The following is a 144,179-nucleotide window of genomic DNA, read 5'->3' as shown; positions in this document are numbered from 1 at the left end:
ACGTGAAAATGGTCCTCGAAATATTGCGTCAACACAAACTTTTCGCTAAGTTGGAAAAATGTGTTTTCAACGTGACTGAAGTTGAATTCTTGGGGTTCATATTATCACCTGGCGGAGTGCGTATGGATTCAAAGAAGGTCGATGCAGTTCTCAAATGGCCATCACCATCCTCCGTAAAAGGTGTGCAAAGCATGTTAGGCTTCGCTAACTTTTACCGCAGGTTTATCCCCGAATTCTCTCGAATAGTCCAGCCCATCACTGCCGTGTTAAAGAAAAACAAACGTTTTGAATGGTCTACCGAGGCGGAACAAGCGTTCCAGGATTTGAAGACTAAATTTATCTCTGCACCAATCTTAAAACACCCTCGCCCCGAACTCCCCTACATTGTGGAAACTGATGCTTCAAGCCTTGCCATGGGGGCAGTTCTATCACAAAAGGACCCGGTAACCAATCAGTTGCATCCCGTGGCATTTTGGTCCCGCAAATTCTCGCCTCCTGAAATCAATTACACGATTACTGACAAGGAACTTCTGGCTATCAAGTCTGCCTTTAAGGCTTGGCGGCATTATCTGCTGGGGGCCCGACACACCGTTACTGTGATTACGGATCACCGAAACCTGCAATATTTGAAGACCGCAAAAGCCCAATCCTCTAGACAACTCCGTTGGGCATTATTCTTTGCCGAGTTTGACTTCATAATTACCTATCGACCTGGTACAAAGAACGGTAAAGCCGATGCCCTTTCTCGGATGGGAGTGGAAGAACACTTGGTCAATCCTAAACCTGTACCAATCATTCCCGAACAAAGAATTCTGGGTGTAATCGCCACAGAATCCATAGAGGAAGTTAAGGATAAAGCCAGGCAACTTGTAACTCCAGCAGACATACAGAATTGGCATCTGCAGGGAAAGGACTTTGCAGTAAAGGACAACTTATTGTATTTCCAAGAACGATTATACCTACCCAGCACAGATTTACAGAAAAAAGTAATCTCTTGTTATCACGACTCTTTAATGGAAGGTCATCCCGGTATAGCCAAGACCTCAGAAAAGATCAAGCGCTACTTCTGGTGGCCGTCTTGGAAAAAAGATATCAGAGACTTTATAATGTCCTGTGGAGTATGCGCCCAAAACAAGAGTCAAAAGGAAAGACCAGCAGGCCTCTTACGCCCTATTGACATCCCACCTCGCCCTTGGCATACGCTTTCTATGGACTTCATCACCGATCTACCTCCATGCTCCGGATACAATACGATTCTAGTAATCGTGGACTTATTCTCCAAGATGGCGCATTTCATTCCGCTCAAAGGCTTGCCAACAGCAGCAACTCTGGCCCGAGAATTTCTCGAAAACATCGTCCGACTGCACAGTTTTCCTTCGGTTCTAATTTCGGATCGAGGTAGTCAATTTATTTCTCATTTTTGGCGAAGTTGCTGTCGGTCGGCTCAAATTGATGTGAGACTATCGACCAGTCACCACCCTCAGACCGACGGACAAACCGAGAGGACCAATCAAACTCTGGAACAGTATTTACGCTGCATGCTGCAACAAACTGAAAAAACTTGGAAAGATATCCTTTGGATAGCCGAGTATGCCTACAATAACTCTGTCCATTCGGGAACTGGGAAAACCCCGTTTTTTCTTTTGTACGGCAGTCACCCTCGAACCTCGGAGTTGGATCCCCTCCAAGATCTTGAAACACCAGCAGTAGACTACCTGCATTCTACAATCACCCAAGCCGTTAAGGAAGCTGTTTCTCACCTTCAAAGGGCTAAAGAACAATACAAGAAAGGAGCAGATCAACATCGGAAGGAAGCCCCTCACTATCAAGTAGGGGATCAAGTCTGGTTATCCACCAAATATCTATCTCTAAAAGGGCCACGCACATTCAACCCAAGATACCTTGGTCCCTATTCCATCACTACCATAGTAAACCCAGTAGCGGTCAAGTTGGACTTGCCCCCGCACATGAAGATACATCCGGTCTTCCACGTCTCTCTATTAAAACCCGTGCAACCTCAAACCCGACTAACCAAATCTCCAAAACCTATCCTAGTGGATGGAGAACTCGAGTTTGAAGTCAAAAGCATTCTGGACTCCAAGATCTCCAAATCTAAACTATTCTACCTAATTGACTGGAAAGGCTACGGCCCCCAAGAGAGATCCTGGGAACCTGCTGAATATGTCCACGCTCCTCGCCTAATCAAAAGATTTCACCGAACATTTCCTGACAAGCCAAAACCCCCGGAGAAGCCCGGTTTGGGAGGGGCCTTGAGGGGGGGTACTGTCATGATCTCTGCTTCCAAAAGGTCAGGGTTTTCCCAACTCCCTTGGAAGCAGATCCATAACCCAGGTTCCGAGTGCCAACCAGTCCCAATTGGGACCTTTTGGACCCAGTCCTGGCGCCAGTGGCACCAGGCTCATAAATATGCCCAGTCCCAGCGCTGAAAGCGCCGGGCTCATAATGCTTGGGTGGACTTACCTTCAGCAGACCATGCTGCTTACTTGCCTGCCAGTTGAGCCTCTGATCCTCTTCTGTTTGGAACTACTTTTCCTGTTGGGTGGGGCTGGAGCCACTCCCTAGATTCAGAACACTGGAACTCTTCTGGAAGGCAGGGACTCTTTTCTTACCAGGAACTCTTTTCTTACTTAGGCGTGGCTGTGGAAGGAGACACCTAAGCACTACAGGAGGCTATTTAAACCACACCCGGTGGATGAATCTTGCTTTGCGTTATTCTGCAACCTCTGCAGCAGAACGCTCATCGTGTCTTCTGCATCCGGTCCTGGGCCTAAGGAAAAAGGCTTACCATCCTGAATCCAGTCTTCAGCAACACCTATAAAGACAAGAAAGAACAGGTTAGCATTCCGGCATCTGAAAGGCAAAGGCTTACCATCCTGAATCCAGTCTTCAGCAACACCTATAAAGACAAGAAAGAACAGGTTAGCATTCCGGCATCTGAAAGGCAAGTTTACTAACTCTTCGCACGCTCCGGAGGCCTTCGGCGCTGCATCCCGCATCTGAAAGACAAAACAAGGTGCGTTTAAAGACATTGGGGAACTTTAATACTCACGTGCCATTACTCCTTTCCACATCTAATCCAGTGGGTATTCCGGCACCCTGCAGCCGCTCCGAACTCGTACCTGCAAAATAAAAAGACAGTTAGAGCGCATAGTGAAGCAGGCAACAAGCGCTTACTTACGTGCTTCCAGGCGCTTCTATTCATCACACGGGCTCCATCTTCAACTCACTTCAGCCCGTCATCCGCCATCGCCGGAACCCTGCAAAACAAGAGACATCATTACTAAAGACTTTAAAGACATTTGAATGACTCGAAACTTACCGTTCGTGCAGTAAACGACGGACAGCAGTCCTCTGAAGTCAAGAGGCCTGCGCTACCTATCCAGTGAAGAAACTGGTTACAGCACCCTGCCCCGAGGCAGATGGAGAGCTCGGCATTCACTTACCTAAGGTGAGAGCGTTAACCTTTGGGGGTCTACAGGAGAGGAGAAGAGGAAAGAGATAGGGACACCCCAATAACCCCAGTTCATTAACCCCATATTTTCTATCTGCAGACATCTTACTCTACACGTCAGGCATACAGTGCACAGAGGTCCAGCCCAAAGAGCCAACCGGGTGCTACACATCACCTTTGAAGATACGGTAGTCGCCCAGTCAAGACCGGCGCCTCTGCGAGAATCAGGTGAGCGTTACAATTTTATAAATCAGAAGATATGAACATATACATTTTCTTTTTTAAATTAAGAGACAAGAACATATATATACAAGAATGACAGAATTTTATATGCTATATGTGGAATATTTTAGGGTTGGAACTGAATTACTCTGGAGCGGCCCCCTCTGGGATTCCAGTGGATTCCTCCAGTTGTTGCAGAGTGTGCCTGGGATGGCAACACTTCAGCTGATTAATATGGACCCACTTATCTTCCCCTTCCGCCAGACTACTTTTGGGGATGCGGATCTTATACGCTACAGGGGAGATTTTGTCTATAATTTCAAACGGTCCCTTCCATGTAGGCAAAAAATTTCGCTGTTTGGCCTGGTTCCTTTGGAAATTGTATAGATAGACCCAGTCTCTCACATCATATTCCTTCCTGGTGGTTTTCAAATTATAGTGCGTTTTCATACTCTCGGCTGATCTTTCTAGATTCCGCTGAGCATAGGCAAAAGCATGTTGGAGGTGTTTCCTTAAATTCTCCACATACTCATGAGTTGTGGAGGCATTTATCAGTGTCTGCTCTTGGGTCCTGTAGAGCAAATGCTGAGGAAGAACCATCTTGCGTCCGGTCATCAACTCAAATGGTGACATTTTAGTTGCAGATGAAGGGGTAGATCTGATGGCCATTGGGACCAGAGGTAGTCGGATATCCCACAATCCACCCACTTGGTAAACAAGCATGTAACGGTGAACATGTACTTGTTTCCTCTAGACGAGCGAATTACAGGGCCTACAAAGTCGATTTGCAAATCTGACCATAGCAGTGTCATCCCCCTCTTTTGGAGAGGCGCATGGTGTGTAAGGGATAATGGCTGAAATTGTGCACACACAAGACACCCCTTCAAGTATTGGTCGAGGTCCTGCCCCATGTGTGGCCAGTATGCAACCTCTCTTAAGATTTCCAGTGTTGTGTGAAACCCCCTATGACTGGCGGTGGTCGCATCATGGGCGTGACTTAACATCAGGCTTCAGAATGAGGTAGGAACCACCCACTGATCATGGCCAGCTTGGGATTTCCTTACCAACAATTCGTCTTGGATTCGGATCATTTTTGGACATTTCATCAACACTCTTAGGTCCTCTTTCCCGATGTAATCGGTATCCGTCAAGGGAAAGTTCTCAGGGTCCTCAATGTGTTGGTAAAACTTACCAATTATTGGATCCCCCTTTTGAGCCGTAATCAAATCAGCATCTGGGGTCTCCTTACTCCATTGTGCAGTTGAAAGATCTTTAAATTTGCTAAAGCTAAAGCAGGACTTTTAGCATAGTACAGTTTATAAACTAGATTTCTTATATTGGAATGATATGTTGATATCCTTTTGACATCATGTAAGGTGGTTTTACAAGTAGGTCCTGTAATGCAGGCCAATGAATGTCCTTGTAGTCCTGTGTACTTGCGCACTGGACAGGTATCCATATTTTGCAGTAGTTTAATTTTGATTTTGTCTTTGCTTTTTACATATTGATTGAGGAATTGGCGTAAAGACTTGAAAAATTGTTTGGGTATGTTACACATTGACGTGCATGGCCATTTGTACACTAGATGTTCTGATTCAGTTGAATGGACGGGTAATTCTAAGTTTTCAGGGCATGTTTTTGTAAGTACTTCTTGTTCCATTATGGTATCATTCACTTTTTTATAACCTCGACCACTGCTAAGATTAATTTCCTACGATAGGTTTTAAGGGTTGAACCTGGTTTCTCTACTGTTTTCATAAGATTTTGAAGGACTCTGTGACGGAACATTTTGGCTAAAATACTTTTCTTGGTATGCTTACTTTGAACTTTATCAAGATTTATAGAAGCAGTTTTAGTGATAGCTGATTTATTGTTAATTGTTTTCTGGTTTGTTTTACATTTTGATAGAGGAGGCAACGTGTTTGCACTTGAAACTTCTTTTGTTTCACTAAAAGACTGTATTAGCTGTTTTGTTTCAACTTTTTTTTTACAAATTCTGCTAGAGATGGATGCTTATGTTGGACACTTTTATTTTCATTTGTTCTACTTCTGCGTTGCTTTCTACGGACCTGACTTTTGGTAGGCATTCTTTAAAGTCTGTTGAAAAAAATAAAGAAGGTATGGGTTGGGGTGTTCTGCAATGTATGTGTGCTGTGTGCATGAGTGTTTGAGTAAGATGATAAAGATGTATGTAATGGTGTGTGCTTGTGCATTGGGAACTTCAACTAGTAGGGATGGGTATTCTTGAATTTATGTGCTACTAAACTGGAGTTCAGATGACAGAAAAACGTAAGCTAGTGGTGTGAAGAAGTACACATAGTAAATCTAATGTATACAATTAAAACAGTTGTTTGTTCTATAATATCAAAATTGTAGTGGTTGAGTTGGGTAATTTGTGTGTCCAAAAATAGGAATTTGTGGGCCATTCTGGCTGTAAATCGCTGTTTAAGACATGGGGATTTTTGGACAGAATGGTGCACAATCTCTATTTGTAGGCACGGAAATATCAAGAATTAACTTTACAGAGTGTTTCAGTAATAATACAAATATTATGGTGATATTCTACTTACTTTTTTTCTGAAATGCACAGGTTACTTCTTAGTTCTTCTTTGTTCTTCTAATTTGGTTGCTTCTTTTCAGGAGAATGGTCTTCACTGCAATTGTAAAAGAAACAAATTAGTAATTTTATTTGTATATAGCACTGTTTTTAATTTAGACATTTATTTTTGGAATTGAAATCCTCAGCGACTTTCTCAAAACCATTAAAACTATCTTATGTACATAAGATACGTCGCACAAGTTCAATACATATGATATGTTCTTAATGAACAAATTGTATTGTAATGACTAACTGTAGCAAACAAAATATCTTTACTATGTTTGTGAAATTCATAACGTACCACTGAATACCACTATTTCTGTAACTAAGCTCTTCCAGGTAATAGTGCCTCAATGGCATGCTTAAATTAAAGTAATTGAATACATAAAATAAAACAAAAATATTAAGTCATTTTGAAAATGTGTTCATGCACTGTACAGAAAATATGCATACCTGTAGTTTTTGTTCATGCATATGGACATGCATGGAGCTGCAAGCAGAAATCCTGGAGACTTGTACAGTATTTCTTGTAGATGGTGCTTGCCACTGATATGACACTTGTACTCAAAGAGATTCACAGTACATTTGCAGTGCTGATCTATGATGATGCAGTTAGATGTAGAGGTCTTGAATGTGATTGGTGGATGGTCATGTGAATTCTTAGCTACATCCAATGAGGGAATGGCACAGAAAGTGAAGTGGAAATGGTAGAAGGGCTGTCCATGTTATGATGGCAGCAGTTCGCGGACATCGGGTGTTACATCCGGGGATTTCTGGGTTCAGAAGTCATGCAAATGAGAATGAGCACTGAAAGGGATTGGTCAGGAAAGTTTAGTGGGTGTGTTGTGCCAGGAGAGAGTTTCTTTTTTTGCTGAGAGAACAACAGATAGCTATGTCTGTGTGTTTCAGAAAACAGATTGTTTGGATTTTGGGAGATTCATGGATACATTGGTTGAAGGTCCATGCAGAAAGCTGTGGAGTAGCTGTAGATCTTGGATTCCCACATGTGGAAGTACACTGGCATGGAGTACGTGGAATTAAGTGGTTTGACTTGCTACCTCTTTGTGCTAGTTTGGAGACAGAGCAACATCCAGACATAATTGTAATTCATTGTGGAGGGAACAGTTGAGGACATGTGTCTGGAATTTCTTTGCAATTTTCTATGAAAGAAGGACTTGGGAAGGTCATGGACATGTTCCCTAATTCTCAAGTAATATTTTCATGGATTGCATAGAGACAAATGTGGCTTCGTTCTTCTTCATTTGGTCCAAAAATGGAAAAAGCAAGACGCAATGTTAATAAGGTTGTTTATGTTTCGTAGTACATATATTGTTCTTATGCTGGCAATCAGATTCTTTTGAGAAATATACAAAATGCATTACGCCCTTTTTTAGAATTACAGCATCCATTTTGAAGAAGGTATTAAGTATTTATAATTATTGACATACAAACACCTCCCAAAGGCTCTTTTCAGAGCCACCACTTCTTAGCACAGAAAATTGCAATGGTTATGATAGGGTAGTAACCCAATTTTTTAGATGTCTGCAGACTGTCCGTGGACTTCTAAAAAATACAAAGGGCCCTGCTTCATTTATTTTCACTTCTATTTTTTAACTGTGAAAGGCGGCTCTGAAAAGAGCCTTATTTCTTTTGATTTTTGTAATTTTGTATTTATTTTTTTGGTTTTTTATACACGACACACTAGGAGAGGAGGGCAAAGCAGGGTAAAGGGGGGACACCAACCAAAGGGATAAGAAAGGGTGAGCTAAGAGAGGAAGATGTAGAGTGGGTTTTATTTAGGTAGTGAGCAGGTCTTCTCATGCTCTGAGATGATAATCTCAAAAGCACTGCGAAGTCGCTCCCCCCTGCAGAGTACTGTGTCACAGTACATACATACAACTGTGAGCCTCGAAAGGTAAGGGTCATCAGAATTCTGTATGGCCTGTGAGGCAGCTTGAGGAAGACGCTGTCCCACAGAGGTGGTCCTTGTGGTGACAGGATCAGAAACGGAGGATGAAGTAGAGGAAATGAACCTACTACGTTCTTCGCAAGGTACAACCTTGCAAATAGCCCCAGAGTGAAATGACCTCAGGTGTTGCTTCATGGTAGTGGTCCCAAAGTTGTACGAACCGTGCCTCCTGCAACTGAGTATCATTTTGCACTCATTGCAGGTGACACGGTTCGCACAAGCCTTAGGACCATTCCCATGAATGGTAAACAACCGCCACACCCAAGACTCAGGCCTAGTGCGGGTAGTAGGGATTTCCTCTAACTCATTCTCGTCATCCTCTTCTTCCTCCTCTGCATCCTCACTCCTGTTCCCCTCTTCAGGCCCTTGGGAAGGTGGTGGTGGTGGAGGGGGTGGGGGTGTTGTTGAGGCAGACACAGCACCAGGTGGCAGCAGTGGAGCCACAGAAGCCATCAGGTTGAAGATGGAAATCTGTAGGTTGCAGCAAAAATATCTGTGCTCTGTAGAATAGCCAGAAACACAATGAGAATAAGCTCTAGGTGTGGTCTTTTATAGGGGTACTTGTGCACGGTCCGCGGACATGCGCGCTGTCCGCGGACAGATCGAACACAAAAAAGGTTCAAAAGGTTTCAAAAAGTATGTATAAACTTATAATTAGTATGTGGGACTTGTGCTATGGTGAGTTTCTATGGAAAAATATTGTGGATTACTTGAAAATGTACTTTTAAATTGTTTGGGGACACGAACAGTGTCCTCATTCAGAACACGTGATCAGCGTGGGCGTGGTCACATGTTCGCGAAGGAAGCGGCTGTCCGCAGAACACCAAATGCACGGGCATTGGTTTGCGCATGCGCGTTGATGTTCTACAGACACTGTTAGGTTTTAAGTAATTAAAAGTGCATCAGACATCAAATGAACAGTTACGGACAGGCGTTTGTTCTTAGAACAGTGTCAACTTGCTTGCGAACAATATGGACAGACATAGCGTCCTCAGAACACCTCCATTTTCATTTTTTTATGAACCTTTCAGGACACCGCGTGTGTTCTTACAACAGTTTCAACTTGCTAACGAACAGTACGGACAGGTATAGTGTTCTTCAGGGCACCTCCATTTTCGTTTATTTACGAACATTTCAGAACACCAATTGTGTTCTTAGAACAGTTTCAACTTACTAACGAACAGTATGGACAGGTATAGTGTTCTTCAGGGCACCTCCATTTTCGTATATTTACGAACATTTCAGGACACCGCGTGTGTTCTTAGAACAGTTTCAACTTGCTAGCGAACAGTACGGACAGCTATAGTATTCTTCAGGACAGCTCCATTTTCGTTTATTTACGAACATTTCAGGACACCGATTGTGTTCTTAGAACATTTTCAACTTGCTAGCGAACAGTACGGACAGGTATAGTGTTCTTCAGGACACCTCCATTTTCGTTTAATTACGAATATTTCAGGACATCAATTGTGTTCTCAGAACAGTTTCAACTTGCTAGCGAACAGTATGGACAGGTATAGTGTTCTTCAGGACAGCTCCATTTTCGTTTATTTACGAACATTTCAGAACACCCGTGCTGTCCGCGGACACATACATTGGTTTTTTTTTTTTTTTAAACGGAAACTAATTACAACACAATATAAAAGTATAACTTTATGTAACATATATTAATAATTTATTACAAAGAAGGTGAGGCAGAAACGGAAACAAAAACAGGAGAATTAGGGGTTTCAACATGATTGGTATCAGGTGAAGAAGGGGTGGAAGTCTCATCAAAGGTTTTGGTTTATGGAGAGGATTTGGGGATAATTGACTGGGATATGGTGAGAGGGGACAATTACATGTGGGACAATGGTATGAGGTTTTTGTTTTAAAATGATCTTCAACAAAAGTTTTCAAATTATTAAAATTGGTCAACAATAAATCCATCTTCTCTTTTATGCTGTCAAGCTTGTTATCCATAACAGTTTCTTCAGAGGTATTTTCTATTTTGGTATGCTCTGTACAAAGAAATATATATATGTTAAATGTATATAAAATAATAATAATTAAATGGTTTATATTGTAAAGTGTTTACCAGTAGTTTCACTATCTTGTGACATTTCCTCATGTGGGAAATGCTCCTCTAGCCATTTCAGAGTACTAGACATTTCTGTAAGAAAAAAAAAAGATAATATATAGTTTTTTATCTAATACAGAAAGTTTATAAATATATGAGTAAAATGAAGTACACTTACTATTTCAGGTGAGATATATTCTATGTACTGTGTAGGTCTGGTCTTGTTCTTAGTTCTGTAGTGTCTGTGAGGTAATTATGTTGGAAGCCAATTTATCTTCTTTTGGTATATTCCATTTTAGAACATATTTTATTTAAATGAATGGTTAGTATGTTACATATATGGGTTACATTTCTTATGTATCACTACATATAATGTGTATGTGTGCTGCTTTTTGAATGTGTTAAATGTTCCTATGACATGATATAACAATCAAACATACCCCCACCCATCGTATTTAGGTAGTGGTACTGTTCTCCGAACATATCCGTGGACATTAAAAGAGTTTGCGGACATTAAGTTCAGAAGAAGAGGTTCAGTATGTTCCATATTACATGTACATAAAGTCAAAGTTATTATTGTTAAGTTGCGCTACTAAAAACCTATGAAATTCAGTGAAAAAACTTTGTTAAAGGGACTTTATGGTTAAGTTGCGTTAATAAAAACCTGTGAAATTCAATGAAAAAACTTTGTTAAAGGGACATTATGGTTAAGTTGTGCTACTAAAAACCTATGAAATTCAGTGAAAAAACTTTGTTAAAGGGACATTATGGTTAAGTTGTGCTACTAAAAACCTATGAAATGCAGTAAAAAAACGTTGTTAAAAGGACATTATGGTTCCAAGTAAAACCGAAAAACCCTTGAAATTCGCCAGTTATGGTAAGCTAAGCAACCATAACTCGTGCCACCACCATGCACTGCTATACTAACACCCACGACATCAAAGATGACATCACAAATGTCATTGATGACATCACTGATGACATCACATGTCTGGCTCACTCTTTTTTCTTTTGCTGACATATCTAGGCCACATGCTTTTCTTCAGTAACAGTCAGAAACTAAAAAATGTATTTTATTTGTAGACCTATCCTTCAAGTAGGTTCTTACAGTAATTCCCTTAGAGTCCAGTCACATCATATGAAACATATACATACGGGAAGACACAAGCTTGAAAGACAGCAATCCTTTTTGTGCATAAAGATAATCAATAGATTTATCAGCACTTTCTGATAGTTCCGTTGTTTTTTTTATGGCTGTACTTTCCATTTATATGGTCATATTTGTATACATTGTACTCACACTGCTTTCTTTAGGGTCCAATCACATCAAGTGATACATATACATAGGGTAAATAGCAGCTTTGAAACAGAGCAATCATTTATTTGCATGAAAATAATCAGTTAAGTTATGAATTGTTTCTGCTACTACTTGTGCTTTTTTGCTAACTTCACTTTCCCTGTATATACCCATATTGGTATGTGTTCTTGTCTCTTTGTGTTTTGTCTATAGTAATGCAATTATGTAATATGTTTGTGCCCACCCTAACTAACATGTGTAAAAATGAATGAACAGACACTCCCTGGGCAGGGAATAAGGCACAAAAGTGCAGGCTGCGAGAGTTTTAAGGAAAGTTTATCTAGATCTCTGAGAGCGATCTGGCCACATCAAGGTTACAACACATTTATATAGTACATCTACATTTTTAACAGATGATGCTAGGTTGGATCAGGATTGGTCAGCCGTGGTGGTGACTTAGTTGTGGGCATCATCTCTTCCTCCGGGTTGGTTGCTTGGTTGGCGGGAGGATTGACGTCAAACATTTGTGCTCCGGATGGGTGAAGGTCAGGTCGCTGCGAAACACGGTGGTCACTATCTAAGCTAAGAAAATACATTCTGAGTAATGCATGCACTAAATAACAGTTGATCAAAAGACTCTCTGTAGTGTATTACATTGTTATACAAATCACTCAAGGGTTTACATCATCTATACATTTGGGTTGCACAGGTAACATGTTTTAGGGTCTTGACCACTATAATACTGTCATTTAACTATAGGATTAGTCTCACAAGAATCTCAGGTATGTGGCACTTGTTAGTATTGGGCATGATATACTGCACAGGGGTCTAATGTTAGTTGGGGGGTCTGTTGGTTGGGCTTCATAGCGAGGTTGGCAGTCTGGCACATGAAAGAGATGCCTTGCACGGACACAGGGTTAGAATGGCAATAAGTTTCAACTGGTGAGGGCAAGAGGGCAAGGACAATTTTGTGGAGATGGACGAGCTATGTGCTTAGCTCATGTTGGTTCACATGCAGGACAGTGATCTCAGAGGAAAAGGGATGTGTTACATTTATTATTTGTTGCAACAGCTCTGGCCTCAGCGTGAGAATGGAGCCGCAGAGTTTTCCAGTTGGAGTGGGGACGAGGGTGGGGGCCATGTGCTCCGAGCTACAGCGGCGGGCAAAAGGGAGAGATGCATTTTGTACTATCGCAGTGAGGCCTAGTTACCAAGATGGAGTCGAAAGGGGGTATAGAAAATAGATGCCCTATGTCCTGCACGGTGGTCCCATCTACGCGAATATAACCAAAAGTTGGTATCGCATAAGGGCGAGGGGCGTACCCACCACTGGAGGCACTTGGTCCAAGTTTTGTACTGAGAAGTGATGGTAGAGAGGGGCCGATTGGCCCCTCGCTCCCACACATTCCCCCCTATCGTTACATTTAAAGTAACAAATACTTCTACTTTTTATTCTTTTAATTCTCCCTTCGGTAGTACTCAACCTCTGCCACCGCCTCGTCCCACGCGGGGGTGCCTTTTATGGGCATCCAAGCTCTGCAAATGCTTCTTAGGCTGTTTCCTCTTCTGGCATATTCATCTGGGGTACACATTAAGTAAAAACCTCCATCCCCATGTAGATCTACCCATACTTCTTGGTACCATTGCAACTCTCTTGGTTCCTTTATCGTTGTGTAATGCAAATTATCCACTATATCCCCATATTGCCTGTAAATTGCTGTCATTCTGTATTGTGGTGTGGTGTATTCCCCTGTTTGCAATTGTGCATCTATCATGGTAGCTACCGTTGTCGGTCGGCCCATTGTCACCATCATCATGGCCGAGGTTGGCATGCTTTTCTCACACCACTGTAGTCCCAGTTGGCACGCACAAAAGAACAGGAGCACAAAAACGATGATCGGGATCAGTATTTTCATTTCCACATTTACCCATGATGAGATCCAGCTGAACAAATTGTCGAACCATGTACTTTCTTCTGCTCCTCCTTCCGCTCTCATCCTCTCCCCTAAGTTGTGCACTGCGTTTATCACATGGGAGAGTGTCCCGTTATCAGCGTCTTCATTTGGCACAAATGTGCAACAGGCCCCCCCAATTTTTCGGCAAACACCACCGTCCATCGCCGTGAGGAGATCGAGGACATATCTATTTTGCATTGTCATTAGGCGCAACGCGCGGAGCTCTATCTTTATCACGTTGAACCCCTCTTCAGCGTCGTTAGCCAATTCAATGAGCTCCATTTGGCGTTTGCCCGTGCTTGTAGTCCAGGGGCGAGAAGTGAGGTGAAAAATGTCTCTGCTGATGAAAAGAGCTTGGATTTCTGCGGGATCTCGGCAAGGAGTTTCAATGATTCGGATGAGATATGATTGGAGGATCTTTTACATCGTGTCCTTGCTTCCCCCATGTTCATTTCCCTTCCCCACGGAAACACAGTTCATGTGGCACTTCTTTTTGTATTTTAATAGGTTTTTCTAATGCTGTGACCCATGTTAGCTTTGCAACATGTTGCAACCAGATGGGGTCACATACCCCTTTTATCCATTGGAAAGTGTCATTTGGTAGGCCTCGAAGTGCTTCGGCTTTGCATTATATTGTTTCTTCGTACCATTTATTTGCTGCAAATCGTGTCCCCTTGATGACAAGAAATGGTTCCTCGAGGCAAATTACTCCTTGGCGCCGGCTTGTGCATGTTTTCTCATTCTCCAGCTTTTCCAATGTGACAGTGTGCGCCTACAATGTGCTCTTTATTCTGCACAAAACCAGATGAATTAAACATTGGGCCTCTGACAAGGGCACTTCCTGTGGTACAAACATTTTCGGTGTTCCTGATGCGTGCGGGATGAGTGAACAGATGTAGCAGCTCTCATTTGTTGCTTGCTTCGCCGTGGCACTCATGTCAGAATACCATTTATTTCATTGATCAGGGTGGCAGGAATCTTCTATTTCATCTAACCCCAGGTCATGATAGATGTCGTATCTTTTCCCTCCCACCCCTCTTTTTCTCCTCCCTTCCTGATTATTTTTTTTTCACCCTTTTGTAAAGTATTGGAAACATCCCAGCACATGTTGTATCATTACTATTCACTAGGGCATATGTATCATCATTAGTAGCAGCAATATTGTGTGAGTTAGGATGTATGGTTGTCTGTGCATTAATACTAGCGTTACTTAAATCATTTGTCCAATAATAATCTCCATCGTATTCGTTATATCCATAAGCATTACTCATATTTACATCGAAATGTAACACTGACACACTTGTTGATCCCACAGTGATGTCTTCTGAGGGTTGCATTCCATCTGTTTTGTTAACATTAATTTCATGTGACTCCTGCCATATAGTCTTCACCCCAGTCCATATCATTTGCGATCCTTCTCTTATCATGTTAGCCCTGCTCCCCCCCTTTGCATGTCATCAACAAGAGATAAAAGGGAATAGTACCAAGCTGCAAAAAACAACATTACTGACATAAAAATTGCAGCACATTTCAAAACGCATTCAACATCACTGAACCTTTTAGCACTAATGGCAACCCTATCACTATCTAACATTAATTTGCTTTCTCCGATGGTGGGTCATTGGGCCATTGTTCACCTGGAGGGGCGATATAAATTTGTTAAGTCATCACAATGTATACATATATTTACATTCTTGTTCAACTTCACTTTTAATCATTATTTTCAGTCAGGCTTGTTCTGTCACTTCTATTGCTCATGTACTTCTGCTGTAGAGACAATCATCAAAAAATGAAGGTGGGAGATAGAGGGTGAGAGATAGGTGAACTATATAGACAATATGCTCGCCGATTGAAGAGGAGAGGGGGGAAGAGACAGAAAAGAAAGAAGGAGGAAGTGAGCTGTGCAGAACAAAATCCATATCATCCTTTTATCTCTGCATATTTCTTTACTGACTCTTTTGTTATTTTCTTTCAACCTCATTTGTTGTCGCTGTAGTGCTGGCTTGCTCCTCCTGGGGGATTGTACTACTGTGTGCCCTCCTCACATCGGATAAGTGCACCCAATACTTCAATCCCTATACCTTCACTGCGGTGGGTGTACTATAAATGACCTTGTAAGGGCCATGAAACCTGGGTGAATTCCACCTTCTCACAAAGCTGCGGACATACACCTGTGCCCCTGGCATTAATGGGCCACTTGAACTATCTGTCGACGGTGTAGTAGTATCAGTCATCGCATTTTCAGTAAAAGGCGGTGCTATTTGCCGCGCTATGCTGTGTACTGCGCGTGTTAACTGGGTTAGGTATTCCTTGAACTCTTCCCCCAGCACTGTGGCAGCCCTATGTGCATCCGATGCTCTTCTAATTGGGGATACTGGTGTGTGCATTCTCCTCCCAGTTACAATCTCGTGGGGGCTTAAATGGTGGTATTTACACAGTTGCGTCCTGAGTTGGACAGTGCTAGGGGAAAGCAATAAACCCAGTTTTTTTTCAATGTGTTGCACAATTTAGACAACTTACTCTTCAATAATTTGTTGATCTTTTCTACCACACCATTCGCCGTTTGGGTGATAAATTGAGCATAATTTGTGCTTCACCCCCAAAAGTGATGTCACTTCCTTAAAGAGGTCATTCACAAAGTGCGTGCCGTTATCTGATCTAATCACATTGCATATCCCCCATTGTGAAAACACCTCCCGCACAAGGAACTTGGCCGCACATTTCGCGTGTGGGTGGGGACATGGGCCCGCTTCCACCCACCTTGAAAAGGGACACACTACCACAATCAAATATCTTGCTCCGTTACACCGTTCTCCCATATCAGCATAGTCTATGTGGAGCTCTCTAAACGGTCCTGTTGGTCGGGGCAAGGTACCACGCAGTGTTCTTAATGTCATTCCAGAATCATATGTTTGGCATGTTATGCATTCTACAATGAATTTTTACAGGTGCTCTCGTAAATTAGGAATGAACCAGTGTTCTTGAATGTCTGCAGCAATGTGTTGTTTCGCTACATGGCCGGGGAAATGCAACTGTTGGAATGCTATTTCGAGTAGCTCTACAGGCATTACAACCTTTCCTGTCATCTCTTGTTTCCAAATGAGATCTGTGGCTGATTGTGTACATCCCCGTTTTCTCCACAGTTCTTGCTCCTCTTGGGACGCTCGTTTTTGTAACTTTATTATCTGCGCTATTGGGGTATTATTGTATGCTTCTTCTCGTGGGTCTGTGGTGGTTGTTTTTGTGATGCACTCAAGTGTTGGTGTCACATTGAAATACGAGGCCTCTTTCCCAATGAGATTGTGTCTGTGTTGTTGGTATGGGCTTGGCATTTCACCACTGCCACTACCGATGGTACTGCAAATGCATCTATCAGTTCTTTCAACAATGTTGCATGCTGTACTGGTGAACCGTCTGCCCTCCTGAATCCTTTTCTATGCCAGTCCTCAGTGCACCGTGGTAGTTGCATAGGCTGAGTCTGAGTTTATTGTCACTGCACAATCTTTGGCTCTGCGCAGGGCTTCAATCAAGGTAGTTAATTCTGCTGCCTGTGCCAAATAATGGGATGGGAGGCGCTTTTGCACAATTTACTCATATTCATCTTCTTCCATGCGCACTACCGCCATTCCAACGTGTTTTTCTCCTGTCTCGGGGTCTATTGATGCTGATCCATCTATGAAATATATTTCTCCCTCCTGTAGGGCATTCTCACTTGCTTTAGGGATGTCGTCACCTTCCCCCTCATCTGTGGCACAATCGTGTTCTTGCATGTCCTCTGTCGTGCATGGTTCTGTAATAAATGTTGCTGGGTTCACTGTCTTGCACCTCACAACGTGTACATTGGGGCTTCAAATCATTACTTCATATGCTGTTGCTCTTTGTGTCGTTAGTGTTGATTTTGATCGCTCAAGGATGGCGAACAGGGAATGCTCCGCATATAGCGTTACTGAACATCCCATGACAATGGTGGCGCTTTTTTTAATCGCGAAGGCCGCAGCTGCGAGGGCCTGTTCGCACGCGAAATTATCTTGCATTATGGGATCTAGTGTCCCACTGTAGTAAGCCAATGGTTTGTGACCTAGTGATGTCTTCTGTGTCAGTACTGCTGTCATCAGTGTCCCATTGCAGTGTGAAAACAAGAAAAATTCCCTCTCATAATCTGGGTTTGCGAGGACTGGGGCGTCAGCGATGAGGTCTTTTAATTTCGAGTACTGTATTATCATTTCATGCATCCATTTTACTGTCGCCCTATTCTTCTGTGCCTCTTTTAATGCTTGTAGTAGGGGGCGTGTATATGCCGCGTAATAAAGGATCCATGCTCGGCAATAATTACAAATGCCAAGAAATGTTTGCATGTCTTTCACAGTTTTTGGTATTATTATGTTGCGTATAGCAGCTGCTCTGTCTGGTAGTATTCGCTTCCCATCTTTTGATATTAACTGTCCGAGGTATACAACCTCGGCAAGGCAGTAGTGCAACTTCCCTTTGTCTACCTTGTATCCCTTGGCAGCTAGCACATTCAGTAGTGCTATCAAGTCTTCTCGACACTTTTCTTCTGTATGGCTACAGACGAGCAAATGGTCTACATATTGAATGATAGTGCTCTCTACATCTATGTTTCCAGTGTCCTCCCGTAACACCCTGTTAAAAATGCTGGGGCTTTCACAATACCCTTGCGGGAGTCGGCTGTGTTCATACCTGTTGTTCCCTATTGTGAACGCTGTCAGGTACTGGGATCCTGGGTTGAGTGGTATGGAGAAGAAAGCATTCTTCAAGTCAATTACAGTAAAACATGTTGATTCTTTTGGCACTCTGCACAATATTGATGCCGGGTTAGGCACTAATGGGAACTCTTTTTGAATGATGTCATTGGGTGGGCGGAGATCTTGGATCATCCTCCACGTCCCTCCCTTTGCTTTTTTGATCGGGAAAATTGCTGTATTGCATGGGGAGGTTGATGGCACTATGATGCCTTGGTTCAGGAGTGCATTTATGGTCTCTCTAATTCCCTCCTCCGCTTCTTTTGATATGGGATATTGTGGATACTGTGCATTGCACCTGGTTTGAGTTTTATTTTTATTGGTGTCACCTCATGCAGCAGCCCTACATCGTGGGGCCCGGTGGTCCAACTTTCAGGTGCTACTTTTGTCATGTATTCCTCAAATATAGTCAGTGGGGCTTTAACGCTAGCCATCAATGGGTTATGTACCTCTCTGTATTGGACCATAATGTCACATGGTATGCTTATTTCCATTATTATTTCTCCATCCCCCTCACCGTCAGTGAACAATTCCTCATCTGTTATATCTCGTAGCATTATGTTTGGGTCTATGCATAACACAGTCCTCCACTTGCACCCCTGCTCATCTAGTCCTATGACCACAATACGTTTGCTGGATACTTGAACTGCCTCAATGTCTATAGACATTATCATGCCTGGTACAATGTCTGTGTGTGCAATTATGCGGAATATGAAATCTGATGGTGTTCTCCATTCTTTTCTCATTATCTCTGGCACCACTCGTGCTAACACCTTGATACCATATATGAACATTCTTATATCAATGGGTAACCCTCGCACCACAACTTCATTCATCACTGTGCTGATCATCAACATTGCTCGTACTGGGCATACTCCTGGTGGAGAGCACACTATTCCTCGTTCTGTGAAGGAGATCGTCATATTCAATTTGCTCAACAAATCTCTACCCAGCAGGTTTATTGGCGCGTCTTTGTGGTACAGTAAGGGTGCGCGCACGGTTTTTCCCCCCACCATTATATCAAGATCTTTAGTGTAAGGAACTTTTAAAAAAGCCCCAGAGAATGCCTGCGTCTCTAAATTCCTGCCTGAGAGCGGAAACCGCCCTTCTATAAGACATGATTTCTCTGATCCAGAGTCTACCATAAAGATAAACTGCTTATTTCCTATCTCTCCCCCCACTAGTGGTTCCTCTTCTGCACATAGGGTGGTGGATAGGACTGGACACGCAAGTGTTCCCTGTGGGCTGTCCGAATCTGAATGTCTTTCTTGCCCTGGCACGGAGAAGACATTATCTCCGATCACGGTCATGCCGCGGTATGGTGCGGGTGCACCGTTTGCAGATGTTGCATAACAATTATTGGTTGCGCTTCCCACTGTATTTTGTCTTGCCATTGGTTGTGGTGGTGGTGGTGGTGGTGGTTGCTGTCCTTGCTGTACCTGAGGTTCGTTATAGCAGTAGTCTTGTTGTCTCCCACTTCCCATCGGTAGTCCATAGGGGCTACCTGGTTGTGGGCATCCCCAACCTTGTTCGTTCTCCATGGGCAGTTGCCCCTGGAAATAAACTGAAGGCCGCATTCTACAATCTCTAGAGTAGTGTCCCCATCTCCCACAGTTCCAACATGACCCTGTGGTCCTCCTCTCATTCCTTGGCTGCCAAATCCCCTATTTCCCATACCTCCAAACCCCCCTCTCTGGTCCCGGTAACCACCTCTTCCTCTTGCTGGTCTGTCTTGCCACTGTTGCCCACCGTATTGCTCTTCTCCGTTCAACTGCCCTTGTCCTCCTGTGGCCCGCAGTGCTGCTATTGTCGCTGGTCTGTTTCCCGCTCCTTCGTCCCCCTCGTTTTCTCGGTCTGTGGTTGTGCTGGTGTTGACGGCGGCGACCTTCACTAATTTGTTCTGTACCAGCTTCGCCTCGTCTGCCAGCCTTTTTTGTGCTATCTCCTTTTCTCTCTCTTTGATCTTCCTGCAGTGGTGCACAAGTATACTATGCATTTCAGGCCAGCCCTTGGCTTCTATCCCAGCTATTTTGTCCAAGGCCTTCTGCACCTCCTTCGGGAGCCCCTTCTTGATGATAAAATAAAACAAGGCGGTGGACTGGTTCCACGCCGTATCAGTTTCGCTTCTCCATAAATCCAGCACCCGTAGTATGAATTGCATAGGATCCTCGTTCTCCTCCATTGTGCACTGCATCACTAAATGTAAATCTGGAATATCTGGAAACGTGCGCCTCAATGCATCCCATACCTGTGCTTGAACATTATTGAACGCTGATCCATCGTGGCGGTCACAACGCATCATTACTCTGGGAAATCCGGCCTTTTCCCACACTGCGTCTGCTTGGTCAACATTTGCTGACACTAATAAGCTCTTCACATCCCCTATCTCTAGCGGCACTCCTGCTGTGTTTTTCTCAAAGGCGTGTATCCATTTCCCAGCCCCTCCCGACAGTGGGGGGAGGACCTTTAGCAAGTTGTTTTTGTCCATTTGGGCCCACGGAATGTAATGTGGCCTACCTGCTCCTTTATGTATCAATGGCATTTGCAACTTGTGTTTCTTCCCTACCTTACTTACCGCACCTTTCTTTGTCTTACTTACCATCATATTTCCCCCTCGCTGTCTTAGACTACCCTGCCATAGTGGTGGCGATGGTGTGTCTGGGTACCGGCGGTTTGGCAATGGGTACCCGGTCTCGAAAGCTGACTCTTCATGTTCGTCTAAGTCACTCAACACTTCTTCTAGTTCTGATTCTTGCTCATTGTTCCCTTCACATCCTTCTCCTCTCTCGCTGTCTGGGGTGGGTGGGCGTACAATCCTCACGGGTTTGTCATTTAGGTGAAACAGGAATTCCCCTGACCGCCACTCTTTCTCTTGGCCTTGTGGTATGCGTGTTCCTTGTGATGATACTGACCGTGCTGGCTCTGAGATCGCTTGAGCCACTTCCCCTGCTGTGCTCAATGTTGGTGTTAGATCCGCCATGGATAATGGTGGCACCTCTCCTCCCCCTGGCAACATTTGGCTCCTGTCGCACAACGCTCGTAGCCGCGTTATCTCCATCTGTGCATGCGCTAGCTGGCGGTCTAATTCTCCAGTGATATGTGTTAGATTCAAGGGGGGTGCGCTGGTTGGGCCATACAAACCTCCTTTATCATAGGGGGGTGGTGCTGTGGCAACCGCTCCTGTTGTAGGTGTAGGAGTTGGACATGCTGGTACGTACAGGGGCTCACTATATCGTACTGCTGGTCTGGACATTAGAGGATATATTTTAGTTGTATCGCCTTCAACTGTAGTGGTTGTGCACTCGCCCTTTGGCGTTCCGCTTATCTCGTCCTGAGTTTTCTGTGTTTCATTCACTTTCTGTTTAATTACCTCTGCTGCAGGTGTAACTTCTTCAAACATTCGCCATAGGTCTAGTACGCCCCTTCTGTTTTGCAATTGTTTCCCCTTATACCTCGCTAACAAGTGTGTAGATACTAGATCTAATACTCTTTTGTCGAATGACCCACCAGATTCTCGTCACACTGTCCCATTCTATCTCCATCAACCACTGATCATGGTATTTTTGTATCTTCTCACTGTATAGCGGAAAGTGCTGACAAATATTGGCTAGTGGTGTTATTCCTCCCATGATGATGTGTTTCCTTTCCTCCCTCAGTCTGCACTTACCTTTCAACCTCCCTTTCCCCTTATCACTTCTTTACCAGTTGAATAATATACCACCACTCTTATCAATTACTTGTAATTGTATGCACATATATGTATAAATATGTATATATATATATATATATATATATATATATATATATATATATATATATATATATATATATATAATCAATTTTCAATGTTACCCTTATAATGGTTGCTTGTTCAAATTCAACAGTTCATTTTTGCATATTTTAACCACAAATTAATCACAGTACTTGGATATCCTTGACAAAAAATTGGCAGAACACAAAAGCACATATAACACTCGTCATGCACATGCACTATCTGCGTGCGTTTTCTCCCCGTCGCTCTTTTTCCCACCCCTTCCCTGTTTCACCTACTCTTCTCATTCACTCCCCACCTCTTACACCCTCTTACTCTTTTCCAAGAATTCTTTCGTACCCAGAATAAGAATGTTCTAAATAACTACTCTGAGTCTACTCAATATACGAGACTCCTACTATTTTCTCTGTAACTTCACTTATTTATTCTGCACTGGACGAGACAATGCTACGCGGCGCCACCTTCTACCCTGTTCGGGCTAGGATACCACTTCTCTTTTTCTCTTCACTTCTTCCAAAAACCTAATGGTCATATAAAGGATAGATCAGAAAAGCCTCATCATCACTAACACAGACCCTACTCTTCCCTACTACCCGTTACCAACTGTCCCCCCTATTTCCCCCTTACCTTTCCTTCGTAACCTTCGCAATCAGCACTCACGTGTTCAGTCAGGTGACCCGAGGGTCGCCGCTCGCAGTCCGACCCCAGTCAGGCTCGCACCCCAACCAAGCCGTGGCCCCACTCGGCGAGCAGCTTTTCAGTTGGGTATTTGTTAACGGGGAACCCTTGATCCTTCTTCATAGTGCGCACAGGCTGGTCGGCCGAGGAGGCGATGGTTTCGCTGCTCGGCACTGGCCTCGAGGCACCTCTCTGATCACGTTGCAGGGGGTCACCAAATGTTTGTGCCCACCCTGACTAATACGTGTAAAAATGAATAAACAGACACTCCCTGGGCAGGGAATAAGGCACAAAAGCGCAGGCTGCGAGAGTTTTAAGGAAAGTTTATCTAGATCTCTGAGAGCGTTCTGGCCACATCAAGGTTACAACACATTTATATAGTACATCTACATTTTTAACATATGATGCTATGTTGGACAAGGATTGGTCAGCCGTGGTGGTGACTTAGGTGTGGGCATCATCTCTTCCTCCGGGTTGGTTGCTTGGTTGGCGGGAGGATTGACGTCAGACATTTGTGCTCCGGATGGGTGAAGGTCTGGTCGCTGCGAAACACGGTGGTCACTATCTAAGCTAAGAAAATACATTCTGAGTAATGCATGCACTAAATAACAGTTGATCAAAACACTCTCTGTAGTGTATTACGTCGTTATGCAAATCACTCAAGGGTTTACTTCATTTATACATTTGGGTTACACAGGTCACAGGTTTTAGGGCCTTGACCACTATAATACTGGGCCTCATTACGACCCAGGCGGTAAGGGTTTTACGGCGGCGTAAACAGCGCCGACCCTTACCGCCTGAGTACGAGGTCCCTTAGCGCCATGGCGGACTTAACACCTGCTTTTAGCAGGTGTTAAAATCCATGGCGCTAAGGGACCATGGAGTTAATTACGCCACCGTAATTTACGGTGGCGTAATTAACGCCTTCCCCACTCCCATTATGCCCTATGGGGCAAAAATGGGAATGGGGAAGGGTAAATGGGGATTGGGGACTTACCGCCCCGCCAAGGTCGGAATGGGGCGGTAAGTCCGCCAACCACCATGGCGTAAACGTAGTTTACGCCATGGTGGTAAAGTCACGGCCCAGGCGGTAACTTACCGCCTGGGTCGTAATGAGGCCCACTGTCATTTAACTATAGGGTTAGTTTCACAAGTATTTCAGGTATGTGGCACTTGTTAGTATTGGGCACTATATACTGCACAGGGGTCTAATGTTAGTTGGGGGGTCTGTTGGGTGGGCTTCATAGCGAGGTTGGCAGTCTGGCACATGAAAGAGATGCCTTGCATGGACACAGGGTTAGAATGGCAATGGGCCTCATTACGACCCTTGCGGAAATGGAAAAATGATGGCGGAAATGCAATACCGCCATCGAACACCGCTCGTTGCGATCATGACCCGTCACCGTAAAGTACGATGCCATTAGCGACACCGCAGTGAACGGCAACGCTAACTGCACCAAGTACGCGCACGCGCGCCTTGCAAAACCGGAATCACCGCCATGGCGCAACGGTACGCGAATTCTGACCCTAGCGGACATGTACTGAACGCCATCAAGCACGTCGTAAAGTACCATTCCGCCATGGCGAGAAATACGGCAACGCGAACCAACCGTAAATGGCCCACTGAGTGCCTGTACTCCACTCCCTGGCCTCATTGCACAACTCCTGGCAGGCGCAATGTACACACACTATGCAACCAGTGAAATCCACCATTCACCCATGCATGCCAACGTAGAAAAGCATGCAGGGGCTCAAAGCGCCCCGTGAGTGGGCATCCATGTACGGCATGTCACCATAGCCGTACTGACGCAGCACAGGCATGTGAAGGTACAACACATCAAAATGAAAATCAAGAACACATGACACAAAACAACAGTAGTCCCCCATCGCTTGCCACCAGCGCAAGGCAACATCCACAACAGCATCCTGAGGGGGATTGCACCAGCCCTGTACTCATGCCAGTAAACAAACCAACCATCAGCAGAAGCATGTACCACACAAGTCGGCAGAGTGACTGAGCAGCCAGGCCCATCCCAAGAGGGGCCGATGGGAGCTGCAGGGCACAGATGGCATCAATACAGAAGCTATTCCAATGGACATGACCCCAGTCCCCCTCCAACAAACGCACGCAAACACAGTCACCTGTGACCAGCCACATTCAGAACAACCCATCATTCCACCAATCGACCTGGCTGACAGGCACCAGTCGGCCAAAAGCCAATCCCCCGCCCCTGAACAGCACATCATGTAAACAGACACAATGGCAGCCTCTATCCGTGACCATACTGTGCTACGTAGGCAAACGCGGCCAGTACTGTACCACACAACTCAACTCAGAAGGCGGAACACAAAGCAGATCATCATGCAATACATACCGCCACAAAGCGAAAATCGCCACATCACCTGCAAAGAACAACGCAACACGACAAATATCGGAATACAATTTAAATGCACATCCAAATGACAAAGGCCCCACATCAATTTGCAAAATCCCACCAAAACAACCATCATCACCGAGGGCTGCATCTGCAATAATTGACCGGCTTCCACTTGTGTGACGCCCTGTACCATCATGGCACACAGGGCTTACATCAACGTTCCAAAAGGCAACATGGAAGCGGCAAGAACCGCAGGTCCGTCCCATGAGGCAGGCACTAGTCGAGCTGAAAGGCCGAAATGTTGCACCTAGCCACCAGTACAGCGTAAGGGCATGTGGCCCATTGGCGATCGTCCCATATGATCGAAATGGTGCTCCACTGATTCACCCGAAGCTGCAGGAGTCGAGAGTAAAAACCATCTGGAGGAGTGGCGTAGAGATGGCATCTGCAATAGGGCAGGAGATACCTGTCACCCAAAAGAAACACAAATCAACCGATTGCATTACGGGACTCATGATGCATTACAATCTTCATTCAACACACCAAATCCACACCCATATGCATGCTAGCCCACTCCAAAGGAATATACACACCCCTAATCCAGTATCGAATCACAACGAAACCAATCGAGCTAAATACACCATTGGCAACGTCGGTTACTGTGCATGCGTCCGTCAAGATAGAACCCATGACATGGGATTAGTAACGTGCCTAGACACAAGTGTATGAAGGCGCGTCGAGACAGGGAGGATCCGACAAGGGCAGAGAGACGTATGTCCCACTATGGCAGCCTTGCATCACATAACGCAGGGGAAGGGGAGTGAACCAAGAAACCCATGTACATGGCAGACCCTGAACGGATTCATCAGTCCATGCATCCACACATCATTCCCTCATCCCGCAATGAAAACGCATGAATATTCACTCACATAATATGTGAAACTTCCATCGCGTCTGTGCGTAATGCAGTCCGCAAAAACCACTGTGCCCCTGGCCGGATCTGTAGTGTTGTGAAGCAAGATGGATTTGGGAACGTCCTGCCTTATCGTCCACTACGCTATTGCGCATCCCATTCAATTCATATCATTCATTGCCTGCTCGTTATGGGCCATGTCCCAAGGACATTCTACAATAGAACGTTACATTTCCAGCCAGACCTGTGGGCGTATCCTCGCCGCTACTTCAAAACCCAAAATGCTGGCCTTCGAATTCCTCACTTGCAACATTACGTCGAAAAGGCTTCTGTGAACGCTTGCATTCACAATTACATCAATGTAGTGCGGCTGTGTGTCATGATGCTAACTGGCTGCAATCACAAATGGGACGCCACGCCCGTCGGTGAAGTACGTTACTGTGCTGCATGAGGGTCGGCCATCGATCGAGCCCTACATACCACTGACTCTTCACAGGTATGTAAGCGGCTGCAATCATAGCATGTGTAACAATGGGAGCATAGCATGAAAATCAGTCAAAGTACATCACACTGCCATCGGGATTTGATACATGATTCCAATCCCAAGATGCCATGCGGCCAAATGCAGCCTTACGTGCGGGACGTGCTCGGCCAGAAGGGATTGCATCTGCCACAGATTCATTCAATCAGCACAGGTGGAGGCCATACAGGCCGACAGCACATATATTGCAGACCCAAACCCCTCCCACAACCACTCCCACTCCAAAATGCTACCGGCAGGACTAGCGATGTTGGGCCTGGGGTACCAGATAGCACTGCAAGTGCTACAACTACAAGAAGACGACGAACAACAACAGGTACAACAACCGGGCGCACAGGGGAGACGGAGGAGGAGGAGGAGGAGGAGGGCAAGGCAGGGTCAGCAAGGCCCACAAGCACTGCCACCACCACCACGCAGGCGGCCCGCAATCCCACGCCTCCGAGCCGATCCGTTCAACCTCACTGCTGAGCAGATCCACACCCTCTACCGTTTGGACCGGGACACCATAATCGCCATTGTGGACATGACACATGCTGACCTCGTGAGCATGATAGATAGCCCAACCGCCATCCCACCCCTACTGAAGGTGGTGTCTGCACTCCACTTCCTGGCCACAGGCACCTACCAGCACACAGTGGGACAGTTGCATGGCATTTCACAGCCACTGTTCTCACGGACACTCTTCCAAGTGCACGATGCCCTCCTGAAGCACGCCGACGACCACATCACACTACCACGCACGTACCAGGAGATTACCAACGCTAAAGTGGGATTCCATGCACTTGGCGGCATCCCGGGTTGCATTGGTGCCATCGACTGCACCCATGTTGAATTGGTTGTCCCACATGCCATGGAGGTCCAGTACCGCAACCGGAAACAATTTCATTCAATCAATGTGCAAATGGTGTGTGACTCCAACAAGATATTTACGCATTGCTGTGCCAGATTTCCAGGATCTACCCATGATTCTATGGTCCTGAGGAACACAAGAATACCACGCTACATGGAGCGACACGCAGGGCACAGATCCTGGCTACTCGGTGAGTCTCATTTCATGCATGACATCGTGGCCCATTTGATGCGTCAATGACCTTGCAGGGGGGGGGGGGGGCTACTTAGCACTATCATTCCACTGACACCCTTTATTCGTCTCATACAGGTGATGCCGGGTATCCACTGAAGAGATGGCTCCTTACACCAATCCGGAACCCACAGAACGAGCATGAGGAGGACTACAACCATGCCCACTCACGTACCCGTGTGGTCATTGAACAGGCATTCGGCCTACTGAAGGCTCGTTTCCGCAGCCTCAGCAGGTCTGGCGGGGCACTCATATACAGCCATGAGAAGGTTTCTAAGATGGTCATGGCATGTGTCATGCTGCACAACATGTGCATACGTAGGAATGTGCCCATGCCCCCTGACGCTGTACTGCATGCACCTGAAGATGATGATGATGATGAGGGTGGGGATGTGGAGGCACCTCAAGGAGTCCATGAGGCACAGGATGCACGTGCAATCCGACAGAGCATCATAGATGCATGCTTCTAGCAACCACGCATGGTGCCTATTACACGGAAAGGGGACCTGTGGCACTGTGTGTGTGTAGTACAGGCACATTGTGGACTGTACGCCTATGAAGGCCTCGTACGCAAATATCAATGTCCACACATGTCATTGGATGATAATGAGGTGCTGTATTGTTAATGTGATTTGATTTATACACCCTATGGACCCGCCACCCAGTGAAGCCCAACACACCCCCTCCACCCTACTTCCTCCCCCCCCAACACCAGTGTCCAAATATGCATGCTGTCCGTGGGTAGACGCTATTGCAAGCCCCCTCTACGGGTATCAGGGGCACCCCTGCCCGTGGAGCGCAGGTTCCTGCCAGATCTGCGTTGGGGGCTGCCCTGGACGGAACTTGCCACGGATGAGGTCTCTGCCTGCTCGCGTCCATGCATGTCTCTGAGGGTTTGTGAGAGCTCCGAGAGCACACGGCGCACAGCAGCAAGTTCAGCACAGACGTCTTTGGACGTCGCATGCAGTTCCCCCCTCAGGCTCTCGGTGCTTTTCTCCATTTGTGCTCTCAGGCTCTCGGTGCTTTTCTCCATTTGTGCTCTCAGGCTCTCGGTGCTTCTCTCCATTTCTCCCCTGAGGCTCTCACTACTTTTCTCTATTTGTGCCCTGAGTGTCTCGGTGGATGTTTCCATGGCTGCCCTGGAACCCCCGCATTCATTTGCATGGTCCTTGAGTAGCGTGGACGCTTCCTGCTGTTGCTCGATCAGCAGGTCGAGGGACTGTTGCCTCTGCTGGGCCATGGACATTTGCGGTGGTGTGACAGGGGGGCTGCTCAACACATGTTGCCTTGGCACAGGACTTGTGGGGGTTGGCCAGTCGTCGTCTTCAGGGTGCCCCTGCGTGGTTTCGTCATGGTGTAGGGGATGGGACATGCAGGGGGATTGGGAAAGGTCATGGATGGTACCTACGTCGCCAGCACTGTTTTCCGTGTCGGAGCATGCTGGCATGACAGCTGTGTCCCCTATGGTGCTGCTACCACCAGAGGCGGTGCCATCAGATACGTTCTTTGGGGGGACCTGTGGTGCTGGGGTTGTGGACTTGCTGGCTGCTGGGGTGCCTGTTGCAGTCCCCTCCAGTGTGCTGCCACTTGATTCCTGCTGCTGCCGTGTCTTGATCCTTGCACCTGAGGTGGAGGCTCTTGGGACGTTGGTCCTGGCCCTCTTTGCAGGCGTGCTGGTAGGGGTGTCCTGCAGCTCGTCGTTGGTATCGGACCCTGTGGTGGAGTAAAGAGGGGCGAGCGTTAGTTATGGGTCTGTCGGATTTGGAATGGCAACGTATCAAATGCATTGGGGTGGTACATGAGGCTGATTTGGGACTGGGCCTTGGAGGTGGTCTCATTTCCGTGTGGATTGAGGATGCATTCATTTGGCTGCCTGCAGTTAGGGGGTGCATGCTGCACATGTAGGGGTTGTTTATGGCTTCTTGATTGATTTGTTTGTTCATTCTGACTTTTAGAGGGCGCTGTCAGGGCTAAGTATGTATTGCACTATGGGGTCACATGGGACTGCACATGTTCGTGGTTTGTGGATTTCGCATTGTTTCTCTTGGCCAACCTACCTGATTCTCCGGATGTCGGCACTCCTTTCTCCATCCCTCCGACTCCCTCTATGCTCTCCATTCCTATGGTGGAGGCGCAGATTTCCTCCCAGGGGGTCAACTTGATGGGCGACTCTGAACCCCCCCCGGTAGCTGTGGCGATGTTCCTGTTCGCAGAAAGTATGCTGCGTACGCGGATCCGCAGGTCGTCCCACCGCTTGCGACATTGCTGTGGCGTGCGGGGTGTTGTCCCCACCGCACTTACGCGCTGTGCCACCAGGACCCATATGGCCTTCTTGTTGGCAAGGGCCGTCCTGGTCATTTGACTGGAGAAGACGACGGCGGAATTTTCCTGTAGGGTCTCGGTGAGCACGGTCAGTTCCTCTCGGGAGAAGTGTACCTGCCGCTTGCGGTCACACGCTTTCTTGGCTACCTTTCCCATATTTATTTTTTTAACTGGGGTTGCTAACGGGTTGGGATGTGTGTCAGGGTCGGATTTTTTATGGTTGTGTTGGGATTCGGTTTTTATAGTTGTGCGGCGTGCTGTTTCCCGTTCCGGCCACATGCTTTTACTTCCGTTTCCGTATGTTTACGGTGGCCGTAATTTGCGGTGCACGCTCGTTACGGTGACCGCTCATTACGGTGACCGCTAAGATGGGTGGCGGTATTGCACCTGGTGCAGCGTACGGCGGCGGTAAGGGCCGTTTTGGGGTCATTTCCGCCATCGCAGCCTTTCGGATTCCGCCATGGCGTAATGCTCGTGCCCGATGGGTCGTGATTGGCCGCACTTTGCTCCTTCGTGCAATGGCGGAAACGCTATTTACGCTGTTGCGGTCCGGTCAGTCAATTTCCGCAAGGGTCGTAATGAGGGCCAATAAGTTTCAACTGGCGAGGGCAAGAGGGCAAAGACACTTTTGTGGAGATGGACGAGCTATGTGCTTAGCTCATGTTGGTTCACATGCAGGACAGTGATCTCAGAGGAAAAGGGATGTGTTACATTTATTATTTGTTGCAAGCAGCTCTGGCCTCAGCGTGAGAATGGAGTCGTAGAGGTTTCCAGTTGGAGTGGGGACGAGGGTGGGGTCCATGTGCTCTGAGCTACAGCGGCGGGCAAAAGGGAGAGATGCATTTTGTACTATCGCAGTGAGGCCTAGTTACCAAGATGGAGTCGAAAGGGGGTACAGAAAATGGATGCCCTGTGTCCTGCTCGGTGGTCCCATCTACGCAAATGTAACCAAAAGTTAGTATCGCATAAGGGCGAGGGGCGTACCCACCACTGGAGGCACTTGGTCCAAGTTTTGTACTGAGAAGTGATGGTAGAGAGGGGCCCATTGGCCCCTCGCTCCCACACAAATACATGAGTTTTATTACCTACTTATTACATATTTCACAGTACACAAAAATCTATTAAGAAAGCAATTATCATTTCATTATTCAACATATTAACTTTACAAATATTATACATTCATCTTGTACGCTGCACACAATGCTATGTTTCTGCATGAGTAGCTTAGTATACTAGATAGAACCCCATAATAGAATGCTATTTATATATATGCATCGTTCAATGCACTAATTAGGTTATGATATTTATTGCAATGATCCTTGACACTTTTTTCGCAACATTATAATAAGAATCTCTTGTACACGTATCTCATGAAAATTACATACACATGTGATGTCATCAGTGATGTCATCAATGACATTTGTGATGTCATCTTTGATGTCGTGGGTGTTAGTCTTAGCAGTGCACGGTGGTGGCGCGAGTTATGGTTGCTTAGCTTACCATAACTGGCGAATTTCAACGGTTTTTCGGTTTTACTTGGAACCACAACGTCCCTTTAACAAAGTTTTTTTACTGAATTTCATAGGTTTTTAGTAGCGCAACTTAACCATAATGTCCCTTTAACAAATATTTTTCATTGAATTATATATATACATACAAACCTCTGTTCACTTTTCTCACCTAATTACTCCATGTGTACTCTTGTTTCATAAAACATCGATTGAAACAGAACTCTCAGATCATTTGTTTAAGTCCTGGCATTGATCGCACGTGCCATTTTACATTCCTGGTTAGTTGTACACATGTAAGTGAACAACCACCAGAATGCAGTGTAGCTAGTAGTTTTCCACATTTACTAAAATGTAAAATTGAGGTTAGTGCTTGAATTCCTGTATTGGGACTCACATAGAGATGGGCTCTTCCATATCACTGCAAATCCCATCTTAACCTTTAATACAATTGGGGTACTACTGCCTTTAAAACAGAAAACTCAGTATCGTCAACAACAAAAAAATATCAGAAATAGCAGTAACACTTGATGTATCATTTTCCTTGCAAGCTGTGACTCACACAGATTGTTTTGTACACGCACACAGCACACATTGATTTCAACTGTAGCTTTATTTTCCCCATTCTGATTGAAAACCTACAATTACCAGCATGCACAGTAATGTCAAGTAACACAGTGACACACAGTAAACCGGGATTTGTGGGGAACCTGTATTTATATGCTCAAATCATGGCAAGGGATTTTCAGCCTTTCTGGGTTGACATAGTGCAATTTATGAGCACTGTTTTTGCTGCCTTTTGAGGATTTCCTTGCAAGAGGCTGTGCCATGATGGATACAGTGTGGACTAAGACAGCCCCTTTAAAATTAAAAAAATTTGAGGAATTGTAAACCTTAGTTTACACCAAATCTTATTTTTTTGCGTAAATCCGTCAGCAGGACTGGCCGTAAATGGCAAATTAAAAAAAACTTTAGAGAATTTGAATGGGGCTACGAGTGCCTTATCTAACTATAAGCTGGTCATCTTTCGGGCCAAGGGAGAATATCTCTCCAAAAAACTAAAGACAGCTAGCAATGTGCCTAGGGAATTGTATTCCATTGTCTTGAAATTTTGCAATCCTAGTTGCAGGATAACTACAATTGAACCTTCCTTGGTACAGGCCAAAATTTGTAATTCTTTTTTTATTGATACAATCAAACAGATTAAGAGTGACATTGTTATAAAAACCCAAACTTTCAATTTAGTTCATTGGGTAATGCCTATTGCACAAACCTTTGGGTAACTAACTAATCACAGGAATAGAGTCTATCGACTGCTTTTGACTTTCGTCCAGTACTGGAAAAAGAAGTACATCAATTGTTGGAAGCCCTTAAACCAACTAATGATTCTCTCTTTCCTTTCCCTGCATATATAGCAAAGCATTTATCGGTGGACCTGACTCCTTTTATGACCAGGTTTATTAATAAATCACTGACGCAGGGGACAGTCCCTCATGTCTTGAAACACTCTGTAGTTACCCGTCTTTTGAAAAAAACTACTCTGGACTCAGTGATTCTTCAAAACTATAGACCAATTGCTGGCCTTTCTTGGCCAGAGAAAGTCCTCAAAAAGGTGGTTAGTGGCCAATTGCAGTCTTTTGTGGAGCAGTAGTCACTGCTGGATACATTCCTGTCTGGTTTTAGACCAAGACATGGAAAGAAGACTGCGCTTCTGTCTTTTCAGAATGAGCTACTGGCGACCACGGCCTACTCTTCTTATTGGTGATGTTGGACCTGTCCGCGGATCGATTAGACTGTGGGAAGGGTCTCCAAGCATGCCATTGAGTGGTTTCAATCATTTTTGCAGGACCGTAACCAACAAGTGAAATTGGGCGAATTTCTTTCTGATTCGATTGGGCTGAATTGTGGTGTCCCACAGGGATCATCACTTTCACCCTTATTGTTTAATTTATATATGTGGGTCTTCTAGAGATTCTGAGAACTCACATATGAGCTTTCATACCTATGCTGATGACACGCAGATCTTCATCAGGTTTGTTAACCATGATGGAGCATTTGATAAGCTACGCCAATGTTTGGATGAGGTTGACCACTGGATGTCCAGCAATCAGCTGCAATTAAATGCAGGAAAAACTGAATTGATTTTATTTGGTCCAAAACATCTCCTTAAGGCAGCAATGAAACTACCTGTTCCAAATCTTTTTGGTGCAAGCCTAAAGTTTGTTTCTAAAGTTAAAAACCTAGGCTGTGTATGGCAGGGCAACCTTACCAGTAACAGCCATGTTTGTGCTAAGGTCCAAGCAGTACATTATACTTTGAGACTCCTTAGGAAGGAACTTCCCTTTATCCCTGAGGAGGACTATGCCTCAGTGGTGGGCACTCTATTGAATGCCCATCTAGACTTCTGTAATAGTGAATTGATGGGCATTCCATCTGAGCAAATTCAGAGACTGCAATGGGCGCAAAATGCGGCTTTAAGTTAGGCAAAGCTGCCCATGTGTCTCCATCGCACCGTGTTCTACACTTGTTGCCGGTGGTGGACCACATTAAATTTAAGGTGGCCTGCCTTGTTTTTAAATGTATGAATGGGTTCGCTCAAGCCTATTTGACTGATCAGCTTCACCATTATCAGCCTATCAGAGATTGCTTGTTTAAGTAGTCCACTTAAAGATCCATTAATGAGTCGGTTCCTTGAATGTGGTTCTGTCTTGTTTGCATGCAATATACTATCTGTGCCGCTATACGGTTTAGTCTGTTATGTACGTGTTACAAATGCAAAAATCAAAATCAAGTGAGACTGAACAGATCACAGCCCCAGCTTCTCTTCATGTGGCATGCAGATTATGCACCTCTTGCATTTGTAATCAGCCATCATTTGACATCTTGGTGATAATCACCACAACACATATTTCCCATTCACTTTTGTTATTGATAGTTAACCACTTGTTGGGATACTGGCAGGAGCCCTTGAAGCCCAGATGCAGCCACTGATTTCACAGTGCACACAGTTTTTGTTTGTTTGCGTCGCAGGAAGAGGAGATGGAGCGGACAGGGAAAGAGACCCTGGAACTTCAGACACCAAAATTACACACAATGCTCATTTTCGTGCCTGATGCGAGGAGATACTGCAAAGCTTCAGGCAAGCTACCAGTGGCTCGCAATCTACTGGTTGTAGACCCTGTCTCCAGAAGGACGGACAAATGCACCTGTCCACAGCTGACCAGTGAGATAGTGTTCTCAGTGTGTTGCCATATTTTGAAAAGCCTTAAACAGTGAACGAACTTCAGTTTCGTTTCACACCGTGGCGGATGAAATGCATGTGCATCTTTTGAAGACCCATTTCATTACACACAATTTCATATTTTCTTCTATTGTGTCACAGAATTTGCTCATTTGTTTCCTCATCATCTCACCTTCTCACTGCTTAAACCTGACAAGTACTGTTTGTTTTGTCTCCTTGCGCGCTGCGTACATGGTTGTGGCCCTCGAGGACGTTGATGCTGCTGTAATGCTGTCTGTGACCACCTATTATGGGTCTTCACCAGAATCCTGAAAGTTGATAGAGGAAGGAGATCTGAGAGTGGTAGCGTGTGTAATATTTTCAGAATAAAGAATAACAAAGAGTTATTGTACAATAAGATTGACTCTGCCAAAAGCAGCCAGGTGATCAAAGACCTCAAGGAGACGGCTCTTATAAAATAAATTATTCAGGATTTAAACAGGATGAGATTAGCCGACATGTTGTTGAGAGTCGAGCCTTCCCATTGCTCAGGAAATGAAGGCTGATTACCGAGGCTCAAGGAGGAAGTGCGCGGCAGTCTTGGAAGATTAAGGCTGCACGCGATGATAAAGCTTTAAAGGGGGCCAGGACACAGGTTGCGTGATGGGAGAGCTAGAGCAACACAAAGTAGGTTCTTTACCAAGATTCACATGGCAAGCACAATGTACAGAGCCCAATAAGAAGGTGGCAGCGAGTTGTTAAAATGTGACAAGCTAGTGGTGGGCTACATTTGTGTCAAATCTGATCAATATAATTCCTTGCTGAAAAAAAAAACGTAAATTGTCCATCCATGAGGAACAATACCAATAAACTGGTGTCAATTTGGAGTAAACGGCCTAAGTAGAAGTTCCTTTCCTCCGATCACGAAAGTACAAAAACTCTTAACTTTTTCCATCAACCCTGATATATAGGGTGCAGTCAATGCGTGAAGGAACCTGGAGACACTGATGTTGATATCACCAGATCCATGGAGTGGCACAGGCATGTGCACTGCCTACACAGGTTTACGTACAGCTTCCCCCTGCACATGCCACTACTTCACTTGACTGCTACTCGCCCTTCGGAGGTGGATGGCTTATATAGAAATAGAGAGGTTTATGACTGAAACAAGACATACCCTATAGATTTTCAGGTCCAGACTGTTGGTTATGCCACTGCTCATTAGTGTAAATGGTTCCTTGGAGAGAATTCCCAGTGCTTTCAATTCATAATGGCTGCCACACTGCTGAGCTCACTGTTTGCTGTGCATCCACATGTGTGTTGGCATTTCGGCCTCCCTTTGTGTGTCTATGCACACCATTTGTTTCTCTGAATTCATTTTGAGTTCCACATTTATTCAGGTGTATTGTTACACTTACGCGTTTTGTCATTAAGATCTTGACACATTGTTGCAAATTGTACACATTAATTGGCTGGTTGTATTGTGATACACTGTACATGGTTTACTCGTCTATATTGCTTTATCCTTTCTGCCAAGTGTTTGGCCACATTGGCTTGTTGTGAAATGTGTCTACCATTTTATGTTTTACGTGTCATGTATTATAAAAACTCTCCTCTCAGACCTCTGGTCTCCCAGTACTATTTTCAGAAAATAGAAATGCTTGCTTAACTTTCCAGTTTAGGGACTTCCTTTGTTATGTGGCACCTGGCTTGGATGCTTCTAGAATCAGGCAGGTCTCAGGGATCCCTCTTGTTTGGCTTAGACACAGCTGATTTCTTCCTGTTAATCCTACTACATGCTCACACGGAGAGATTTACAAAGGGCTGAGTGGAGAGACTTGAGTGCATGGACAGTGTTGCGGGGATACACATGGTCAATTTGCCTTTGGCATTTTCCACAAATATCACTATATACATTAATATTCCAATTTGACCTCCTTTAAAGCTGCCTGTTGAGTACAATAGATGATATGAAATATAAGAAGCTGTTTTAATGAATTCGATGCACACCTGAACCTGCAGACCTCCGGCAGGTTTGTAAAATGCAATGAAAGAAATATTAAATGGTGCACAAGTAGCTTTACATGAGGTCCTTTCATGGTGGGCTGGGCACTCCAAGGAGAGGTCCGAGAAGAAGGATGGGGTAAGTAGGGGGTTGGGGGGGGGGGGTTTTCATGAAAGTTTGATTTTGAAAAGACTGGCTGTTGGAGATTGTGTTAACGTTATCGTTCAGTTTTTAAATTTGACATTTACATAACCTCCTATTAAAAGGAAGCATTTAGGAAGTCATTTTTCTCAGTGTATAAAAGCCACATAGAAAATACCTTGTGTATATGTCTTGGGCAGTTCTACGCGTTTAGGGATTGAAATCCGCAGTGAAAAGAAGAATTGTGTATACAAAGTAGAATGTTTCACGCAATCACCCATGCTGGATGGCGCTAGCTGGCACCTCCTCCTAAGGGCACCCTCTTAAGGGTAAAATTCTGTCTGCGCCTGTCCGTACCGCCAGGCCACCAGGTCACGGCACCCTGCCGGTGGTCTTCCTCCAAGCTGCAGTGGCCACGGTAAGAAAAGCCTGCATGCTGCAAAACTGCACGACTTTAAAAACCTCTGCAAAGCAGATCTCCACAACGGCCCATGACACCCGCGTCTGCTCACTATTCGCTACAAGACTGTATTCAGTGCATTATTGTCAGTCCCGTTCATCAGAGCATTTGATTTGTACATTTACTGCGGCGTGTTATCTTCGTATGTTACAACACTGTTCCATTGCCAACCTTAGCCCCTCGCTGTTATTATTTTAGTCCTTAGTTCACGCTGCTCACAGAGGCACCGCTACATTAACACATGCCTCTCTGCTCAGCTTGTTACTCTAATAATGTTAGCCAACATCTTGCATTTGTTGCCGATCCTTTGACCATCACTAAACTAGCGTCTCGCGCCTAGCGGCCCTTCCCCATGGTGTAGGCACCGCGCCTAATTTTAGAATCCCCTAATTATATAACCCAGCAGCTTCGAATCTTGATTAGTCTGCCTGTAAGGAATAGCACGCGTTGTTGTAACTGTGACCCAGTTTATTTGCTTGGTGCTCTCTGTATAGTTGTCTAATATCGATCTTCCTAACTCGACTGTGAAACTGCTCACTGGCATATTGTTGAAATCTCAAACTAGCCTATCTGCCTGTGAAACTGCTCGCTAGCCTATCTGCATAATTTTTTAAATAGCTTATCTGTTAGGGAAACTGCTCGCAAGCACCATCCCAGTTCATCCATTAACTACTACCTTGAGGGTCATGATACATGTCCTGCTTGTGATTTTGTTTGCCTGTTGACTCTTGTAGGAATCTATCCTTGCATAGTCTATTGTACTGTATTGCATCACGTGCTGCATCCTCACTCACTGTTGATGGTATACTCAGAGTCTATATTTATGTGTATCTAGTTTTCCATACTACTGTGTACTGTGTACCGAGACAGGAGCAACTGCACCTAGATTTCCTACCTCCTAGTGCCCCTTTTATCCCCTGTAATAGCGATGCCTCCCTGGTATGCCCATTTGCACTCTTGATCCTTGCTCTTAGGTCTACACCTACTAACCTGGTCAAACCTGGCTACTGTGAACTTCTATCATTAGCAACCTTTACTAACTCAGGCATATTGTACTCACTCTTACCCAAGTTGTGACTGTATTCTGCTAGTGGGCCCCATTATGCATTGGCAACACACCCCTCACACAGATAACTAACTACCTTTCACTTGGCCTCATCCCCAAGATACTATTTCTAACCTGGTCACTCGCCCTCCATTTTAGTGCCTCACCCACAGCATTTACACCTAGCAAGACCCACATCCACCCATTGCACCCATGCATTACATACCTTGGGCACAGCTTGCCTCTTATCTCTAACGAGCAACTGCACATCTCCACTAAGACTAATTACATGCAATCCTACCCCACCTTAGCACTGGCACCTGCAACACATACTGCCAACTCCTACCTCAACTCACCCGCACTCTGGATAGAACACTTTGGGCCTCATTACGACCCAGGCGGTAAGTTACCGCCTGGGCCGTGACTTTACCACCATGGCGTAAACTACGTTTACGCCATGGTGGTTGGCGGACTTACCGCCCCATTCCGACCATGGCGGGGCGGTAAGTCCCCAATCCCCATTTACCCTTCCCCATTCCCATTTTTGCCCCATAGGGCATAATGGGAGTGGGGAAGGCGTTAATTACTCCACCGTAAATTACGGTGGCGTAATTAACTCCATGGTCCCTTAGCGCCATGGATTTTAACACCTGGGTGTTAAAAGCTCCATGGCGCTAAGGGACCTCGTACTTAGGCGGTAAGGGTCGGCGCTGTTTACGCTGCCGTAAACCCCTTACCGCCTGGGTCGTAATGAGGCCCTTTGCCACTAAACCCACACCCAACCAACCATGCACTTTACCTATGAGGAACTTCAGACTTGGCTCTAGATTGTGACATGCCTCCCACCACCATACCGGCTCTATCATGCACTCTGACCGTGCAGCACAATCCTCAACAGCCTGCGCCTCACCACTACCTACCATAACCAAGAACACTGAACCTAGTATCAGTACCTCCCCAGCACACAAAACCATGATCAAGGGGGCACTGATCAATGTCAGGTCCCTCATGGCTCATGCGCTTAACATGGCCGATCTGATTATAACTCACAACCTCAACTTCATTGCCATTACAGAAACATGGCTCCATGCTGCCTCTGGACTACTTCTATCACTGGCCATTCCCACAGGATATACCATCATCAGAAGTGATCGCAATACCAGCCAAACCAAAGGAGGCAGAATTGCCTTCCTGCACAAAAATTCAATTAGTCTTCGTATCTCCCCCTCACAACAAACACCATCAATGGAACTTCTCTCAGTGAAATTAGCTACATCACCTTACCAAACTATCGCACTTCACCTCATCTATAGGCCCCCCGGTCCTTTATCCACATTTCCAGAAGACTCATCCTACACTCTGGCGGACAACACCAAAACCAAATCGCAAATCATTGTACTAGGAGATTTCAATGTGGGTCTCCAAGACCCCAATGATGCCTCAGCACACGATAGCACTAGTATACTATCAAACTTAGGCTTTACAAAACACATTAGTGATCCAACACACATTAAGGGTAGAACTCTTGATTGGTTAGCTGACCTAAACTGCAAAATCAACATGGAATCTAACCAACCATGTGCTTGGACAGACCATCATCTAATCACCTTCAGCATCTCAGCTAAAAATGTTAGTACCACACAGGACATCGTACCCGCTATCTCCACAAGAAATCAGAGAGATATAACGTGTGAAAAACTACTCCCCCTTCTCCTCCCTGCGCTCAACGAACTCTCCTCCTCTTGCACTGATCCTACAGTTTTGGTTGACATGTTTAATCAGACTATGCTGAAAGCTCTAGATCTTATTGCACCTATTAAATCTAGGAAACCTAAACCACGTGCTCATCTCAACTTGTGGTTCACACCGCGGCTGAGAGTTCTACGCAAAGAAAAACACAACCTAGAAGCTCGCTGGAAAAGTAACCTGATGGATACTAACAAAGCAAGCCCTGCCCTAACCACCTTGAACTACAAAGATGCCATCCCCCAGGCCAAAAAAGACACATACAACAAGCGTATCCTACAAGCCAAATAAAACACTAAAGAGTTATTTAAGATCTTAAAAGAACTGAAATCCCCTGTCTCCCCACCTGATACATGTACTAAAGATAGTACTTGGTGTGCCAATATTCAGAAGACGCTCCTTGGTAAAATTGCCACACTCCAAACCAAAATAAACAACAAAAAAATATTCCTGCAGATTAACCCGCATCTCAAGCCCCAACATGATAGAACTAAACTTAGCTTACACACGCATAAACCATTCAGCTTCTCACCCCTCTCCACCACTCAAGTCGAGAATATCATCCACAATCTCAAGCCATCCAATTGCCAGGGTGACTTATGACAGCCGCCATTATTAAGGAGGCCTCACATAATTAACCCCATTCATCACCACCTTTATAAACTCATCATTCAACTCAGGTATTGTCCCAGACAATACGAAGGATGCGTGGGTCATCTCGCTTCTTAAAAAACCTACACTGGATGCAAGCCTACCGACAAACTACAGGCCTATCACTACTGTGCCTTTCCTGTTAAAAATCTTGGATCGAGCAGCCTACCTGCAGATCCAAGACTACCTGGAAACTAGACAATTTGGCTTTTCCCGCCATGGAACGGAAACGGCACTTATTGATCTAAAAACCCAGATTGAGGACCTTAAAGATAAGGGCAAGCTGATTCCTCCTTTTACTCCTCCTTGATTAATCTGCAGCATTTCACCAAATCATCTGTAGACACCTCAAACTAGCTGCCCACTTCTCAGACAAAGCCACTGCCTGGATCAGCTCATTCCTGGAAAATAGATCAATGAGGGTCTTTTACCCCGCTGCCTCCGCAGAACCCTCACCAGTTCTTTGCAGGGTAACACAAGGATCGTGTGTTTCCCCTACACTATATAACGTGTTTACGAAACCACTGTTCGATATTCTTGACTTTCTGGGTGTCACCTACCCGAATTACGTGGATGACACCCAGATACTCATCCCCATCTCAGGGGATCACACAGCCGACTCTCTAGCTGTAAACACTATTTACCAAGTCATCCAGACCTGGATGGCTCAACATGAACTCTGTCTCAATGACGAAAAGACAGTGCTTCTCATTCTAGGCTCTCATCAGGAATTTAACAAACTAGACCCATCCTTTAAATCCTTTATCATCGATGGCAACACCATTCAAGTTACAAATGACACCAAAAAACGCTTGGCATATATCTCGATTTCACCCTTTCCCTCTCTAGACAAACCACTGCAGTGTCCTCAGCCGCTGCGTACACCTGCAAGCTCATTACAGCCTGTCAACCTTTCCTCACACCAGCTAACTGCACTACCCTGGCTAGGACTTTGGTTTTGTCCAAAGTCGATTACTGTAATGCCCTCTATCTAGGCACTAACCAATGCAATCTCAACAAGCTACAAATTATCCAAAATAATGCCATCAGAGCCGCACTAAAAATCCCTAGGAACCACCACATATCCGATACCAGACGAAGCTTACGTTGGCTACCTGTATCACAAAGAGTCTCACTCAAAACACTTGCTTTGACGCGTAAATGCCTCGCCAACCAAGCACCCAGCTACTTGGCTTTCAGATTTACTTACCACACCACCAACAAACCCCTCAGATCCGCACAGGCCAATTGCCTTTCTATACCTCGCTTCAAGCTACAAGGATCAGGTGGGGTCAGCTTCCCAGTTCTGGCTGCAAAACTTTGGAACTCACTTCCTAACCCTCTCAGAACCGAACCCTCGTTCCTTGCTTTCAAGAGCAAGGCCAAAGCTTGGTTATCCGCCAAAGACCTGCCCAGTATTAACTGACCCGTCAGTCACTACCCTATCACTGCTCCCTTCCTAGTGTATAAAGCTTATTATGTATATACGTGTATAATAGTTGTTTAACAGTTATCTCTTTTCTACGATTACCTAATAGTTTTCCTGTACATGACTGTAAATCTCGCCTCCTCCACCTCTGTATATTATCCCTCTTGTTTGCCTTGTTTATCTGTTATGTAACCTAAGTGATGCGCCCGGATGCCCTTGGGCCAGGTGCGCTATATAAATAAATAAAATACAAAATACAAATACAAATAGTATGCACAGTTTCAGGTGTAAATTACACATGGCAAGATTGTATAGCATAGTTTGGGTGTCCAGGCCCACTCAGAAAGAAAAAAAAACACAGTCCTGGGAATTAGAACATGCTAAGGGAAGTGTGTTATTGCACCTAAAGCCCTTCATATTGCATTTTACCAGACTGCATCAGCTCCCTTCATAATACAAAATAATGATATTATGTTGTTTTAATCATAAACCTCCACACCAGCTCCTGTGCCCCCCCTCCCCCTGACTGTTGCTGTCCCCAGTATTCCCCTGGCTGGCTGACATGCACTCCTCGTTTAATACTGCATTCCCACCCTAACTGCTTTGGACCACTCGGCCTCCTCCCTGACTTCTGTGTAGCCCTTCATGGTCAACTCAAACCTCACCCTCAATGCCATGCTTTCTCTTCCTTGATCCTTGCCCTTCTCCCACTCATGGCAACACCAGCTTTCCCTTCCCCCTCCAACCTCCCTGCCTTGTCCCCAAGTCACCTCCTCCTTCCCATTCCACGTCACTCCCATAGAAGCCCGAGGCTATCAGTTCCAAGTCCCTGCTTCTGTAGCCATATCCTGTTGCCCTCTCACTGCCTGACCAGCCTATCTCCTTCCTTGCCTCACATCACCAGGCTCTCATAAGGACCATTTAACAGGGGAAAAGAATTGCTGGCAATCAGTAACCTTGGTTTAATTTTACCCATCGGGACCATGTCATTCTAAAGATGCTCAAAGTCTCTGAAGATGAGCTGAAGGTTTCAGCAGATGATGTTGTGAAGGAAGTGATGCACCTCATAGGTTTGCAGTAGCAAGGCCGTCCTGCAGAAAATCAGTGCTGTATTGATGATGCCCAGCAAGGGACGCAGATACAGAAGCATTGGCATGTGCTAATGAGGAGTGTCTGTTAGTTGGTCTCCAACCATAAACGGGAAAGCCTAGACAGAAGAAGTGACTCACCACCGCAACCACTGGTCCTGCAACTGTGGGGCAAACATATATAGATACTCAGCAACAAGCCTTGGGTGAATTGGAGGAATTTGCCCAGGGTAGAAGGGTAGAAGAGGAGTACACCACAATATTTATGACAAAAAGCAATGCTGTGATTTGAGATGTGTGAGTGGGCAAGGAAATGTGTCTATGGTACAAATGTGTAAATGTGCTAAAATAACCACCCACCCAGGTTCACACATCCTTGAACATGTGGCGTTACCAGTGTCAATGCTTCTGAAGCATGCTCTATTGCCACCATGGACATGGCTGTTGTCACATACTGTAACTTGCCCAATGAATATGGACAGATGATGACTCTATGTCTGTAAGCAGGTCAACAAGACACCCATGCCCCTCTCGTATGTCTGAAAACATTGTCCAGTGCATCATGGTACTTGTGATGTTGGCAGTTCAAATGTCAGCAAGGGTAGAATCACTGTAAGCAGCAGAGAACACTAGGCCAGACCGTTTGACAGTTCTGTTCGCAAATTGACATGGAGTTGCCACCTAACTGTACTTGGGCATGGTGCATGACTGTGTGTGTACTTAGGCATGGTGCATGACTGTGTGTGTACTTGGGCATGGTGCATGACTGTGTGTGTACTTAGGCATGGTGCATGACTGTGTGTGTACTTAGGCATGGTGCATGACTGTGTGTGTACTTGGGCATGGTGCATGACTGTGTGTGTACTTGGGCATGGTGCATGACTGTGTGTGTACTTAGGCATGGTGCATGACTGTGTGTGTACTTGGGCATGGTGCATGACTGTGTGTGTACTTGGGCATGGTGCATGACTGTGTGTGTACTTAGGCATGGTGCATGACTGTGTGTGTACTTAGGCATGGTGCATGACTGTGTGTGTACTTGGGCATGGTGCATGACTGTGTGTGTACTTGGGCATGGTGCATGACTGTGTGTGTACTTAGGCATGGTGCATGACTGTGTGTGTACTTAGGCATGGTGCATGACTGTGTGTGTACTTAGGCATGGTGCATGACTGTGTGTGTACTTAGGCATGGTGCATGACTGTGTGTGTACTTAGGCATGGTGCATGACTGTGTGTGTACTTGGGCATGGTGCATGACTGTGTGTCTGCCTCCACGGACATAGTGTAGTGTCTGCAATAATCATGCCTCAGACAGGTAAGCAGCTACATCAAGAAACCATGCGTCTTCCCCAGTGGTGGCTGTAATATGACCTAATGCAATAATCCATCTCATTCACAATTGTGTTTGCATTCTATGCTGGGTGAGAACAGAATGCCCCTGTAAAGAAATCATGGCACCACTTACCTACCCAATACATGCACTGTGTGCATGTTGTAATCCTGTTGTGTCAGCAACATGCACCCCCTACCTATGTCCCCTCGACATGAACATAGAGAGCCCTACCGACCTCTCTGAACACTATGGCCTCAAACAAATGGATAATCTCATTAACAACAGAGAACTTAAGGGTGGGCCAATTGAAAGAAAACAGTTTCCCATGAGTCATCCTCTATCATTCTGAGGAGAAACACAGGAGAGAAATAACACAATATTTACTGTCATGTCCAAACACTTTGTCCGTGTTGTGAGACATCATGTAAAAAGAAAGTAGGGATGAGCGGCTGGTATGCATCATGTGTCATGCAAAATGTCTCCACACACTGCCTGTGCACAGCAGCAGTACATAGACATTGCTAGGCATATAGGCCCACTTCCTGTGAAATGGCTATGCCTCTTGCCTCTGTGTTAAATGTAGCCTGAAAGTGTGCAGCTGTGCGATGAGAAAGTACACAAGACATGTGTGTGCGGCATGCCCAACTAATTGGCTCAATTGCAATTTGTATATGGAGGAACACATTGGTTTATTCAAGAACTTTGCATTGCAGCACGCAGTTCAAAAATCATGCACCAAAAAAAACAAACTAAACCCAAATGCAGAGAAGTAGAATGCCATAACACAGGCACATGTGTAGCTATGCTGGAGCTTCTGAGTGATGACGTGTCAGCCTACCAAAAACATTACATCGTACGACCTAGCACTATGCGGTGTATGGCGTCAGCAACACCACAATGGCATGGCAATATATGCTCAGGTTCGGGACCAGGACCATATGAAACCAAAGGGGGATGTTGTAATGTAGAATATTATCAATGACAAAGGTGAAGGTTTTGCGGTTTTCAACAGGAAAAGATTACCAAAATCCAATACCACAGTAACTCAGGTGCTTGTGATGTCAATAGGTAATTGATTGGTTGCCTGTGAATGCCTCTCAAAAATGTTGTGAGCGTGTTCACTGTTTTCGTAAAGCTTTGGGTTTACACCACTTCACTGTCCATTTTCAGTGCAATCAGACTTTTCTGAAAGGCCACACAATGAAACTCATAATTCCTTTGGATCACAATTACACTTTAAAAGTTCCACAAAGTGGATTAAAAACAGTGCAGGCATATGATATGTAGATATACATAGTGCACATGTATTATATAATTTCCAGGTGTGCCGTATAAGAGTCGTGCTTACTTTGGGCTCTCACCCACAGGGACCATGATTATGGAGAGGATGGGAGGTTGAAGGAAACAGGAAGACACCATGAGTTGAAGGAAGAATCAGTAACTCCACCAGACACCATCCCATCACCTTCTATCACAATCATTCCTCAGTCCTTCATCAGAACAACAACACAGCCTCAAGGCCACAGTGGCCAGGACACGACCACCAACCATCACATCTGGGAGCATTGCTATAATGGCAGCTGAGGGCTGGGGACATCCTGCCATGGTTGGCGTAAGGGGAGGCAACAGCACTCTCCATAGAACCAACACTTCCCACACTAGAGCAGGAGGTTGTTGCTCCTCCAAGGGCATTGCTATCTGTCCCGAGGCAGGAACAGCCACTCATTGCTCTGCTCTGAAGTCCTCTGCCCTCCCTCATAGCTGACAGTGTCTTAGCAGACATCCTAGAGAATATTTGAGCCATGGACGGTGACGGGCGCAGGTAGAGGAGAATGGGAAGGAACTGGTAGATAGGTGTTCCTTACTGGGGTCAATCATGGGAGAGGCCCAACACTCAATAGATGTTGTGCAACAGGAAGATTGCAAAGTGTCTGATGGAAGTCTTGGAAAGGAATATATAGGCAGCATATCAAGAGACTAGGTGTGTGTATAAGGTGAGTCTACCACCAGCCCCACCCCCACCTCCAAGCATCCCCTCTGCTCCATCATCTGCACTCTATTCCTATGTCCAATGTCCCCATCACCCTCCCACTGTCAGCTTCTTGATCTCCCCACTACACCCAACAGGCTCTAGGAGGTCACGTGTCCATGCAGAGGGAAAGAAACCTATCCCGGTCTCCTTAACTCCAATTACATTTCTATTTCCCCCATTGAGTTTGGATTCCTATTTGCATGGCATTTTCATTGCCCTTGATTTTTGTGCACCCTCTTTGACCCTGATCCTATGTTTGACCACTCTAGCCATCTTTCCATAGACATTACGCAGGACTTTCCTTTAATTGAACTCAGCCTGGAAATTGTTTCTGCAGGGTCCTGCCCTGCCTGGACCTTGTTGTTTTGTAACATTTGGTTGATTCATTCGATGCCTTTTCACTTTGGGCGGATGGCATCGGGAGCAGGCACACTCTATTGGAACTGTCTCTTGAGGATTTATTCACGTGGAACAAGCCCATGAATGTTGTCCCTTGTTGCCCAGGTCCTGATCCCTGCCTGTCATGACCATGGCAACCAACCTCAGAGACTTCATCATCATCATCGGGCATGACAGGTGGCATGAACTGATGAAGTTCAGCCAAATGCAGCACATGGCCAAGATGAGGCAGACAGTGGCCCTCATTATAACTTTGCCAGTATCCTGGAGGTAATTACACCAGGGCAGCCGCAAATGGTAACGCTGTTACCAGCACTCGGTCCGGCGGTCTTACCACGGGATTACCTGTGCCAGTAAGGGTTGTAAATTCCCATTCCATGGAGTCCCGTAGGACTCCATAGACAGATTTGCTGGTATTACGGGTGCCGGAAATACTGCCTATTTTTTCCGGTTGGGTGGTGGAATTACCTCCAGCTATTAGCTGGAGGTCATTACTCCAACCTACCGGCAAACTTGTACTTTGCTGTGCGGAAATGTGCTGGCATGCAGTAATACTGGCAAGTTAATGCCACATTGGCAAAGTTATGATGAGCCACTTCTCTTGTAAGTACATGAATGCACTACCAGTCCTGTTTAGACACCAAGAGCAGTAATGCAGGGTACCAAATACCCACTCTATAGGGTTGCATTTCTGGGTGTGAGCAGTGTTGCAGCAGTGCAGTCTTGGGTGAATTGTATTCCTCAGTTTTGTCTTGCGCCATTGTCATGGTCATTTCTGTATTTCGAGAGTGGAATGGCTCAATCCCCCATGGGGATATTTTAATGCAACGTGCAACGTTCATTGCAGTGGTTGTGGTCATGTAAAAGGACGGTGCAAATACTGCTCAGCATTTAACTAAGGACAGGAAAGACTCTTGAAAATGTAAGGGATTGGGACAAAGCTTTTCGCTGAAGACTGCAGGAATATACATGGTGGCAGTTTGGGGTACAGTGAGGGTCCAAAACTGCCTTTTGACGTCTGTGTGATTGTATGTGTGTTACAAAGTCCCCATGAATAGCTCTCAGGTCCCCCTGAGTAGGACATCAATTTCTGTGTTTTGCCTTGCTTTCTGTGACCTGTGATAAGGGCATTGTAATTGGTAAGGGGAACTACACTCAATGATTACACGCTTCAGGACCAGGACTATCTGTGTTTCTCACAAATGGCCCGGATTGGAGGATCCTGCTGCAGGTTTAGAAAATAATTCTAAATAGACTTATTACACATGTAGTCTGTGTCCCATCCCCTGAGTGCTGCTCAGTTGGATGATGCACGGTAATATGTAAAGATGTGGGCTAAGTGAAGGATGGCATGTATTTGTGAGTTCACAGGGTATTCTTTGGCATGGATGGGTTTAAAATTACGGGGAAACAGGGGGCCGTGGGGATGAGCCCCCCAAATATTTTCTTTTCTTTTCGTTTTTTCGGTAAATTTGTTTCGGTAAAATATGCTTCGAATAAAACGTGTCCAGTAAAATCACATCGAACCAGTCAGCAGGTATGTCTGTAAGTTTAAAGTCAAATCCAATTTCTTCTGGCAGGCTGAACATGGTGGAGAGGTGTAGGTGACCACGCCTTGGTGTGTAGAGACTTTGCTCTCCCCTGTCCTGCCAGTGCTTCTCAGGTTCTAAGACTAGGGTGAAGGGCAATGGTCTGCTGGTGATGGCTGGCGTGCAAGGCTGATGGACTGTCTGGAGGGCCTGGGCTGCCGGTCAATGCACTTCTTGATGCTGGCTGCGGTAGAGGCCTTTGGGCTGCCTGGGGCGCTGGTGTGCACTCTGATGGGTTGCCTAGGGTTTGCTGTGGATGAGATTGATTGGTTGCATCTGAGCCGGCAGGGAAGGTTGATGCGCTGGCTGCTGGGTTGCTGCTGCTGTCCCATTTGCTACTGAGCCATGATTCCTGTTAGCTGTCTCAGGCAGAGCGACAAGTATGCTGCTCTTTCCATCATTTAAAAAAATAAGACTATGCGGAAAATGTGCTTTATGGGATGTTCCAGGGCGTCTTTAGTGTTTTTGTTCATGTGTAGCTTGTTGCATGCCCCGTATTGCCTTCTTGACTGATTTGTGCCCGTGTTACTCCCAAAACAATGTACATGTGTAATGGGCCATCAAAATACCCATGGGCAGCATAATTGCTATTCATACAATCTGTGCATGAATTCCATCCATTTGAGCCAGTCAGAACACTGGTTTTATGGACCGACTGCGAAGTGTAAAATCAAGGTGTATAGAATGGGTGTTGCAAAATCGGCCGAAGTGTAAAAAGCAGGCATGCAATTTGTATACATACTTTGTATGCTTTTTTATGTAAAATTCGCTGGTGACTATGTGCAATGTTTTATAGTAACATAATGAAAACAATACGTTCTGAATACTCACAAGGCATAGTAGGTTCGTCCCTCTTCCTCTTCCCCTCAGCTCTAAATATTGTGTTGTAATGTACCCTCCCTCCCTGCCCTGTGGGCGCTTTGAAACAGTATATTGTTATTGTATGAGCGCCTAACAAGCAAACAATAAATACACAAATAAATGATGTCATGTAGGTTCAATTTGACGTCTATGGTCAACAGAAAGAAATGCCACTGACATGATCTCAAGTCCTATAACTTACTGCAGCTACCTGAAGGTTTAAACTCTTGTTTTGTCACTTTGCAGGAATCAGTACGTTGCATGCAAGGCAAGGGAGTCTTGTGGCAATTGCAAATTGAGGCTGGAGCAGCCAATCACTGTGCAGTGGTACGTAAGGTTGAGGAGGAATCTCAACAAATGGAGCAAGGCTCAGGGACAGTGTTGCTTGTCATGTTTCATAACAGAGGATTTTATCTCCCAATACACTCTTTCCCAAGATCATTAAGGTGCTCACCAATAATACATTCATGTGCGATGGTTGATTGCTTCAATTCCTCCCCTTTATTTGGAAAACATGAGCATCTGATGTACTTTTCTGCCCAAGATAACACAGATTCAATATAATATATCTTCCCGGCCCTACTACTGCCTGCTATGCTGATTGATTTCTTCCCAATGACTGGAACACAAGAACTTTGAACGCATTGCCTGCCCAACATCAGATGTTTGTTGTTCATTGAATCACCACACACAAAAGTAATGATTCATGTATTTCCTCTCCATGGAAAAAAATACCTCATAATATCTATGTTGACCATGATGACAAGGTTGCATTTATTCAGCCCTGCCATTTCCCATTTCCAATGCATGTGCTTTCCACCCCATGCAACACACAAGCTTACAATATACTCCTTGCCAAAGGTTGCATGAATTAACTTGAGTCATGACTGTTTCTATCTGCCTATTTCCCATAAATCTGAGGTGTTTAATGGTTTTATTCTACCTTGTAACCAGGCACCATCTACAGTTGTAAAATGCTTGGTGTAAGTGCCTCCAACCCTATTATATGGTGTGGGATGTTTTAACCCACTAGTCCAGGCCCTGCAACAGTACTGTGCGCTGTGTGCATCAGGAACATCAGAATGGCCGCTGGAAAGCATTATGCACGCTAAAATCACACAGAAGTGCCCAGGAAAAACCTTTAAAATAGGCCGCCAATCGACTTTTGCCTATGTCAGTGGTAACACAGGAGACCACAACCAAAACCCACCATTGGGCTACCCACAAAGTAGCCTGAAACTACTTGAAAAAGCAATGCTGATTGCAAAAGAAACACAGAGCTGTTTGGAAATCCGTTTTACTTGGTTCAAATTTGCAAAAATCATGGTTCACAAACCACACAAAAGATTCAACCTCCTTGTTGGGTGTTAAACATCATTCTACTTCAAGAATCCACATAAATATGTGTCAGCTGAAGTACATTTATCAGAAGAAAATCCACATTTAAAGATGCTTGCTTGGAAAAATATGTGGAAAATAGGCGCACTACCACCACTCGTCTCTGTCAGAAGCTGGCGATCTCTAAACCTGTCATGTTAAACTTGTGTCTCAAAATCTAAGTGTGGGGAAAGAAGAGACTTCCATCAAATGCAATATAGGTTGCCACTATTAATTTTCATGTTGAAAAAGACAGGAATTGAGGATATGCTTGCTTATTTTAAATTTGCAACTGTAATTGTCACAAGGAACAATGTCACAATTTGTTGTAAGGTAACCTGATTCAGCTAAAACTTGAAAGAGGTTTTCCCCCCACTGAGAACACACCACCCTTTTCCTTCCCACCAAAAGGAGAAGATATCACATTTGGATTATAATGAGAAGAGGAGGAGACTTGCTCTGATGCTCTGGTAAAGAGACAATGGGCTTCTTGAACTAAAAGAAAATGCTAATTCGGGTGTGAACTGAAACCAACTGCCCAGGAAGACAAACCCATGTGACTCTCTGGCCCAGCCAAGACCTTGGAGGCGGAGACAAACCGTTTTGTGTATTCAGAAAGCACAGGAAATATGTTTGAGAAAAAGACTTATAGCAAATTGTACTGAACTGATAAAAATATGGAAATTATAGGTTATTAAAAAGAAAAGTTCGCTCACAGTTTAAAACTAATCTGGAATCTGTGCGATATTCAGAGACTGAACCACAAAATGTTCATATTATAGCTATTGTGATTATGTTAGGAATATGAAAATCTACAGGGATATGCCCAGATGGTATGTGCATGTATGTGTAAAAATTGGTACAGAACTGACACTGAGTAACCGCCCAAAAGCGTGAAAAACTGTCATTTGTGAACCAAAACTCATAGGAAGATGAGGCTTTGACAGAAACGTACCTTAGTTAATCTGTAATGTAAATATGTATTATAGACAAGTTATATTAGAAATATGTTTTTTGTGAAAAATAGAGTTTATGGGTAAAAACAAAGAGGAGGTTTTTTCTCTGGACCATAAACACAGTGTCACTCTGACACATGATGACACATCATGACACACTGTTCCCTTCTCAAATCAGGGGAGAGGGAATTCTCTGACCTATCAGATTCTTAGAGGGTTGGGCATAGTATAATCAGCTTCCCCACCTCCTGGGAAAATACATAAATAGGTACTGCTGAGGACCCAAAAAGACACACACATCGACCCATCACTGATCTACCGGCGAAGCGCTCTGCAGGAAGAACCCATATCCAGACTCCAAAACCAGATCCAGACTCCAGAACCCAGATCCAGACTCCAGGACCCTGAAGCAGAGGTCCAACCCAAAAAGCTGAACCCTTCTCGGCAGGCCTTTAAAATCTGGCGACCTGATTTTAACCCCTAAACTTCTACAGGGCCTAACCAAGTCAACAGCCTGGCTGTGCTGTTTTGGCTGCTTCTGGCTAAGAACCCTTGCTAGAACCCAAGATCCAGATCAGTCCAGCAGAGCTGTAACCAGAACCAACCCGTCAGATCCAGTCCAAGAGGCGGTGCAGACCAGAGTGCCTTGCTGAGGGCAGGACCAAGAGCCTGAGACCTGTCCGGTGGCGAGCAAATTCTAGCCAAACCTTTGACCAGATCTCTGACGGGTCCATTCCAAACCATAGTTGTTAGTATTTAGCGTAGAACTGTCCATAACCAACCTCTTAGTATTAAGTAATCCAATAAACCCATTCCAACATATCCATACTGCCTTGTAGAATCTCTTGTCTATCCTGAATCTTTCTCCCATCCATATAATCCTGTGATAATTGTAGTGATAATCATCTGTGCGCTGATATTTTTCTGAAGAAAGTCAAGTGTCCTGGCGACCAAAAGTCAGAGCGGAGGCGCCGCTGCTCTGGTGACTGGCTGTTAGGTATCTTGCATCTTTATAGCCCCTTAGTATAAGCCCATCCTTGTTGGTAAATCTTCAAGAGCGCAATCTCATTTGTAAAATCTTGACTCTTTTTGAGAAAAATCGACCTTTACTAAAACCTCTGTAACTTCTGAACAGTACGTGCTAGGAATGAAATTTAAATGTCATTTTGAAGCTAACATCCTCAGCTTTCCAACAGACTAAGAACATATAGTTGTTCCATAATCGCATTTCTCGCTCGCTGAAAAGTTAGCCGCGATTTTGCATTTGGCTCAATTTCACCACATGTAAAAAAAGCTATTTCTTGCATTCAACCTCTGAATTTGAATTCCTATCTGCCAGTCATTCAACAATCATTGCTAGTGTCTACCTGAACCTATCCAAAGCGGCTCTCACTAGTTTTGAATCCTGTTTAGAAAATTAAAGTCATTTTTAGCATTTTCCCATTCATTTCAAACCACATTTAAAAGCATTTTACCTGTTTTAAAATCATTCCTGTTCTCTAAGCTTGCTGGGGGGAATCGGGATTGAAACTGCAATTGTTTATTGTTATTCCTGAAACCTGTGTGCCCCCATTCCATCTCTTCATATTGCATATTGGGGGGAGTGAGTAGTGTCAGGGGGAAAGAGTGATTACATTGTCTTTGATTGAATTCATATCAAGTTTAATTTCTGTGTTGCATAAATTTCATATCATTGCATTTCATTGAACCCACACAAAGTTTTATTCTCTGCTACATTATTCTTCTTACCCATACTCCTAATTGATTAAAGAGATTGTTGATTATTGTAATACTACTCATTGCTGATCATTGTATAAATATTCATAAGTGTGATATTCAGATATTGTTCATATTCATAAAAGTGTGATATACATATATTGTTCAATTCATCAAAAAAATCTTTTAACTTTGCAAAACAAACCTATTTCTTGGTTCAGTGAGACTGGGGGTGATTCAAAGTGAGGGGCGTTTTATAAGGGTACATCATCCAAAAATAAACTAACTTTTGACATAAAAATATATAAATAAGGGTTTCAATTGGGCATCCCATGCTAGGCATTGATTTAGGAGGAATGCCTGGTTGAAACCACTTATAGATTGGGGGCTCATCGCGGGATTTCTGGATTAGACCTACCACTTGTGCAGTTTAATACAGTGTGCTAACTGACAGGATACCTAAATCCTGTTGGGCTACCACGCTGTGTTACACTGTAAAAGCACCCCTCAAAAGGGAACGCTCTAAGGAAACAGTCTGTTTTGCAAAAATAAAATAAAAAACTTCTGTAAATCAGGAAGGAAATTAATATTTCCAGAATGGCGACATTGGTAGACATCAATATGGCTAGAGAACACCTTTTGCATACGTTATTTGTGAGAGGTGAATGGACAGAGCAGGATCAGAATGTGTGGTTGCAGGCAATCACACAACAAATCACTGCAACAGGCTTAGATTTCTGGAAAGACCGGGGTCCCTTACATGTGGCCCTGAGTGAACTATATATGGCTCCTAAGGGCAAGGATGAGCAAAATAAGATTGCCAAGATAGCAGCATATCTATATTTATCTATTGGAGCCATACAGGATAAATATGCTGAAGGCCAAGATCTGGCAAGTAGGCAACTGATGGCATTAGAAAAGGTCCAAACTGATCTGGACTCTTCCGAGCAGAGGATGCAGAAGAGACAGGAGTCAGAAAATGAAAGCAGGCAGTATATAGTTAAAATAAAAGAGGACATGGGTATCCTGCAGCAGGAAAAGGCAGAACAGGAAACCATAATTCTGGCCTTGAAGAAGGAGTACCAAGAAAGTTTGGACTCCCTACTGCAGAGCCAGAAAAAGCTGGAGCAACAGATCAATTTCAACAGGGCATGCACAGAGCAGGTAGTCACCCTGCAAAGCCAATTAGATAGAGAAAAAGAGGAGAGCAATACATTGATTTTGAAAGACCTGGGTACCCAGGCAGAGTTTGATGAAGAGCGCGAGAAAGCTGGTGCGCTTCAAAGACAGAGGGACGACCTGCGGCACAGAGGCAGGCTCTTGCTCAGGAAAGGGACACCTTAGGCCAGGAAGTCTGTCACTTAAAAGGGAAACTGGAAGAAAATCACCTGGCCCTCCAGGGACTGGGTGACCTCCAAAAAGAGCATGATAGATTGTTAGAACACACCAGGAGGGTGGAAGATGCTCTGGCAAGGAAAGAGCAGGCCAGTATGGACAGGACTCAGGAGGTAACCCTCCTGCAGCAAAGACTGGCCCAGTACTCAAAGACAAACCAGGAAGCACAGAGAGAAAATGAGGCTCTCTGTGAGAACAATGATAGGCTCCACAGACAGGTAGCCATGCAAGAGAGACTGATAGAGACTAGTAATGCCTTGATTGAGGAACAGAAAGCTCAGGTTCTTGCATGGCAACAGGGAGCAGGGGCTGATAGAGATGAGGTTCTCTGGGAAAGGGAAACACCGGAGCATAACCTCAGGAACCCTAGTACCAGAGGCCTTCATCTCTCCCAGTCCCTGGACTCTGCCAATCCCATGTCCATGGGTCCACATGAGCCCAGGGCAATGGGGATGGCAGATTACTATCCAGTCAGACATATGGGGCTCATAGACCAGCACCTCCCAGTAATGGATGGGGGGGCATCTGGGTATGAGTTCCCAAGTACTGTAAGATTTAGTGGGGAACCCCATGAGAGTAGGCCCACTAAGGGCATCATGAAAACCTTTGCCCAGCTAGGACAGAAGGGGGTTCCCATCAAATCCTGGGAGCAAGGAGGAATCAGAAGACTCCTCCGAGTGCCCCAGGACACAGGAGACTAGGTCCCCACATTCTGCCAGCCACTCCCGGGCTTGCAGAATCCGGGAAAACCTGGAAGACCAGACGGGTACCCCTGGGAGCAGTGCCTCTGAGTCAGAGGAGGATTGGACCAGGGTGACCCGAACCAAGAAGTCCAATAAGACAAAAAGGGCCTTGCTTAAGGACCCCTTAAAACAAATGAAGGCAATAAGGAGCGTCATCACGCCTTATCATAAGAACGCCAAATATTATGTTTGGGAGCAATTAGAGCTCTTTGAGAAGATGATGGAAACATTCCATTTGAAAGACAGCAGTAGCTGCATTCAGTATGTGAAATGGACCTTCTCACCAGAATACTCCAGCTTCTTTGCGGGGATGGAGGACCAAAATCATTCTAGATGGTCCACATATAGGGCGGCCATCTTGAAGCATTTTTCTGTTCACTAAATCCCCAAGAGGCTCGCTAGGCAGCCTACATCTTGCAATGTGGGGAGGATCAGGCCCAACACGAATTTGTGCAGGAATTAAAGCGTGCCTTTGTGTAGATTACCAGAAGGGTGCGCACAGACAGCAAAGAATTTGTTAATACTTTTTTCCACGCTCTACCAGTGTACATCATGACCCAGCTAGTGAGAGATATTCATGTGAAAAGATCACTAGACTGGGTCATTGAACAGGCCACCCGAATCTATGAGGTGCAAAAGCCCATAGAAAACAAGAATACTCAAAAAAGCCCCAAGCCAACCAACATCCCTGCTGCTGCTAAGGTGGCAGAGGTGAAGGTTGCCCCCATTTTAGATTTGGAGATGGGGGGGCCTAAAAACCCACCTGCACAGCAGAATAATCCCAAGCCCAGAAGGTCTTCGGGCCAGTCACAGACAGGGAGCCAAGGAGGCAGTCCCACAAATGGGATCCCTCACTCCCCTGACTATATAAGTCCCTGCTACAAGGGGAATAGACCCATCCTGGGTTATGTGTGGACTCCTCCAGCCCAAGGAGGGGGGGATCCAACCAAGCAGCACCTAACCCAGGGAACTTCCCTCCTCACTTCCCCCAGGAGGGCAGAAATTCCCCAAACCCTGGGCAGAACTTTTTTCCCCAGGTATCCACAAAATGATCAACCCCAGAAACATCCATCCTTCTTTCTCCAATTTCCTGAGCCCAGACAACCTAATCCGGAAGAGGGGAGGCCAAGGGTAGAGGGCTACCCAAATCTTCCAAACCCAGGGTATTATCAGAGAAGGGATAGCTACCCTTCACGGGATCAGCCCAGGGGAGAAATGAGAACCCCGTATCAGCCTGAGCGGGTATCCCAGCTAGAGCGCCAGGTCCATAACATGGCACAGGATCTGGGTTGCATGCTGAGAGCTCAGCAGAACCCTCAGATGAGCATGCCGGCACAGAATGCCCCAAACTCTGGACCTGGTGCTCCAGAGCAATGGCGGGGGCAGCACCCCGACAACCCACCAGTTCCCAGGGAGGAGGCAATAGCGGAAGGGGGTGTAAAGCCTTGGAGGAAGCTTCCTTCTCCACTTGTAAAAAGCCCCTGGAAACCCAGGAACCAGAAGCAAAATCTCCTGCCCCTGAAAGTCTGCCACCCAAGGAGCAAAGGGGGGTAGGAGAAACAAAGAACCCAAACAGACCCTTTTGAGGAGGAGGTACAGACCTTCCAATTTGAAGGAGAGGGATCCTCAAAGGATCCTGGGAAAATGATCTTCTCCTTCAGAGATGGGGGTACTCCTCCCAAATAGAAATGGGTCCCAAAGGATTCAAATCCAGACTGGGTAGATGTGGGGACTGAGCTAGTGCCGCCCATCGTCCAATCCCAGAACCAACAGCATGAAAATCCCCTGGTTCATACCCATCCTGGTGACTGGCTCCAAAAAGGGGGGACAGCCCAGAACCAGAACCAGGGGAACTCAAAACATCTCCCATCCCTAGTTGCAACCTTTTTCTTTCAGATTCCCAAGACTCCCCACAGAATTCTGCCCAAATCACCTCCCTCTCAATTTGCAAAACTAGAAAATTAGCCCACCAGTTGTCCAAAAATGTGCATTATCTGTGCCCCCTTTTGGAGAAGGAATGAAGATACTATGCCCCGGTAAAAATACAGGGGCACGGTACAATTTTGGCACTGGTGGACACGGGATCCCAAGCTACCCTTCTGTCCAAAAAGGCCTTTGATAAACTGATTTCAGGAAGGGGGGAGAATTACCAAATTCCTTTCACCCCTCTTCCTGGACAACTTCAGAACTTTGACGGGAAGGAAATTCCCATTGAGGGGACTGCGGATTTGGACATTAAAATTGGGCGACACAAGGTGAAGCACCAGGTCATAGTTGTGACTCCAGAGGGCACCCCTTGTTTACTAGGGAATGACCTCCTGAGAAGGTTGCCACCCCTAATAGACTGTGTAAACAAGGTCCTCTGGACCCAGACTATCCGACCAATAAAATTAAAACAGAGTGTCAACCATGTTAGTTTAAACGGCACCTGCCACATGGTTGAACAAAAGTCTGACCAATTAGAATTTCACTTCCAGAACAATCAAATTCCAGACATGACAGTAATAGCAGTAGGACAACAGACTGGTGATGGGGGGTCCTCTCTATTTTTGAAAATCAACCTTCCTTCAAGTTTAAGGTGGCATTCCACACTGGAAGGAAACACTCTGAAATTCTTTACCAATCCACAATCAGACATTCCCACTCCTATAGTCCAGAAAGATGGGAAATCCGCTCAGAGCCTGGCTGATATTCAGCAAATTGTAGAACAGCTGTTCATCCCTGTTTAGTTAAATGAAGGGAAGGACTCTGTTCTCGGCCGAGTGTGTGTGAACAACGGTAAGAGCTTCATCAGCAAAGCCATGTTCCGCCAACTCCCAAAAGATCCAGCCATTCCTTCATTTAGACTGATAGACAAATGGGAAATGGATCTGGAAACTCCCAATTCCAAACATCTCCTGTCAAGCAGGTGTATGCTCAAAATGTCCATAGGCAACAAGAGCATAGTCCATAATTGTTGGGTCGTGTGAGACGTCACTGCCACCTTTTACTTAAGCAGTGACATTCTCAATCGCTTTGCCATTAGTTTGGACCTAATAAACTTCAAAGCTTGGTCCCGATTAGCGGATAATCCCATGGGCTTTGATGATCCAGAGAAAGCATTTAGGTCAGCTCAACTGCTGCCTATGCCGTTGAAATTCAGATTGGAGAGGAAGTCACCATCCCAGGAAGGACCCGACAATTCTCCCTGGAAGTGAAAGTTAAAAGAGGACAGAAATTGAAAAACCCTGATGCCTATATTCATCTAAATGCTTACTTCCAACAGCAAGGGTTGGGGGTAAACCCAACACCACTAGTCAATATAGAACATGACACCATTCCAATAGAGGTGGATAACAGCGACTTAAAGAGTATCACTCTCGCTGCAGGCACCATTATTGGAATGGTGGTTGATGACCGACATTTTTCCATAGATTTAGGTAATTAACTGTTAGGACCAATCCCCAAGGACTGTTTTGACAGTGATAGTGATGACAACACAACACCAGACAGGATCTTTACCCGGCATGGGGGGAAATTCCTGGTGTACACTTCCTGCCCTTATGGCAAGGAAGATGTGACCTGTGACTTCAGGAGGGGTGAGGTGATTTTACAAGTCCGCGAGGACTGTCTTCCCCACCTGAAGCCAGCAGTCCAAATCAGCACTTTAACCAGGGACTTCTCCACCAACTGGAGGAGGCCGCTGAGATAGCAAAACCAGAAGTCTTTCCAGGCTCCAAGCAGATGGTTGAAGAGAGAGTCAACCTAGCTGATGCCTGTGAGACTCTGGAGCAGAAGCAAAAGTTGAAACAGGTTTTTTTTACGGTGGACTCATATGACTGTGGTCGCCCCGACATCCACACAACAACAATTCCCATGGACCCTGGCATGACTCTAGTGTTTGTGCAGCAATATCGCTTGCCCTTCGCATCAATGGAGTCCCTTACTGAAATAATTAATAACCTTGAGTCCCGTGGGATAATCTGTCCAGTCCACAGCACCTTCAATAATCTGGTGCTGGGGATATTGAAGCCAAACGTCCAGTGGAGACTCTGCGCCGACCTTAGGGAGCTCAACAAATGGGTCCATACTTCCCGATGGCCTCTTCCCTACATTGACCAAGGGCTGGCCCAGATCCAAGGGTCACAGGTATTCACTGCAATAGACTTGACCAATGGATACTAGACTGTACCTGTCAGTAGGGAGGACCAATACAAGCTGGCCTTTACCTTTGGGGGGCAGCAGTACACATGGACCCGGACTCGCTTCGGATACATCAACTCCGGCAATGAGTTCAACATTTTTCTACATAGGGCCATGCCCGACCTGGGTGAGAGGGGTAACCTGGCCTATGTAGATGATGTTCTCATCAAAAGCTCAACTGTGGAGGAACACATAGCGGAGATCCGTTATGTTCTGACACAGTTGAGGGCCGCCGGAGCAAAACTTTCCTTTCGAAAGGCACAGTGGTGTATAACCTGTGTAAACTTCTTGGGGCATGAGATTACTCCTCAGGGTCTCTGTCCACAGGAAAAGAAAGTGGAAGCACTCCAGAAATTGAAAGACCCCACAACTCTGCTGGAACTAAGGAGCCTCCTTGGACTGACTAATTACAGTAGAAAGTTCATTGAGGGCTACACAGAGATCACAAGACCCCTGATTCATCTTTTGAAGGGGGGGTCAAGTGGGAATGGGGTCCAGAACAAGCCGAGGCAGTAAGACAACTCAAAAGAAGCCTCTCACAAGAGCCTTGCCTAGCTGACCCTGTCAGAAACAAGGAGTTATTCTTGGAGACAGGGTTCTCTAATACATGCTTGACTGCAGTATTGTACCAAAAGAATGACAAGGTCAATAAAGTAATCTCCTATGCGAGTAAAACTTTATCCTCTGTGGAGGAAAAATTCAACGATTGTGAGAAGGCACTCCGGGCAACAGTGTTGGCCTTGAAAAATTACTGCCCGTTTATCCAGGGGAAACACATCATAGTGGAGACTCCACACCAGCCTCTGCAATATCTCCAAAGTGACAGAATCTGGGCCAGAAATGTGAGTAATTGCCGAATTACTTCCTGAATTCTGTCAATGCAAGGGTTTCCTGTGGAGGTCAGATATGGCCAAAACAAGAAGAGTTCCCTCGCGCAAGGTCTGGCTGACTTGCATGATTGTGCCAGAGAAAACTGTCTCGAGGACGAAAGTCTAAAAATCAATGACAACATGGAAGCATACCTCAATTCCCCACACAAAGTCTTTGAAGAAGACAAGTGTGAGGAACTGCCCACTGTCTATGTGGATGGATGCTCTTACCATGTTCACAACAACAGGGAAAAAGAACTTGTGGCCGGCGTTGGGAATGCATGGGTGAATGAGACCCCAGAACCATCTGCTGGGTACAAGATTGGTCCCCGAAGTAGTCAAGTGGCAGAGTTGATGGCTGTGTATCAAGCCATCCTCACTGCTGTCCAAAATCAACTCCACGAACTGGTCATAATCAAAGATTCAGATTATATACGGAACGGGTTCGTGCAGCACCTGATTAACTGGAAAACCAGAGGCATGCTATGTACCGATAATAAGCCTTTGAAACATGGGAAATTAATTCAAAATATTGATGATCTGGTCACCTCAAATGGGATGACCATCTACTGGAAAAAAAATCAAAGGTCATTCCAAAGTAGAGGGACCAGACAAAACTGGAAATGACTTAGCTGATCAGCTGGCCAAAACCGGAGCCAAACTGTTGGCGGAAATCCAGGTCACTGCTATCACTAGGTCCCAGACAAATGCTTACAATGAACTCTCAACTGTACAATGGGGTAAGGACACCCCAGATGCTGATTTGATTACAGCTCAAAAAGGAGATCCAATAATTGGTAAGTTTTATCAACACATTGAGGACCCTGGGAACTTTCCCCTGATGGATACTGATTACATTGTGAAAGAGGATCTCAGAGTGTTGATGAAATGTCCAAAAATGTTCCGAATCCAAGACGGTTTGTTGGTAAGGAGATCCCTAGCTGGCCATGATCAGTGGGTGGTCCCTACCTCATTCCGAAGCCTGATGTTAAGTCACGGCCATGATGCGGCCACAGCCGGTCATAGAGGGTTTCATACAACACTTGAAATCTTAAGAGAGGTTGCATACTGGCCATACATGGGGCAGGACCTCGACCAATACTTGAAGGGGTGTCTTGTGTGTGCACAATTTCAGCCAACATCCCTCACATGCCGTGCAACTCTCCAAAAGAGGGGGATGACACTGCCATGGTCAGATTTACAAGTCGATTTTATCGGGCCTTTGATTCGCTCCTCTAGGGGAAACAAGTACATGTTGACCGTGACATGCTTGTTTACTAAATGGGTGGAATGTCTCCCGGCCCCAAACTTCAAGGCAGAAACAGCAGCTGTCCTGATGATCAACCACATCTTTTCACGTTTTGGACTACCCCAAAGGATTGAGTCACACCGAGCTAGCCATTTCACCAGCGAAGTAATGACAAAGATGTGGGAGATACTTGGGGTCAAAAGGAAGCTACATATTGCTTACCGGATAGCCTCTAGCGGTGCAGTAGAGAGATACAACAAAACAATTGTGAGCATATTAAAAATGTTTGTGGCAGATTCTGGGCCAAGTTGGGATATTCGATTACCTCTTGTCCTAATGGTCATCAGATCTACCCCTTCATCTGCAACTAAAATGTCACCGTTTGAGCTGATGACTTCCCCAGCATCTGCTCTACAGAACCCAAGAGCAGACATTGATCAATGCCTCCACAACTCACGAGTGTGTAGAAAATCTAAAAAAACACCTTCAACATGCTTTTGCCTATGCTCAGCAAAATCTAGATAGATCTGCAGACAGCATGAAGACCCACTATGACTTAAAGAATACCAGAAAGGAATACAATGTAGGAGACCAGGTCTACTTATACAATTTCTAAAGGAACCAGGCCAAACAGCGCAACTTTTTGCCTACCTGGATGGGTCCTTTTGAAATTGTAGACAAAATCTCACCAGTCACCTACAAAATCCGAATCCCCAAAGGCAAGTTGGCAGAGGGGGAAGATAAGTGGGTCCATATTAACCAACTAAAGTGTTGCCATCCTAGGCATACTCTGCAGCAACTGGAGGAGTCTTCTGGAACCCCAGAGGGGGCCACTCCAGCTCCATAAATCTCCAACTATAAAATGTTCCATATATAGTCCATGATTTACAATATAAAAATGTGTCCTGATTTATCAAAATGTATGTGTCCGCCCCACTACATGAATAGTGGTGGGGAAATGTCTACAAATATGTTTTTGCTTTGTCATCCTAGGATTGGAAACCATGGAGACTAACCAAGGAGGACTACCCAGAGACCGGGAGGAATGGTCCGAGGGGACCGGAGTATCGCTCAATACTCACATCAGGACTGGCGAGGAGAACCGATTGATCCACCCCTGATGGAGGAAAAGATAATGAACTTTGCCCTTTGTGGAATCAGATGAGATGAAACTGACATACCAGTCTTGCGAATTCCATTAATGGACGGTCAACGCCAAATAGCAAGAGGGGGGCTTGTGGGATGTTTTAACCCACTAGTCCAGGCCCTGCAACATTACTGTGCGATGTGTGCATCAGGAACATCAGAATGGCTACTGGAAAGCATTATGCACGCTATAATCACCCAGAAGTGCGCAGGAAAAACCTGAAAAATAGGCAGCTTATCCACTTTTGCCTATGTCAGTGGTAACACAGGAGACCACTGCCAAAACCCACCATTGGGCTACCCACAAAGTAGCCTGAAACTACTTGAAAAAGCAATGCTGATTGCAAAAGAAACACAGAGCTGTTTGGAAATCCGTTTTACTTGGTTGTCAAAAATCATGGTTCACAAACCACACAAAAGTTCCAACCTCCTTGTTGGGTGTTAAACATCATTCTACTTCAAGAATCCACATAAATATATGTCAGCTGAAGTACATTTATCAGAAGAAAATCCACATTTAAAGATGCTTGCTTGGAAAAATATGTGGAAAATAGGCGCAATACCACCACTTGCCTCTGTCAGAAGCTGGCGATCTCTAAACCTGTCATGTTAAACTTGTGTCTCAAAATCTAAGTGTTGGGAAAGAAGAGACTTCCATCAAATGCAATATAGGTTGCCACTATTAATTTTCATGTTGAAAAAGACTGGAATTGAAGCTATGTTTGCTTATTTTAAATTTGCAACTGTAATTTTCACAAGGAACAATGCCACAATTTGTTGTAAGGTAACCTGATTCAGCTAAAACTTCAAAGAGGTTTTCCCCCCACTGAGAACACACCACCCTTTTCCTTCCCACCAAAAGGAGAGGATATTCATTTGGATGCTAATGAGAAGAGGAGGAGACTTGCTCTGCTGCTCTGGTAAAGAGACAATGGGCTTCTTGAACTGTAAGAAAATGCTAATTCGGGTGTGAACTGAAACCAACTGCCCAGGAAGACAAGCCCATGTGACTCTCTGGCCCAGCCAAGACCTTGGAGGCGGAGACAAACCGTTTTGTGTATTAGGAAAGCACAGGAAATATGTTTGAGAAAAATTCTTATAGCAAATTGTAATGAAATGATACAAATATGGAATTTATAGGATATTAAAATGAAAAGTTTGCTCACAGTTTAAAACTAATCTGGAATCTGTGTGATATTCAGAGACTGAACCACGAAAATGTTCATATTATAGATATTGTGATTATGGAAGGAATATGAAAATCTACAGGGATATGCCCACATGGTATGTGCATGTATGTAAAAAAAAATGGGTACAGAACCGACACTGAGTAACCACCCAAAAGTGTGAAAAACTGTCATTTGTGAACCAAAACTCGTAGGAAGATGAGGCTTTGACAGAAATGTACCTTAGTTAATCTGTAATGTAAATATGTATTATTAACAAGTTGGGGATACTAGAAATATGTTTTTTGTGAAAAATAGATTTTCTGGGTAAAAGCAAAGGGGAGGTATTTTCTCTGGACCATAAACACAGTGTCACTCTGACACATGATAACACATCATGACACACTGCTCCCTTCTCAAGTCAGGAGAGAGGGAATTCTCTGACATATCAGATTCTTAGAGGGTTGGGCATAATATGATCAGCCTCCCCACCTCTTGGGAAAATACATAAATAGGGACTGCTGAGGACCCAAAAAGACACACACATTCACCCATCACTGATCTACCGGTGAAGCGCTCTGCAGGAAGAACCCATATCCAGACTCCAGAACCAGATCCAGACTCCAGAACCCAGATCCAGACTCCAGAACCCTGAAGCAGAGGCCCAACCCAAAAAGCTGAACCCTTCTCAGCGGGCCTTTAAAATCTGGCAATCTGATTTGAACCCTTAAACTTCCACGGGGCCTAACCAATTCAACAGCCTGGCTGTGCTGTTTTGGCTGCTTCTGGCTAAGAACTCTTGCTAGAACCCAAGATCCAGATCAGTCCAGCAGAGCTGTAACCAGAACCAACCCATTAGATCCAGTCCAAGAGGCCGTGCCGACCAGAGTGCCTTGCTGAGAGCAGAACCAAGTGCCTGAGACCTGTCCGGACACGAGCGAATTCCTGCCAAACCTTTGACCCGATCTGTGACGGGTCCATTCCAAACCATAGTTTGAGTATTTAGCGTAGAATTGTCCAAAACCAACCTCTTAGTATTAAGTAATCCAATCCAACCCATTCCAACAAATACATAACTGCCTTGTAGAATCTCTTGTCTATCGTGAATCCTACTCTCATCCATATAATCCTGTGATAATTGTAGTGATAATCATCTGTGCGCTTATATTTTTCTGAAGAAAGTCAAGTGTCCTGGAAGACAAAATTCGGAGCGGAGGCGCCGCTGCTCTGGTGGCTGGCTGTTGGGTATCTTGCATCTTCATAGCCCATTAGTATAAGCCCATCCTTGTTGGTAAATCTTCAAAAGCGCAATCTCATTTGTAAAATCTTGACTCTTTTTGAGAAAAATCAACCTTTACTAAAACCTTTGTAATTTCTGAACCGTACTTGCTAGGAACGCAATTTAAATGTCATTTTGAACCTAACATCCTCAGCTTTCAATCGAATGAAGAACCAATTTTTTATAGTTTTTCCATAATCGCATTTCTCGTGCGCTGAGAAGTTAGCAGCGATTTTGCATTTGGCTCAATTTCACCACATGTAAAAACAGCTATTTCTTGCATTCAACCTCTGAATTTAATTTCCTATCTGCCAGTCATTCAACAATCATTTCTAGTGTCTACCTGAACCTATCCAAAGTGGCTCCCACTAGTTCTGAATCCTATTTAGCGAATTAAAGTCATTTTTAGCATTTTCCTATTCATTTCAAACCACATTTAAAAGCATTTGACCTGTTTTAAAATAATTTCTGTTCTCTAAGCTTGCTGGGGGAATCGGGATTGAAACTTCAATTGTTGATTGTTATTCCTGAAACCTGTGTGCCCCCATTCCATCTCTTCATATTGCATATTGGGGGGAGTAAGTAGTGTCAAGGGGAAAGAGTGATTGCATTGTCTTTGATTGAATTCATATAATTTCATTTCTGTGTTGCATTAATTTCATATCATTGCATTTCATTGAACCCACACAAAGTTTTATTATCTGCTACATTATTCTTCTTACCCATACTCCTAATTGATTAAAGAGATTGTTGATTATTGTAATACTACCCATTGCTGATCATTGTATTAATATTCATAAGTGTGACATTCAGATATTGTTCATATTCATAAAAGTGTGATATTTATATATATAATGTTCAATTCATCAAATACATCTTTTAACTTTGCAAAACAAACCTATTTCTTGATTCAGTGAGACCGGGGGTGATTCAAAGAGAGGGGCGTTATATAAGGGTACATCATCCAGGAATAAAAGAACTTTTGACATAAAAATATATAAATAAGGGTTTCAATTGGGCGTCCCATGCTAGGCATTGACTTAGGTGGAGTGCTGGGTTGAAACCACTTACAATGGTAGGTGGTAAAACAGGCAACATTTGAAAAAAACTGTCTGTTTGTACTGTTACCACTATAGATGTAATGTTTCCCTTCAAAGAAAGCATGTTGTTTCTTTTCTTTTAGTGATTTTGTTATTATGGCAAGCATGAAAATAAGCACACAGGGTATTCGGATGTGTCAATGGTTTGGTAATGGATTGGCAATGCAATGACAATATAATGGAAAAAGAATTTAAAAGCAGAAATGTACTCCTGTGATATCATATTACTTTATAAGTCACAGCTCTATGCTAAAATGCACACAGTGGCAATGTCCTCCTCTGATAGAGTTCCCCATTTCAATTACTGCAATATATACAAGAAAAAAAATAGCACTGAAAGAAACAATATCACAAAGTTGATAAACACCAGTCAAAATAACATTGTGATGCATGCCTTTCCACTCCAAGATGGCAGCTGTGAAAGTACTGATGCTTTAGTTAGGGTGAAATATGGCCATCAATGGTAAACTGAGTAGCATAAATAACAAAACATCTACAAAATGGATGACCACTATTGTTAAGGATTTCAATCAGGCGACACACACCTTGGTCTCAGCCTAGGATGTAGCACTAAATTGATATGCCTTTCTCTTTATTTTATGCAAATTCGATTTGAGATGGTACACAACTCGTATCACACCCCCTTTTTCATATACCCCTGGATACAATGGACCATGAACCAGACTGGTTGGTGAAAATACAATATTTACTTATTTTTTAAATTCAAAGGAAATCATAACATTTTTAATATGGGGCAACAATCACCAATGAGTTGATAATTACAATGAAAATGGAAGCAATGCACTTTGTTAAGCTTCACCTAGAACATATACAAAGCACACATGAATAGGAGCACTTATTGGATCAGGATAGAAAGCACCCAAGTTAAGATTACCCCAGAAATGTTCCCTCAACCCATTAATAATCGAATTCTGAAGCAGCAGGTAGTCAGGGATAAGAGGCAGAAAACAGAATTAAAATCTGACCATCTCTCACAGAATAAGAGGCAGAAACAGACTTTAAACCCTTAGCAAAGGCCTAAAATAACACTCGAATTTTACAAATAATTAATTAATGTATGGTTAAATTATAATATACATATGTTTTATCACAATAGCGTGTATGTTATATCACTGGCAATCACAAGGCAAGGGATCAGCAAAAGGCATACAATTCGAAAATGAATGGAAAGTTGAGAGCATGCTGCAGCCAAATGACACGTTGGAAAACTTGCAATTTTCTCAATTCCTGCTCTAAATTACCCAAATGATTTTTAATAAAAATGGGTGAAATACTCTGATTTGGAGTGTGTTTTTTGGGCTGAGGGAAAGATATATACCACAGAGACAAGACAAAAGTGAAAGGAGGTCTCTAGCTAAAAAAACTGGATGAGATATGCAAGATAGAAAAAGGGTTGATTTGAGTAAAATTGAGCCATGAAATAGGAAAGGAAATCAGTTGAGACAAGAACAGGTTTACTTTAAACTAGGCTATTCAGACTACAACACCAAAGAGGGACACAGTAAGATCCAAGGTTGATTCGCAACTTCAACCGTATCACACCAGCGGCCAACTCTAAACGGAAACTAGTCTGATCACTCAAAATATGAATAAGGGTTTAGGATTTAAACAAGACAAAATTAATAAAGAGATGGCACTATCAGTCTAGAAAGTCCAGGACAGGTACATGGATAATTCGAACAGTTTCAACAAGTTACCAGGGTATAAATATGACTGTTCAGAGAGTGGGATAAGAACAAAGGCCAGGCAAGGTAAGCTATGTGTTTCTGTGGTGTGGGGATTATACTCACAGTCCACTTTTGAGTTTTTGGGATTTTTGGACAGTCAACAGGTTCTGCACTCCAGGGCTCGGGTCAACAGGTAGCGGACTCTCCTGGCAAAAGACAGCTGGGCAAGGTCTGGTCACCGGACGCTATGGACAGCTGGATGGCAGGAATGCAGCGGGCATGCAGTTAGTGGGCCGCAAGCCGGTCTGATTTCAGGATGCAAAAGGTATTACTGCTTTCCCCTTTTTGTTAATAGGATATTAGTGTTTTTTTTTCTGGATCAATGGCCTTGCTGGAGTAGGAATCAGCTATGCTTGGGTTTTGCAGTGGGCTCTGGAGTAGGGTCAGCAATGCTTTGGCCTGTTAGGGAAAATCTGTTATCAGCAAGATTAATGGATATCAGGAACGCTGGCACAGGAAATTCAGGAGAGAGTATGTGTCCGGAGCTCTGTCATGGACTCTTATTTATAATGCATAGTGACATCATAGAAGTATATGGCTGGGCAGGCTTAGCAAATATGCCTCTAAACCACTGGATTGGTTAGGGATCCTCAACCCCGCCTAGCTCTCAGCTGGTTGGATTTCTAGGGCAGGATGCCAGATTTATGATGTGAGTTTTATAATGTTCAGAACCTCCCACAGTTACTTTAGCTAAAATCCGATTTTGCCCAAAATGGCACATTTATACAGTTGAAGTCCCTTAGCAAATTACATAAACAGGTTAAATATTTTATGCAGACCATTCCAGTCCAACTCAGCCATCTGTGAGACATCATTTTGCCCTTCTACCAGTTTTTTGTGCTTTTCTGTGAGAATTATATTACTTAAAATTCTCTAACTTTATCAATGGGTGTGGATTATCATTAGGCATGTAAGTATTAACATGTCCAATGGCATCATGGTTAATTTCCTTATAATACCCAATTCTCTGCCATTTCTACTCCCAAGGTGTCAGGGGAAGCTACAATGTCTTAAATTAAAGTCCACAAAATCACATTTAAACTGCTAAATTTTCACATATTTGCAAAGTCCTGTGGCAAAGATAAAAGTTTGACCATTTTTATTAATAACATAGTCCTTGGAGGCAAATGTCAGTATTGCTCTCCATATATGGGCATGCCTTTCCAAGGCTACCCCCTCACCCCAGGGTTGTCACAGAGATTTCATTTGAAGCTTCTGGTGGAAGTCATGAATAGGTGTGATATTTCACTTCACACTTTGGTGTCCTAGAATTTCCATTGTCAGAGGGCTCAGCCCAGACCAAAGTCGGGCCCAAGTAGCAATTATCACTTGTGTGCCAGTATCTACTGTGGGAGGCCTTTTGTTTCTGGTATCCTCTCAACAGAAATCTGTGTTTGGGCTGACATCCCCCCATGCAGCCACTGCAGTTTGATTTAATTTAATTTATTTTTGCTCTGAATTGGAAGAAAACTTGCTAAACAGAACCATCTCATACATGTAATTTCACAGCACAATCCCCTTTAATATTGCTAGGCAGGGAGAAGTTTTTTTTCAACATAGTACCTTACAACAGGCATTTTCTTCTTTAGTTTGCCATGGCCCATTTTCACACATGTGGTGAAAGCAGGCATATTCCTTTCAAATTCGGTTTTTGGCATCTGCCTTTCCAATATGGTTCTGTAGCTGTAGCCAGCTTGTTTTACACAACAGTCTGTACCAAGCAAAGGTCTCCATGAAATTGACATGTCATCAGAAAGCTCTGATTTTCTTTTCAAGCAGTGATTTTTGACATTTTGTAGCACAATTTAAGCGTTTCCCGTGTAGCTGAAGGAAAGCTTTTGTTGATTCCTTAGGTTTGGCTGGCACAGCTTGTCATTCAAAAATAAGGCTCTTTTCTGATGGAGCACAATATGAATATGGCTGGGCGTGACAGGGTCTTTTTGATAAAAGCAGTTTGGAGAAAACAGGGAAAAATAGCATCAGAGCGGCATCATTTTAGAGGTGACATATGCCCTTTTTCAATGGGAATTTTGGGCTTGCAGCAAAGCAGCGCTGCTTTTTCACTCCATTTCTCAAAGACAAACAAGAACACACCCTAGTAGCCTTTCTCTGGGTGCTTCCTGTTACATCTTGCCCAATGGTGCTTGGCAAAATAGTGCAGCCATCTTTTGTTGCTGCAAACTGCAGTTTTGGTGCAATGGTACTCACTGGAGCCAGAGCAGCCATTTTGCAGTTTCTGCTGAAGCACTGCTTGGTTATCGAGAAATTCTGTTCAGTGGGTCAATGTAGCCCACACATTCCCCCCCTGAGATCCTTGTCGAGGGAGAGTAGGGCAAAGTGGCCTTCATCAGTTAGGAGTCCTTCTTCCATCAGGGAGCTGTACGACACGATCCTCCCGCTGTCTCTTGTTGAAGCGTGGAACGACACCCAGAGCTTTCCCTGAGGTCTTCCTTTGTGGTGTTGAGTGACTCCCTAAGCATTTCCTTGGCTCTTTCCTTTCCCGTTCCCCAGGAGGTCCTCCTTGGTGATGAAGGTGCAACCAGTACGAACCTGTGAAATAAACACAAACCGGTTACTACAATTTCCCACTGACTGCCCCCCCCCTGGAAGGATGACAGCAGTGGGACAGCAGTGGGACACACATGTATCCAATAATGGCAATTGATAATGAAGAAAAATACTCCCTCTTACGTAAGTATACCTATAAATCTATGTGTTCCCTTCTAGTGATTCTTTTTCTTATTCTCATGCTTCAGATGTCTCCTCTATTTGATTTTCGCTTGGCTCCTCAATAAGCTGCAAGGGGTGCCTAGGGTGACAACTTTTTAACTGATTAATATGGACCCATTTCTTTTCTGTCAGTTCGCCTTTGGGGGTGAGGATTCTGTAGGCGATAGGTGACATTTTATCTACAATTTCAAAAGGACTGCACCAGCTTGGCAAAAATGTACGCTCTTTGGTCTGGTTCTTTTGGAAATTGTACAAGTAGACCCTGTCTCCTACTAGGTATTCCTTTTTGTTAAGAAGGTGTAGATCGGATGGCCATCAGGACAAACAGTAATCAGATGTCCCAACTTGGCCCAGAGGCTTCCACAAACTTTTTTAGAATGCACACAATGGTTTTTTGTACCTCTTAACTCCACCACTAGAGGACCACCGGTAGGCAATGTGAAGTTTCCTTTTTACCCCAAGTATCTCCCACATCTTTGTCATCACTTCGCTGGTGAAGTGACTCCCCGGTCTGACTCAATCCTTTGGGCTAGGCCAAAATGCTAGAAGATGTGATTGATCATCAGGGCAGCTGCTGTTTCTGCCATGCAATTTGGGGCCGGTAGACATTCCACCCATTGGTAAACGAGCATGTTATGGTTAACATGTACTTGTTCCCACTAGAGAAGCGAATCGAATCACGGGCCTGATGAAATCTACTTGTAAATCTGACCAAGGCAGTGTCATCCCCCTCTTCTGGAGAGGAGCTCGTTGTTTGAGTGAAGTTGGCTGAAATTGTGCACACACAAGACACCCCTTCAAGTATTGGTCGAGCTCCTGCCCCATGTGTGGCCAATATGCAACCTCTCACAAGATTTCTAAAGTAGTGTGAAACCCCCAATGACCGCTGTGGCTGCATCATGGGCGTGAATTAGCATCATGCTTCAGAATGTAGTAGGGACCACCCACTGGTCACAGCCAATGGATCTCCTTACCAACAAACCGTCTTGGATTCGGAACATTTTTGGACATTTCATCAACACTCTGAGGTCCTCTTTCCCAATATAATCGGTATCCATCAGGGGAAAGTTCTAAGGGTCCTCAATGTGTTGATAAAATTTACCGATAATCGGATCTCATTTTTGTGCCATGATTAAATCAGCATCCGGGTTCTCCTTACTCCACTGGGCAGTTGAGAGTTTATTGTGAGTATTTGTCTGGGACCTAGTGATAGCAGTGACCTGGATTTCCCCCAACAGGGACTCAATCTCAAAGAGATCCCCCTGGATGGCTCCGGTTTTGGCCAACTGATCAGCTATGTCGTTCCCAGTTTTGTCTGGCCCAGTTTTGTCTTGTATTCTGGAATGACCCTTAATCTTTTTCCAATATACGGTCATCCCACTAGAGGTGACCAGATCATAAATATTTTTGATTAGCTTGCCATGTTTAAGCAGTTTGTTGTTAGCACATAGCATGCCTCTGGTTTTCCAATTAACCAGGTGCTCCACGAACCCGTTCCATACATAATGTGAATCAGTGATTATGACCAGTTTGTGGAGTTGGTGTTGGATGGCAGTAAGGATGGCCTGGTGAACTGCCATCAACTCTGCCACCTGACTACTACGGGACCAATTTTGTATCCAGCAGAGGATTGCGGGGCATCATTCACCTAGGCATTCCCAATGCCTGCCACCAGTTCCTTTTCCCCATTGTTGTCAACATGGTAGAAGCACCCATCCAAATAAACTGTGGGCATTCCCTCGCACTTGCCTTCTTCATAGACTTTGTGCAGTGAATTCTGGTACGCCTCCATGTTGTCCTGGGTTTTAAGACTTTCGTCCTCAAGACAGTTTTCTCTGGCACGATCATGCAAGTCAGCCAGACCTTGCGCGAGGGGACTCTTCTTGTTTTGGCCATATCTGACCTTCACAGGAAAGCCTTACATTGACAGAATCCACGAAGTAATTCTGGAATTACTCACATTTCCGGCCTGGATTCTGTCACTTTGGAGGTATTGCATAGGCTGGTGTGGAGTCTCCACTATGATGTGTTCCCCGTGGAGAAACGGGTGGTAATTTTTCAATGGCCACACTGTTGCCAGGAGTGCCATCTCAGAATCATTGAATATTTCCTCCACAGCGTATAAAGTCTTGCTTGCATAGGAGATGACTTTATTGACCTCGTCATGCTTTTGATATGATATTGCAGTCAAGCATGTATTTGAAAACCCTGTCTCCAAGAAGAACTCCTTGTTTTTGACAGGGTAAGCTAGACAAGGCGCTTGTGAGTGGCTTCTTTTGAGTTGTTTTACTGCCTCAGCTTGTTCTGGACCCCACTCCCACTTGACCCCACCTTCAACAGATGGATCAGGGGTCTTGTGACCTCTGCGTAACCCTCAATGAACTTTCTACTATAATTAGTCAGTCTTCTTAGCTCACACAGAGTTGTGGGGTATTTTAGATTTAGGAATGTTTCCACTTTCTAATCCTGGGGACAGAGACCCTCAGGAGTTATCTCATGCCCCAAGAAGTTGACACAGGTCCTGCACCACTGTGCCTTTTGGAAGGATAGTTTTGCTCCGGCAAATCAGAACATCATCCATATAGGCCAGGTTACCCCTTTCACACAAGTTGGGCATGGCCTTATGTAGGAAGATGTTGAATTTGTTGCCGGAGTTGATGTACCCGATGGGAGTCCGAAGGGAGTCCGGGTCATGTGTACTGCTGTCCCCTGAAGGTAAAGGCCAGCTTGTATTTGTCCTCCCTACTGACAGGCATGGTCCAATACCCATTGGTCAGGTCAATGGCAGTGTATACCTTTGACCCCTGGATCTGGGCCAGCCCCTGGTCAATGTAGGGGAGAGGCCATCGGGACATGTGGACCCGTTTATTCAGCTCCCTCAGGTCAGCACAAAGTCTCCACTGGCCGTTCGGTTTTAAAATCCCCAGCACTGGATTATCAAATGTGTCGTGGTCTGGAGGAATTATCCCACGGGACTCAAGGTTTTTGATGATTTCCATCAGGGACTCCATGGATGCGAGAGGCAAGCGGCATTGCTTCACAACCACTGGAGTCATTCCAGCATCCGTGGGAATTGTTGTAGTGTGGATTTTGGTGCAACCACAGTCATACGAGTCCACCGCAAAGAGATCTTGAAAATCTAAGAACACTTGTTTCAACTTTTGCTTTTCCTCCAGAGTCTCACAGTCATCAGCTAGGTTGACTCGCTCTTCAACCATTTGCATAAAGCCTGAAAGACTTCCGATTTTGCTATCTCAGCGGCCTCCTCCAGCTGGAGGAGAGGTCCCTGGTTAGAGTTTTTACCTGGATAGAGGGTTTCAAGTAGGAGAGGCTGTTATTATGGACCTGGAAGATCACCTCATCCTGCCTGATGTCACAGGTCACCTCTTCCTCAGCATAAGGGCAGGAAGAATACACCAGGAAATTCCCCCCTTGCCGGGTGGAGATCCTGTCTGGTGTTAAGTCATTGTCACTATCATTGTCAAAACAGTAATTGGGGATTGGTCCCATCAGTCCATTACCTAAATCCATTAACAGCCATTCCAATAATGGTGCCTGCACCCAGAGTGATACTCCTAAGGTTGCTGTTATCCATCAATATTGGAATGGTGTTTTGTTCTACATTGACTACTGGTGTTGGGTTTAACCCCAACCCCTGCTGTTGGAGAGTTTCTGTCCTCTTATCATTTTTAATTCAAGTGGGAATAGTCGGGTCCATCCTGGGATGGTGACCTCCTCTCCAATTTGAACTGCAACTGCATACGGCAGCAATTGGGCTGACCGAAATGCTTTTTCTGAATCATCAAAGCCCATGGGACTGCCCCCTTGTCGGGATCAGGCTTTGTAATTCATCAGGTCCAAATGAATTGCAAAACGATTGAGAATGTCACTGCCTAAATAAAATGCAGCAGGGACATCTCGCGCGACCCAACAATTATGGTCTATGCTTTTGTTACCTATAGAAATTTTGAGCATACACCTGCTAGGCAGGAGATGCTTGGAATTGGGAGTTTCCAGACCCATTTCCGACTTATCGATCAATTTAAATGTGGGAATGGCTGGAACTTTTGAGAGCTTTCGGGAAAACATGGCTTTGCTGATGAAGCTCTTACCGTTGTTCATGTGCAGATTCCTTCCCCTCATTTAACTGAATAAGGAGGAACAACTGTTCTCTAACTTTGAGCTGATTTGTCATCACTTTTGACTATGGAATTGGGATTTTCAGATTGTGAATCAGTATAAAACTTCAAAGTATTTCCTTCCAATGTGGAATGCCACTTGAAATTGGAAGGAAGGTTGATTTTCAGGAATGGAGAGGAGTTCCCATCACCAGTTTGTTGTCCTACAGCAATTACTGTCACGTCAGGTATTTGATTGTCTGGAAATGAAACTCAATATGATCAGGTTTTTGTTCAACCATGTGGCATGTGCCATTTAAACTAACATGGTTGAAACTCTGTTTTAATTTTATTGGTCGGCTTGTCTGGGTCCAGAGGACCTTGTTTACACAATCTATGAGGGGAGACAACCTACGCAGGATGTCATTCCCTAGTAAACAAGGTGTGCCCTCTGGAGTCACAACTATGAATGGGTGCTTCACCCTGTGTCACCCAATTTTAATGTCCAAATCCACAGTCCCCTCAACCGGAATTTCCTTCCCATCGAAGTTCTGAAGTTGTCCATGAAGAGGGGTGAGAGGAATATGGTACTTCCCCCCCCTTCCCGAATTCAGTTGATCAAAAGCCCTTTTTCACAGAAGGGTGGCTTGGGATCCAGTGTTCACCAGTGCCAAAATTGTACATTGCCCCTGTATTTGGACGGGGGCATAAAATCTTCCCCCTTTTCCTCAAGATTATGCACATTTTTGGCCAACTGGTGGGTCAATTGCTTTGCTTTGGACACTGACAGAGAGGTGATTTGAGCAGGATTCTGTTTGGGATCTTGGGAATCTGTAAGACAAAGGTGACAGCTAGATATGGGGGAAGTTTTGGGTTCCCCTGGTTCTGATTCTGGGCTGCCTCCTCCCTCTTTTTGGAGGCAGTCACCAGGATGGGTTTGAACCAGGGGATTTTCGTGCTGGTCATTCTGGGTACTGACGATGGGTGGTTCTAACTCGGTCCCCACATCTACCCAGTCTGGATTTGGATCCTTTGGGACCCATTTTTCTTTGGGAGGAGTTCCCCTATCCCTGAAGGAGAAGATCCTCTTATCAGAATCCTCTGAGGACCCCTCTCCTTCAAACTGGAAGATTTGCACCTCCTCCTCAAAATGGGCCTTTTTAGGCTCTTTATTTCGCCTACCCGCCCTCCGCTCTTTGGGTTGCAGACTTTCGGAAGGCAAGAGATTTTGGTTCCGGTTCCTGGGTTTCCAGGGGCTTTCCACAAGTGGGGAAGGAAGCTTCCTCCAAGTCTTTACACCCCCCCTTCCCTTTGTGCCTCCTCCATGGGAAGCAGTGGGTTGTCGGGGTTCTTCCCACGTCATTGTTCTGGAGCACCCGACCCTGGATTCGAGGAGTTTTGAACCACCATGCTCATCTGAGGGTTCTGTTGAGCCCTCAGCATGCAACCCAGATCCTGTGCCATGGTCTGGACCTGGCGCTCTAGTTGGGACACCCGCTTCGGCTGGTGGGGGTCCTGAGGTCTCCCATGGGTTGCTCCCGGGAAGGCTAACCATCCCTTCTCGCAAAATACCCCTGGCTATGGAAGTTTGTGAACCCCTCCACCCTTGGCCTCCCCTCTCCAAGATTGGGTTGCCTGGGCTCAGGAAAGTGGGAAAGTGGGGAAAGAAGGATGGGTTGTTTTGGGGGTTAAAATTTGGCGGGTACCTGGGAAAGAAATTTGGTCCAGCATTTGGGGGATTACTGCCCTCCTGGAGAAAGTGAGGAGGGAAGTTCCCTGGGTTTCCTGCTGTCTGGTTGGATCCCCCAACCCTCTTGCGCTGGAGGAGTCCACACATAACCCAGAATGGGCCTATTTCCCTTGTAGCGTGGGCTGATATAGTCAGGGAAGTTAGGGGTCCCATTTGTGGGGTTACCTTCCTGGCTCCCTGTTTGTGATTGGCCCGAGGGCCTTCTGGGTTTGGGGTTGTTTGGATTCTGTGCGGGAAGGTTTTAAGGCCCCCCATCTCCAGATCTAAAATGGGGGCAACCTTCACCTCCGCCACCTTAGCAGCAGCAGGGGTGTTGGTTGTTTTGGGGTTTTTGCTACTATTTTTATTTTCCAACGGCTTCTGTACTTCATAGATACGCGTTGCTTGTTCAATGACCCAGTCCAGTGATCTTTTCTCATGAAAGTCCCTCATTAGCTGGGCCATAATATACTTAGATAGAGCATGGAAGAAGGTGTTTTACGAATTCTTTACTTTCAGTGCACATCCTTCTAGTGGTCTGCGCAAAGGCACGTTTTAATACCTGAACAAATTCTTGTGTGGCCTGGTCTTTCCCGCATTGCAAATTGTAGGCTGCCCTGCAAACCTCTTGAGGGTTCCTATGAATGGAAAAATGTTTCAGGATGGCCGCCCTACAGGTGGACCATCTGGAATGGTTCTGATCCTCCAGCCCCGCAAAGAAGCTGGAGTATTCAGAAGAAAATGTCCACTTTACATATTGAATACAGCTTTGGCTGTCCTTCAGATGGAAAGTTTCCATCATCTGTTCAAATAGTTCAAAGTGCTCCCAAACCGAATATTTTGCATTCTTGTGGTAGGGCGTAATGACACTCCTAATTGCTTTTATTTGTTTCAGGGGATCCTTGAGCAAGGCCCTCTTGACTTTGTTGGCTTTTTTAGTTCGGGTCACTGTGGTCCACTCATCCTCTGATTCAGAGGCACTGCTACCAGAGGTGGCTGTCTGGTCTTCTAGGCACTCCCGGATTCTGCGAGCTTAAGAATGGCTGGCAGAATGTGGAGGCTTGGTTCCTTGGGTCCTGTGGTGCTCAGAAGAGTCTTCTGACTCTTCCTTGCTCCCAGGATTGACTGAGTACCCCCGCCCCACTGTCCTAGCTGGGAAGAGGTTTTTAGAATGCCCTTAGTGGGCCTATTCTCATGGAATTCCACACCAAATTTCACTGCCTGATCTCTTGATGAGTTATATTCCTGAGGATCCATTTCTCTGATCCTCCCCTCACTGGAGTCTCCCTGATCAGAGAAGATGGCCCTAGCACTTGGGAACCTGTACATAGATGCCCGTCCATCCTTTTCTGGGAGGCACGGACCTATTAGCACCATATTCCCCATTGGGTTGAAGTCTACCATCCCTGTCGCCCTTGGCTCATGTGAGCCAGTGGACATGGGGCTGGCAGAGTCGATGGAATGGAATAGATTAAAGTCTCCGGTGCCAGGGTTCCTGAGGTGATGCTCAGGGGTTTCCCTCTCCCATCTGACCTCATCTCTCTCAGCCCCTACTCCCTGTTGGCCTGCAAGCACCTGACCCTTTTGTTCTTCTATTAAGGCCTTACTGGTCTCTATTAATTGTTCCTAAATGGCTACCTGTCTATGGAGCCTGTCATTTTTCTCACAGAGAGCCTCATTGTCTCTCTGTGCTTCCTGTCTGATTTGTGAGTATTGGGTCAATTTCTGCTGCAGGAGGGTCATCTCCTGAGTCCTGTGCTTACTGGCCTGGTCATTCTTTGCTAGAGCATCGCCCACCCTCCTGGTGTGCTCTAACAGTTTTTCATAGTCCATTTTGAGCTCACCCAGTGCCTGAAGGGCCAGGTGATTTTCTTCCACCTTGGTTTTTAAATAGTTGACTTCCTGGCCTAAGGCGTCCCTTTCCTGAATTAGAGTACCCCTCTGTGCAGCCAGGTCATCCCTTTGTTTTTTAAATGCTCCAGCTTTCTGGCGCTTTTCATCAAATTCTGTTTTGGGATTCAAGGTCTTTGATAATTAATTTATTATTTTCCTCTTTTAATTTGTCTATGCGGTTCTCTAAAGTGACCATCTGTTCTGCGCATGATCTGTTAAAGGTTAATTGCTGTTCCAGCTTTTGTTGGCTCTGTTGTAGAGAGTCCAATCTTTCCTGACACTCTTTTTGCAGTGTCAGTAATTTGGTGTCTTGCTCTACCCTCTGTTGCTGCAGGAGATCCAGATCTTCCTTTACTTTTGTCAGGTACTGTCTGGTTTCACTCTCTGATTCTTGGCTCTCTTGTAGCCTTTGCACTGCCCAGATCAATTTGGGCTTTCTCTAGGGATTGTACTTGCCTTTTTGCCAGGTCTAGGTTTTCGGCGTATGTTTCCTGTATTACTCCAATTTTACATCGCTCTTCTTTTGCCCTTCGGGCCATATACAATTCACTAATTGCCATGTGTAAAGGACCTCGATCCTGCCATATATCTAATTCTGTGGCAGTGGCTTGTTACTTGATTTTCTGCAGCCAAACATTCTCATCCTGCTCTGCCCATTCACCCCTGACAAACAGTTTGTGCAGTAAGTGTTCTTTTGCCGTATTAATTTCCACTGGGGTCGCCATTCCGGAAATATTAATTTCCTTCTGACTTATATCAGGGTTATTTTTACCTTTGCAAAACAGGCCCAACTCCTTTGAGTGTTTCTATTGAAGGGTGTTTTTTCAGTGTAGCACAGTGTGGTAGCCCAACAAGGTGTCTGTACCCCGTCAGTTAGCACGCTGTGTTAGACTGTCACAAGTGGTATGTCTAATTCAAAATCTCGTGACGAGCCCCCAATCTGTAAGTGATTCCAATCCGGCACTTCACCTAAGTCAACGCCTAGAGTCTAATGCACAACTGAAATCCTTATTTATTTGTGTCTATTTTTGTCTAAAAGTTCTTTTATTCTGAACGATGTACCACTCATATCACGCCCCTCTCTTGGAACCCCCCCGGTCACACTGAACCAGGAATCAGGCTGGTTTGCAAAGTTAAAATATTTACTTATGTATTCACAATTCAATCACACTATGTTTAATGGGTACACAATGATCACCAATGGGGTGATGTAACACTAAGCTATCTCTTTAATCACAATGAGTAATAATGAGCAAAAACAAAGCAGCACAGAAATAATACTTTTGTGTGTGTGTGTTCAAATCAAATAGCAGTGTGGTTACTATTCCCCCCTGCACACCCTTCAACCACCCAATAGGCAATGTAAAGAGATAGCAGGAGAGAGCAGGTATTTAGGAATGGCAGAATTCAAACAAAATAACAATTCCCATTCCCCCAGCACGCAAGAGAAAAACAGAGTTGATACGCAAGCTGTCAAAATGGTTTTTAAAGTTATCTGAAGAATGGAATGGGTCAAAACACTAAATATGGTCTAAATTGCTAAAATGGTTTAAATTCTAATGGGGGGCACTTTAGATAGTTACACACCACACTATCAATGATTTGATAGTAAGGAACAATGTGAAATCTTAAAATTAAGGTCAGAAGCAATCAAAAGCTGTTTTACACGTGTCAGAATTTCCCTAAACGAAAATTTGTGGCAAACTTTTCAGCACACGGTAATCGCGATTAAGGGAGAACCGTATGGATAGCGGTTTTAGGTTCTATGGAAAGCTGAGGATGTTAGCTACAAGCAGAAGTTGTAATTGTGTTTCTAGCATAAGAATGAAGAAGTTATGGATGTTTTAGTGGAGGTCATTTTTTTCAGATAGGCGCAAGAATGGAACACAGGAATGCACTTTTAAAAGACAAATAGGATTTCTTACACTAGATTATGACTATAGAAAAAGAGAATGCCACACATGAATCTCCACAGTCCTGGCCAGGGACCCTTCACGTGGTGGATACTCACTTTCTTTCTGGGATTCAATTAATTTATTCACAACACTAATGATTTATGATTTTAGAAAACAGATAAGAGAAACTTAGTGCAAGAACAGTTCTGACAATTCAAAAATACTCCTAACACTACTGGTTCTGAATAAAAGATAGTTTGGGTTTAAGATAGGGATTAACTATGGACAGAACATATGCTAGTGACACAGTCCTATTCTATAGATACTCACTAGATATGTTTCAAACGGAACCGTCAGGATTCTGGTCCATCAAGATTTCTGGTCAGGGAAGGGAACCTGGTTCTGGGATAGACATCTGGGCACACCGGACTGGACTGGGTCTGTTCACAGCACAGCAAAGGACTGGATCGGGTCTGCAATGGCTCTGGTCACAGCACAGCACAGCTGGATTGGATCTTTTGGTTCTGATGATAATTGTTTTAGCAGGCAGCAGTACAGCACAGCCCGGCTGTTGGTTTAATGTTCCCCTTATGTGGTGGGATTCTGGTTCTGGAATTTAAGGCCTAGCTGAAAAAGGTTCAGCTAATGGAATGGGCCTTTCTGCTTTCCAAGTTTCTGGAGTCTAGAGCAAGGAAGATGGATGGTTCTCTAGTAGGGTGCTCCACCAGCAATCGGTTAGTGGGTGAATCTGTCTGTCTTTCTAAGTCCTCAGCTGTCTCTATTTGTGCTTATGATAAAGGGGTGTGGGTGCTGGCTTATCCTAAGCACGCCCCCTTTCCAGGGATTGGTCAGGATCTCCTCTCTTCCTTGATAGGAGGAGAAGAACAGGGTGTTACCATTATGATGTGGGTTTACGAGGCCTAGAGTCCACCCCTAGCTTCTTGAACACCAAACCTACTTTTGGTACAATACATATCATATGTGTGCAACCTCTATAACAATCATATATATATAGAGATTACATATTTTGAGTAGCAGGTACTCCACAAAACCCTGTTGCTGTAAGATCTTGTGTCAGAATGTTGCCCTTTTTGTCCGGAACACAATGTCCAGTTTATCAGAAAATGTGTACAAATGTGCATATTGAACATGGGCATATGTGTATGAAGTTTCATGCTTCTATCAAAAATACATTTTGTGTAATATCACTTTTTCCGCTGTTTCTTCCTAGAACATGTCACAGAGTTCTGCCGTGTTTTAAAATGTGCAGCCAATATTTAGATTCACAAATATGTTATTTTGGTATTTTTAACAATTATAAGTGGTAAGTTATATGTATTTAAACAAAATGTCCTTTGTGAATGTCAAGCCACAAATGGTTGTTTGTCTCCGCCTCCTTCTGCCTCTCTGCAGTTCAGAAGTAGTCTCCTCCCATTTCCTCCTGGGCCCAGGCCATTTACGATCCTTCACACCTGGCACTCCTTTGAGCTGGAGGAAGTCCATTGTCTCCTTCTGGCTCCCCAGCAATTGGCACCTCCCCGTGAGTTTCATCTGGGGGGAAGTGTCCTACTTCTGGGAAGAAACCTGCCTTTCAAGTTCTTGCAGCTCAGCCAGGCTTATTTTAAATGTTATTTCTGTTGCATTTTTCCTTTGCTTAAAACCAACTTGTAATTTCAAAACAGGCAGCTAGAACACTTATTTCAGATTCAAAACCATGGGATTAACAATTACAACGTAGGTTACTCTCAGTAACATGCCATTTACATTGCAAACATTTGCTTTCAGCTTATACATTTTTAAAGTTAATCAGGCAGGCTTCTGACAGCTGTCATACAGGCGGCTGAGGGTACTGTGCCCAGATTGTGACAGATTCCACAGGCAGGCAAACTTTCCTTGTGAATGTTTCTATGACAAATTCAGCTTTTCGGGACATTGTAAGGGCACAATGATTTCTTGAACTAAGTGAATTGTAGCACCTAGCAAGAATGTTGGATGTTTGAGGGTTTTTGTACCGGCATTCTGCAGTTTCAGCAACCAAGAAAAAAGGATTTAAACACAAGATATTGGATTTCTTTCAGCAAAGCACTGCTTTTCCCTCTGTGCTCCATTTTTACTTGTTGTGAAGCCAAGTGACATGTTTCAGGAGTGAGATCTCTGTTCCACCACTGACAACATGCATGGCAGATTTGGCAGCCATCTTTTTGTGTTGAAAAATGCGATTTTCAGCGATTTTGGTGTGCACCAGGGTTTTGTGGCCATTTTAGCATTTCTGGCACAATCAGAACACTGGGATGTCGCATGGCAGAGCAAAGTGGGTCAATACATCCCACAGAGACATTTTGCTGTTTCTTCTGAAGCGAAGCTTGGTTATGGAGAAATTCTGTTCAGTGGGTCAATGTAACCCACACTATTACACAGTTTTCCCAACCAATGATACACTTGTTCTGCACCAGGGAGCAGCTGATTGACACTGGTGCCTCTCTAACATGTATCTTGAGGAGATCTGGAGGAGAGTTGAAACTATCTAGATAGACGTAAAAAAAATAGGGTGCCTCAGAAGAAACGAGATTGTGTACGAGCGCTATATAAATAAAATATCTATTCAATTCAATTCAGTTGTATGCATTTCAGAAAGCACCTATACTGGCTACTCAGAAAAGCATAAATCAGGCGGCCATAATTTGGGTAGCCAAAAGAAATCTTTGGCCACAATATTGAAGAGGTTCGTATTGGAGATTATCCATTTCCAGGACATATCTCCCTTTACATAATAAACAATGAAATGCAAGCCTTTTATTGGTAGAAAATAGTTTAATCCAGTTATTTTAAGTCTATTATTAAAAGTGGCTGCTATACAGATGCCTTACATTATCCCATGTATTTGGATGTGTTTCTATCTCCCACTGACACATCTTTCAAACACACTCCCAATAATCAAACTGTATACAAAATGTGATCATCAGTGCTGCATTTTGAATTGTAGAAATCTGCTGACATGTATATACCATAAAACTTGCATTCAATAATATGTTCCACCTAACCCAAATATACTGGATACCAAGTCCATGCCTGGCAGCATGGCATGTGTTTCAGTGCATTTTCAGATGGACCTCTTGTCAGTAAGGGCTTTTGTCATTCTGCAAATTGTGAGTGTCTGTGCCCATGTTACCACATAATCCGTGCTCTAAGAGCACGGCATGGGGCGCTAGAGAGCCCGCAGCCAAGATGCCCACATCTCTGTGAGCACCGTGCAGGACCGTCAATGAGGGGAGGCAGATCCACGACCCATCTAGCTTGCAATGATCCGAGTCTGGAAACCAGAGGTGCCCTAGAAGTGCAAGCAATTAATGTAGGCGTCACAGACACGGAAGGGCTGGGCCCGTGGCTCAGTACGATCTCCACGTGAGTGCCTGTGCGCAGCCCAGGAAGCACTGGCTGGGCAGTCTATCCACCAGACGAGGAGTAGAGAGAGAGTGATTGACTACGAGCTGAGATGTGCCCTCTGAGGGAAGAAAGTGTGACCTGGCGGAGAGAGGGAGAATGGCTAGACACCGCGCCCCGTTGGAAGCAGCAGGTGAGAAGGGCCCGCAGCCTCCAGAGGTGGTGCAGGGGCCGGGTGCCAGATTGCGGGTGTGTGGGACTGGAGCAGGGAAAAGAGACTGCCCCACCCCAGGTGAAAGGCGACGGCACAGGAGAGATGGGAGTGCCACATGGAGCCTGGTAACAACACCCGCTTGTTCCCTCTCATGTGATAAGGTGTGGGCCGCTCCGGAGAAAATAGTAAGCTGCTCCGGCCGCCACTGGGCGACCATCTACCGTTTGCAGCAGTACCGCCGGCCCCCACCCATGGGGCAGTGAGAGCCGAACGCTGCTCCCGCATGAGGCAGGGCCAGAGGTTACTGGAGCCCCCATAAACACAGGTCAACCACCTACAGAAACTGCCACAACAGCCCCAACCCCCTCCAGTGAATTCCCGTGAGACAGGTGTCAGCCACATGAAAGGCAAAGGGGCTCTGCAGCCCACAGCCACACCCAAGGGCCCAGCGGGGCAAAAACGGGTGCAATTAAGAATTATATGAACAATACCATAAAAGCCGAGACCCCAGGCCTCCAGACCATAGAAACAGATACTTTACCAACCCCCTGGAGAAAACATGGTGGAGAGACCCCCCATCCCCCATAGACTGCACGGAAACCCTGCAAACAACGCTGCTACCCTTGTCCCAGTTGGCTGCAGTGACATAACCCCATAACCCGACAGGGAAATCACTGACAGTACTGAGCAGAATGGGAACAATTAGATACCCCAGAATGCTGGCAGAAATACCGCAATGAGGGCCCCAGCCCTCAGCATATACCAGGAGATACTCAGGGACATCATAGCGAACACCACCCTGAACTACCCCAAAAGGAAAAAAGACTGGTAAGAGATTGCAACCGGCAGCAACTGGTGAATAGAGGGGTGCCCGTAACAGGGGGCTGCAGGGGGCAGGAGGCAGAGCCCCCTTAGGACATACAATGGTCCGCCGGGCTGGTGCTCCACCACCTTTGTGAGTCCATGCTGAGAGCAACACCAAACTCCACACACCATCCCAAAAACCAGCCAAGTGCGGAATCGAAATTGCAAAGTGGCTGCAGATAGGGGGCTGGATCAGAACGGGTGATGTCCCTGGGTGCACCCCTCCGAAGCACGACAACTGTGCCATGGGGACAAGTGAAGTGTACCCCTGCAAAGTTATATGGCAAAGGGAAACAAGTGGCAGTCCCGCTTACCATTCACCCAAAAGGAAAGGTTGGCCAAAAAAAGCAACAAGCCCACAAGCTCTCTGGAAGCCTCTACAATGCCATACACTGAGCCCCAGGTGGTGGTGTTCATCGGTCCGAGAGGAGGCAATCCGGGATTTGAGTTGAGTCAAGTGCTGGCGGAAATGAAAGCAGGTTTTGCCTCCCTCAACACGAAATTGGACGCAATGGCGTACAAAGTTGACAGAATGCAAGAACGCATAGATAAGGAAAGCAGTAGAACCACAGAGGTCGAAAATAGGGTCAGTACGCTTGAAGACACTGGCAATGAAATGACACAAGCTATCCGGGAACTGCGCAGGGAGGTGAAGACCATCAGAGACAAGAATGAAGTGGTGAGGTCAAGAAGAAATAATATCAGAGTGGTGGGGATCCCGTAGTCAATCTCGCAACAAAATATGGTAGGTATTCATGGAGACCTTTATAAAGGAGGTTGTACAGGGGCCCCCCGCTGTCCTCCCAATCTCTGGTGGAGAGGGCACATCGGGTGTCGCAAGTCGCTCCAAGACCGGGACAGAACCGTTGCCTGATAATCGTACGGGTTCTGAATTATTGGGTCCGAGATACCATCCTACGGAGAGCGAGAGAGTTGGGGAATCTCACATATGAGAATCCCAAAGTGTCCTTTTACCCAGAATTCGCCCCGGCAGTCCAGAACGCCTGCATGTCCTTCCTGTTGGTGAAGAGAGTGCTGCAGGATCGAACGATACAATACACAATCCAGTACCCCTCCAAGTTCTGGGTCCAGCATAATGGACTGGCCCACTTGTTTACTGATCCTGGGCCGTACACGATTTCATCAAATCCTTGCTGAAGTGACCGGTTTACAAACTATGTATCTGGAACGGGACGGGGATGGGCGTCGTTCCCGATGCTTCAGGATCATTGGTCAGTCTGGTTGTTGGTCAAACAGATGCTATGAACGAGGTGTCCCCGATGGGTTTTGTTAAACTTATGCTGGAAATGTGATGAATCAGTCTGGTTGCGCATGAAAGAAATGTTATGTTTCCGGTCCTCCCCTCGAGGTCCGAAGAGATGAAGGTCACTTGGGCGGCGGTGTCCAGTGCCCCCGGGCCGTAGCCCATGGTAAAGTGGTTGTTGAGGGAGTTTAGGAGGGGGGTTCCAGTCAATGCAGGATGGGGGTGGGCAGTATGGGTGGGGGGTGGAAGGGATGGGGTTTGCTGGGGATGTAGGGGAAGCAGGGGGGTAGTTCCGGGGTTCCCAGACCAAGTTAATTCAAAAAGATTTGCATCTCATGGAACTGGCTAAAAGCCTGATTTCTGGATGGTTGAGCAGACAAGACAGTGTTGCTTTCATCTTCAGTCCTCACCCCAGTAATGGTGAATAAAGTAATCAGTTGGAACGTGCAGGGACTTAATAATCCACGCAAGCCCCATAAGGTGGTACAATACTGTGAGCGGCATGGGGCTAGAATAGTTGTAATGCAAGAAACCTGCCTAATGGGGAAAGGGAATGAGGGGGTTGCCAGACGCTGTGGAAACTGTAAATACTACTATACCACATACTCAGCATACTCGATAGGGTAATGTCACTAGTGCACAAGTCATTGAGGTTTTGCACAAATGACACTATAATCAATCCACATGGGAGATACTTTATTGTCTCAGGATGCTTGGGAATGCTCACGTAAATCAACATATATGGTCCAAACGTGGACGACCCTGAGTTTTTTAACACCTTAGTAAGACACTGTCAAAAATACTTACACACTAGCATAGTATAGGCGGGAGACCTCAACGGGATACTAGACCCAAGGAAAGATAAATGTGGGCGGCGACACTCCAGGGCAGCATAAATGGCTCTGAGCAGAATGAGTGTGCTAGAATTGGAGAATGTCTGGAGGTTGTTAAGACCGGAAGGGGTGGAATTTTCACATCACTGAACAGCTCACAACACTTCGTCCTGGCTAGATTACATTCTCGCCTGCCCCTATATTGTGCACTGGACAGATGACTGTGTGCTGTTTCTGCGGACACTTTCTGACCATTCCCCGGTGTTATGGTCCCTGTGCCTAGACCTGGTAACACCTCTCCCCTATTGGAGGTTCAAACCTGCGGCAATGTCAGATGTAGTATTCAGAAGCGAGGTTCACAGCCTGGTCAAGAACTATTTCCGAGAGAACCTGGGCACGGTATCGGGATGGGTGCACTGTGGGAGGCATTTAAGGTGGTGCTTCATGGAGGGTGTATGTCCCTAGAACTGGGAGTGTTAAAACTGATACGGAGGCAGTTAAATGGCACCGAGCTTGAAGTCAAACGGTGGGAAAGGGAGGTAGAAAAGTGGAACGCGCTAGGTCCACTCGCCAAACTCAGAGAGGAACTTGATTGCTTCAAAACGTTGGCTGAAAGGGAGATAAAATATTTAGCCCAACCAGCAATGGCCTGCAAATACGGGAGGAGGGTAGACCGGGCAGACTTCTGGCGGCAATGGTGAGGCGTGAAAGAGTCTATAGGGAGATAACAGCTGTAAAAACGGCAGAAGGGGAGGTGGTTGTGAAACCAAGTGCGATTGCGGAAGCTTTTCAACACTACTATGAGACCCTATATGCCTCACCGAGTACACTGCCGAAAACAGAGCTTTAGGAGTACATCAGAGCAGCAGCTCTTCCAAGACTTAGCAGCGAAGCAACAGAGGCCCTAGCAATACCCATCACGACTGACAAGATCCTCAGTGCGATACAAGCGCTCCTGTCCTCCAAGGCGCTGGGCACAGATGGGATAACCGCCGAATTTTACAAGGAATGCAGCCCCGAGGTGAGGTAGCTCAACACATACTGGAGGTTTGGGAGGAGGGGCGGTCAATGGGACACCTCCCTCCAAGATGTGTGAGGCGGTGATAACACTAATCCTTAAACTGGGAAAAGACCCCCTGGAATGCTCCTCGTGCCACCCGATATCTCTATTGAACCTTGATATGAAAATATTCACCAAGGTGTTGGCTGATCGACTGCTCCCACATGTCACACAAATCATCCATATGGACCAATCTGGGTTCATCCCAGGGAGGTCGACCTCCTTTAACCTCTGACGACTGTTCGCAATATTGGCCTAGATCGATCCTAAAATACAAGCAGTGGCAGCACTGCTGGACATGGAAAAAGCATTTGATTCTGTGGAATGCAGCTTCCTATTTGAAGTACTACTTCAACTGGGGGTACCAGCGTATTACCTGTCAGAAGTGCTGCTTTTGTATTCTGGCTCAAGCGCCCAGATAAGCATCAGCGGCACACGATCCTGGCTCTTCAAGCTGGGGTGGAGAACCAGACAAGGTTGCCCGCTCTCCCTCATACTTTTCATCATGACAATTGGACAATTGAAGTACTGGCGGCCCGGCTGCGCAGATTTCATGTTCACAGGGGCAATGGGGGGGTGCTAGGGAATTAATATCACTGTACACAGATGACGCAATTGTATATATCAGGGACCCCGCAAGCAACTTAGCCCCACTAACACAGGAAGTTTCGACTTTTGTGGAGGCCCCTGGACTCAGAATAAACAGGGCCAAATCCTCCCTATTCCCACTGAATGAGGCTACTGTGTTGGCTCCAAATACCGAAGGTTACGGCTCGGAGCAGCTCACGGTCACATACCTGGGGGTGCAGGTGAGAAGAGAAGCTCGGACCCCACTAGACGACAACCATAACAAATATTTGGAAACCTTTAAGTCCAGCATGGATAGATGGTGTAGGCTTCCCCTCACACTTATGGGTAGAGTCGCGGTTGCCAAAATGATAGTAGTCCCCAAACTACTTTACATCTTTCTGAATATCCCAGTGTGACTGGGGGTGGGCTACTTCAGGGAAGTGTGATCACTACTGATTAAGCTAGCCTGGCACCCGAAAAACCCACGTATTAGCTGCAAAGTATTAACCTGGCCCTGGGAGAATGGGGGAATCGGTGCACAACTGTTCTTTGCAACGTTCTGGATGCCAGGAGCCCATATGACCCCTCACGTTCGCATAGAGCATCATTTGGTATACCCGTCCTCTCTCCAGGGAGTGCTGATATCTGGCAAAATGCCAGACAAATGCAGATTCAACCAGGTCGTTTGCACGGTGCATGCATGGAAGAGAGCTCTGGAACAACTAGGGGTTGACCGCCCGTTTGACCCCGGCATCTCTCTTTGGAGTATAGAGAGCATGCGACGAAGCTGTCATTCAGGACTGTGGGAGAGAGGGAATCAACCGTCTGGATGACATGTATCCGGATAGGACGTTCGTCACGCAAGAGCTGTTTGTAGAAAAAATGCACGCATTGAAATACATTAGAATGAAACCTGCCTTCAGAGAGTGGGTCCCAGTGTTCCCGGAGATACCATGCACAATCCCATTGCTGCAATATATCAGGAACTCTCCATGGTGGAAAGGGGTGGTATCTGAAATATACAAGCTAATTCAGACAGATTCTCACAAGGAACCCTTGAATTGCAAGAGTAAATGGGAAGAAGACTCCGGGGTGCTCCTCACAGACAAACAGTGGGCGGTGGTTTGCGGCACTACACATAAGGGTGCATTTAACTCTCGGCTACAACAAATTCAGCTCAAGACCTTACACAGGGCATTCATCACCCCTGCAGGCATGCACCAATATGACAGTACAAAAATCGCCAACTGCCGAGATGCAACGCGGACCCAGCCGACCTGATACAAATGTTGAGGACCTATGTTAAACTGCGCTCTTTCGGGAGGGAATGGCAGATATCATGTCAGAAATGTTGGGGCCGAGAGTGCCTTGCGTATTGCTGTGCTGCATGTTTGGGTGGCTCCCAGGGTTACATAGAAAGTACCAAAGGTTACTTTCGACCTGCTTGATAGCCGCATGCAGGTGTATCTTGATGAAATTGACCAGTGCAACCCCCCCAGGGGTGAAAGTCTGGTTGAAAGACCTAATCTGGTTGAGTGACACGGACAAAGAATATGCAAACCTCTGCGGGCTCCAAAACCGGCGTAAGAATATTTGGAGCCCCCTCACAGCATATCTACTAACCCGGGAGAGCATTCCGGACTGATCCCCTCACAGGGCTGAACTCCCAAAGTCATCAGCATGGGGTACCTTCCAAGAGGGTCGCAGAGGGGCCTCTAAAGATCTGTAGGATCACCTGAGGTACTGTTATTTCTCTCCCAAAAGTAACAAGTCTTCATAATGTTTAACAGTCCGACCATATGCTCTATCTGAAGTTGTAATTTTTTTTTTATGCAATCACCTGGTATTCAATGTTGTAACACAAACTAACTATGCGTGGCTAATGTTGATGAGATGTGAGTCGATCAATAAAGACATAAAAAAAAAAGAGCATGGCATCTAGTCTTACCAGTGAACCTCAATGGGACCTGCCTCCGCCATGACCTGCAAGCACCTGCACTGGCACTGCGTCTGGACCTCTCCGCACTTAGGTGTTGTATCTGTAACCCTACAGTCTCCTTCCTCCTTACACTACCGGAGCCAGCTCCCCCGGCTGCACTTACTCAGAGCAATGCTGCCCTGACCGCAAATCCCCCCTTCCCTCACCCTGGCACCTCCCCTCTCCCTCTCCTCCCTGCACTTGCACGATCTGAATGACACAAGGCCTAGTAAGTTTGTTGTTCGTCCTCCCTATGTCTCCCCACCTTATCTTGTTGGGCATAGAAACACTTGTTTACAGGCGCGTTATAAATGACTCTTCATATCATAACCACGCAAAGAGCATTAGCATACCATTGATTTATATGCACCAGTTTAGTCTCATTGTATAGAGACAGTATACATGTATAAATCACGGATTAATGCTGTAGAAATGAAGATGTACGCCCTCTAAAAGGATACAGTATACTGGGAATACTAGGAGGAGAAGGAAATACATCAAGCTGAGGCTGTCCAGACTGAAGACCATGGTGGCTGCTGCAGGAGCACACTGCGGCTGAAGGCATGGAGGACAGCACACTCCTCTGTCATGCCCTTCCTACATGTGCCATGTGCCTGCTGTGTTTGACAGTCTGGAGAAGGATGTGGGGAATCCAGAAAATATGTCAGAGTGTTCTTGAATTGAATTCGGACATCGGCTGGAAGAATGTGGGTTCAATTACAGAAGGGGGAAGTTGAGCTGTGGTCATGGAGACAGACTGGAGAAGCCATGGGGGTGGTCCTAGATGCTGGAGCATTGGCCTGGGGACTTGGAGACTGGAGGCAATGTGAGCTGCCTGTTATACATTGGCTGGATGGAAGTTTACAGACTTCCTGTGGTGAACAGAGCCCTACGCCAAGACGATCCCACGGATATGTGATGTTTGCTGTAAGAGGGATGTGGCCTATGGGAGTCATGTTGCCTACGGGAATTTTATTACATTGTTAGGGCAAATCCTCTTTCCCCTCTCATTCCCGCTTTACTGTCCCCCCCTCTCTCTCCTATCCCTCTTTCCCTGCCCCTGGTGGATCAAACTCTGTGATCCCGGTGACTTATGGTATGCCAAGCTGGCCAGTTATGACACCACTCTGAGGGACTCTGTTAGTCTGTTAGTGGGTGTAGGATACAGTGACTACCCAGCACGTGGGCCCACTCCTTCATGTAAGATCGGTATCAGGTAATACTGTCCTGTATATAATGTCACCATACGTATAGTTGCAGGGAAATGGCATAGGTGACATTATATGGGAGTGGGGATTGCGGGGGTGTCTCCTGCTCCTTCTAAAACAAAAACAAACAAATCAGGTGCTCCAGGGGTGTCCCCCGCACGTTCACCATGATAATGTCTCGACAAAAGAATTGCAACATTCCTTTATGGTGACATTTTTGCAGGAACATTATCACATGAAACCATAAGATCTTTCTCCTACATGCCCCACCAAGGATGTTTCTTATTAAAGGGTATCAAGTGTTCTGAGGCTAGTGTCACTGGGTGCTCTAGAACTTTGATGTTTGGTGATACTCACTAATGGGTGGCATAGCCTTGTTTTTCTTTTCATGATTTTAACTGCCATGTCATCGGCTGTTAGTCATTATTTTGGTTCCTGTCATTGACTGATTATCAGGGTCTCCAACAATAATGGATTGATTGAATTGGCGAAGGTTCATCAACTTGCCGATGAGGGAAAGAAAAAACAACTAATGAGATTTGTATTGACCGTGGTCCTGTTCTCTTGGACACAGGGTAAGGAGCTGGTCTGGTGCTCTATTGGGTAGAGGAAGGTGTCGTGTGGGATATCTGGTCCCAAGCAAAATTGGGCGTGCTACCTGGCTGAAGGTAGCCCTTTTGGAAACATCTTTGAAAGAATTTAAAGACACCAATCCCAATAGAAAAATTCTGAAGCTTAAAAAGGACTTGCAGAACTTTACCCATGTAAAAGTCTACCCGTATGTCGCTGATGAATATTTCACAGATGAGGCACGACAGTCAAGGAGAGATGCAGTACAATTGCGCTTTCAGAACTCACAGAGAGGCCAAAACAGGTCATGGTCTAACTCCAGTTCTAACTCCGGTAACAGCTCTGGCAGCTATGGACGTCAAGGCCCAAGAGTCCACTACAACATCCCCGCACCACACAACACCCCTGCGGTACCTTTTTTAGGCCAGCGAGGCAGAGGGCAACGCAGACCCAGGTGGCGCGCACCGCCACAGTCGATGGTTGTAACACGCAGCAGAGGACAGGCAACAACTTTCCCACCTCCCTTATTATGAACAAATCATCGCATCAACTGAGTCGACCAGAGGAAGAGATCCTACAAAAGGGTCTCTCATTCATACCCACAGCCAGATACGATCCTTTCCAAACCCAGATTAAATGTAATCAACTTCTACGGAAAATACATCTGCAGCAATTCTTCGAAGACAAATCTAATCCACAAAAGGACGCCACTGGTCTTAGACCCACCTCCCAGTTCTGCGTACCGTCTAGCGCCTAAACGGCCAAATCTATCACGTTTGAGCAAGCCCGTATGAAAAAACTCTCAGAAATTGAAGATAGCATTCCCTTCGTCCACAACAACTGCACTAAAATCCAACTCAATGCCCTCTCTGCTCTTGCCAAAAATCAAGCCATAACCATCAAACCGGCAGACAAAGGAGGAGCTATAGTCATTCAGAATACCAATGACTACATCAATATGGTGGAAGCCCTGGTCTGCGACACCTCTAGTTACCAACTACTTCGCAGTGACCCAACAGCCTCCCTGCAGGCTTTGATAGCACCTATCATTGAAGAAGCGGAAGCAGAAGGATATGTGAGCTCAAGGGAAGCAGCTTTTCTGATGCCTTCGCATCCAAGGACTCCAGCCATGTACGCTCTTCCAAAAATACACAAAGCCACCTGGCCCACTCCGGGCTGTCCTATTGTTTCAGGGATCCAGTCTATCTTGGAACCTTTATCTCAATACGTAGACTTTTTCATTAAGGACGAAATTCCGAAAATGCAATCTTATGTAAAAGACTCTACAGCAATGCTCATTCTTCTTGACTCTGTGCAATTCAACCCAGAACTTGATTGGCTAGTCACCATTGACATCGAATCTCTGTACACCAAGATCCCGCAACAAGAAACTCTCACCATGCTTAAAGATCTTCTTGACTCGGGCATTGACCTCCACGAGGTGCCTTCCACCTTCATATCCTCCTTGGCTGAAATAGCCCTCACGAAGAACTACTTCATGTTCAATGACCAATTTTACCAACAGATCTCAGATACCGCTATGGGTGCCACCTTTGCACCAAGTTTGGCCAACCTCTATGTCAACTCTTTTGAGCTCCAGCATATATATCCTCCTACTAACCCTTTTTGTGATAAATTGCTCATCTGGCGTTGCTATATAGATGACATTTTTATCATCTTCAGAGGCTCCAACGAAGAACTCTTGGCTTTTCATGAATGGCTCAATACACGTAACATCCATTTGCAGTTCACCATGGAACAAGACAGAAGCAAAACCCATTTTCTTGATTTAGACATTATGGCCTCACAAGGCGGGCTCATCTCCAAAGTTTACCGCAAGAACACAGATAGGAATTCCCTCCTTACATACTCGAGCTACCACCCCCAATCTCTCAGAGATAACTTACCGTTTGGCCAATTTTTGCGGTACCGTCGTCTCTGCAGTAGGACGGAAGACTACATTGCTCAGTCTAAGACTCTCAAAAATCAACTCATTGAACGAGGCTATCCGCAGAGGATTGTCCGGAATACATATAGAAGAGCCAGAAGCATCCCACATGCATGTACCCTTGAACAACATCAGAAGGACCCAGATGTCACAACCATCACGGCTGTACTGAGTTACTCTCCTCTACTTAATAAAATCAAAAAGGAAATCAAGTCTCTATGGCCTATCCTCAACACTGGTGCGTCTAACATGCCCATGCCGCGTTTTGCACTAAAAAGAAGACCCAACCTGAGAGACGCCCTCGTCAACACAGTACGTCCAGATACGGACACTGCCAAAAACACACAGGTCACCCTATGGAACCAGACCAATCCTGTGGGCCATAGTCCATGTGGCCTTTGTTCAATGTGTACCCAGACAGTTCGGAGCACCAGTCTGGATATTGGATGGACTACTCCCTGGATTCAGAAATTCTTCACCAACTGCAATAACAAAGGAGTAATCTATATGATCACCTGTCCGTGCCACTTGCGATATATCGGGATGACTGCCCGAGAAGTAAAGAAACGGATGATTGAACATAGATCTTGCATCCGTACTAAGAAACTTACAGCACCTATGGTTCCACATTTTTTGGCGGAAGGCCACACAGCAGAGTCTTTTCAATGGACCATTTTGGAAAAAATCAAGCGCCCGAAGCGAGGAGGCAACTATCACGCTATACTCTTCACTCAAGAACAGAAGTGGATTTTTCGCTTGAACACTTGCAAACAAGGGTTGAATGAAGCAATGCAGTGGCAAGAACTGGCGGTGCTACAGCATTGAACCCCGACATCCCACGAATTACTGCCCACTGGCAGATGTATCTGTGTGATCAACGGGATAACATATGAAATATTTGATGCATTTTTTCATCTGCTATATGTTTTTCTGTTTTATTTACAAATGTCTCTCTCTTCCATTCATCCTCTCCACTCATTGGTATTTTCCTTGCTTACCCACTTGTGTTGCATTATCAACTTTTCTTGTCTTTTGCTTCGTTCTATCCATCTGGCACACCTGTGGATCCTATACACTACCTTTTGACCGGAGCACTTGCTTATCCCCTGGCATCACCTCCACCCCTACACCCCTCCCTTGTCAACCATCCGTCCTGCTCACCCCCTTCACCCACTACACACGACCCAGGCACCCTGCCTCATAGTCTCCCCAGCGACCCCACACGTGGATCCGGCTTCCTCCTCCCCCTTCCGCCTGCCCGCTCCGTCACGAGCTCCAGTTCCCTCAACACACACACACACCCATTGGTGCGCGAGCCCTGATTGGCTCAGCACGCGCCCACATCACTCCACGGGCCACGCCTTGTTCGGCTCTTCCTCAGCCGTCTCACCCGCTATGTGGCTACTCTTGTTTTAGCCCTAGCCCGGCAGCACACACACCTTCCGGAGTATGTGCTCTGATTGGCCGCCCGCGGCACCCCTTCCGCCCGGGCCTCGCCTTGATAGGCCACCTGTCTACTGACACGGCCGTGACGTGTTCACCGCCGATTGGCTTACGCGCCTATGACGGGCATTGCCACGCCCCCATGCAGCAGCAGGCGCGGCAGATATCCACCGCTGCAGCCGCTCAGTACACCTACAGCCTTGGGACTGAGCAGGCTGCAGCGTTTACTTTGCCCGCCCCGAATTTCCTCAGGTATGCGATTTCCCTCGCTTTTCTCAGTGTCACTCCAGGCTCATCCAGCCCCTCACTGCTCTGCTTTCCCCGCAGGCACGCCACTGGAGAGAGCTCATTTACTGCTCCCAGCGGACCTCCTGGATAGCCCAGCCATCCTTTCCAGGTAGGTCCCTTTCTCCCCCTGCACACCCTACGGCTCCCTCCCTGCCCCCCCTTCCCCTCCCTTCCCTCACGTGCACAGGTCTTGCCACGTTTCCCTCCCCTCCCCCACAGGGTTGTATATGTTTTTAGCCACCATTGCAGTGGCTTTTTGCTCTGAATTGGCGAGCACCTTGTTTGTGTTAGCATTCACTTGCCTTGCAACAGGTTCTTTAGCTGTACTCTGGATGTACCATTGTTTCAACATTGCAGCTAGAGGTTAACTCATGCCCTCTCTGCAAATATGTTTCTTGTGTCTCCTATTGCAGGATCCCCTTGCATCCTGTCACCGCTGCCCTACTAAGAGGACAGACACTATTCAGTAACACATGAAGATCGATCTTGTCCTGAAGAAGATGGTTGGTAATCACTCACGAACCATCGAAACCGGTCGACCTCACCTGTTGTGGCTTCACCACAACATTTTATGATACCCCCAAGACTAACAGGGGTTACTGCATGAAATTGAAAAAACCCAGAAAGCATGGGCTTTTCCATCCCATAACTAGTGGGATAGTGCATTTTTTGTGATAAATTGGTATCACCTAATCCACCCTCCGGGCAACCACCCTTTTGCAAGGAACTTTCGAGTCATCAAGGTTAAAATAAAACTACATGACCATCCCGATGCCTCAATTTTTGCACTTGTCATCTCTAGTTGTCTAGATTTAAGAATACGAGGTCTAATCCCCCTCTCGCACTCTTTCGCATAATAGTGCTGGTTGCTCCCACTCTCATCCTGGTTTTTCCCTCCCCCCAGCTCCCCCGCCCCTTCCCATCTTTCAGGTTGTTGGTTACCAGAAAAACCAAACTAAGCCAGACTACCCTTCAGCCAGGGAGCACGCCCAATTTTGCTTGGGACCAGATATCCCACACGACACCTTCCTCTACCCAATAGAGCACCAGACCAGCTCCTTACCCTGTGTCCAAGAGAACAGGACCACGGTCAATACAAATCTCATTAGTTGTTTTTTCTTGCCCTCATTGGCAAGTTGATGAACCTTTTCCCCAGTAAACCGTTCCCTGTGTATCATTATCTCCCTACGGTTTGGGAAGGCAATTGCCACTCTGGCTCTTTGAGCTTTAATTTACCCTGTTGTTTTTTCCTTTTTTCTTGATTGAATTGGCTCCATTTAGTCAGTTACGAATCACTAATGCACGTTGTGTATGCACATGAATACACATGAAAAGGATTCAGCTCCTGCACCATTTTGGAAAAGCTTTTGTTTCATTAAGGCAAGTGGAGGAACCTGCCAACAATATGTTTACATGTTTGTAACAATAGCATTTTGCCACCTGAATAGTGTGTTAATTTCAAAAGATGGTGTTTGAATAAATGTGTGTCCATATAAGGCACCCCATACCTTTTTATTTTGGGCTATTAAAAGCCAAAACTATTGCATTAGAATACAGATAGAATAGGGTGAAATGGCTTATGGGGAGGTACACAAAGCTTGTAGGTGTTGTTTGGCTATTTACCCAACCATTGACTGCCCATGGCCCATGGTCATGCTAAACCCTATGACCATTCCCACCCAGTTCCTGACCCTCCCTGACCAAAACACCTCCTCCTGGAATCTCTTTGAGCTTACTTTAATCAAGCCTTACCATCAAACGTTGCATTGAAAGTGCCTGCCACTGATTTTTCAGAGCCGTCTTCTGAGAGTTAATGACTTAATTGGAGCTGTGAATGTGCAACTGGTGTAATAAAAATGTCAACCAGGTCTGCCTCCAGCCACTCGTCTGATAAGCACCAAGCGTGTCCTTTGCTGAAGTCCTGTCAAATGCAAGTATTGGCAAAATCAATAGTTTTGGCTTGTGTGTTAGCATTAAGCAGTGCCTTCACAAAAGCCCAAACGTTTTTTATTGCCATTGCTTGTTTGAATTCTTCAAAAGAAGATTAGTTGTGAGGAAATCTGCGGTGTGTTGGGACTGTTTGTGGCAAAATGTGTTTTCATTTTTTTCAGATGTTCTTTCATGGTACTATGCACATAGGCATTTTCTAATAGAAAAATCACTCGAGTGTAATACACTGAATATAGATTCTACAGTTTGGTGCACATAGCATATCATTACCCCCACAGGTTGTCAAGTGGAACTCAAAAATCAATGTAGATCCCTGCCTGTGGCTTCTAGATGTAATATGCTGGTTATTCAATATGAACTCCCAGAGGTCAATAAGATCACCTATCTACTTACACTATAGTCCATATTTACAATATGTTGCTGGCTATCAGGGGCATCTTATTCACAGCCTTGAACACTAAACTATGCAACTCAATGCCTAAAGGAATACACGCACTGCATGATCACCAGATGCTGCAGACCTGGAGATTTACAAGACAGTAGGCATCATTACGACCCTGGCGGTAGCTGTGCTGGTAAAAATGGCACGGCTGCCGCTGGAGTCGTTTTTTTCTGGCACCTGGCAATGGGGAATTACAGGGGCATTACAGCGGTGCTGTTAATTCCCCATAGCCATGCGTCAGAAAAATCACTCACAATTCCCATTCGAGTCCCATTCGACTCAATGGGAATGGGGAGGACGGGATCACCAGCACCATTCACAATGGTGCAGGTGCTACCGTCAAGGTCTGCGGGTGGGGGCTGTTCGGCCCACCAGGTCAGACTTGGCGGGTGGGAGGTAACCTGCCTGCAGAACTCGGAGTATGCCGGTCCTGTACAATGGTGCCGCTAGCTTACCGGCACCATCTTTACCAGACCGGCATACTCATAATGAGGCCCAGTAACTAAAACAATTGATGGGCCTCATTCTGACTGTGCCGGTCCGGTAACAATGGTGTTAGTAAGCGTACTGGCACCATTGTTACCAGACCGGCACAGTACGACTGTTTCCATTCACACATGATATCTGACTTTACACTGTCATCTAATGTCATCTAATGTTCTGCCCGGATAGACACCTCATCTCTAGCAGCCACCATCAATCTTACACTTCTCAACACTTCAAGTATAGCAATTATCCATTCACACGCAACACCCTCACCCCAGGGACGTCATTTAGGTGTCGCCAGGGGTCGCAAATGCAACCCGTGAGGTCTCCATTACTAACCCTCTGGTCTCCATTGCTACCCCTAAAATAAATGTTTTAAAAAATATTTTTTTTTCAATTGAGGCTCCTGAGCTGTGGCTCTTTGTTTCTGGAGGGGCTGGTTTTCTGATAGCTATAACCGGCACGATAGCTCAGTGGATTGAGCACTGCTGCACAAACATGCTGCTGCAATGTGTGTGGGATCTGCAGGTTGGGCTCCTGTCAAGGTCAACTCAGCCTTTCATCCTGCTGAGGTTGATAAATGAGTACCAACACAGGTTGGGTGATATTGTATGTATATCTGTTCTATATGAAGCGCTTAAGATTAAGTGCTATATAATAACACATCATTATCGTTTGGCCGAGGACATCTAATTGAATTCACAGTAATTTGGTAAGTGGGCCTATACGTGCTGATATTAACGATACATATGGTGATCCATTCTTGTATGAAATGTATATCACTTTTCTTTAAACATTTTTTGTAGTGTAGTTGGAAACAATGCTATGTGATGCCCCTTCCTGTTTTGTCAAGGGGTGAAAGGTTGTGTTCCATCGCTTCCCGTGATGTCACTTTGGGGTGGGGTCAAATGTCATCACTACCTGTGATGTCATCAGAGGTCAAGGGTTGTGTGATGTCACTTCCACAACCCCTGGCATTTTGGTGAAATGACGTCCCTGCCTTACCCTCTCCTTGACCTTAGCACCATACTCTAACCATCACACCAATCGCTTCTCCAAGATTACACTTATGTAGACTGGGTTCCTGTACCAACAGATACCAACTGTCAAGTTACAACACACACCTCAACACACATTTCAAAACACCTAGAAGACTATGCGCATTCAGAGCACAGTTTCTCCAAACTGTTTTTCACCAACACCACCAAATGCACCTTTGCTCTCCACCTTCTGCCTACCCTCTGTCACACATATACAACAACACACTTATGGTATTCTACTCACAATATCATTCAGAACCATGGTAGATAAAGGCTGAATGGCAACTGATCCATTCATCTCTGCAGAATACGTCATGTGCAACATGGGTGATGTGTAAAACGGGTTCTTGTAAATAAAATAACTAAAGGCAAATAACATTTATTTCAGGTATATGTTTACAAACTCCTAGGCTTCAGAGCACCCCTTTTAGGTTTTGGCTAGTGCAGACAAAAATGTGTGCTATGAGTGGAATATGGCATTCACAGATGTCCTTGCGTGTCCATGTTCCCACACTCAAACAGACGTTGGCGACCAATGTTACAACAGGACATGCCATTGGCTCTTTTATGCTGTCTTTGCCTTTCAGATTTACAGAACATGAGTATTTGAAAACAGCGATGTTTCTGGGATGCAGCTTCTCTACAACTGGCTTGTTTTCATAACTTATTTTATGTCTCACCACAGATCACCAACATGTGGGGCGTGGACACTACATGCTTTCAAAAGATTACTATCAGGTTTGGTCAGTTGCATCGTAGAGAAACATGGGACCATTACAATGTTAAATATGTCACTAGTATGTGTGACTTTTGTTTGAGAAAGTCCTTGCAAAGATATTGTTAATTTGCTGTGGTTTATGGAGAGAACACGCGATGGACAGACAGTTATGTAATTCATAACCACGACTGGTTTGTTTGACATTGTTGCCTGTATATATAATGTCGAGTTTTCAGCTTGTTGGTGGAAATTCAACTAGAACCATTGGCTGGGATATTATTGTTAATTTATTTTATTATTCATTTATTTTATAACGCGCATCCATAAACCCTAAGGAGTGAGGGCGCAGACGAGACAGACAAGAAAAAAAAAACTTAGAGGAGATGGCCACCGCGAAATGGAGAGAACTTAGGTACTAAAGGCACTGGTTAAATCTCCGTGAGCTGATCATTGGAATAGAAATGTCTTAAGAGAAGAGAGGAATGAGCTCGCAGTGATGGGGGCAGCAAGTTCCATATAATCGGGCGGCACTAAAGAAAGCCCCCCGTCTGTGCTTTCTCAGTTTTACATCTGGGCAGGAAAGATCATTTTGATTGCTGTACCTCAGATTTCTGAAGGTGGGTTTTTCCCTAATATGGTCTTGCAGGTAGTCTGGCATGATACACAGTCTACATTTAAACTCTATGACTGCAAGTCTGGAGATGATACAACCCTCCACTGGGAGCCAATGCAATGAGTGTCTTGCCTCTGAGACATGTGCCCGATCGGCAAGTCCAATGATGACTCTTACTGTGCCATTTTGTACTACTTGGAGTCTATTAATAGCTGTTTTGCTGACTCTGCCAGAAGACTACCGCAGTAAGCAATTTTCACTCCTATTTTGTTTCAGCGTTAGCTTGGGAAATGTATGGTCAGAGATATGCCAATAATTTAACGTAATAGGTAGTAGCTGCTACCGTATTTACCACATGGGATTTCATATTAAGCGGTTAGTCGAGGGTGACGCCGAGAATTTTTACTTTCGGTTGAGGAGCAATGGTCACCTCGCCCAGTCGAAAGAGCTTGTAGGATGAGTCCAATTTGGACTGCGATGCTGATGAGCCCCCAATCATAAACTCTGTTAAGTGCTAGATTATTGCTCATCATCCAGGTCTCTATGATGGTGAGAATTCTATTAAGTTCGAATTCATCATGACAGTGGGAACCTGTGAGCGGTATAACACACTGGGTGTCGTCGGCATAGTTGGAAAATATGATTCCTTCCTGTTTCAGATGGGCATAAAACAGGGACATTAATATATTGTAGATGCATGGAGAGGTGCTAGCTCCCTGCGGAACCCCATACAGCATTGGCATGGGGGGGCCATGATTTCATTAGCGCAAACTCTACTTATCCTATTTGCAAAAAAGGAATCAACCCCGGGAACTGCGGGGGGCAGGGGGTTGCGACTTCTGGAAGTCGATCTGAAAGTATGGCATGATCCACAAGATCGAATGCTGCAGATTGATCCAGTGAGATGAGAAGCGATGTGAGACCCTTATCTATACAGCCATGTAACCTGGCCTTCAGCTCCAGCATTGACGCTTCTGTGCCGAAATCCTGTCTAAATCCAGATTGCCGGGAATTCAGAATAGGATGTTGCTTGAGATGCTGAGCTATCTGCAAATAGGCAACACTAACTAGGATTTTAAGGAGGAAGGGGGTGTTAGTTATTGGTCGATAGTTTAGTGGGTTGTCTTGGGAAAGACATGGTTTTTTCAGTATAGGGGTTATCCATGCTTGCTTCAAGTCTGATCCAGTGATGTGTTAATGAATTTACAAATCCCCTTCAAAAGAGAAAGAGGACAGGTCTTAATAACAAGAGAAGAAAAGGGGTCACTCTTGCATTTAGTGACCTTGAGTTGATTGACAACTTTCTTAAGTTTCTCCATAGAGATAAGACAAAAGTTAAAGGTAGGTATGGCTGAGTCTCTAATGAAAGGTTTAGGATCGCCCATACCAAGGTTTGAAGCCAGGGGGAGTTTCTTAGACGTTATACCCTCTCGAATGTCCGTACGTTTTGGAGACATGGCCTTTTGAATCTGCAGACACCAGTTTGCATCTTTAATAATAGTAGAGGCCAAAGGTTGGGGGGTAATCTCTTGCTCTTTCAGGGTTCTAAACAACTCTTTTGAATCTGAGGTTGCTTGAGATATTCTACGGTTATGGAAATTCTTTTTTGAAACTGTTATGGTGGATTTATACTTTTTGGCAGCTCTTTTATGGGCCTCCGTGGATGTAGGATTCGGGTAAGCTTTCCAGACATAGAATACTTTGAGTGACGAGGATTTCAAAATGTGCAGGTCCAAAGAGAACCAAGGTTTGCTTATTTTACCCACGAGTTGTTTCTTTTTAAGCTTCAGGGGGGCCAGTGCGTTTGCAACATGCTCAAGAGTGGCAGTGAGACTGAAAGATATGGAGTCTGCCGAGTCTAATTCCGTTAGCTGGAGTGTGTGCTTAAGAACATCACCTGAATTACTATAAGGGAAGGTGCAGTGTTTTTTACAGTGGTATATCTCTTGATGGTAGGGTGATCTGGTGTACATTCCCGCTGGCTATTCCTAAAAGGTTACTGGATTCAGTTGCTCACATATGGGTTTCAAGGCAGCCCGTGAATTCAGTACAGAATAGTCACTGCAGATATTATTAAGGGCAGAAAAGTAATTAGAAAAAAATTAATCTACAACATATGTTTGTATTTAAGGTACAGATATTTAGAAAAAAGGGATAATGGCGTATTTAGGTGAGGGGGAGAGCTTAGGGCTTAATTATGGATTGTTGGGCATGGCCCACACATTTTGCTGTTGTACTGAATTTGAAAATGATAACAATTGGTAAAAAATAATTTGCACTTAAAAATGTAGCAGTAAAAACACATAGAACCAGATTTTTGACATCTTCGGAAACGCACAGAATAAAGCGTAATTTGTGCTTTTTAAGTTACTAACTATCCCTGTGCACATCACCATGCTGCCTCTCCCTGCATGTTCATCCCAATGGTTCCATGTCTTTACAACACCTAAGATAACAATATACTTTAAAAATGACACATGAATAAGGAAAAAAGTGGATTTTTGTATTTTTTATTTGGGGATCTCCCCCTATCCCCTTTTTCAAGTGCCTTTTTACCATCCCCCAACTACCCTTACCCCTTTTAATAAATTAACCCACCACATATATACTTTTACAAAATAAATCTACTTTTTTCATTATTTAGGTGTCTTTAAAAAAGTGTGTTGTGATTTGTTTTTCATTATAAACACTGTCCATAATACCATCCCAAGAGAATTGTCTGTGAGCTTCACTCTCGCCTTCTTTGCCCTTTGTTTTCTCCCTGCTCATTGCCAACTCTTTCTATTGCAACTCATTACAGTTAACAGCAGCGTGTTCACACCTTTGCGCTTCTACGAAAACACTTTATGGGTCTCATTTTGAAGGAACTAGAAAAACTCCAATGAAAAGAATTAAGCAAGTGGTGGGGAGAACACTCACTCCAAAACTACATAGAGGTGGGCAGAATCCCACGGGGCTTGAGGATCCTCACCATTCTTTCATTTGAGGAAGAAGACCCTATGATGCTACAAGAATGGAGTGATGCAACCAATGTGTGTTCACAAACATTTTTACAACTACTGGTGAAATATGCTGGTGCTGACTGTACCAAAACATTGGAAAAAATAGGTGAGGTGGAAAATAAATTGAGTAAAATAACTAAAACTGAAGATGGTAAGAATCTCAAATGCAATATGGAAAAGAACTTGGTTGAGTATGAAGAGGAGATCAAACAAAGAAAACAGAGGAAATTCCTAGGAGATAAGGTGGACTATGAAAGAGGAAGCGTGTACACCTTCGCTAGAAGGTTTGATCAACTGCGACAAGTGTCTTTGAGCAAACCTACGAAGCCAACTGAAGAAATTGAAACTAACATTAGTGAGCCCTCTTCGGCATCTGAGTCAGACCTAACCAGTAGTGAGACCGACAAACCTAATATTCATTTACATTTTTTAGATGAGATATGTCTACTACGCCAGGATGTCAGAAAAAACAAGTCGACAAGAGGTGGAAATCAAAATCAGGGGAGAGGCAGAGGTGGCCAAAAACAACGAGGAGGGGGCAGAGGAGCAGGAAATGCAAAGAACACTACCCCGGCCAGATATCTGCGCTCTGGAAAGTAGGTGAGACAGTGCAAGAAGACAAGATAAAAACTTGAAAATAATCAACCTATCAGAACATGTTGTCACCCCTTGCCAAAGCACTCAGTCTGGGTTTGAGTTTTTGCCCCAATGCGAAAAATGACTATGTACAGACTAGGATCATTTTTGACCACTATGTATGTAAAATACGTCTGAAGAAATTCTTTGCAACAAATGAAATGAAGAAAGCCCCAACACAGAAAATAGTGGGAGAAACAGAGGTCAAAATAAAGGAAATTAGTGTATTATCAGATCTGATAGGCCTAGAAAAAGGCTTAGACATGGGCACTGAGGATGAGCCCATTGACTTTGACGAATTAAACATCAGAACAGACTGGACAGCCAAAAGCAAATTGAAACAAAAGTCCAGGTTTAATCCCATTAAGAACATTGGAAGCAATATTGAGGCATTTCAGAGCTTGGTTGTTGAAGATCTAAAAACCCTGCGAAGAAAAGAACACAAACAAAGATTTAAGGACAACATGCCAGCCCTTGATAGAGAAGCACTAACAGAGCTACATGAACTGCAAAGCTGCATCATCAAACCATCAGACGAAGGTCATAATATAGTCATACAAAAGAGAATGGACTATATTAAAGAAGCGTACAAACAGCTGAATGACAAAAAATATGTTATGCAAGAATCTCCACTAACCCAATTAAGGAATTGGACACTAAAATAAATATACTCCTATTGGGATGGGAACAACAAGGCATCCTAACAGAGGGGACTCGAAAGTTTATGTCAAATAACAATTCAATTGTACCTACCATCTACATTCTTCCGAAGGTGCATAAAGATCTAAAGAAACCACCAGGAAGACCCATTGTCAGTTTGATTGGCTCAGCTCTTGAAAGCATGTCTAAATATATTGACAAGGCCCTTTTTTCCTTTTGTATCTGTGCTCCCATCATACCTAAAAGACATCACAGTTTTTTTGTTACGTATTGAGGATATACCATGGAAAACAGATTATTTGATGGTGACCATGGACGTGGTATCACTGTACACGTCCATAGGTCACGAATATGGCAAAAAGGCGTGCCAACATTATCTGAACACCAAGTCCCTGAATTACCTGGAACATACTGAAATGGTTCTTGAAATTATAGATCTTTGCCTCACTAACAATGTTTTCTTATTTAACAATGAATACTTCAAGCAAATGCAGGGGACTGCTATGGGCACAATCTTTGCATCTCATATGCAAATCTAACAATGGGAGCATGGGAGGAACTTGAGGTATGGGCAGACTGTAACCACGATTACACTGACAATGTGATATTGTGGCTAAGATTTATAGACAATTTGTTCATAATCTGGAAAGGGACAGAAAAGAAATGGTTGGACTTCGTCAAACTTCTAAATCAGAACTCTAACAACCTGAGATTCACGGAAATGCGTAGCCGCACATTAATCACTTTCTTAGATGTGAATGTAAGAATTGTGAATGAAAAAATAACTTGTGAGTTACACAGAAGGAGCACCGGATGCAACACCCCATTACATGCAAAAAGTGGACACCCTAAAAATCTAATCTGCAGTGTCCCATATGGGGAGTTTATGTGGCTAAGAAGGAATAACAGTACATTAGAGGTCTATGAGTTTGAGAGTAAGATTACAGCTTAAGGCTTGAAATGACAAATGTACCCTAAGAAAGTGATAGAGAGGGCATATCTCAAAGGGAGGTCAAAAGAGAGACAGAGACTCCTATCAGGATCCTACAAGCAAGAAAAAGTAGGTGCAGAAAAAGAGAGTACTCGCCTTATTCTAACTTTCGATACTCAAGCAGTAGCTATTAGACGGATTCTACAAAAGAATTCGAAGATCCTCTTGGTGGATAGGGATCTATGCACCAGTCTGAAGAACAATCCTGGAATAATATACAGAAGAAATAGATCTATCAAAGACACCCTAGTTCAAAGCTATATGACAAAAGCAGAGGACAGCAGAAAAAATAATTGGCTAGCTAACAAAAAGAAGGGCTTCCACAAATGCACACGATGCAATATGTGTACATATGCCAACAACTGCAATTCTTTCCAACATCCCATCACAGGACAAATGGTTAAAATACCAGAGACCATCACATGTGAAACAGAATATGTAGTTTATGTTCTCACCTGTTCTTGCCAGAAATGGTATATAGGCAGCACTAAGTGCAAATAAAAAATAAGCATTCAACAACATGCACATGCAATCATCAACTGTGATGTGAATTACCCAATAGCCAAACATTTTGCCGAACACCACAATAAGAACATGGGCAGTTTTGGCTTCTTTGGAATTCAGAGAATAGAAACAGGACCAAGAGGAGGAGACAAAGAAAAACTATTGCGCCAAAAAGATACTCGGTGCATTTTGGATGTTGAAACCAAATTTCCTAATGGTCATAACATCGACGAAGAACTCTACACATTCTTGGGCCAATAATATATATTATAATCCTCCATGGGACCATGGAAGGATAATCCAATGCTTAGAAGATGATTATGTGACAAACTAATCCATTCTAGTTTGCTGTAGCTTTTGAGAAAAAGAGATAGAAAGACAAATACCATGTTTCAATCATAATGATTTGTTGCTAGCAGCAGTTTTTTTAACAGTGTTTTATTCTCTTTTTTATATATATTTGTAATGTGGTGATTGTGTCTTTGTTAAGTGCACATTAGTTTTAGGTTGACAAGTGTAGAAAGCTGTGTGGCCAATAAACTTGTGAGTGAGAGGGCAAAAAGGATGTAATTGGTGGACTATCATTGAGTGGCGATAAATGCAGATTAGATTGTCTCAACAAAAGACTCTATTTAAAAAAGAAGATGGCAATTGGCACTGTGCACTTTAACATGAGAGGTCGACAACCACTCACATTGTTGTTGTTGTTTTTGTATATGATGAACTTGAGATGCTGCTTTTGGCACGATGCACTTTAGAACCAATATGCTGCTTCAAGCAGTGGACACTTTAAAGTATTAATGTGGCTACTGCCATTTTGCACTTTGGAAGAACAACGCTGCTTTGAGCACTTAGCACTTTAGGATCTAAAGGCTGCTTCAGGAATTATACATTCTTTAATACTGATGTCGCTACTGCAAACTTGCACTTTAGTCCATTATTGTTTGCACTGAAGGTGTAGAGGGCAATGAAGAAGGAATACGACGTATGCTGTTGCTTCTACATTTTGCATCTTGAAAGCCGGGAGAATTCAGTTATACTCTGTTACTCTGCTTCCAGATGGTGGAATGTTATGTAATGGAATGTGCAATATGATGAACTGGTGTGTAATACAACTAGCACCAGGTTTGGTATTATGTCAAGAGACACCCTTGAGCCTCCAACCGCACTGGGTGGAGTGGTAGATGGGACTGTGGTATTCAATCTGATTTAATAATTTGCCGATCTGGTAGAGTCTAGAGGAATTGATCCTCTATGGCTATAATTTGCATGATGAGGCATAAACAAAAGAAGGCAACCAGAACCTTAGTGAATTATCACCATATGAACGTTTGATATTTTATATTTTTTATATGTTGGGTATTCCCATAAAAGATGGTGATCGTCATTGGTACATTATACATTGCACCATATTGTATTTAGACACATGGGGTTTTTAAACATAAACCCTGCACAAACGAACTGTGAAGTCTGATGAATGCGAATACCTTGATGAACGTACATGGGTGAACTGTGTATTTGACCCTAAATACTTTTAGTGGGCTGGAATTATTTTGCTGAAGTCATCTTATGCACTGTAATGATTTGCCTCCTTGGGAAAAGATAAATAGCCCATTATAATTCCTACGTACATTGCACAGATGGAAATGGCAAAAGATTTGATTGGGCTCCATAAATGAATACGAGATGTGGCACATTACACCAGTTATACATATATAAGTATTATGCGTAAGAATGTGGGGTCTACATAAAGCTACTGGTTAGTTACTCAGGCACATTGGTAGGAATTAGATGATGGAGAAACCCTTCCAATATGGTGGGAGAGGGTTTGATAGCAAATAATGTAGTGAGCTAAAATGCAAGTTCCTCTTCTATGTTCATCCTCTCACGTCCATTCACCGGCTGCTTGCTTTCTTTTCAAACGTTATAAAAATGCACTTGTGGAACAGGGGTTTAGGTTGTGATCAAGCGGTGAGTTTTGCCGCGAAACGCGTCAACGTCTTCACATTATGGGAGAGCCTGATTTTTAATGGCTTACATTTGAAAAGTTTTTTGCTGTGTTGTTTATCATCAACAAAAATAAAGTTTGTCTTTTTGCAATAAAGACACAGTATCCGGATGATTTTTCGTCCTATAACCATGGAGAGTGCCGCTCACCTCACCTGATGATCATCAGAGTTTAACAATAAATATATATATATATTACATGGCCTGCGGTAGCGGCCATGTAGTTATGGTTAAGTTGCTAAACCCAAAGGAAGAGCACTTTTTGGGTGGCTTATAACTTTGCTTCCCCTGGAAGCAAAAAACTTTGCAAAAAAAGTATATGGCCCACTCTGAGGTTTGGTCAAGGGGGGGGCAAAGTTATAAGGGGTCCCAACATTTCTGTTTTTCCCATAGACATAATGGGAAAAAACGTTGCTCATGCCTACAGCCCAAACCGCTGGACGAATTTTCACCAACTGTGTGCAGGAGCGGCGGCTTGGTCCCGAAAGCATGCTTTTGTTAATTTAGTGTAAATCTGTCAAGTAGTTTTCTTTAAAATGACCAAAATGTAAGTCAAAAAATTAGTGATATCTATGTCCGCTCCGCGGACACACTTCCCTGTTCGCTCCACGGACAGGGCACCGATTGGCTAATCAGCTTGCGTCATGTCCACAGACATGTGACATGTCCTCTGATTGGCTGGGATGAAGCGTGAGGTGCGTCAGATTTTTGGAAACGCCTTTCATCTTGGATTCGCAGACAGCAGCCGCTGACTGTGGACATCGCAGTAAAAACATATTACAAACACAACATTGCACTTGTCAAACTTATCAAATAATCTCTGGGGAGGTCAGGGGGATGAGGATGGGATTGGATATCGCTGAAAGAAGCAAAAAAACGGGTGTTTTTTTGCCGCAAAAGTCTGCGAACAGTTTGTATGTTCGTGAACAGTCCTGAGAAGTTCGGGGACACTTCAGATGATTGGGGGCAGTTTTTAGATGGCATATAACTTTGGCACCACTCAATGGAACTGCATGAAATTTTGCAATTATATTCCAGTCCTGATTCCGATGTGTTTTCAAAGTTTGGTCGGGGGGGGGGGCAAAGTTATAGGGGGGTCTCAAAATAATGTAAATGCTTAGAAATGAGGTGCCATTTGACGAATGTACACTTAATAGAACTAGATATTAATGTTTTTCCGAAATTTGGTGGGATTTTGTCAAGGGGGGGCAAAATTAGAAGGGAGGTTCCAATATAATGTAAAGGTTTATAAATGAGGTGCAATTTGATGAATCTACACTTATTTTGGTAAACTGATAATAGATCTAGATAGAACTGTTTTTGCAAAGTTTGGTGGGATTTTGTCAAAAGGGGGCAAAATTAGAGGGGGATCCCAAAATATTGTAAAGGCTTATAAATGTGGTGCCATTTGACAAATCTACACACAGGTTTGCAAAAAGATTAGAGATTTAGATATAAATGTTTACGTAAAGTCTGAATGGATTTTGTTTTTTGACAAGTGTCATAATGTAGGTAGAACAAATTGTAATTTACCTTTGGTGACTGAGGTGTAGCCTGTGGCCATGGGCAGTGGCCAGATTGTCCAGGTCATGGACTAAGGTCATGATCCGGACAATCAGGCTACTGGCCATGCCCACGAGAGACAACACATGGGGTTAAAGTGGCCATGTTCACCTGGGACTGGCTTTGTGGTAAAGTTATTCGAAATTGGGATAGGTTGGAAAAGAAAAATATTTGCTCGTAGTAATATGGTCATAGGGTTCTCTTTTCACCTTCTTCAGGCGGCCATGGAATGCGAACAGGGGCCCTGTACGGAACCCGCCTTCCTTTTCCATGGTGGCCATCTTTGAAAAGGATTTTCCTTCATACACCGGGACGCCGCAGGCGTCCCTTTATAGGAAGAAAACTCCTTTTCTTAGCACCTTGTGTTCCCACTTTGGGAACCTAGGGTGATAATGGCCTTCATCCCCCATTACAGGGGCTGGAATGGGGGGATATTGGGCTGATAACTTGGGCTGCCAGGTCGGTATCCACCGTTCCATCCCTGGAACGGGGGATAAATGCCACAATATTGCCATTAGCATAACACAAAATGCAAATGGAAATGTTGGAAAATCTTATTGAGTCTATGTACTTTACTGAGAAATATAAAGTAAGTAGATGGAGTCTATATGTTTTTTTTTAGTTCTATTTTTTAACTGTGAAAGGTGGTTCCTAAAGGAAAATGTCTTTAATTTTTTTGGGATGGATTTTTTTATTTTTTTGGGCAGGAGAGTTTAGAACGAAAGGTGGGGAGGGAAATGAGGGAAGACGCACTAAACACTAATATGGAGGGGCAGGTGGATAGGGGAAAATGTTCCCCGTATGTTATGTCTAAGGTAGGGGGCAGTGTTTCTCATGCTCCTTGATTACAGCAGTGGTGGTGTCTCTTGGGGAGGAGGGATGGCATTAGCTGATTCCGTTTTAAGATAAATAGCAGTTTTGCTTAAAGTATGTACTGTGTACTAAATTGTTAATGGATGAGTAGGAATAGGTGTTGGAGCTGTGCAAGGGAAATTTTGAAGTTGAAAGTTCCTAGATCAGTAGAAAATGCAGTTTTGTACTGTCCGCGAATCACAGATTTTATCGTGAAGTGCGGACGGGTTCTTGGACACATCATCATGCCTTGCGCCAGCATATGGTCATGTGGCACTGTCCGGAAGGTCCGCAATGAAGTCAGATGTTAGTAGACGTTATGGTTAAGTTGCACTAATAAAAACCTATAAAATTCAATAAAAAAACTTTGTTAAGGGGACGCTGTGGTTAAGTTGCACTAATAAAATCCCATGAAATTCAATGAAAAAACTTTGTTAAGGGGACGCTATGGTTAAGTTGCACTAATAAAATCCTATGAAATTCAATGAAAAAAACGTTGTTAAAGGGACGTTATGGTTAAGTTGGATCATAAAAACCTATGAAATTCAATGAAAAAACTTTGTTAAAGGGACGTTATGGTTATGTTTCGCTACTAAAAACCTATCAAATTCAGAGAACATGAGAGAATAGCAATGTCTGCAAATGTAATACCTTTTGAATTTTAAGTTTTTGACTATAAGTGAATAAACTCACCTGGCCTAGATATGTCAGCGAACAAAAAAGAAAGGGCTAGACATGTGATGTCATCAGTGATGCCATCAATCATATTTGTGATGTCATCTTTGATGTCATGGGTGTTATTCTTAGCAGTGCATGGTGGTGGCGTGAGTTATGGTTGCTTAGTTTACCATAACAGTAACCATAACGTCCCTTTAAAAAAGTTTTTTCATTGAATATATATATATATATATATATATATATATATATATATATATATATATATATATATATATGTATGTATTTATCGATTTGGAAATGATATGTAGCATATCATTGGGGCATGTGAGGCTGCCTGTTGCATAAAATGAGAGCAGCTGCACATATAATGGCTGCAGTTGCACAGTACACGAAATCCCACATAACGGTTATGTTCACTCTGTAAATGTGTCAAATAAGCCAATGAATAAAATGTGTTATAATTTGCTGTATGCTGGTCATGCCAGACATATGATGATATTTTTGGGGCCTTTGAAGCTGCCAAGACCTATTGGATTTACGCGCATGTCTATGAGAAATGTAGACAGGGTTGCTACAGCACGCACTGAGAAACACTGGCCAGATTCAATACACCAAAGGCACAGATCAATATCCATTCACATTGAATACGTCAAAGCACAATTCCCAGCACGCACCTTAAGTCACTTATTAGATGGTGTTCATATCCTCTGCGCTATGACTTGTTGAGAGCTTATGCAACTGAAGGCCCCTATTTTCTGTGCTCTCTGAATGAATATGGAAAATATGTGGCACACTTCCTAGATGTTGGGCACACATAATAACAATGCACTGCTGTTTCCTTTACACATACCGGGCCACATCCCCTCTGCTCCAAATAGCCCCATAAATCAACAGAGACACCAATCCCCGGTGGTAGTCTGAAAAGTGCAACCCCAATCAAGTGCAGTGGTTTCAACAAAAATAGCATTTCTCAGGTTTAAGTTGTACTCCATGAGGAATTATTGGACAACTGTTACAGAGGAGTAGTATTACCATTTGAATGGAACTTATAAATGTAGCTGCCAGTTAAAGGAAGTGATGGTTTTTAATGTGTGGGTTGTGCCATGGATGCATAGTGCAGTGGTGTGCGTTACGTAGTGGAGTGGAGTATAAATGTGAGGATTTAGCTTAGTACAACATTAAGCATGTGATATTTTAGGAAAACATGTACATTTCTTTTGATTGAAGAAAATGCTAGGGAACATTTAGGAAATCCTTACAAGGTAATATCTGATGAGCATTACCTTCGGGGAATGTGAGTGATATTCTCACCGTCTGTGCATGTTGCTTTTGTTGATGTAGACTTAACACAGCTGGCAAGCTTCACGTAATTGAGTGAAGTGATATTTGCACTTTGTGTGTAGGTGGTGTTCTTGAATGTAGTTAGCTATCTCACCACAGATGTGTGGATTTGATGTATGGAGTAAATTAGTTTGTGCGTAGATTGCAGCACTTGATTGTGCAGGAGTTGTGTGTCGCAGGAGTAGTTTAATGTCATTTGAGCACTGGAACATTTGATTGTGATTTTTGTGCCACAGGAGTAGTTTAATGTCATTTAAGCATTGGAGCACTTGATTATGCAGGAGGTGTGTGCCGCAGGGGTAATTGAATGTCATTTGGGCATTGGAGCACTTGATTGTGCAGGAGTTGTGTGCCGCAGGAGCAGTTTAGTGTCATTTGAGCATTGGAGTACTTGATTGTGCAGGAGTTGTTCACCGCAGGAATACTTTAATGTCATTTTTGTATTGAAGCACTGGATTGTTCAGTAGTTGTGTGCCACAGGAGAAGTTTATTGTCGTTGAGTATTGAAATACTGATGCGTTTGATGTGCTGGAGTTTTGTGTCACAATGAGTAGTTTAATGTCATGCAGTATTGAAGTATTGAAGCACTGAACTTGTGTTTGTGTGCTGCATAACGCACTGCCCTTTGCAGCTGTATTTGTTTAGTGTGACCTTTGTTTTATTCATCACTTGTCTATTTCATCCTTTTTTTGTTCTTTGGGGAGATGTGGTGGTTGTACGAGTTGGTTTTATAGCTTATGTGCTCTTATGTTCCTAAGGATTTGGCTTTAGGTAGAGTTCCTAAGTTGTTCTGGTGATGTTAGAGAGGATTTCAATTATTTAAAGCAGTGCTCTGTATTGTCGAACAAGGTTGTTCTTGGGTGTGACAGGCCTAAAGTCTGGGTGTGGCAGATTCACACAAAATGAGTTTGCAGTTTATACGTTGGTTGTAAGTGTGGATAATGATTGCTCTTAAATAGGGCAGGGTTGTGCTCAGGTGTGGCAAGCCTGAGCCCCTGGTGAGGTGAGCCAGGCCAAGATGAGATATTGTTCACTTTTTAGAATGTGAGGGATCCTCTCGTGTATTGTATGGATTCATCTGGTTTGAGTTTCAGGGAGAGTTAGGCTTTGCTTTGTGATATCTTAGGAAGGGAGATGAGTGGGATCGTGTTTGCCTGGGTTGTGTCTGCTTTAGGTGCAAGAACTGAATGCGTTAGTGGAATACCTAATGGAGCATGGAATCTGGGGCTCTACAGATTCCAGGAGTGAAAGTTAGAATGGACTTCAGGATGGAAGCATATACTCTGCTCTCCTGCTTAACCACTTTGTAACCTACAACAGTAAAGTACTTTCCTTTTGTACATGCCTGGGCCCTGTGTTGTTCCTGCTTGCTACCTGTCTCTCCAGATACTCAGGATACGACATAAAGCACAAAACCTTTCATCCAGACATGTGTGCCTGCTTGGGTTACTCGCACAGTATATCACAAAGATGAGGGATAATGAAACTTTTGCACAATTTGAGATGCTGCTCTGTCTGATAATATCAGGCTGTACTATGATAAACATTACCTATTTGTAAAGAGGAGCACTCACCATTTCCATGGCTCCTTGATATTGACGACTGTCACAGAGGCAAGGGAGGTGGGTTCACTGGTCCTCAGGAAAAATCCTCTGTGTCTCATCCCTGAAACTGTAGAGTATGATGTGAGTTTATATTGGCTGGAGAGGTGGTCATCCCTTCACCCCTTCCATGTTGATGGTGTGTTAGTGTTGGGGCATGTGTGTTGAAACAATGCACAAGAGACACATCTAATTATTTCCCTTTCACTCAATTCCTATGTCCCCAAATGCCATGAACAGACAGGTTGTATAGGCAAGAAGGCTCGTTGGAACTATGGATGCTATGAAATGAGGATGGGCTTTGAACTGTGTATTCCCTTGAAGCAATGGCCTGGATTGGACCCCAGTAACACTATTGAGACCTGCAAGGATCTCTGCTCAGATGGCTCGGATGTGCAGAAGGCAGCATCCGTCATGTGATGAGGCTGGGCACCCTGGGTGTTTTCTGAACAGCCTTTTCTTCGCTTATGAACCTGGGCTGCATCTACCTGTTAACAAAGAACAACGGGATGATCTTGGGTCCAACAGGAGTGTAGAGACAGCTTATCTGCTTACATGTTCAGTTCTAGTTTGGGCCATAAAGGCTGTTTGATGGATTGAATGCTGATTCTGAGTAGATGCATTAGTTATTTATTTATGCGGACATTTTGTGACATGTTTATCGGCCAATGGCTATTATGGGCCAATGACTTCATTCATCTGGGGCACCGGAAAATCGACAGGTGGAGTGTTCTGTGTTTGGTGGGGCATAGTGCTTAGCCGGAGAGAGGGAAGGGGTGGTCCTTTTCTGGCCTGGTATGCAGCACAAAATATACCTTTCGGTCCACAAACTGCAAAAAGGGGGGTTTATACAAATCAACAGACTTATGATATGATATTTTATTTGTATCGCACTTATGCACATTGTGTTTCAGAGAGCGACGAGACAAGGGAGGGGAACATGGGAGGACAAAACAACGATCTTACTAGGCCCAGTGACAATGAGAACGTGCAGCTGCAGGGGAGAGGGAAGTGGGAGAGTGCAAGGGAGAGGGAAGAAATGGCAAGTGTTGACCACGGGATACAAAAACAAAAAGTAGTGCAGCCAACAAGGTGTCGTGCAAAGTAGTGCAGCCAACAAGGTGTCGTGCAGGTATTGAGCTTAGACAAGGGGTGTCAGACCCAAGTGCAAGGGTTGCCAGGTGCAGAAGCAGACAGATCAGCAGGGGAGAGGGAGAGCGAAGGCAGAAGCAAAGAGGAAGTGCTTGAGGTGCTTCCGGACCAGAAATGGTTCTCCTCAAGTTTCAGAGTGGCAGGGAGGCTGTTCCAGAGGTAGGCCCTGGCTAAGGAGAGAGATCTACCCCCAACTCGTTGCTTGGAGAAGCGACTGACCCTGACAGAGTTGGAGGTGGAGGAGTGAAGAGTTTGAGTTGGAAGGTATTTACAGAGGGAGAGTTGAAGGTATTTTGGACCTAGGCCCCAAAAATCCCTTTGGACAATGCAAAGGGTCCTGAATTTAATCCTTGCAGCCACTGGGAGCCAATGAAGATATTTCAGGGCTGGAGAGATATGATTCCAAGGCTTGAGGCCAAGGACAAGTCCAGCAGTCCTGTTCTTGATGAGTTGCAGAGGCCGGAGAGTAGAAGCTGTTGCAATAGTCCAGCCTGGAGAGAACCATAGCACTAGAGACAGTGAGCTTCTGGGGGAAGGAGAGGAAAGGAAGAATACCTCTGAGGAGGTGCAGCTGGTAGTTTGACTTCTTAGAGACGTCAGAGATGTGTGGAGAAAAGGAGAGTGTGGAGTCAAAGATGACGGCGATGTTCTTGGCTTTACAGGTTGGTGCAGGAAGAGGGTCAAGTGAGACCGGCCAGAGAGTGATAGGACAGGAGGGTGCAGGTGTGCCGATGAGGAGAATTTCCACCTTTCTGGCATTAAGGCAGAGATCGTTGGAGGCACACGACTCCTGGATAGCAGAAAGACAGTCAGAGATGAGAGAAGGAGGAGAGGTGGCAGAGGGAAGCCTAAAAACGAGCTGAGTGTCATCCGCATAGCACTGAAAGTTGGAGCAGAGAGCAGCAATGCGGTGGGCAAGGAGTGCCAGGTATTGGTTGAAAATCCAGGGAGAGAGGTTAGACCCCTGGGGAACACTGCAGTTAGAAAGTGAGATAGAGGAAAGGACCTGGGAGGGTTGATCAGAAAGGAAAGAGGTCAGCCAGGCCAGGGCCTGACCAGTGATACCCAGGTTATCATGAAGACGGTTGAGCAGGGTAGCATGGTTGACCGTGTGAAAGGCAGAAGAGAGATCAAGTAGGATGAGGACAGAAGGGATGTTAGAGTCAGGGTTGGAGAGAAGGTCTTCATGGATGTTTAGGAGAGCAGTTTCCGTGCTTCTGGCAGCTCTAAAGACAGACTGATGGTCATGGAGACAACCAACAGAGTCAGTATTAAGATTAAGCTGGGATATGACCAACTTTTCCAGGAGTTTGCCCATGAAAGGAGTGATGGCGATTGGGTGCTAGTTAGCCGGGCATGAGGGGTTGGCTGTGGGTTTCTTCAGAAGAGGGTGCACAAGGGAGTGATTCAGAAGGGAGTGGAAGGCTCCCGAGGCAAAGGTGTGGTTGGAGATGTCGGCCAGAGCAGTATCAAGGGTGGTCCTAATTCATAAAAAAAGTACTAAGTCCCTGCAAACTTCCTAGCGCCATAAACAACATTGTGCCTACTTTGCATGTGCAAAGTAACTGGATGCGCAAAGAACAATGATTTGCACCTGGAACACCCACAACACACAACCACACAAACTAAAACCAGCACCAACAAACAACCTTTGCGCCAGCCTTTGCACCACCATCCAGCACCCCGGCGATACGCGCACTGTCCCCCATAACTCAAGGCACTAACCCGGTGATACTGCGTACTGTCCCCCGTAATTCAAGGCAGCACCCCGGAGAAACTGTGGACCATCACCCCTAACTCCAAACGGCACCCCGGTGAAACTACATACCATCACCCCTAACTCCAAATGGCACCCTGGTGGAACCGCATATTGTCCTCCGTAACTCAAGGCAGCACCACAGTGAAACTGCAGACCATCACCCGTCACTCAAAGTGGCGCCTCAGCAAAACTGCATACTGTCCCCCGTAACCTAAGGCAGCACCCCAGCGAAACTGCAGACCGCCACCCCAAACTTCAAGCGGCAATGCTACGAAACTGCATACTGTCCCTGTAACTCAAAGCATCACCCCAATGAAACTGTGTACCATCACCCTTAACTCCAAATAGCACCCCTATGAAACGGGATACTGTCCCTGTAACTCAAGGCAGCACCCCATCAAAACTGTGGACTGTCACCCCTAAGTCAAATCACCCACCTCAAGTTGAGACACCTCCCACCACCCCACCTCATCTCCACCCCAACCTCCAGGCAGCCCCTCAACTCTTCACACCACCCAACATACCCACTAACCTCTGCCATAACCCCCAGGCAGACTCCTCAAGTCGTCACAATGTTGGTGTATTCATTGGTGCTCACACATTCTAATGTGAACTTCCGGTTGTTGCCATAGGGTGTACCATGGCCATCTGTGCATGCAGCGCACCCTCATTGTGTTAGTTGCTTCCTGGTTCAGAACTGTGGCTCTGCCTGGGGACACCCACACAGCATTCCCCATTCTGGCATGACTCACACATTCATGGCAGCAGTTTTCAGAAATGGATTCCACCCACCTGTGTCAAGGGTATGCCTCTCAGGTGGGCCCCCTTACATGGGTGCCTCCCCCCTGCAGGCAGGGCAGAAGGTGAGCATCCTGGAAGCTCACTGCTGATCAGTTCACGGGTTTGAGTGTTCTTTGCCCCGGTGCAGGCACTTTGGGCTGTGCTGTTCAGTCTTTGCCACAGAGCACATATGTGTAGCAGTTCAGAACAACCATTTTGTGGGGTGCCAACCGACCCTTTCACCAAACTGGTGTTGGCACATGGCATGACCCCTCCCAGTTTCATGTGTGCTTTAGGCCAGTCTCTCCCCTTCCCTTACCACACCCGGTGCAGGCTGGCCTGCATGTGTGATTGACATGTTCACCCTGCAAGTGCTGGGGCTTTGCATGCTCTCTTGCTTCTGTCCCACAGAGGTCCCTGAGTGCATCCAGATTAGCACAAGGTGGGTGCAAGGCACCCCCATTGATATGCTCAGGCAGGTGCAGCTACTGTGAGTATACAGCCAGGGACATTTGCTTGTCTCAATGAGTGAGTCATACACATGTTTGTACACATGGCTTGTACGGTGACAGTGCAAATGGCTCATTGAGTTAGTGGTGTTCCCTTTTATGGCTGGCTCAGTTACGTTGATTTCTGTGATGGATGTACAGCTAATACATGCCAGCAGACGCTGACCTCCTGGGTTGCGTGCAATATGGCAAATCATGGCTGCTTCAATGACTGTACCAACACGTGTTCAGTTTGCACCTCCCTGTGACGGCAAACATACATAGTGATGTCTGGCAAGGCAACTTCCTGTGCCTACTATGGTGCTCACAGGTAAAGGTGAATCATGTTTCAGTTCATCAAGTGAGTGATCCTGGCAGGCAGCTACCACATCCAAGGAAGGCGGCAGGCATGCACATTGGCCAATTCCAATTTGGGGAGGTAGTCACTTTAATCAATGTCACAGATTCTTTAAATTCCCTGTGAATGGAATGTGTTTAGTTCACATCCTATAACAGGGAATCATTGGGGGCCAAGTCTGGTGGCAGCAGCCATGGTGAGTCATGGTCCACATGCACATGTTTTAGTTGCTGCACTTGTAATTGGTCCTAGTTGTATCTTGTGATGCGGCCTGTGGTCTTGCACAAGGCACACATATGCCTGTCCCCGCCCTGGTCACTGTCACCATGTGAATGGCTGTAATTCTGCCACAGGGACCAGCAAGCAGACTTAGAGGTCAGTGCACCGGGAACACATTTGTTGTGTTATACAATTTTCTTGTTGATCTCCCAAGTGCGGATGCTAAAAAGGGCAGTTGTTGCATGGCACTCAGGGGGGCCCAAGGTACAGTTTAATTTGATGCAGGGATGTGTTTCCTGCTCTGACCTTGTGTTTTCCTTCCTTCTGAGGCATTCTGCTGGGGGACATGGTTGCTGCTGTGTAAGAACAGAGGGCAGTGGAATTCCTGCACGCCACACCTCAGCATTGTTAGCTGCTTTGAACACCTAAAGAGAAGTGCATTGCAGAATGACTGGGGACAGCTGAAACAGAATCTCAAGGTGAAAAGAGCTGAGGTGAGATGGGCATCTTTCTTGAACTGATCTAGGACTTTTCTTAGTCTTTATGACTATTTCTATGTAGATGTATTTTAGGAGCTGTATTGTTGGTAGGGAATGGAGTAGCCACTCCACCTGTATATTGGGGTAATACATGCCTAAGGTGATCAGAAAAAATCTTGCAAGTTTTGGTCCTGCTTACATTACATGCTGTGCCTTTCTACTTGTGTTCTCCTTTGTGTTGCTGGGTGTCTGGGTGCACAATTGTAGGCGGTGTTCATGTACACATTATTTCAGATTTCATTGATTGTGTTGTGTGATTTTGTGTGAGTGTCAAGGATACTGTTGTTTTCCACATGCTATGACTGTGTCAGGGATTTGTGCAGTTGATTTGATGGCTATTGACACACACACACAGTTTGCCTCTCCCAGACACACATTCTCAGGGTGTTGTTATGGGCAATGTGGATTAGGATAGATTCATCAATGAAGGGCACCAGGGATGTGGCTTCACTGTTTTTGCTCCACAGGCGCTGCTATTCACTTGAAGTATGTTTGCACTAAATGGTTGCATGCATCCTGCCCCTGTGCCCTTTGGCCTGCCAGGGGATGGGTAGTGCCTGTGGCTGAGGGTAATGTCCGTCCTGAATCTCTACTGGTATGGCACGCTGTGTGGCAACATTGTGCAGGACACAAGATGCCACCATGATCTTGCATACTTCTGTTTGGGCATATAGCAAAATGCTGCCAGAATAGTCAATGCAGTGGAAGTATGACATAAGCACCCCAAACATGTGCTCCACTAGTGGCTCTGTGTGCTGAATTATACCTTACCTCAGCTGGGATGGCAAGATTTCTGAATGGCGTCAGCAGGAATGGTGAGAGCGGGTAGGCACTGTCCCCTGCTCATGTGGAAAAGGTTGTTGTGAGCATTGATTGTCATGGTCTGTTATTCTGTGTGTGATGTGACTGCTTGAATGTGTGTGATAGTTGATACTCACCAATGAGCCAGGTGTTGCCAAAGGTCCCCAATGCCAGGACCTGGTACAGTGGTGACCGGCTGTAAATTAAGTTATCATGTGTTCTTTCAGGGAAATTGGTATTCACCTGCTTTATGACTCCCTTGTACATTGATTGAATGCATGCTGCTCTACAACCTCCCTTGTACCTCCTCGGGGAGGTTGTAGAGCAGCATGCATTCAATCAATGGCTCCCAGTACCTGTTTGAAATGTGCTATGCCATAAAACTCCTGCCACACTCTCTGCCTTGCCTACGGTGTGCATGGCATTTATATGTGCCTACGCAGATGTTTTGTAATGCAGTGCAATATCTGAGTAGGCACTGGGATTGTGTGGCCTGCGAAATGCCCCCAACAATGGGAGAGGTGTGCTGAATGAGCCCGTAGGCAAACAATGTAGGGATGTCGGCACCTTCTTCAGTGGTTTGAGTGTGCGAGAGCAGATGGTGGGTGATGTAAGGTCTTCCTCCGACTACATGAAGAGGTTTAGGATGACAAGGGGAGGGAATCTGTACCTTACTTAAACCTTGTCATCTGGCATCCCAAAATGCATTGTGTGAGGATGGAAAATCCTGTCTCTCAACATCTTCCTCCTCCTTCTTCCATGAACTTGTACAATTGCTACCACTACAGATGGATTCATCCCGGGAGAGCAACTTTAAAATGGTGTGCATTGCATGCTTATATAGGTCTTTTTTGCACTTTGTACATTGAGTCATGTATCACGTGTCAGTGAGATCAGGAGGTTTGTGTGTGCCTCTTTCCTCTGGGAATTTGCAGTTAGTGATCCATGAATAGGCTTATGTTTGCACTTGACCGGGCGTGATATTTGTTTGCATGGCATGTCTCTCAACAGCCCACATTATTCCTTGTTCAATCTCATTTTGCTCAGGGAATGGGGAACATGCATTTTCCGCCCCCTATTTGTGTCCTTGCGCTGGCCCTTCCCACTCTTTGTGCAGTGTGTCACGCAACGCACTAAGCATCACGGAACATAGGGAGGACCCACGCAAAATCCGATCCATGAATCGCCGACGTGAGTGTTGCGCACCTCAAAGTGCACTTGTTCTGCACAAAGTGCAGGGCAATGTGAATATGTATTGACATAACATGACATAGTATAAATGGCATAGCAAGCTAGTATAACAAACTGCCATTATATCCAAAAAAGGAAAGAAAATGAAACATGGAAAGGAGCACAACGCCATTAAAAACAAGAAATGGAATTTGGTTACAAAATCGAAATTGAAAAAAGGGAGAAAGAAAAGCACAAAAGCACAGCATGCATAACTAGAGATTATATGAGTTAGAAAGTGTAAGTGGGCCGACTCTGTTTGAGGGAACAATCATATAAAAACAAAAATAATGTGTTTATTAAAATTCAGTTTCGGTTTTACATTTTGTGGATTGGAGGCGTGTCGGGATCCAAGGAGCGAGGGGGAGCTGAAACAGGGTTAGAAGCAACCTTGACCATTCTGTGACACACGGTTTCAAATACATTTTCTCTGCCTAACCTTGAAGTGTTGGTGGAAGCTAGTGCAGCAACATGGCTTCCTTTGAGTAGCAGGTGCAACCTCAACGTGTGTCCAATTCAAAGATGGAAATACTTATATAACACCAAGGTGTTTCAAAAGATGTGGAGTATGTAACACAGCATCTAGGATCCACTTGCAGTTTCTCTAGCTGTATCTAAAATGGTGCTCCTTTTTGGTTCGATGATTTAATAGAAAACAAGCCATCACCTGCTGTATGGATACGATTAGAAAACTATTGCTCTGAAAAATACACATGAACCAAAATGTCCTTTGCTTTTGTGCCGTTGCATCATTCCTCAAAACAAATGGTCTGTTTAAAAGAGACCAGTAGACATTCTGTCACACAAGCATAAATAATGGTTCCATACTTCTAAATAGGTTGTTAATGATTGGGAGTGTAGGGAACAGGTCAATGTGCAGCCTGAGATGCTTTTGCGCTGCTAGGCATTTGGTTGTTTGGTTGCTACCACACAGCCTTTTGTCTGCAGTGGCCTAGGTTACTGTCATACAAGGCGCAACATTAAGTCCCACGTTGGTTTATTACCTTCATTTTAAGAACGAGAAATGTCAAATAAATGACAAAGTATCTGAAGGCAGACAGCAGAACAGGAAGATGTTACATAGCCCAGAGCAGCAAAACGTTATGGAAATAAAATAACTTTGATGAAGCTGAATTTCATAAAAGCAACAAAAAAAAGGATTGAAAGCTGGAAGGTTTACAATTAATCATTAACTCTGGCGCAGTTCTGGGAAACAATCCAAACCATTGTTCTTCAGCCTGCCAAGCCGAAAGGGGCAGTTCAGCCCAAACTGCTTGGTCACCTTCCTTCTGCATGAGACCACAAGTATCCCCAGACATGTCTCGGCTTCATTGGGCATAATCAGTGAAATGTAGTGGGGTCTTTATTCCCTGCAGGTTTGTCTAAGAGCTGCATAATATATTAGCAATATAATACAAATGAAGAAACAACATTTCACCAATAAAATGAATTTACGTTAGGCAGAATAGGGAAGCAAGAATGACTTAAGATTAGAGAAAAACAAATGTAGAAAGGTAGAGGAGCGAATAGCGAGAGGAAGAGGATTCCACTGTTTGGGAGCGACAAGTGCGAAAGAACAAAAGTAGGACCGAACACAGAGCAGATTGGGCACAGCAAGAAGGAAGAGCTTTTGAAAATGGAAGAGGTGAGATGAAGAGATTTAGAGAGAAATAAGTAAACCAAGATGTGGAGTAGCAAGACTGACAAGACACATTCAAAGAAAAAACAGGATAGTGAAAGAAGTAAATTGCAGATAGAGTATTTAGGGAAGACAAAAGATGATACAAATTGAAAGGTTATTGATGAACCAAAGGGGTACTAAATGGAAGGCAAGAAGGCTAATAAGCAGGAAAGAGCAGTAGAAGTTAAGAAAAGACATATCCTCTGATTAGTTTTAGTAGAGGTAACAGTGGCATTTTATGGATGTTAAACAACTGAAAACAACAATTGAGGGAAATAGCAGAAATGCGCGAGGAAGATGGAAGAGAAGAATCAAAGATTACTCCTAGGTTATGAACAGTGTCAGAGAAGAGAAGAAGAGCAGGAGGGAAGGAAAGAGAGAGAAGATGGGAAGATAGAGGAGGATGGAAAGAAGAGGGCTTCTATTTCAGAGGGATTCAAATGAAGGTAGTGTGCATGCACCCACTGTTAGATTTCAAGAAGATAGTTGCCTAGGGAGGAGTGCATATTGTTAGAGAAATTGGGGAAGGAAACAAAGGTTTGGGAATTGTCAGCTGAGAAATGGAATGAGAAACCACATTTGATGATAGCAGCAGAAAGGGTGAAGTACAGAGAGAAAACCGAGAGGGCCAATGACTGGGGTTTGTGGAACAGCAGAATGCAGAGGGAGAGGATTACAGTAGGTGTCAGCTCAAGAAACAGAGAAGGTGTGGTCCCAAATGTAAGAAGGGAACCAACGAATGTTAATGTTAGAGAAGCATAGGGAAGGAAAGTGTGTCATGGAGAGAAGGGTGATGTAAAGTATCAAAGGCAATGGCGATGCCAAGAAGAATTAGAATAGAAGAAAGTTTGACATGGCAAGCAGAGATTATTGAATTAGTGAAATAGATCAGTACAGTCTCTGTTGTGCGCATAGGGTGAATACCAGATTGGTGAAAAGCTAGGAGAGAGTGTCAAGCTATTCAGAGACTAGGGAGAAATACACTCACTCAAGCTGTTTACATAGAATGGGAAGAAGGATGAAAGTTAGAAGTAAGAGAAAATAGAATAAGAGAGAGTAGTTTAAAAATGCAGTTGGGTATAGATAAAAAGAGAAAATACTTTGAAGAGGTAGTGGGGTGAGTAGGGCTGAGAAGGTGGCTGGTATCAGAGTCACAGAGAGGTAAAAAAGCAGGATGTGGGAGAAGCAGAAGGATTGGAAGATATGAATGCAGTTGGAGAACTTTGCTCAAGAAATAATTAGGAGGAAAGAGATGAGTAGGGGACAGGCTCTAGGGTGGGAGGAGACAGTAGGTAGCCTATAAGTTGAAAAAGTCAGGGGGGATGAGAGAAATAAATTCGAATGAGATCAGAGAAGTAGAGTTTTTGTCAGCAAGAGAGCTGAAACATAGGAAGAGAGATGTGATGAAAGTAGCAGAAGGTCAGGAGTTTATTGAGATTTCCTCCAACAATACTCAGCGCAATGAAGAGAAAAACATGAGGAACAAATCTGTGGCGAAAATCAAGGTTAAAAAGGTTTGTGGAAAGGTGAGAAAAGTAGAGGACATCAGGATGTGAACCCACAATTGGGCCCTTTTAAATCAGTAACACGTCAAACAAGGATGGGGATCCAGAATAACTCTTACATCAAGTAATAAGACTGACTAAGGAAGTTGGCAAATATCTCCTCTGATTGTTTTATTTTCAATTGTGTCATGCTGTCCTCTCATTCTGTCCCTTTTTCGCAAACATCTAGGTCAGACAATAGGACAGGGTCAGACAATAGGACAGGCAACACTCACAATACACCAGTTACCCCAGTCAGGTTTCCACTCCATGTCCCTCACAGTGGAAGGTTGTCACGTGAGCGGGTTTACCCCAAGGGCCACACATGCAGACTCAGGGGTTCTCCGTTCCTTCATTGCGGTCTGCCATGGCCTCTGCAAGAGGGAGCTCGCAGACGCCGACTTCAGGACGCTTCTCGCAGAAAGTCAAGTCCGCGATCATGGAGACCAAGCTCACGTGTCGCGTCCGCGGGTCACGTGACGCGTCGCAGATCAGGTGACGCTGAAGCTTCCGCTATTTAAGCGATGAACTTCCGCACGTCTGCGCTTCACAGCTGTTCTTTGAAGGACTCTGTACAGCGTTTGGATACCTTGTGTTTTCACGGCTTCTTGACTCTTGGATTGTTTTCGGATTTGCTTTTGCTCACGTCTTTGGCTCTGTTTGCTGGATCATCTCGAACTCGGAACGCCTTTTGGACTATCTTGGATCACCCCGCATTGGACTTGGCATTTGTCTCTTCACTGCATTATGTTATCAAGTACTTTGGATTTTGGTCCTTTCTTTCATCAAGTTACAGAAGGGCAAGTTGGGTTTTAACCCAGTCTACAGTTCTTCTCCCTACTGTCATCGGGGAAACCAGCTCACGTGCCCATCCACGGAATTACCAACTATCTTAGGTTCTGGGCTTCCTCACTCATCAGTTTAGGTAAGCCCTGTTCTTTATTCTGCCTGTTTGCTTCTACTGTGCTCAGTTGATTGCTAATAAAGATTTTCTTTACAGTTGCCTTGGGTTTCAACATTTCCCGTGGATCCGAGCTGCAAGAACTACCCACCTGTGGCCTCAATGATCGCATAGGGAGTAATCTTGTATTCTCTCTCTGTGTTACTTGGGGACGGAGGTTTCAATACTCTTCACGACAATCAAGCAACCTGACAAATTGTCTAAAACAGAGAGTTACAACAGATATCAACAGATGTTCGATCGTGGTCTTAATAATTTTGCATAAAAGCACACTTAAGTACTAAAAATGTATCATACATGACGTCATACTATGTGGCAAACTAAGAAAACCTATGGAGGCTTGTGATTGGCTCATGGGGAACATCTAAGTATACTTACTTTAAGGGATCAGGTTGTGATTGGGTCTTTACAGTCAGGTGAACAACTTATGCCCACCCCTAGTTCAAGTCATCTTCATCACTTACTAGTTACACGGTACATCATTGGCTCTCAAACAATAAGGCCCTTTGTTATATGGCCTTCTACAATTGGTTAGCACGCGTGTACCCTTCTGGAACATTTGGCTCACTAGCAGTAGATAAGCTGGTACCCCAGGTGCCAGTGGGTGAACTTGACAGCGTCTCCCCACCCAATTAGCCCTACATCTCTCATTGCTCATGCCTTCTGCCATTCAGATTGTCTTTTGAACTTGTCCTTGCAAAATATCACTGCTCATGTGAATAAATGGAGTATAGGCACACTCTTATCACAGTACACATCTTTACACCCAACTCCTACTTTCATCCTAGACTCACGTGACCGTATTTCGGCCTGTTCACTACATATAGCCAGCCTTTACGATCACTTAGTCTACTTGCGTTGCTTCATCTGTACAGTTATAAATCGGCGTGCATTTTCAGCAGTGCCCTTCACACGTGCAATCGTCATTCCGCATATGAAAGTTTACCCTTTAGTTCGCCATTAGATTCTATAAGGTCTATGCATCTTCTTCTTTGACCATTCTTCTCTGTGCGTCACACTCATTTCTTGTGACATCACCAGCCTCTTTTCCTCTCATCTTCATATTCCTTTGGAGATGTCCTCCAAGACGTTGTCATCTCTTCAGGAATACATTTGACAGTTTTCTTAATGGATACCTTTACTCAAAGACTCTCCATGGAATAGGCACAATCACTGGTATTGCTCATGTCGCAATTTCCATCTTTCAACATATAGGCAAGATGGGGGCGGGACGTCCTGTAGAAGCATTCAGCTACTCTACACACGAATCGAGTTAAGGTAAGCGTAGAATTGTGAAGAGTTAAGGCATCATTGGGAGGTAAAGACAAGTTGGATGAGATGGAGGGTAAGGAAGAAGTTAAAGAAGAAATGAAGGAGAGTCAAAGTTCTTGAGATTGTTATGAATATAGGTAGTGGTATGGGAAGGTAGAGAGGGAAGCAAAGGGAGGCGAGAGAAAAGGTGACTGTGAGGACAGCGTGATCAACAGAATTAATCTTAATCTCTGGCATAGGTCTGGACAACCCTCCAGGCCATCATTCTTCAGCCTGCCAAGCCATCACAGAAAGGGGAAAGACCATATGCAAATCAGATGTGGTACCACCCGTAAGATAGCAGTCCAGCCCAAACTGCATGGTCACATCCCTTTTTTAAATGGCCACAAGAAACTCTACCTGTGTTTTGACCTCATTGGACATCACTAGTAAGGTGTAGGACAGGGGGAAATCAAGCCCTTCCTCTGTCCAACAGCTTCCAATCCATGGTACAGTCCCTAATCCTTTCTCACCTGGACAGTTAACTGCTTTACTTATTACCCTTTTCACCTCCACCCTAGCACCAATAAGGATCGCCCTCCATTCCACAGACGAGCCTCATCATATGCCTCCACAAAAGTGACTAAGTTATGCCCACACTCATTGAACTTCATTGGTTGCTCCCAGAAGCATGAATCGCCTTCAAGGCCAGCGGCATCATTTACAAAGCTGTGCCCTTGCATGCATCCTCCAACCTGGCAGACAAGGTCACCATCTCTGCCAGCCAACACTCCACAAGTACCAAAGCTGAAAAACTCAAAATCAATTAAAAGAGAAAACAGGTTTTCACAATCTAAAGCCCCAGGCTGTGGAACCTCATACCCCTCAATGTTATAGTCACAGCCACCTTATGCAATTCAGAAAGAGCAACCTCTTCATGAATTGCAACACCCCTAATCACACCCTCATCCAATCCAACCTCACATCTAATTAATGCTTCTGGTACTTTAATGTAATGTGACAGAACTCTGTTATACATTTGCTTACTAACATGTAATCCTATTAACCTCCTGATGTACAGCGCTTTACTGAGTCTCGAAGCTAGGTGTGTGCACAATGAATGCCCCAAACAAAATCAATAAAAAAGTGTTCCTTCAAAGGGAAAGGAGGTGCCATTTCAAGGCAGCCTTGAATCCAGATAGAGTGTGAATGGATTTGTGGTTGCGGGGTAGGGAGTTCCAGTGGTGTGTGGCAAGGAACTTGGAGTGAAACCAGAGGTAGTGTGGAGCGACCGGGCACAGAGAGGATATGGATTGCTGAGATCTCCGACTGTGGCTGAAGGAGTAACAAGAGACACAGTTAGCCAGGCAGGGAGGGTACCTAGCCAATGGACTGATTTGAAGACAAGAAGAAGGAATATGAAGAAGTGATTTTGCATTTGCAGCCCACCCAACACAGAGTCAGTGCGTAGAGGCAGGTGAGGAATGTCGGTGTCTGAGCGTGAGCATAAAAAAGTTCAGTGCATTGTGAAGTGGGGTAAAGGAGTACAAAGGGAAGGGGAGCTTGTATTAGTAGCACAGCCTGGCGAGGCCCACGGTAAACATGAAGCCAGACTGGTGGTCATAGACGAAGCCAAAAGATTCAATATGTAGATTAAGCTGGGAGATGGCCAGCTTTTCCAAGAGTTTGACTAGGAAATGAGTGATGGAGATAGGGCGATAGTTCGCCAGAGAGGAAAGATCGGCCAAGGGTTCTTTGGAAGAGGGTGCACAAGAGAGTGCTTAAGAGGAGGGGAATTTCCAGTGGCAAAGGAGTGATTACAGAAATCAGCAAAGGCTGGAGTAAGAGTGCCAACGTGGTCCTTGATGATTCTGGATGAGCAGGGTAGAACCTGCTTTGACGAGACTTTCATAGATCGGACTTGCCTAGAAACATCATCAGGGGTGAAAAGAGGAAGGGAGGAGAAAAGGGGGGAGAGACGGCCTCCAGCCGGCGGGCCAGGAGAGGAGGAGGAAGAGGAAGGAGGTAGAAGAAGAGAGGGCTGACACAATGTCCTGAGTTTTAGTAGTGAAATGAGAAGCCAAGGCAGTGCAGAGGACCTGGGAGGGAACAGGAGAGGTAGAGACTGCAGCAGGATTGGTCAACTCTTTGCAGATTTTAGGTTTGGCCAAGTTGGTAGATGCCGCAGAGATGCAGACCTGGATGTAAGCTCTCTTCTTAGAGAGGACAGAGAGTCCGAATTGCCTTTGGAGCAGGTGAAAGGCCAGTTTGTCAGGGTGTGCGCAATCGATCCACTCAACTTCCTCACTGCCGCCCTACACTTCCATTTAAGTGTGGGGAGGTCGGAATCGTACCAAGAGTTGCGTTTGGATTGGGCTTCAAGTGGATCCTCATCACAGGGGCAAGGACAACTAGAGTGTTATAAATAGAGAGATGAAGGTTAGAGAGGGCTGTGTCAGGGAGTGAGTCAGCCAAAAGTGCAGGAGGAGGAGAGAATGTAGTGGCGAAAGCCTCAACTGACATACGCTTCATGGGACGGATGACCGAGAAGGCAGGTGGCAGTGCTGGAGTCGGCTTGACCTGTGTTGAAGAGAGGGAGAGGTGGGAAGAAAGGAGTCCTGAAGAAGCGCTGGTAGCATCCAGATAAGTGTTCAAGTCTCTGAGGAAGATATGTTGAGAAGTAGAGGCAAGAAGTGAAGAGGAGAAGTCAGCCCTCTCAGAGAGGAAGAGGGCGACCTGGCCAGGGGGCCTGCAGATAGTGGCCACAGTTAGAGAGAGGCCAGGAGAGATAGAGAGCATGCAGACCAGGCATTCAAAGGAGGAGTAGCACTGCAGTGGAATGATAGAAGCAGGCATCCACTGCAGAAAACTCAAGGCTACACCCCCACCGGGACGGTTGGTTTTGGGTTCGGAGTGGATTGTGTAGCCATTAGGAAGGAGAGTGTTGAAACTAATGACATAGCTGGCTGTGAACCAATTCTCAGTGAGACCGAGTACATCCAGATCAAGCTCTTCCAGGAGAGAGCAAATGTCAGGGGAGTGTTTGAAAGCTGAACGGGAGTTGAGAGTAGCAATGTGGAGCAGGTTGCCACATTTGAAGGATTTACGGGCAAAGGTACAGGCCAGAGGTACACTCTGTGGAAGTGTTGGAGGTGCCCGAGGATGGGCAGAGGAGGAAGGAAGAGAAGGCAGGTTAGTCAGAAAGGGAGAAGAGAGTGCCAGAGGGGTGACAGAGAGGGGAGGCAAAAGGATGGCCAGAGAAGCAAGAGGGGGTGTCAAAGGCATGGCAGAGGAAGGATGCGGCAGAGGAGCCAGAGAGGGGCAAGAATGGATAGCAGCAGAGGAAAGGAAGTTTTTAAGGCACAGGAAGCATCTATCAAGGAGGAGGAGATTGGCCTAAGGCCTTGGACCAAGACGGTGCCATTTAAGTAAACATTAATGATAGTCTTAGAGGAGTGGAAGGAGGACAGGAGGGCCTCCCACTGGGTGCCACCATCAGTGGAAGAAGAGGAAAAAGGAGAGAGAACAGAGACCATATGGGGTCCATAGGCATGGAGAGGTAAAAACAAAGAGTATTTTGGTAAGTGTCTGTCTGGAGGAAGCACTGGTAAAGGTATTAGCCAATGGGAGGCTTGGGTTGGAAACCAGGATGTCCCTTTTGAGCTTCACGCTGCCAGACTTAGTGAGAGGGATAGGATAGTCGATAGAAAAGCAGTTAGAAAAGATAGGTGAGACAGAGAGTACCATAGGGGGTGCAGGGAGGATATAGGAGGGTAGGGAGAGGGGAGCCCAGACAGGGGAGGGGTTAGTAGAGGTCACACAGGCGGGTGCAGATAGGAGGGTGGCACCGGGGGGACATGAAAGGGAGGGGGGGAACAACAAAGGACAAGACCATTGGACCTACAAATTAAATGCAGTACAGATCCTTCAGAAGAAAAGAGCACAGCTGGGGACCTAGAAGTAGAGAATTCAGATGTAGTACAGAACTAAGGAAACACACAAAGCACAACAGGGAACCCGGAAGTAAAGAATGCAGATGCCATTTGCAGAGTTTGTTAAGCGAACAAAATACAACAATAAACAATTTTATTAAAACAATTATTTAAAAAAAAAATGCAGATGCAATACAGGACCTGAAGCAAAACACAGAGGTCAGCAGGGAACCTTGAAGTGAAGAATGCAAGCAATTGCAATGTGATGCCACAAACCATGGATAGCAATACAATATCAAGAACCGTAGAGAGCAAACACAAAGTCAATACAGTCAACAAGGCACACAACACAACAGGAACCTAGAAGAAGAATGCAGGCATTGCAAAGTAATGCCAAAAAACATGAGACAGTGTCAGAATAGTACACAGTAGATTGAAGAAGGAAGGGAAACGCAGGAGGAGCGGGCGGAACAAAATGCCGGGACCTATGAAGCGAGGGAGCGCACGTGGCTAGAGAAGCAAAGGGGCGCACACAGCTAAGTTGTGCGCACCAAGGTGTGGACTACGTATTTGAGCACAGCACAATACAACACACCCAGATTTGACTTACCTGATCAGTTGCAGCTGTTTGACGCTGCAGGCTAGGTGCTACCATGGTGGACACCAGCAGACACCAAAGGAGCTGTCCTTGGCCGAGGAGGACTGCCACAGCAGGGAGGGTCTTGGGTGGCCAATGTAAAGGGCCTGCCAACCAATGGGAGCGTGGTAGGAGGGAGGGAGGCAGGAGGGAGTGAGGCAGGGAGGTAGGGAGAGCCAACAAACAAGGAAGCAAACGGGGGAATGGGCAAACGCGCTGTGGTGTGAGAATACAACTTTTACAAATGCACAATTTATTGTGCCACAGAGCACCTGTCCTCACACCAGCACTGCAGAAGTTGATGTTGGCATTGCCTGATAATGGTGGGGATGGCCTGTGGGGACAGAGGGAGAAAACACATGTTGGTGCATGCTTACCTGCTTTCTGAGCAAGGTTTCGGACCCTGGGTCCTCCTGGTCTGAACATGTCCAAACAGGAATTGCCCTTTTCTTAATCTTTCCTTCACTTCAGATTCCCAGGTGAGAGACGCCCTTGATCTGAGAGTTAAGAGCAGAAAGGAAGAGGCAGGGCTAAGAAAGTGGTTGGTGCTCAGGCCAGGTGACCTAGATTCACTTGCACCTGCTCCCCAACTGCCCAAGAACACATGGATGCGTGTGGCAGCTGCAAACAGCTCATATGAGAAGCTAAATGAGGAACTACGTTGTCAAACAGCAACCTTTAGCGATGGAATAGGAGAGTAACAAGGTCATACTTTTGAGAAACTCCAACAGGAAAAAGACTGGCAAAGTATGTGCCAGTTCTCCAGGTGATAGCTAAGGAACAACCAGTTAGGAACGAGGCAATACATGCAAAAGCACTGCCCCATAATCCAAGAAGACTGAGGGTCTTGAGGAGAGGAGTATGGCCAACATTTTGAAGGGTAGCAGTGGGATTAAGTACATGAGGATGGAGGATATGTGGGGTTAATGAACAGCCATTAGTATGTTGGAGGCATATGCAAGTGCTGTTTTCATTGCATGATGGTTGTTAAATCCCGACCTGATGGGGTCTCTATAATCCAGCATATATTTTCCAGCTAAATTATGATAGGGTGGATCATTGCACTCTATAGGATTTTTAAATCTGGGAAAAGAGAGACTGAACAGTAGTTGACAGTGTTACTGTGATCTGTCAAATCTGCCTTATATATCCATATAACATGCTGGAAAATGCAAGATGAAACAAGGTTGATGTGGGAGGATATTTATATGACAGTAAGCAGTTACAGATCATTGATGGTATTTGGTGTGGGGGGGTCTGTGGGAGCACAGGATGGGATGTCAGACTGTAGTATGTGTATCCGTTCAGTGGTAGGTGGACAGTTACAAAGAATGGAGGGGTGAGGGGTTGTAACGAGTAGGAGGGAGAGAAAGAGGTGAAGCCATGGTGTGGCATATTTTAGAAATCTTAGAATAGAAGTAACAAGCAATATCCTCATGAGAGAATGGATGGAGTTTGATGCAGGGGAGCATAAGCTGGAATTGGGGAAAAATCACAGAGATCCAAGACAGGAGCGAGAGTGGAGGGATTCCTTGTAAATTTTTCTGAACGGTAAATGGCCTGAAAGTAAATGGGCTTCTCAAACATAAGACATAAGGGTCAGTATGTGCTTTGGTAAGGTAATAACAACCTACAACCAATGGTATCATTAGAGCATGCATTGCCTTGTACATGGTCTTAAAATAAATACATAACTGGAAATGGCTCAATCAGCTAGAAGGAGTAAACAAAATACTTGGGGCCTTTCATTTCGTAACTAACAAAACATATTTCTTTGAACTTTGCTTGACCTGCCTAACCAGCAATACTGTGGCAGCAACATTGACTATTTTAACTTGCTAAACCTGCAAATGCTAATGCATTTTAAGAAACAAACAAAACGATAATTTGATTTGATGAGTACACAGCATAGAATGTGCAGTCAATACTGCTTGGAAATATTATAAGTGAATATCAACCAGTGTGCTTTCAATATTGTTATGAAATGTGTGTGGTTCATACATTCACCAGGGAGCCTCACACTTAGTTAAAAGGTACATAGATACACATTCAGTGTCCAGGCATAAACTAGAGGGTGGTAGCCATACTAATACCTACTGACTCATCTCTTTCTCATGTTGCACCCCCCACTCCGAGCTCAGAAAAGGAATATATATACATATAAATATATATTACAAGGCCTGCAGTAGCGGCCCTGTAGTTATGGTTAAGTTGCTCAACCCATAGGAAGAGCACTTTTTGGGAGGCTTAAAACTTCACCCCCACTGGACGAATCCTCACGAAACTTTGCAACAAAAGTAGATGGCTCCGTTTGCAAAGTTTGGTGATGTTTCATCAAGGGGGGAAAAGTTATAAGGGGTTCCCAAAATGTGTGGTTTATCTCATAGACATAATGGAAAACAAAATCTGCTCACGCCTACAGCCCAAACCGCTGGATGGATTTTCACCAAATTTGCGGCAGGAGTGGCGGTTTGGTCCTGAAAGCATGCCTTTGTAAATTTGGTGTAAATCTGTCCAGAGGTTTTTTATTAAAACAACGAAGAATTAGGTACACTTATTTTTATATATCTGGGTTCAGTCCCTGGACTTACTTCGCTGTTGGTCCACGGACGGCCGTCGATTGGTCCAGAGGGCGGCGTGATGTCTGCAGACATCGGACGCTCCTGCTCATTGGATGGTAAAAAGCATGAGGTGCATCATATATTCTTTGTAAATGCCCACCATGTTAGATTCGCAGACAGCGCCTGTTGTCTGTGAACATTGCAGTAAAAACATTAAAAACACAACGTTGCGCTTGTCAAACTAATGAAACAATCTCTGGAGAGGTGAGGGGTGATGAGGATGGGATGGAATATGGCCTTAAAAAGCCCCAAAAACTGGTGCATTTTCATATCCAACTTTTCAACTGTCTGCAAACAGTCTGGATGTCCGTGGCAGTCCTGTATTGTTCGTGAACATCTCAGATGGGGACATATATGATTATTTCTGAATTACAGGGTTGGTGAAAAGCAGTTTTCGGATGGCTTATAACTTTGGCACCACTCAATGAAACTGTATGTAATTTTGGAATTTCATTCTAGACCTGACTCTGAATGGGTCTGCAAAGTGCAAGTGCTGTTTTGGGAAACAAATTAGAGGAGCAGTCCCAAAATATTTTAAAGGTTTATAGATGTGTCTGGCATTTGATAAATCTGCACATCAGTTTGCAAAAAGATTGTAGACCTAGATACGAATGTTTTTGCAATGTTTGTTTGGGATTTTGTCAAGAGGGGGCAACATTAGAGGGGGGTCTCAACATTTTTAGATGGCTTAGTACCGCTTGCTAAGTACTGCTTGGCCCGCTTCCCGGCTGTGATTTCCTTCCTGTGATTGTGAGCATTTGCGAGCCGAATTTTTCAGAACTTTTTCAAAGTCCTGTGACAAGCCCCCAGAGGGGCTGGACTCATTGGACATGCTATTTCCTGTCCACGCCCGTGTACCCACACGCGTGCACTCGCAAGCTAAGTACCACTTGCAAAGTACCGCTTGGCCCACTTCTCGGCTGTGATTTCCTTCCTGTGATTGTGAACGTTTGTGAGCCGAATTTTGCAGAACTTTTCAAAGTCCTGTGACACCCCCAGAGGGGTTGGACTCATTTGACTTGCTATTTCCTACCCACGCCCATGCAGCCGCGTGCTCGTGCACTTGCAAGCTAAGTACCGCTTGCGAAGTACTGCTTGGCCCAATTAGCCTGGCGTGCTGGCAAAAGGGCGTCTTCAGCTTTTTATATAGAGGACTTAAGATTTAATATGTGAGGCTCTGTTTTATATCACAGGGTGAGTGTGTGTCAAACTATTGTTATTCCCGGAAATCTTGCATGCCTGCCAATATAAACATGACATTGACTAATGATGGTACAAAAACATGTTCCTCGCAAAAATCTATTGTACTGACTCCACGTGTGTACTCTAAAGTCACAACCATCTGACCCCCGGCGCAGGCTACAAATGGCAATTCATAAGCAACCATTTTCGCGGCCGCGCCTGGGCTCGGTATTTATTCACCCAATGCCTCAATAATTATCTGATGCTAGTATTTTGTCATCAGAAGACGGAAGATCTGCTAATGTACCAACAAATGCTAGCTCTCCCACTCATCATAACAAAACAATTCTTATTGATAATTCGATAGATAATATATCACTTTACGCCAGCCAATGCAAATCTCCTATATCAATTTGCGATGAGTGCTCACGAGGACAAGCAAGTGAATGCTCTTTTGCCAACTGACAGGCTGATGTGTCACAATATGTATTACCCACACCAAGACAATGTAAGAAACCGGACGCTCAAAGTATACAAGGGTCTACCCCTTTGCAAGCTCCATTGGTAGAACTAACTTTGTCAGCGATTAACACAACAATTATGAGCCTATTTAAATTGTTTGATACTCTGAATGAAAAAGTAACCAAACAATCTCACCAGCTAGATTCAATTGTTGAATGGATGCATGTGACGTCCCGTAAACTGGTGGGCTAATCAATCAAGAATTGCAGAATTCTTACTGTTGAGAATCTAAAACAGGTCTCGGTGCAAGCACAATTCTCAATACTACCCACATTCGCTCACATCATACGATTGATTGTTGTTGAAATGAGATATCTGAAACAACAAAGAACAATAAAGATGAATCATGGATTAGTATTTCCTCAGATGATTCTAAAATTTCAGTGATATCAACTCCGGTGAAAGCGTTCAGCTCAGGTATAGCAGCTAAAGCTCTTACTTTAACTGAGAATAAGCAACTAAAACTAAAGAATCCTTCATGGCAGAAGCTGATTAAAAAAAACAAAAATATGCTCCAGCCCAAACCATCGAGAAATACGCTGTCTTCTTTTTTAAAGCGATTACAGCAGTCCCAAAAACAGCAGATTCAAGCCGAGCTTTAAATACCGGCTCTACAAGACAAAAAAATAAAAGACATAGACCAGAATATAACTCCAGTACCCCACAAAGCTACAAAGGTCACTGACCAACCCAATAAAACAAATGATATTCAAACTGATTTACAAATACAAGAATCCGAGTCCCAGAGTAAACTAGCGTTATACCCCAACAGTTTAGTGATCATAATCTAAATGCATTAAAACTCTGTTGGGAGAGATCTATTGTTGAGCCAAAGACAAACTGGTACAGATACTCTTTGACAGTGAATAATGCAAGATCACGTTTTTCATGGTCGATCCCTAAACTGCAAGCAATCAATAAAGCCATAGCGTGGAATTCAACTTGTGTTTCTAGGAAACAATATACTACACTATTAAATCAATTTAAAGACAACATCATGATTATTAAAAAGCATGCAATAAATCATTCACATGCGTTTGATCCAGAGGTTCGGGCAAAATGTGCAGCGTACCACAAAGAAAGAAAACAGATTTTGAAATCCGATATGCTGTTGCCACAAACCTCACTTAGATCTGCGAAATGCAGATATCAAAATTGGATAAGAGCCCGCAAATCCTTAATCTATCAACATGATAGTGAAGTCGTGCTTAAAGCAATAGAAATGAAAAATACAGCTGTCTTATGGACATTACTTAATAATCGATCCTCCTTTTCTCAAGTTGAAATGAAAGCAAATGATGTTAAGGAAGAGCAATGGATTGAACACTTTACACAGCTATATGCGGACAAATGTTTTGACACTTTCAAATACACATTGGTGACTGAGTCGAGGTGGGCAGTGGAATGTTCTGTAGAGATCATAGAAGATTTCATAAAACAAGCTAGTGGATCGAGAGCTGCAGGCCACTGATGGCTTAAACAATGTGATGTTAAAGACTAATGCCCCATTAGGGGCAAATATTGTGAATAATTTATACCAACAGATATTGTCTAACAGGGCACTTCCCTGGTCATGGCAGACTTCAATGATAGTCCCCATATTTGAAAAAGGAGACAGATCGACACCAGGGAACTACCATCCATTAGCACTCTTGGACACCGCAGGCAAACATTTTGCAAAGATAATCCTTAGAGATTTTAATGCCTGGACGCTACAGAACAATTATTGTGATCCGCATCAATCTGGATTTGTGCCAGGAATTGGGACGACCATTGATCTGTCCTCATTAAATGACTTAAAATTGCAATTTCATACAAAAAAACAACCCCTATACTTGGCCTTAATTGATTTACATGCTGCCTTTGACTCAGTCTCACGCATATTGTTTATGTCAAAACTTCCCAGAGATCATTGCCCTCCCACTCTATCTGACATAATTTATAGTTTTCACTTCCAGACGTCCATACATGTTCGACTTGACTTAACTGGCCGGCTAACAACATCGATTCCGACTGCACGGGGCCTAAAACAGTGTTGTCTGTTAGCCTCAGCTATATTTAATTATTTTATTTATGACATCAAGAACACCTTTGAACCAATTGTCTCTAACTCTCCTAAAATCAACGACATGCCAGTCAAAGCACTGAAGTATGCCGATGATTTGGTACTTATATCACAGACACCGATTGGCCTACAGAGGTTACTGGATGCTTTTGAAGCCTATATAGACCAAAATGAATTGAGAATTCATACCACAACAACTCAGATTATTCGATATACACCGAAGAAAAATAATCAAAGATAATTCCACTGGTCTATTAATAAAATCAAGCTGGTGTTCGTTCCCATGTATACATATCTGGGAATGATATTTGAAGCCACCATCAATGCAAAAGGCCATTCTATACAAATATAACACAAATTGGCTACAGGTATATCACAAGCCAAAATCATATTACATCGTTTTGGCAAATTCTCTATAAAACTGGCTTTAATATATTGGAAACAGAAAACAACACCATGGCCCTCATTACGACCCTGGCGGAAAGTGACTGACCGGACCGCCACAGCGTAAATAGCGTTTCCGCCATTGCACGAAGGAGCAAAGTGCGGCCCATTCCGACCCATCGGGCACGAGCACCACGGCATGGCGGAAGTGCAAAGTCCGCGATGGCGGAAATGACCCCAAAACGGCCCACACCGCCGCCGTACGGCGCCCTAGGTGCAATACCGCCACCCATCACAGCGGACACCGCAGTGTGCGCCTACCGGAAAGTACGGTGACCGGAAATATACGGAAACGGAAGTTAAAACATGGGCCCGGAACGGGAAACATCCCGCCGTACACCTATAAAACCACTAAAACCACACAACCACTAAAAACACCACCCTGAGACACATCCCAACCCGTCATCCACCCTAGTGAAACCAAGAAAAATGGGAAAAGTAGCAAAGAAAGCGTGCGACCGCAAGCGGCAGGTCCACTTCTCCCGTGAGGAACTCACCGTGCTAACAGAGACCCTCCAGGAGAATGCTGCCGTCGTCTTCTGCACGCAAATGACCAGGACGGCACTTGCAAACAAGAAGGCCATATGGGCTCTGGTGGCACAGCGGGTAAGTGCGGTGGGGACCGCACCCCGCACCCCACAGCAATGCCGTAAGCGATGGGACGACCTGCGGATACGCGTCCGCAGCATACTCTCTGCCAACCGCAACATTGCCACAGCCACCGGGGGAGGTCCTGAATCACCCATCAAGTTGACCCCCTGGGAAGAAATCTGTGCCTCCACCATCGGAATGGAGAGCATAGAGGGAGTCGGAGGGATGGAGAAAGGAGTGCAGACATCCGAAGATTCAGGTAGGTGGCCCAAATAAAACAATGCCAAATCCACAAAGTCCATCCATGTGAAGTACCATGCGTCCACATAGTGCAACAGAAACACATGTCCAGGAGAACGTCCACACACATCGGCCTGATAGCGCACGTTAAAACCCACAATAAATACATAAATAATTAAAAACCCCTAAAACACGCACTACACGTGCAGCAGGCACACCCTAACTGCAGGCTGCCAAACAACTGCACCCTCACTCCACACACAAATGAAAGCACCTCCAAGGCCCCGACCCAAATCACCCTCAGGTACCACCCCAATGCATGTGATACAATGCCATTCCAATTCCCACAGACCCATCAATAACCCTCGCCCTCCTTTACTCCACCACAGGGTCCGATCCAAACGACGAGCTTCAGGACACCCCTACCAGCACACCTGCAAAGAGGGCCAAGACCAACGGCCAAAGACCCTCCACCTCAGCTGCACGCATCAAGACACGGCAGCAGCACAAATCAGGTGGCAGCACAGAGGAGGGAACATCAACAGGCACCCCAGCAGCCAGCATGCCCACAACACCACCACCACAGGTCCCCCCAACGGATGCCACAGAAGGCACTGCCTCCGGTGGCAGCAGCACCATAGGTGACACTCCATTGATGGCAGCATGCTCCGACACAGAAGACGGGGATGTCGAAGTCAGATCCATCCATGACCTGTCCCAATCCCCCTGTCTGTCCCATCCCGTACAACATGAGGATACCACGCAGGGGCACCCACAAGACGACGACTGGCCAACCCCCACAAGCCCTGTGGCAAGGCAACATGAGGACAACAGCCCCTCTGTGACACCCCCGTAAATGGCCATGGCCCAGCAGAGGCAACAGTCCCTCGACCAGTTAATCGTGCAACAGCAGCAACTGGCCACGCTCCTCAAGGACCATGCCGATGAATGTGGGGGCACCAAGGCAGACATAGAAACATCAACTGAGACACTTAGGGCAGAAATGGAGAGAGGTACAGAGACACTAAGGGCACAAATGGAGAGAAGCACCGAGAGCCTGAGGGGGGAACTGCATGCGACGTCCAAGGACGTATGTGCCGAACTTGCCGCAGTGCGCCGTGTGCTCACTGAGCTCTCGCAAACCCTTAGGGACATGCATGGACGTGAGCAGGCAGAGACATCATCCGTTGCAAGTTCCGTCCAGGGCAGCCCCCAACGTAGATCTGGGAGGAACCTGCGCTCCACAGGCAGGGGTGCCCCTGATACCCGCAGAGGGGGCTTGCAATAGCGACTGCCCACTGACAATGAGCATCTTTGGACACTGGTGTTCGGGGGGGAGGTAGGAGGGTGGAGGGGGTGTGTTGGGCTCACTTGGGTGGCGGGTCGATAGGGTGTACAACATGATATCACATATGCCATAAAAAGTGCACGATCAACCAATGAGATGTGTGGACATTGATCTTTGTGTACTAGGCCATCATAGGCGTACAGTCCATATTGTGCATGTCCCAGACACACACAGTGCCACGAGTCCCGTGTCCATGTATCAGCCACCAGGCGTGAGTGCTAGAAGCATACATCAATGAGATGCTGACGAATGTCACGGCCCTCCGGTGCCTCGCAGACTCCTTGAGGTGCTGCCACATCCCCACCCTCATCATGACCATCATCAGGTGCTTGCAGTTCTGCGTCAGGGGGCATGGGCACATTTCTACGTACGCACATGTTGTGGAGCATGACACATGCCATCACCATCTTTGCAACCTTCTCATGGCGGTACAGGAGTGCCCCGCCAGACCTGCTGAGGCAGCGGAAACGACCCTTCAGTAGGCCGAATGCCTGTTCAATGACTACACGGGTACGTGAGTGGGCATGGTTGTAGTCCTCCTCATGCTGGTCCCGTGGGTTCCGGACTGGTGTGAGGAGCCATCTCTTCAGTGGATATCCAGCATCACCTGTATGTGGACGAGAAACGTATGATGTGGAATGCCATTGCTACGTACGCACACCCCCCCCCCCCTTCCTGCCAGGTCATTGCCGAATCACATACCCCACATTATCATGCATGAAATGAGACTCACCGAGTAGCCAGGATCTGTTCCCTGCGTGTCGCTCCATGTAGCGTGGTATTGTAGAGTTCCTCAAGACCATAGAATCATGGGTTAATCCAGGGAATCGGGCACAACAATGTGTAATGATCCTGTTGGAGTCACACACCATTTGTACATTCAGAGAATGAAATTGTTTTCGGTTGCGGTACTGGGCCTCCATGGCATGTGGGACGACCAATTCCACATGGGTGCAGTCGATGGCACCAATGCAACCCGGTATGCCGGCAAGTGCATGGAATCCCACTTTTGTGTTGGTAATTTCCTGCTCCGAGCGTGGTAGGGAGATGTAGTCGTCTGCGTGCTGCAGGAGGGCATCGAGCACTTGCAATAGTGTCCGTGAGAACAGTGGCTGAGAAATGCCATGCAACTGTCCGACTGTGTGCTGGTAGGTGCCTGTGGCCAGGAAGTGGAGTACAGACACCACCTTCAGTAGGGGTGGGATGGCGGTTGGGCTATCTATCATGCTGACAAGGTCAGCCTGTGTCATATCCACAATGGCGGCTATGGTGTCCCGGTCCAGACGGTAGAGGGTGTGGATCTGCTCATCAGTGAGGTTGAACGGATGTGCTCGGAGGCGTGGGATTGCGGGCTGCCTGCGTGGTGGTAGTGGCTGTGCTGGCGGCCCTTGCTGGCCCTGCCTTGGCCTCCTCCTCCTCCTGCGTCTCCTCCGTGCGGCCGGTTGTAGTTGGTGTTCGTCTTCTTCTTGGAGTTGGAGTACTTGCAGTGCTATCAGGTCCCCCAGGGCCAACATCGCGAGTCCTGCCGGTAGCATTTCGGTGTGGTTGTGGGAGGAGACTGGCTGTGCAATTTATGTGTTTTCAGGCTGAATGGCCTCCACCTGTGGTGATTCATTCCACCTGTGCAAACTGCTCTCCCCTTTGGCCGAGCACGTCCCGCGCACAACGCAGCAATTCGTGGAATGGCATCTTGCTATTGCAATCATGTATTTGTACCCGATGGCCGTGTAACATTGGTTGATATGTTCATTCTGCTGTGGTCCCATTGGTTCACATACTATCTGTGCAGTCGCTAACAGAGTTGTGAAGGGTCAGTGGAACGTAGTACTCGAGTAACAGTGGGCCCTCATTCATCACTGTACCGAGTTGCAACGACGGGCGGGGCGTCTCATTCGTGGGTGAAGGCAGTTGCCATTTTCACACACAGCCGCACTCGATGGATTAATTAGTGTATTCAAACGGCCACAGATGCCTCTTCGACGTGATGTTGCAAATGAGGAATTCGAAGGGCGGCGCTTTCGGTTTTCAGCTAGCGGCGAGGAGATGCCCACAGGTCTGACTGCACATATAACGTTCTATTGTTCAATGTCCTTGGGACAGGGGCCATGGCGAGAATGCAATGATTGATATGAATGGTTTGGGATGCGCAATAGCGACGTGGGCGATGAGGCCGGACGTTCCCAAATACATGTTACTTCACTACACTGGAATTACGGGCTGGGGCACTGTGGATTTTGCAGGCTGCATAACGCACAGACTCAATGGATATTTCTAATGTTATGTGAGTAAATATTCAGGCGTTTTAATCCCG

This window comes from Ambystoma mexicanum, chromosome 6q, assembly GCF_040938575.1.
Source record: "Ambystoma mexicanum isolate Mex_15411 chromosome 6q, UKY_AmexF1_1, whole genome shotgun sequence".
Taxonomy (NCBI): domain Eukaryota; kingdom Metazoa; phylum Chordata; class Amphibia; order Caudata; family Ambystomatidae; genus Ambystoma; species Ambystoma mexicanum.
This window is presented reverse-complemented; position numbering follows the sequence as displayed.